At 32.7% G+C, this 144179-nt stretch overlaps 1 protein-coding gene and 2 long non-coding RNA genes across 10 annotated transcripts; all 3 read right to left on the bottom strand.

The window, feature by feature from the left end:
- Nucleotides 1–2777: 2777 nt before the first annotated feature.
- On the bottom strand, nucleotides 2778–76046 carry LOC127720612 (tripartite motif-containing protein 2-like). Of its 8 annotated transcripts, XM_052227289.1 has the most exons (8): nucleotides 75981–76045; nucleotides 75754–75808; nucleotides 55861–55920; nucleotides 53547–53644; nucleotides 46689–46797; nucleotides 30148–30308; nucleotides 12110–14146; nucleotides 2778–9854 (listed from the first exon to the last, which is right to left on the bottom strand). In XM_052227289.1, exon 7 carries the CDS (start codon nucleotides 14142–14144, stop codon nucleotides 12111–12113), a length of 2034 nt encoding a protein of 677 aa, XP_052083249.1. In that variant the 5' UTR covers nucleotides 14145–14146; nucleotides 30148–30308; nucleotides 46689–46797; nucleotides 53547–53644; nucleotides 55861–55920; nucleotides 75754–75808; nucleotides 75981–76045; the 3' UTR covers nucleotides 2778–9854; nucleotide 12110. The 8 variants fall into 8 exon arrangements, with proteins under 8 accessions (XP_052083249.1, XP_052083248.1, XP_052083247.1 ...); XM_052227288.1 differs by lacking the exons at nucleotides 53547–53644; nucleotides 55861–55920 and adding an exon at nucleotides 20603–20642 and having other exon boundaries at nucleotides 75981–76046; XM_052227287.1 differs by lacking the exons at nucleotides 53547–53644; nucleotides 55861–55920 and adding an exon at nucleotides 72540–72748 and having other exon boundaries at nucleotides 75981–76046.
- Nucleotides 76047–91323: 15277 nt separating this feature from the next.
- Nucleotides 91324–96474, bottom strand: LOC127720614 (uncharacterized). Its single transcript, XR_007990897.1, has 2 exons — nucleotides 96049–96474; nucleotides 91324–91596 (listed from the first exon to the last, which is right to left on the bottom strand). It is a non-coding gene; the product is annotated as an uncharacterized LOC127720614 (long non-coding RNA).
- A 28371-nt stretch (nucleotides 96475–124845) lies between these two features.
- On the bottom strand, nucleotides 124846–129854 carry LOC127720615 (uncharacterized). Its single transcript, XR_007990898.1, has 2 exons — nucleotides 129771–129854; nucleotides 124846–125119 (listed from the first exon to the last, which is right to left on the bottom strand). It is a non-coding gene; the product is annotated as an uncharacterized LOC127720615 (long non-coding RNA).
- Between the last annotated feature and the right edge of the window lie 14325 nt (nucleotides 129855–144179).

The following is a 144179-nucleotide window of genomic DNA, read 5'->3' on the forward strand; positions in this document are numbered from 1 at the left end:
AGGAATGTGTCAAAGAGACAACTCGACCAAAGAGCAGAAAACAGCTCAAGGCCTCTAATGGGTTTCAAGCACAGTGAGAAAAGCAGATTCTTAGAAAGTAAAAACTTATGGTATCTAAAAAATACAGAGAATAGAAAATTATTCCCATTACTAGCCAACGAAACAAAAAAATCTGCTTCCCATTCAAAGACCAGGCCAACCATGAAAGCTAATTTATTCAAAACCTTGTGATTTCATTGCAAAGTTATTAAAATGTTTGTGCTTCATGATGATCTGTCAGATAAGCCCTCTCCAACTGATTTTTACCGTTTGTTCTTATGTTGTTAAGTTACAACACAGTCCAAGGTTTGGATTGAAAGTTAGGAAGTACGTTTAACCCCACAACCCTGTATGTGCCTGTCTCAAATCAGGAGCCTGTAATTCAATGGTTGTAGTTGGTTGCTGTCCATATTTATTTTTTGTTGTAGAGTCATAAATCAAGCCTACTTTCTCTCAAATGTTTTTACATTTTGTCATGTTGGGTCCTTTTATACCTTACTTACTTTAGTTTTATAGCTGGTGTGACAAATTATAAGCCTGGTATCTTTGATGAGTTTATAACAACTGGATTGGTTTACTTTTATAAAATTTGACTTGGATGGAGAGTTGTCTCATTGGCACTCATACCACATCTTCTTATATCTATGAAGCCATTTGCTGGTGTATATTTCATCCTGAGGCCGGAGGGTATCACCAGCCAAGTGGCCAGCACTTTGTTTTGAAACGAAATATCATTTATATAAACAAAAGGAGATGTGGTATGATTGCCAATGAGAAAATTATCCACCCAAGTTCAAATCAAGTGGATGTAAGCAATTATAGACAACCGTACAGCCTTCAACAATGAGAAAAACCCATACTGTATAGTCAGCTATAAATGGTCATTTTCTGTTACAAAATTTTGAACTTCATTGTATTTGAGCCCATGCATAGATGGTCTTAGCCATACTTAGCACAACTTTTTTTCAGAATTCTGGGTTCGCTATGCTCAACACTATTTGATTTAGCCTTCCAACTTTTTTAATTTGAGTGGCGAACTGAAGAGTCTAATGTAGATGAAATGAGTGTCTGATGTGACATATCTCTGACGAGTTTTACCCTTCCGGAGCACCTGAGATCACCCCATTTTTGGTGGGGTTCCTGTTGCTCAGTTTTTAGTTTTCTATGTTGTGTTTTGTGTACTGTTGTTTATAAAAATAAGAAGATGTGGTATGATTGCCAATGAGACAACTCTCCACAAGAGACCAAATGACACAGAAATTAACAACTAGAGGTCACCGTACAGCCTTCAACAATGAGCAAAGCCCATACCTCATGGTCTGTTGGTCTTTTTCTTTTTAAGCCATGGCATTGTCAGTTTATTTTCGACTTATGAGTTTGAATGTACCTTTGGTATCTTTTGCCGCTCTTTTTTATCTATAGGGCATGGTTTTTGCTCATTGTTGATGGCTGTGCAGTGACCTCCAGCTTACATCTTTAATGGATACTGTTAACTTGGATATTTTCATGATTTTAATACTTGCCCTAGGGTTGAAATTGTACATCGATGACAAATTCCTATACTTAATAATGTTTGCCTTAAAAATTAATTCGCAAAAGGTGTTTCTTGCATTACGAGAATGCCAAAATAATTTCTGTGCAAAAATGTTTCTGGTTTACGGTAGTTGTCTTATTAGCATATAATATATAATCACATACCTGCCAAATGCAACAGGTCTTCTTGTGCTTCAATCCCCAATGGGGATTTTGAAGTTGGCAGGTCTGAGAGAACATGATTTATTAGTTTATTGTAATTGGCTTTGAACTAGCTTTCAGAAGCTGCCAGTACTCTTATATCAGTGCTTTGTGTCTATTGTTTTAAATGTTTGTTGTTTTTGTGCCTTGAACCGATCTTTTGAGTTTAGCCAATTGTAACTGATTTTTACAGTGTATTCTTATGTTCTGCTGTTACACCATTGTCCGAGGTAAGGGGAGGGTTGAGCACTCACAAACATGTTTAAACTTCAACCCCGCCACATTCTTTATGTGCCTGTCCCAAGTCAGGAGCCTGTAGTTCAGTGGTTTTTGTTTTGTTTATTTTTGTTATATTACTTTTTGTAAATTGTTTTGTAATAAATTAGGTCATTAGTTTTAACGTTTGAAAAGTTTCACTCTGGTGGATAGTTGTCTCATTGGCAATCATACCCATTGTGAGAGTGAATGGTCCAGTAGGTGCCATTTCCTTAACTGTTTAGTTTATTTTTGGTAATATCCTTTTGGCGTGGCTCGGCACATTGTGTTGTTGTGCTGTGGTCATTTGTATTCTTGTCTTTCATTTTTGCTTACCTGCTTTGTCTATATGCTATTTTGTTTTTCTTTGTTGACATATTTGTTTGTTTTTATATAATGATTAAGATTATAACACAATGTTGACTGCTGTATCCCTATTTTTGACATTTTTACCTATAATGTCTGTTTGTTTTGTTCACACACTGTTGTCAATATAAGGAATTTTATGCGACTGTCATACAAGTGAGAGTTTTAGCTAGCTATAAAACCAGGTTTAATCCACCGTTTTCTAAATAAGGAAATGCCTGTACCAAGTCAGGATTATGACAGTTGTTATCCATTTGTTTGAGCTATTGATTTTGCTATTTGATAAGGGACTTTCCGTTTTGAATTTTCCTTGGAGTTCGTTATTTTTGTTATTTTACTTTTTTCCAGCAATATGTGATGTATGAGATAGAGAAAACACATGACTTGATTGAATTTTAATGTTGATAATATATCAAAAATTCACAAAACAAAAAATGCTATCTTAGAATGTAAAATCTAGTGTACCAGTGTAGTATTGGAAATATAGACTTTTTTATAAACTGAATCTTTTAATAAGACCACATCAATTTAATTTTTCACTTCTTTGAATTACTATAAAATAGTTTTACAGATGAACACTTGGTAAAGATACTAAGTATATGAAAAAGAGACATTAAGTTTTAAACAAGAAGTGTTTGTACATACAATGCTTTGCTATATATTCCATATAAAACTACCATATTTTTTTCAAAAAAATATTGTGAAGTCATTTTTGGTTGGATTTAGTACCTTAAGAAGCAGGGTTTTCACAGGTTTATTTAGTTATATTTTTGTTGTTGAAAGGTTTTCACTTTCTGATGATATAAACACACGTATTATTTTTTGTTCTTAAATTTGCCCTATATCTTAATGGATTTCAAACAAATTGAATTGTAATTTTTTTTTTTATACATGTTCACATTAGGAAAGAACAAAAAGACTGAAAACAATATAAAGACCAAATTATCAAAATATACAATATAAGAATTAGTCTACATCTTTCAACATATGGTTTGTTAAAATCCAACTATAGATGCCTTCAAAATAATTTATCAAACTCATTTGTTTTTATATGAAATACGATAGAAAATCATTATAGGTTACAAATACTTATTGCATAACACTGTATTTTACAAAAGAAAGATGTATTTTTGATTTTTATATATTTTTTTTTAAATCTTTTTTTATTCTTGTCTCTAAACAAAGAAAAGGGGGCTTTAGAACATTGTTATCAGATTTAAAAAAAAAAAGTAGAATGCAAAAAATTTATGACAAAGGATCACACTTCTCATTTTAACGTTAAATATATTGAGAGCTTCTATATCCCCTCCTAAATTTTAGTTTTCCTATTACTATAATCAATTAAATTGAACTTAACAAGTTAAAAGTCTATTGCTTGAACTCCTCTTTTAAAGACATCATACAAGCTTACAATCAAATTGAAGTAGCCTTAATTAAAGTAAGCATATTTTTTTAAACTCATTTAACAAATGAATTCATATTCATTTAAAACAAGTAAATAAATTAGATTCAGGCAAAACAAGACTTATACTTGATTATCTTCCAACTTTAAAAAAATTTGGGAAATTTTATTTTTTTGTTTTCTTTGTATACAGAACAGAACAATCTCCTGATAAAAATTGAAAATTTTTTCTTTACATGAGATTTGAGATAATTGGGATGAGAAGCGTAGAAACTATAATTGTCTGGCTTTAATTTCTGTAAAATAATACTGTTAATCAAAGAACAATTTAGCATTTACATATTTTCTTGTTTTTAATGGCTCTAAATGCATTTGCATCATTTATCTACTAAGAAATTTTCTTCATAATAATTTCAAGACTTTCCTTTTGGAATTGTGATCCATAAATAGACCTTATCGCTTTTTGGGAATCTGTGACACTGAACTTGAGTATTTGCAACACTTAAAAATATTGACTTCATAAAATGTTCAATTTTCCTTGTGATGTCAACCATAAACATTTTCTATTGTGACTTCAAAATTTTACGGGAACATTTTTGATGTCAAGTAATGGCGGACAAATAGCAATAAGGTGAATCAAGTTTTATATTCACATTTTAAGAATATTGTTAAAATTGAACCATGATTGAGGAATAAGATTTTATCAAAATCGGAAAAAAATATGATTTCCATTAGCTGAAAGGTAAATATCAATTACTAATTCAAAACAAAAGTCAGACATGGAACAAAAAGTCCTCATATTTATAAATAAACAGTCTAAAATAAAGTCCTGATTAACGAAAGGTAACACAACAGTCTAAATTTTGGGTAGTTATATTTATGGTGGTACATAACACTACAGGGAGATAACTCTGTAAAAATCAGCTGAACATTTTAATCACGTTCTATTGTTAAGGAAATATTAAACTTTTCAATGATCAAAATTAGTGTTTGTCAAACTGCTATATATCCAATGAAATTTTTCCGATAAAGTTTGTGGTTTCAAGTCATTTGAAATTTTTATAATTTTGTCAAAGGGTCAAAGTAAATATTTTGTCAAAATTTTATGAAAATTAAACGAGCCAAATTAGTTTTAGTCAAAGTGTTTGGTACCACCTTATATGTATACCTATAACTTTATCATTTTAAAAGATATTAAGACAAATGAAGTACCATATAAAAGGAGAGATAGCCAAGAATTATTTCCTAAAGCGTTGGTATAACCACTATTACTTGCATGCTTATAAATGACCATATTTGGAAGAAAATTGGAAAAAAAATACAGAATTCTTATTCTAATTCACAGCGAAAGAGATACTAAATGTATGCTGTTTTATTATAAAATGCAAAACTAAACCTTGTCTCAGATTTTCAACATAAGGTCCAGTGACTCATTTCACAAAACATCTTACGAGAAAATGTACTTGTTAGGCATTGACATTTCTGTATTATTATCATCATAAGTTTTTCTGTGAAAAGAGTCCATTCTAAAAATAATACACTTTTGCATATTTGTGATTTATAAGTTCTTTCGAACGAAAATAGATCCAGTCACTATATATCCCATAATAGTAAAAATCTGAGACACAGTTCTGGAGTTATGTTTCCTGTGCTTTATTTATGCAAAATAAAACTACTTGGTTGCTACAAAAGTGAAAGTGCTTAATACGAAAATAGGAAGTTACGAAAAATATTCAAATTTTCTCTTTATATGGCATTTGTCTAGTATTTCATTATTGGTTATATAAGTAATAGTGTATTTCAGCAGTAGCTCATCGATCCTACTTTTTTCAGTACCTCATTTGTGAGGGTCTGGATGAGGGGGGTCCTTCAATTCTGTATTCTTTAATTGTTTAGACCTTTTTACTCTATTCTTTAGTTATTTTGTCCATTATTCTCTATTCTTTATATCTAAGCGTCCTTTTTTTCTTTATTATTTATTATTTTGGTCTATTTTTTATTTTTTTGGTCCATTTTCTGTACTCTTGTTCCATTATTCTCTATACTGTAAACCCCATCCAGACCCTCATCTGACTTTTATATCTCAGCAAATGACAAGGATACAGCATTTAAAACATAAACAATTGAATTTTCTAAAAAATAGACTGTTGCACTACATGTACTTTAAAGATCAATATTTTTTGTGAGTAGAAAACTCATCTTTTTGCTAATTAGTAATTCAGTATATCAATAAAGATAACCCATATCATTACAGATGCACATAAATGAAGACTTCAGATAACAATGATTTTTTTTGTGTTCATTTTACCATGGAATCATTATTATTCGAGGGATACCAATTTTTGTGGATTTAGTGAGTTTAGGTGAACCACGAATTTCAATACTCAACGAAGTAGAAATTTTCTATAAGCTTATATGCAGACATTCGCAAAACCACGAAATCAAATATCCATGAAAACACAATTTTTCAACAATCCACGAAAATTGGTACACACGAAAAATAAATGAATCCACAGTATGCAATTTTACTAATCATTTATTTTTAGAGAACTCAAATTAAAACTTTATCCTTCTTGGAAATTAAAAAAAAAGATAATATAAAACTGTCAATTTAACCCTACGTCTGATTTGTTGTGAGATGTTGATTCGGCTACTTAAAAAATAAATAACTACTCACTCATGATATGATGTTAACACCCACTCAGTGCTAGAGTATATATAAAATATACATGAACACAAAAACAATCTGCATAAACTTATAATTCTTTAAGTACATTGCATAAATTTTCTATTGTTAATGAAATATTGCGTCACAAAAAAGTATTGAGCTATCACTCCTATCAAATCCCTTTTTTCCATCAATATAACATATTTGTATGTTTGGAAAAAAAAAAGCCTTTTCATACATTCCAATACAATAGATAAAAAAAAGGTTTGCCTGCTTACAGGCAATTTTGTCATGATGACTATAAATAAAGATAAAAGAACAAAATTTCTTTTCACTAAAATTCATCATATATACAGTTATGCCACAAACTCATGTAGAATGAGATTTCTTCCTTTGAGAATACAAAGACAGAGAAGATTTTTTTAGGCAAAACATTTTCACAGTTAATCTTCCTTTAGCCTCATTCTTGAATCTTGCACAGCTGTTTTCAAATGGTTTTTTAAAAAATATTCAAGCTCAAAATAAAATCAAATTTAGAATTTTATAAAGCTTGTGCAATAAAAACTATTTTCAGTTTTCACCTTTAACAAAAATTGCTATGGTCTAGGCCAGTAAAAATGTAGTTGGGCCAGTAAAATTTTCCTGAAAAGAGGCTTCACAAGCAATATAAATATAAATAAAATATTTGAACAAAATACAGATTTTTTCTGGCTTGTTAGTTTTTCTTGAAGACTACATTTTAACTTACTTTTTTCAATGCCATTACATTAATCATTTGCACAAAAATGAAAAATAAACAACTGCAGAAAATTCATGCTATCAAACACCAGAACTCTATGGAAATCATGTACATGTACAAGGATTTATTTTTTGAAGAAACAAAATGCTTAAAAAAAATACTGAAATTGAATCTTTCATTCTTAACATGCACTTTCATATCCACTCTCTACGAAAAAACACCAGAACAGTGGTTAATACTATCACAATACTGAGAAAAGCACATTTGAAGGAAGAATATATGACAAAATTACCACTGCTGACAAAGTTAGTAATTTCAAATAAGAGTTATCTCTCTTTGTATGTTAAGCCACATGATTTTTAAGATATGATGTTAAATGCTGATTGTCACATGCAAACAGAATTATGCCAATAAGATAAAAAAATGCAATCAATAAAATGTAAGGAAAAGAGAAATTGTAAATAAAAAAAATTCTTTTTAACATAAAAAGTATTTCAATTAGTTACAGATACACTGTACACTGAATACAGGCTATTCCATTAAAATAGATGCAGGCGGGTAGGACTGGCTACCAACAGTCCAAATTATAATGACCTCTTGACAGGCTATCTTTATTTTTTACAGTGATGCCTTCCTGCAACGTAGGAATGAACAACCAACATACAGTACTGTCTTTGAGGTCAGTGGACATACTGCTATAAAGAATAACACCACTAATTCATAGCCCCTTGCTTTCTATGTTAAATTCTGCAACTTCAGGCATTCATAGCTATTTTATATTAAGTTTAAATAAAGTGATAGTCATTTCATGTCAAAACTATACCTTATCCTGACTTATGCTGAAAAAATCAATATACCTTTAATTGCATATATTAGAGTGCATAGGTTCCGGAAAGTTGGGTAGTACAAAAACAGGTACTTCTGATCTGAGCAACAGGGGATTATGCCCTCCTATCTTAATTCCATACATCTTTTGTTATTTAAAAAAAAATTTATAACAAGGATTCTACAGTGATACCAATTCCTTAAGCTTTCATTTGATGCCAAAATTACCTAAATATTTTACTTAATGACAAAGTTACAGCTATGCGTAGGAACTATTTTGTTTAAAATATGTACTACTTTCTTGTATGTTCTTTCTGACTGGGCCTGAATTAGTGGTTCCATACCATAAACCTTTCCTACACTCCCCCATTCATTTAAATGGAATAATCCTTATATTTTGTTTTCTGTTTTATCACATTAATTCCTGATAAAAATATAATCATAATATCCTGATAATGATTTATATAATATAATATTTTCTGTCTCCTTTATCATAAGGAGAAAAAACTTAATTTATCATATATTACAAAACATTTTTTCTATGTACCCTGAAAAATTTTTTAACTATTTTTTTTTCTTCTCTTTTCATGTTTCAATACAAGTCTGTTTTACTTTCCTTGAAAGTTAGGGGTCATCCATAATTGTCAACCATTATCCAAAGTGTACAAAATGTACACTTGGGGGGAGGGGGTTAAAAAATCAACATTTTTACGGTACGCTTTTTTTTTTTATTTCCGGAATTTTTTCCCATTCATTAAAACAAACAAAAACAAACAAAACGGTATCTTTATACTATTTATTCTGACAAAACACAAGCATCACAGATAGATGTCATCAAATAAAACAGTCAGATGTGTTTCAGTTTATTTTCATTGCAAATTTCTATCTTAAACTAAATTGTAATAGATCTTCTTTTTATTAAGAATGATTGATTCTTGTCTTGAAATCTGAAAATGGTCAATGTACACTTTTTGAGGGAGGGTGGGGGGTCTGAGAAAGTGTATGTTTTGTACACTTTGGAAAATGGTTGACAATTATGGATGACCCCTTTAAGTAACATGTAACTCAAAACTCTTCTTTATGGATATTTCCTCTAAATGTCTTTTTCATTAAAAACTGTCCAAACCTTATTCCTAATCTTTTTGAAAATACTTTTAAATTTAAAAAAAAAATTGAATATGAGCACAACAGAGTGTTTCTAAACTATTTTCAAACTGTAAAAGGAGAAATTCTTTAAAGGTCTGCACCATTTTAAATCATTAACAATACAGAAAAGAAAATTATTCATTTACAGCAAATATACTTTGAGTGTGTACAAGGACAAAAATGTGAAGTCTTCATGTCTGCTAGGTAAACCCTAAAATTCATATTACCCATAGTTCCCTCTTGAAAGGATTACATAAGTTATTTCTAGTCATGGGACTGAAAACAAAAGAATGACTGAGAAATCTATTTTTATCTATTTTTACAATTTCAAGGTTAACCTAACACACCAGAAAACTTAACTTTTATACACAAAGCACACACTCAAGTGGTTCAGCTGTAAAAATATTTCAAAGAACAATAAATAAATGGCTAAATCAAATATAATAAAAATTTTAACAAAACTAGGTGAAACTAATCATTTATGGTCTCAAATGGCTTACAACTGGCCAAAGAAGGTGAAAAAAATGCATGGCTTTACAATGAAAAATGGACATTGCACATTGGTCATCAGCGTACTGTTGTCATTTTGATTTTAATTGGTTCTGTTTGGCCACTGTCATTCTGTCTGTCATGTCTTTTACTCTTCTCTTTGTGTCCTGTGTCTATTAAATTGTAGAATTCTGAAAATACAATAATATACAAATAAGCCTGGAAGAGTTATAGAAATGGACAAGAGTTATCTCTCTTTACACATTACTTGACACTCATTTGTTTTACTATCCATAAGTTACTTATTAACTATTATTAATCTATATGTAAGTGGTAGGCAGAGACGAATCCAGGGACGATTAATAGAGGGTGTACATCCCCCTTTTGATTGCCAAATAACCCTTGTTTCATTGCAACTTTTGTGTATTTATATTATTTTTAGTAAACATTCTATGTAAAATCATTCAAAATTTTTGACTGGTATGGATGGTGGAATGGATGTGTCTATAGTTTTATAATATGTAAAAAGGATAACAGAAATTACCAAAAATATTGGACAGCACAAGATACCATCCACCAATACCTCTGAAAAATAGACAAGTACAAACAACACATGACAGTAAAGGTAGCCTGACATGGTACAGGTACAAAATGTAGCAGGGTTAGACAAGTCTTACTTGTCCAAAAACATTATCTCAATCAAAGACAAAAAAATCCTGATTACTAAAAAGTGAAAATCATCTATATATCTAACTAGACCTCCATTTTGTTATCAGTATGACTGTAACAATACATTAAAATTTGTAAATTAGTTGAACTGAAAAGTTCATAAACATTTGCACATAAACAGTTGGAGCTGCTGTCCACATTGCCACCTGCCTGTCTACATACCCACCCCTACCCCAAATCAATAACCAGATTTGTGTCAGAAAGCACAAGGTGACAAGCATATCTGTGAAATTTATATACCAAGAAAATCAATACATTTTATTCATATCATCCTTTATAGTTGGTATCAATTAATTTTCATAGTTAGAGAAAGAAGAATTGCTGTTTAAAGGAAACTTTGATTCAGAATAGCAGTGCTATTGTTATTCATGTACCTAGTGGTGGAATCAGGAGGGGGCAGCCTAGAGGACGTTTGCGCCCCTCTAATGAGAAAGTTTATCTTTTTTTGGCAAATAATAGTCCTTTGTTCTGCTTGGTGGAATATATTCCATTTTCTGTATCTACACCCCCTTTCAAAATTCATGAATCCGCCCCTGGTACCCAAAACTTTGAGGGAAGTTGATACCTAATGGCTTACTATGTTCCACAATCATGACAATACTATGTATAAGCAAAATGTGTAGTGTTCAAATTCTTTTTATTGTTGCTATAAGGGAGCTACCCTTTTATTTTTATGGGGGGGGGGGGGGGGGGGGGGGGGGGGGATTGCTAGGATGAAATTTGAAAAAAAAAGGCAGGACAGGAGTTTTGAGTAAAAAAAAGGCAGGATGATCAATTTGGCAAAAAAAAAAAAAAAAAGGCAGGATAACAATTTATGTAAAAAAAGTAAGGATAAACTAACAAAAAAAAAAGCAGGACCAAATAGAGTGAAAAATAAAAAGGCAGGACAGAGATTACAACTAATAAAAATTTTCATCCTAGCCCCATAAAAATCAAATGGTAGCTCCGTAATATCATGTATGTCCTTTAAATGCAAGGAACAAGGATGTCATGTCAATTTGCATTCAATTCATTTAATTTTTGACTGTATACGAAGTATTCAACAATGTATATAAGGAAGCAGATGAAATAAAGATAATCCTTTTATTAAACATGGTGCATAGTTTAAAAAAAAAAATTCCTTGCACATGACTCAATGTGACTCAAAACCAACTAATGTATGAATAGGCTACCAATACATTTTTTTTTGTATTCACAAAAATATTAAGATGCAAAGAAATTTTCTTCTAGCAGTTCATTTACAAAAGCTGGCAAATAATTACAGGATAAAATTAAAAAAAAAAAAATTGTGAAAGGATTTTAAATGACTTTGATCCTAAGACATGTAAGAACTCACATTTTATAATTTCCCCTGCAGGGACATGAAAAAGTAGGATTACAAATTTAAGTGCACCAATTTGCATTGGAGTAACTCACATGACTTTCATTTTTTTTTTCCCACCAAAAATTAAGTTTACATCACTTTCACTGAGCATGCATGGTATGTGTCTTTCCATGCTTGTGTAGGCATTTAAACAGAGTATGCCCAATGCCACGATTCTTTTGATTTTTCTTGTTTATGTATATTATCTTTTGACTGCCATTTTTATATTGTTTATTCTGCACCTTTTTCCTATCTTTTAGAAATTAAACTAAATTACTTAATTATCTGTAAAACCACAAAAATAGTTTGATTGTATATTCGTCATTTTTACATATGTATCAGAAATGTATATACCTTATTTGTAACGATACTTTTTGATACAGTGGTTGCCAAGGTCAGCCACATAAACATGGTGGTCGGTTGTGGTTGCCAGCCCACTTGGTCGCTTCAGTTTGTCATGGTGGCTATCAATATTAAACATAAGTCGACCACTGGAATTCAAAACTTGAACATAGCTCTGGGTTTTCTCTGTTTTGGTGGCAAGAATCAAACCACCAGAATCCACATTCAATCCACAAAACTGACCTCTTCCTTGGTCAGGTATCACACGGGAAAATTTCCCATCACGGCTAAAAATTTGAACTCGGTGATCAGCAACAAGGATTTCATCACATTTTCCTATGACTATGGCACAAATAAGTTTAAACTGTCCTTCTTTACTTCCTTTCCCGCCAAATGTTGTCAAAAGTTTGCCATTGGGATCAAACATGAATACACGGTTTGCTCCATTGTCCGCCACGATTATCTCCCCTCGACTATTAACGGCTATATCTATTGGTTCCATAAAGTCCTGATGTGTAAATTTGGAGAGAGGATCTCCATCAGGCGTCATCACAGTTACTAATTTAGTTCTCCAATTTATTACAGCCAAGTTTTTCTCTGGCGTCAGAGCGAGACCCGTACCTCCAGAACTTTCTAATCCTAACGGTCCTATATGGCTTTTAAATTGCCCAGTATTGTCAAGACATTTGATCCTACAATTGCCAGTATCTAAAGCATACACAGTGTTATTATCATTATTTGTAACCACCCTAACTGGCTGTCGTAAATGCTCCTCTCCCTTCCCCAAAGAGCCGAATTTCATTACTGGATTATTGTGTTCAGAGACATCAATCACAAAAGGACTTCCCTTGACAGGGCGATTAAAAATACTGATGAACATTTTCACTTTACCCGGCTTTGTGGGTACATATTGTATTTCGTATGTTCCATTTTCTTTGTCCCGAATTTTTGATTCAATGATTTCTCCCTTGTCTGTCCTGACCTCTGCACCAACTGGATCTGCCCCACTTGTACGAGGATTTCCATGGTAATCAACTGTCAATAGAGTAACAGTTGATTTTAAATGTGTAACAGCCTCTCCAATTTTCCCTGAGCAGAGAGCGGGGAATGTTGTACTGGTTTTGATCCTCCCAAAATCATTCAATAACCTTGTTATATCTTTTAGTGCCGAGTTATGTCTATACTCATATTTCAAGAATGAGTTTTCCCGTGGTTCTGAAAGATTCGAAGTTGCATCTAGCTTCTCATTCAAATCACCTATTTTTTTGGTTATGTTTCTAACTTCTACTTGATATTGCAGCCCGTCACATTCAGACTGAACTTTTTCTTTCTCTGCCTGAATAATCTCTAATTGTTCTCGTAAGTTCTTGCGTTTCTCTTCCCGTATTTTTCTCACCCACTGTAAGCATTCGTGTCTCCTTTTATCAACCAATGCGATGAGATCTTGGAATGATCTATTTATACCTTCGATAGTCTTCTCTACTGATGATTCTAAATTCTGCATTTCACTAGAAACAGTGTCGTAAGCATGATTCAGATTTTTTATGCACAAATGTGCTTTGTATAGTAAAATTTCCGACATTCTTTTAATGGCAATAGAAAAGGGAATTACCGTATGTTCACTTGCCCCACGGCCATTATGCTCCCCACCTGCACAAAGAGTACAAAATACGGAATCACAAGTCTCACAAAAGAGAAGTTCTTGGTTGTTATGAGTTGAACACTTTGGTATAACATCTCGTCTTTGTCTCGACATGAGATCCAATAACTGATTGACCAGAAAGCTTGGAGGAAATGTCGCTACTCCAGATCGTGGAATTCCTATGTGTTCTCGGCAGATTGGACAACGAAAGTACCCTGTGTCATGTATTTGAGATTCAACAATTCTGTCAAGACAACTGCGACAGACTGTATGAGAGCATGGTAGTAGTTTTGGAGAGTGTTCAATGTTATCGTATACACACAAACAGGTCCCACATGTCAGGAAACTATCATTAAAATCTTCATAGTTAATAGATACAGTCTCGACAAGGGTTGATGACATCATAGCTAAAAATAGAAAATAAAATAGTTTAAAATCGTGAAAATAAACTCAACAATATCTGATATGATTCTTATTATTTATATTCTGTGGATTCTTTAATTTTCGTGGATTCCAATTTTTGGTGGATTGTGAAAAATTGCATTTTCGTGGATATTCAATTGCGTTGTTTTGCCAAAGTCTGCATACAATATAAAAAAGAAGATGTGGTATGATTGCCAATGAGACAACTCTTCACAAGAGACCAAATGCCACAGAAATTAACAACTATAAGTCACCGTACGGCCTTCAACAATAAGCAAAGCATAGAGAAAATGTTTACTTCATTGAACATTAAAATTCTTTACTTGGTTTACCTTTACCCACGAAAATTAGTTTCCCACAAATAATAATGAATCCACAGTACAATTGTTATTATGTACATCATTGAGAATGAAGGAACATGGTGTTTTAAAAAAGATTTTTCTTTCACTCTCTAAACAAAACCCAAAGCAGATTTGGGTAAGGTGTTTTGCTTTTCAACATATCGATTCACAGTAAGTCCTGAAGTTAAGCAAAGAGAAAACTCACACCTCTCTCTCTGTAAGTTCTATGTAACCCTTCCACAATTCTTCATCTTCACTTGAAGTCGATAAAGCTACTACTGTGAATCAGAGAATGATATCAACAAATTACAGATAATAAAGGGCAGGAAAAACATACTCAGTCAACTAAAAAATGTATTCAATGTTTCCGTCCTGTTTCTCAATTGTTTAGTCTCAAGAACATTATGAGAAAATTGAAATTCTTCCCTTTCTTTGTCCAATGAATAAAGTTCAAACCACTAAGAGACAAATGTGCTATAATTATCTGAATCATGTTTAACCTGAAATACTTACATGTATATCCTTAGAGGCCAGATCATATCAATATGCTGTTTTTTTTCTTTAATTTTACAAATACTAACTTAGTAGGCTAAAATATGCTGAGGTATTATAGTTGTAACACTCAATATCATATTTCATATTTCAAAATTCTGTTTATGACCATTTTTAAAAGGTATTAAGGGATTATCTGAATTTGAAAATTAAAAATTATAAAAAGGAGGCAATGAATTTGAATACAAATTGAATTTTTTAAGATTTTTTTTTACAAAAAATAACATAATAATTTGGTCTGGCCTTAACGTTTTCAAATAACTGAATATTTCCCTGTTCCTTTAAATGTTTTTTTTTTTTTTGTGAAATACTTTTTTAATAACTTCTTGCTTGTCAGCAGTTTGGTAAATTCATGGCATTCTAGATCTATGACCCAAACAAATCAGACATTATATTCTGCTGATCTCTGGCAAGTGAGAGAGTCAACCACATGGAGTGGGTAATATAGGCAATCTAGACTGTCTAAGTTAGGCGAACCAATTTTCGCTACAGATTATTCCATTTAAAGATAATTGACACCAATTTTTTTCCAAACAACCAAAAGCTACCATAGGCAAAATGATACTGTCATCATAGTTACAACTTTTTATCAGATTACTTTTGTGAACTTTGTCTGAAATTATGAATCATGAATTACTATTTTTTACTTTTATTTGACAGAACAGAGAGATAAGGATGATTTGAAATATATCAGGACTTAATTTCACAAAATAATATTATAATAGGCTAACACCCCCACAAATGTACTTTTAATCACGGTACATTAGGTACTGTAATTAATCAAACTTTACCGAAAAACATAAAAGCGCTGGGAGCACCTCACTTAAAAGTCAGAGATTTTAGTGTTCAATCATCACAATTTCCAATTAAAATTCAAAAAAAATTTCCAAACATCATGATCCTTGAATATTTATGTACATGCCATTAATCAGCGGTTTTCAATAAAACATAATCAATTATTCATATGATCATCAATTCGAACAGATTTGAAGATCAGTTTGTATCAGATTTATCCAACCAACCTTTCCATTAGAGTACAGTCATGACAGTGTTTTAAGTTGAATGGTTTTATGTGACAATTCAGTTTAAAATCGATCTATTTATTATACATCCACTGTCAAATTGATCTGACTATTTCACAAGAAATCTGGTACCATAACTTAAGAGCACCACACATCGAAACAATTCCTTAAAATCTGAACTGAGGTGGTTGGGGACATCTTAGGTGTAATCATTGGGGACATCTTAGGTGTAATCATTGGCTCAGAGTTTTAAAGGTTAGATGCTTTGAGATGAAGAACAGCAAAAATTTGAAAAAAGCTCTGTTCCTAATCGCTTTGAAATTTCAATGTGCATAGGGTAATTGTGGACTGAATTAATATACATTTAGTATATCCCTTATATCTGTTACAAAATACAGGCAAACCTATCCTATGCACGGAGGAGACTGCAAGTGGCTTGTTGCAAAACAAAATCTTCCACCCCATCAAAAATATCCCCTTTTCCAGTGACAGTCTGAAATCTCCCATCCCTTCATCCTTGTTGCTCAACTTTACAGAATAATATTAAAATAAGAAGATGTGATATGATTGCCAATGAGACAACTCTCCATAAGAGAACAAATGAACAACTATAGGTCACTCTATGGCCTTCAACAATGGGTAAAACCTAATCTATTAATTAGGATTCATTGTCAATTTTTTCTAATCCTGAATATCAAATGTTTGACAAAAGATGATAACCAAAGGACAATCAATAAATCAATCAATCAACTAACATATGATAGATGGTAGTGAGTCATGCTGCCATAGTGCTTAAAATAAAATTCTAAAATTCATTATCTGAAATTTTTGTTAAATGTTGCATTCTTTGTTTCACAGTAAAATATTTAATTTTCTGGTTAATGAGAATTCATTATCATTTGCTGGATACCAATTCTCGTGGATTTAGTGGGTATAGGTGAACGATGATTTTAAATGTTCAACAAAGTACAAATTTTCTCTAGGCTTCTCATTGTTGAAGGCTGTATGGTTGCCTATAATTGCTTACATCCACTTCATTTGAGCTGTGGTGGATAGTTGTCTCATTGGCAATCATACCTCATCTCCTTATTTTGATATTGTATGCAGACTTTGGCTATAGATATAAGCATGAAATCAAATATCTACCAAATTACGACTTTTCCTCAATCCATGAATATTGGTACCCACGAAAAATAAATGAATCCACAACACTGTGGATTCATTTTTATTCGTTGGATACCAATTTTCGTGGGTACAGGTAGGTGAACCATGAATTCAAATGTACAACGAATTACAAATTTTCTATAGGCTATGTATGCCAAGTATGGCAAAACCACGAAATCAAATATCCACGAAAATGCAAGTTTCCTCAATCCATGAACATTGGTACCCACGAAAATAAACGAATCCACAGTAGTCGAAAAATTTGCAAATTTTTATAATTTGTAAATACAGTAAAATATTTAAATTTTCTAAAATTTTCTGTTAAATTTAGACTAAGAACTTACCCATTGTAGAACAGTAAATTAACTGCAACCTCGTAAAAACTTACACTTTCTTATTTTAACAAACATGTTATATACATCCTGTTATAAGTGCAGCTTCCTGATTTGAAGGAAACTTTATCAAGACACATCTACTAGTTTGTTTCCCTTTTTATAAACTTGTTTCCTTTGCTTTTAATGAATAATCATCATTATCCAAGTCAAAAAGCAACAATCAAACAAAAAAAGAGAGAAAGTTAAAGAAATTGTGACTATTTTTACATATCTATAAATAGTTGACTAATCTTTTGACTCAGATGTCGGTTAATCCAATGAAACAGCAAATCAACAACACAGGTTCACAAAAAATGAAAATCTAGAGATGACCTTATTTGTTTTTCATTTATTGTATTGTTATAAATTAGGCCATTAGTTTTCATGTTTGAATTCTTTCACATTTTTCATGTAGGGGCCTTTTATAGTTAACTATATGGTAGGATTTTCTCATTGTTGAAGGCGGTACAGTGACCTATAATTGATAATTTCTTCTTCATTTGAACTCTAGTGGATTGTTGTTTCATTGGCATTCAGTGGTATTTACATTGTTGGATCATTGCTCACCAAATCAAGGTACAGGGCCCAATGACAAAGGTGACCAAAACACCATTAGATCCGCAGGTGAAAAGTGGGTGTAGATTTCACTCTCTACAGATATGGCAAACCTGCATGATGCTGGGGAGGCAGAACACTAAGCTGTGGTGACAAGGTGGTATGGCAAACACTAAGCTGTGGTGACAAGGTGATATGGCAAACACTAAGCTGTGGTGACAAGGCGGTATGGCAAACACTAAGCTGTGGTGAAAAGGCGGTAGGGCAAACACTAAGCTGTGGTGACAAGGTGGTATGGCAAACACTAAGCTGTGGTGACAAGGTGGTATGGCAAATACTAAGCTGTGGTGACAAGGCAGTATGGCAAACACTAAGCTGTGGTGACAAGGTGGTATGGCAAACACTAAGCTGTGGTGACAAGGTGGTATGGCAAACCTGCATGATGATGGGGAGGCAGAACACTAAGCTGTGGTGACAAGGCGGTATGGCAAACACTAAGCTGTGGTGACAAGGTGGTATGGCAAACACTTAGCTGTGGTGACAAGGCGGTATGGCAAATGCTAAGCTGTGGTGACAAGGCGGTATGGCAAACACCTAACTATCCAGTTCATATAAACAAAATAAACTAATGGTAACAATTTTAGTGTGTATGACACAAATTTCTACAATATACCTCATCAGGGCCACTCAAAGTTCAAAGCCGAATACGATATAACATTTGCATCAAACTGTGTTTGAATTCAATTGAGAGAATCAAAGATCCAGCATCAATGCCAAGTTCTAGTAATTAAGCTACCGGTAGATGGACTTAAGAAAACCACTAATTGCATATCAAAGATCAAAGAGAACTACCATCAGAAATATGGAAACATGACTACTTCTTCTACTACAGGGCTTTTTAAAGACCTTGACTACCCATGAGGGTCTCGAATGATTGGTAAAAAAACCCAAAAAAACATGACTAGAAAATATGTTAGTGCTGAAACGTCAAAAGATGATAAAATTATGATTCTATTTTTTCCCTAAGTTTGAAATATCTGTTACCCATTGATGTTAGAGTTGTCCTTGTCTGATAATTTTGTTCATCCAATAAGTTTATTCATTTCTATAACATAACATTAAATGAACAGATTTACCGGACAAACTAAATTAAAATTGGGTCAGCATCAAACATTTACTAAAAATAAATCATGTACCAGTATCTTTAAAGCCTTTTTTATTATTTCATAAAAATGACTATTTTATAAAACGGCTAGAAGATTTTCAGATTTAAAAAAAAAATTTCAATCAGGGATGGAGCAAAAAACATGATGATGAAAGTACAAGTCATGTAAAGTTACTGGATCCCTGTTCTCATTTTCATCAACAGTAACTTCCCATTAAATGATTTTAACATAAGTTGTCTTCCCTTAGAGCAGTGTGACCAAGTAACATTAATCTTTGTCAACACAGCCCCTAATTTGAAATCATATGTATATGTATCTATTGTAATATTAAGGATTTTAACACTTAAATTAATTCAAAAGTTGCAAATTTCATTTACAAACTTTTTTTTAAAGGGAGATAACTCTAGGGAAAAAATGAAATTGAAAACTCTTTAATTAAGCTAATTTATATAGCCTTCCTTTATAATTAATAAATCATTTTAAATATCATCAAGTTTCCCAGCAACAAACAAGATAATAGTACTCCTACATATATGGAAATTTTATTGGGAAAAAAACCTAAGCAATATGAAACATTTGATAGGCTTCCCTAATAAATAAATCAGAACATAATTGTAGCTGAGAAAGCAAAACAAATACTCCACTCTAACCAATCAATGGTTGTCATAACATTACATTCCTAGAATTAAACTTGATATTGGGATGTAGAATTATTTGTGTACATTTTTAATTACTTTATTAAACCATAAAAATAAATTTTGGACAAAAAATGTGTATCCTTCATGACCCCTACAGGGGGTTAGTTAGTTCATACTGAAATATCAGTGAAGTAACAGGAACCTTAGCCATGAGCATCATCATCATCAGGCTAACTGTATTAAGTTGCGTCAGTTTTTATCATACATTTCTGATCAATTTTCCAGAATTCAAAGTCATTCCAGATTCAAATAATTCCTTTTTTTAAGTATATTTTGGTAGAAAGTCAATATATATGCTATTTACTGTCATATTTTTAAATAACGTTCAGCATTTTTAATATTCTCTGCAATACACAACAATTTATACCAATTTGAAAAATAATACAGTGCTCATTACCAATAAAGAAAACTATTGTTAGCTCAATGTTTCACTGAAATAAGTTAGTGGTGCTTTTCAATCATGCAGAACTGTTAATTGTTACAGCAAGTGAGAAGAATGGAGAGTTCCAAATGTGAAAACTACCAAAGTCCAAAAAAACAATGTCAACTCTATATGATCAGTACTTACATTTTACACTTGAGCAATTTCACTTTAACTCCTCAAGATCCTGTTAAAAAGAAGTCTGATCATGTAAAACAAAACTGGACAAGTCAATTTTAACTGGAGGGTAATAAAACTATGGTCAATAATCTCTAAACCAGCTGTTGTGATAGCCAAAGGGGGATAATCCTTCATTAAAAATGACAGCTGGTACTATTTGGTAGGTGAATGAACAGTTAGAAAATAAATGATGCATGAACACATGTCCTGTCTATGTGATATTCTATCAGTAATGTGCACCAAATGCATATATATATATTGACTCATTTTAAATAAAACATGCAATAACCTTGACTTTTTTTTCTTAGAAACTGATAAAATGTAACTTCTTCCTCTTTTCTGAAAAAAGGAATCAATATGCACTATTAGAACTTAAATAATAGGAAATCTTTTTTCTCCCCACAGATAATGATGAGAAATCAAATCTGTGTTTAGAGATTAAATTTTCATCAACCTTTTTGCAGAGAACACTCCTTTTAACATATTACTGTAAATTCAGAAATTATTGCGAGGTTTTTAATAATGCCAATGATGGGACTGAGTGAGTATCGCAATAATTATAACTCCATTCAGATATCTGATACATATATCTGTATGCAGATTTCCCTAAAATCGCAATAACTATTCTCGCATTTTTGTCCATTCTTCAAAAATAGCAATAATATCTGAATTTACAGTACCTACTTTTGACTCTAAGAAAGAGTATATACTTTTTGGACAGGTTACCTATTCTGTGGTAGGACATTCTGGTACTTGGTCAAGTAAGAGCTACTAAAAGAAGTAAAATCGAGCTTACAATTAGGGCAATTTGGGGGGAAAACTGTTTCCGATGATTTTATCTTGTAAAGAAAACTTAAGCTTGATTTTACTTCTATTAGTTGTTCATATTTGACTGAGTACCAGACTGAGTACCAGTATGTCATACCACTGAGTAGGTAACCTGTAGAAAAATTAGATACTCCGCAGTCAAAATTCAGCAATATGAAAATAGTCTATTACATAAATAACTAGCCTTAAATGGACCCCTCTGATTTTTTACAACTCTTTCAGAGACTTGGATGAGGAGTCTATTACAAAAAATGAAATACTGTGGATTCATTTTAATTTGTGGTATACCAATTTTCGTGGGTTTCGTGGGTCACAGCGAACCACGAATTTAAGAATTCAACGAAGAATAGTCCAGAGAAACGTTTATGGAGTCGGATGTTTATTTCCGGTTATGTTATGCAGTTCTAGTATAGTGTTGACTAGAGATAAACATTGTAACATAACACATGTTTTTAATGAAAGAAGATACATGTACAAGTATTTTGATTAAATCAATAATAAATATATCGAATATCAGTGATAATTTACTTTTTAAAATTGATTAAAACTGTTCATGGAAAATAACTGCAAGTTGTTAATTACCTTGTCATAGTTTGGTTTACTATTGATTAAAAATCAATAGGATTAAGTACGGGATATTGCCCATAGGTAATATTGTTTATGACAGGAACATTTATTTTCACACCTTTTACTTATATGTTTATCATATAAAATATTGTGATTAGGGAATGAGCTTTCAATCATAGAGTTTTGAATGCCTTATAAAATTCCGCCAGAATTTATTAATTGTAAAACAAACAAATAATTAGTTGTCTCTGTCCATTATTGTAATAGAAGTTTTCAATGAACACTTTAACCTAGAATGACCAAGCGAGGATTTTGACAATTCAAAACTTTTTCAATGAATTCCTTCTTTTTTGTTTGTTTTATTATTGATCAAACTAAGGAGGTTATATGATCTCCTAAATCAAAAAGAAATCCACGACTTATGTATGAGATTATTTTTTTTTCGTAATCAGCGATCCACGAATATAGTTATACGTATACCCACCAACAGTCTTTTTTTCTCTATCCACGAAAATTGATACCCACGAAAATAAATGAATCCACAGTACAGAAAAGTTCCTGATCAATAAATTCTACTCAGAGTCAATCTATCTAGAAGGACATTAGCCTGAAGACAATCTTTATAATAATCAAGATTTGTTTTTTTCTCAAACACCTTTGGCCATAAAAAAGAATGTTTGTTTGCCCTAACCCTACCTACCCAGAAAATAGCTGCTTACTCAAAATCTTTAATTGTCTGATTTGAAAAAGTTTTTTTTTTAATCAGATAGGCATGAAGACTAAAAAAACATCAGACACTTCAATTTCTCATCGCCAAAAAAAAGAAGAAAATGCCTACCTACCAACCTACCGTCTCTACCTTAAGGTAGGGTTTGGGCAAACCAAAATATTTTTAAGTGTGGCCTTATTTAAAACTGACATATCAATAAAACATGTAAAAGGATATGCATTCATATTGCTACTGTGTGTTATTGGTTCCGTGTTTTATTGATTTGTGAACTAAATATCTCCTTCAATTTGTAGTATTCATATGCAAGTGTTGTGGTAATAAATAACCTTCTGTTTTAGCTTACCAAAACAATTGTGAAGTACACAGCTTCCATCCCCCCTTTTTTCTCTTCAACAAGACAATATACTCTTTTAATTCCCCTTCCCCCCCCCTTTGCACAAAAATACTCCAGTGTGTACACCTGAATATCTTTGTATAATACTACATAAACATGTAAAATTGACTGACCTTCCTCTGGTGAAAATGTGGCCATCATTTTGAAAAGTCAATATCACTAAAAATATCAGAAAAAGATCCAAATTCTTCATTTACTCCAAATATTCAATAATACACCTAGAGAGGTCAGCTAGAGTTCAAATATATTATCAGTCTCAGCATTGTATTCAGTGTGATGACAATATGGCCGTAAATAATCACAATGAAAATGTAATTGTCTCCAACTGCACATAAATATATAAATATATATCTACATGCGTCAGAGAATTACAAGTCTCTCTTTCAAGTACAATGGTTCTCTGGAAAACTGACGAAGCTTGCATACTAATTCTGTACAGTCGATAATGCTAAACACTTCCCACTAGTATAGTTTTGTTATTGTTGCATAATTCTAAAGAATACTGTCATTCGGTAAAAAATGATTGATTTATGGTGGCTCTGTTTAGATTATTCCTAAAGAGACTGAAAAACAATTTATTGCTAAAATAGGCAAAAATATCAATTCAAAAATGTATTAACATGAATTTTCTTCCGTGACAGTTATTTTGAATTGGTGAAATTGAAAAGCTAGGAATTTATAGGAGTCAAAAACAGACTAAGAAAGAAATACCATAGCAGCAATTTAACTGAGTTGTAAAAAAATTTATCCTCGTAAATCAGGTTAAAATAAATGAGCATAAAATTGAGAATGGAAACGGGGAAAGTGTCAAAGAAACAACAACCTACTAATCAATTTCAAATCCTCTTCTGAGAATTTTAGAGTTTAACATATACAGATGTTACAAAACTTCTATCAAAGGAACATGGTAACAATTTGTCATGATGGGGCTTTTTATAGCAGGTTATAAAGTATGGGTTTTCTCATTGCTGTCAGGCCTTACGGTTGCCTATATTTGTCTACATTCACTTCATTTGAACTTTGGTGGATAGTTGTCTCATTGGCAATCATACCACATCTCCTTATTTTTATAAACAATCTAAAAAAAAACCAACTTCGAATTTTAAACCCTAGCATATACATAGAGGTTATACAATGCTCAACTATCAAACAAACTAGAAAACAAATCTGAAAAATATGTAACAACTTTAAGTTTTCAGCACTAGCATATATATATTTCCTCTTTATTTTTCTGTCATTATATCTATGGTAAAATATGTACACAGGCTTAACAAATTGGACGATGGGTTACTTTATGATGCTTATGTTTGTAATAAAATTTTAGATGCAGGAAACATTAATTGTTGGTATTCATCTATGAGATATGTCCTTCAATCACTTGATATACAAAATTTGAATACAAAGCTCAATAGATTAATTAAATTTGTAAAATGTAAACTCTGTAACAGTTTTAAAACATTTTGGGGGGTCAAAAGATCTGATACCTTATCACAAGGTAATAGTAAATTAGAAAATTATTTCAACCTCAAGACTGACTTCGTAAAGGAGGCTTATTTATCAATTAAAGATTTTAATATAAGAAGAGCTATATGTAAATTGAGAATAAGTGCACATGATCTTAAAATTGAGAAAGATAGGTATAGTAAAAAATACATAGAGAGAAGTCAGCGTCTATGTCATCACTGCCTATCACATGGATCAAATTCTATTGAAGATGAGACCCATTTCACAGTAAGTTGTCCTTTATATAACGAACAGAGAAAATTATTATGGGATAAAGTAAACAGTTTTTGTAATAATTTTAAAGAATTACCCAAGGATAAAAAATATTTCTGGCTGTTCACAAATGAGCATTTACCAACTCTTATGTGCTAAGGGAATTATATAATTAAGTGTTTAGAAATAAGATCCAGGTGGATACAAAATATATAAAATTATTATGCAGTTATTGTTAATGTTATGTAAGACACATGATGTGTTAGGCTCTGATCCTGTCCAATATATGATAGTATTATATTAGGATATAGTTTTTCTTTTTTCCAATCATATTGTACTTAATATTGTTGTAAATGATGCCCTTTATGGGTTCTTGATTAGATTAATAAAATTCTTATCTCTATATATACACAGTGGTTACAGGGGGGAGGACGTGATAAGAGGGTGTGTTATCTTGAATTCCCAGACAAATAAACACTGAATCCCCAATTTCCGGACAAATAAAAGCTGAATCCCAAATTCATGAAAAATAAAGCATTCTTTCCAGAATCCCCAAAAAATAATCATCAATTTCAGAGTTCCGATGAGTGTAAATCCTGAATTGCGTCAAAAATAAAGGCCCAATGCTGACATCCATTTAAACGAAGGTCCTCAGCCAATCTTCAGCGCACAACTATCAAACAAACTATGGAAATATCTTTAAAAATAACTTTTAATGTATATATTTTTGGATCAAACAGTTAACAGGTTCCTTAAAATCGATAAAAATACAGAGAGAACACTGCAGACGTCATACATCAATACAGAGAGAACACTGCAGACGTCATACATCAATACAGAGAGAACACTGCAGACGTCATACATCAATACAGAGAGAACACTGCAGACGTCATACATCAATACAGAGAGAACACTGCAGACGTCATACATCAATACAGAGAGAACACTGCAGACGTCATACATCAATACAGAGAGAACACTGCAGACGTCATACATCAATACAGAGAGAACACTGCAGACGTCATACATCAATACAGAGAGAACACTGCAGACGTCATACATCAATACAGAGAGAACACTGCAGACGTCATACATCAATACAGAGAGAACACTGCAGACGTCATACATCAATACAGAGAGAACACTGCAGACGTCATACATCAAAAAAACTAATAGAACTAATTCTCCTTCAAATGCCTGCGAGACAGTAATTACATAATACGGTAATGATTATTGTAAACAATTAAGAAAGATAAAGCCTGGAATAGTTAAATATCTATGGAACGCCATGAGAGAAATCAATAGTTTACATCTGTTATATAAGACAAATATAAACAAAAGGCTTATGGTTATTTTCATTTAGGGTTTTTTTTTTCTTAATTTAAAACAGATGCTTTAAATTTTTCCTTGAAGTTATATAACAAAATTTCACTAGATTCTTTAAATTTCTTGAATTTGACCACTTGAGTGAAACAAAAAATAATTATGAGCCTGACTTATTCATTGGTTGCCATTGCTTGTTGTCTGTCATATTCATTTTTGTTTATTGTTAAATCATATCAAAGCCGATTAGTTTTTCATTTGAATTATTTTACACGCTTTAATTTTGGGGTCTTTTATAGCTAATACTTCATGGTGTGGGTTTTACTCATTTTTGAAAACCGTAAGATGACCTATATCTGCTTTATAGTCATCATAACATTTGGTCTCCAGTGGATAGTTGTCACATTGTCAATTATACCACATTTCCTAATTTCTAGTGGGGCTCTGGTGGTGTGAGTCTGGCCATACCTTCTTTAAATGACAGTACAGTACAACAAGGTATAATTAAGTGAGGATTTTTCCTGGAGGAAAGAATGAGCTATCAGGTAATGGTCCCCAATTTACATTTCTTGTCAATCCAAAAGCTGAAAATATTAGGATCAATATGAGCTACTTATTTTGATATTAAAAATGATTTTAAAATTTCATATCTCACACAATAACCATTTAAACTTTTACACCATTCAATAAAACAAGGAAAAAATGTTTAAATTATTAATATAAAATGTGTGAAGTTTCTATCTCTTTTCCCATCAGTATGCTATTTAACATTGATTTTAAACCATCTGAACAAGTGAAGTTTATTATGAATATATTTTCCTCAATAGAATGTGAAGTTTTATAAATGGGCTTTAAATAGAAGAACGATTGTCTATACCATATTGATGTTACACTTGTAAGTATCACCATGAACGGTCGATCAAATTTATATCTACATCAATAAAAGGATTTTATTCATTTCTCTGAGTACATACTTAATACAAGCAGAAAATAGTATTTCAAAAGACCTTAATGTCTGATGCCCTAATGTCCAGTTGCAAATTGTTCAGAAAGTTTAAAAAATATCAATTTGTGTGATTTTAAAATTAGTATGGACTGATAAAGGGGCAGACAATTTGGATTATCCAACTTCTCTTTCCAAAATAAAGGAACAGCTTTCCATTGTCCTCCATTGCAGAGCATATTTTTCATCTGTTCAAGTGAAATAACTTCAATATTTTAAACTTTTTGCAATAAAATTCAGAAGAGAACTATTGATGTGAGGGTCCTTACAATGTAATTTCCCATATAATTTCTATTTCCAAGGGACACAACTACTGTGAAAAAATTATATCTTGTCTGAAAATTGCCAAGATAAAACTTTAAAAAATGCCTTAAAACATGTCATGTATATGTAAAAGCAAATTGAAGTTGTTTATTGAGTTCTTTCAAAGAGCATGGCAACTTCCTGACACATGCCTAGATCTGAATGAATATATTCAAATCCACAACAACAAAAATAAATGCTCCTCAACAAGGGAGTTTCATATTTCTGTAAACCAGCTTACATTTGGTTCCCTTAGATTGAAGAGTTTAACAATCTGACAATTAAGGTGGTACCAAACATCTTGACTAAAATTAATTTGGCTCGTTTAATTTTCATAAAATTTTGACGAAATATTTACTTTGACCCTTTGAAAAAAATATAAAAATTTCAAAAACTTGAACCACACAATTTATCGGAAAAATTTCTTTGGATATCTATAGCAGTTTGACAAACACTAATTTTGATCATTGAGAAGCTTAATATTTCCTTAACAATACAACATGATTAAAACGTGCGGCTGATTTTTACAGAGTTATCTCCCTGTAGTGTAATGTACCACCTTAAGAATACTAAAACAAGAAGTTGGACTTATCCTTAATGTGTGAGTCCTTTATATATGTGACCAGATCCCAGATTTGAAAATTGCTTTAAGGGACCATCATTATCATTATCATTATCATTATCAAATCATTCCTTATTACAAAAGCCGAGTTATATGTAGCCCAAGTTATTTGATGTTCTAGTTTTGGAGTGAATTATATATTCAGCAAGAGCAAGTGTCAGTCCTTATCAACTTCAATGTTCAGTGTAACTTTAAAAAGAATTGAAGTTAGAAATTGGCCAGGAGATGGAAAATTTGTTTGGGTATGTAAAAGTCAATAAGCCATTATTTACATGGAAAGTAATTCTTTCATAAAGAATAAAATGTTCTTAAAAAGTAGTTTCTACAAGAAGAAAAGAAGCAAATCTAATGAAACTATAGCTAGCACTTGGTATTAAAAACTTTTGGGTCCAAACATTTAAGTCTAGTACTAGAAATATAAATCTGTAAAAGAGGTCAAATCAATTATTAACTCCATGCTTTAAAAATATTCAAGTTAAAAATTTCCCTGCAAATTTCTGACTTCTAAAATTTTGACAGTAAACAGAATAAGAACTTTGAAACAAAAAAACTATGAATATTACTTTTTCTATTTGTCAACAATCCTAAAAAAAAAGAAAAAGAACCCTAGAAAATAATAATTTCATATAAATAATAAAAAATATTATAAATAACTTACAATTTGCAACTGGCTAAACATCTCATTAGTAACATACATAACTTGCACGGAAGAGAAAGTTATTGAATTGTTTTAAGTAACCTTCTGATAGTCACTGTTATAAGTAACCTTCAATAGTCACTGATAGTCACTGTTATAATTGGCCTTCGCCTGGATTACTCTTGATTAAGCCAATAGTAATATTGATTCTCCATCAAAACGTTCAACTGATATGAACTAACACATAAAACTATTGACCACAATGGCACGCTGTCCAAACAAGTCAAATGTTTGTATCAGACAAACAAAAATTAAGTAACATCCTTTGTGTGAAAGTCATAATAATTGTTTTTATTTATAATATCTATTAAGTCCCTTGTCCGAATTTTTCATAATTATTTTATCTCGTTTACGAGAGAGCTAAGCGAGTAAACATTTTAATCAATTTTCATATCCCTGTCCAAACAAACAAATCTAAATTCTTTTCACCTTTATCATGTAAATATTAAAATATAAAAACATGCGTAATCTTTATACTTCGAATGAATGGTATTTTAGGAAGCATTAAAATCTTGCTACACGACAAAACTTGACTATCAAATGTTCCGTTAGATTCATTAGAAACAACATTAACTTTCCCTTACAACTAAACTGTAGACAGGAATGTAAATTTAATCAGTTCAAACATATTGCTAATTTTAAGATAAAAATTTCCTTTTAGTAATAGTTTTTCTAGGAGCATCACAAATTTTTCTGTAATTTAAAGTTAAAGTGTGAATCAGGTTTAACCGTGCAAGTCAAAAGTTATTAGGAAAAGTCTATGCCAAGTTATTAAGATGAGTGACAAACTATTTAATACTGTGAAAGGTTGGATCTTTTTTTTTCCTCTGATGTGGAAGGATAAGGAAAAGATTATTTATTTCTTGAATGCACAAAATAGTACATGTACTTTACAGTCAGGTTCTCAATTTCCTGGTTTTTTTTTAATCTTTTTTGTCTTTTTTTTTATAAATCAAGATAAATCATTGCAGATCCCCTTATAGTAAAATGATTGACCCGCCCTCACTTGTTAAGGACAGAAGTTCATGAAATTGTCAATAACGTTAGGCATGGCTGTCATTACCTTCCTAGATTAATTTTTTGTACCATTATCTAAAATTCAAAATGATCAATTTTTTATTCTGTTGTAAATGTGCATGTTTTATGGTTATTGGTTTTGTGTATACCTGTTTAAAACATTAAGACCAATAGCATGTACTAAATACAAGGTTAAATCAATGGCGATCTTGAACACTTCATGGCCTGTTTTCCTATGAAGTCACAAAATAGAATTGTGAATCTATTTTCATTAGACAGAGTCTGAATTGATTGACAATTACACAGGCTTACCTGAAAATTAATTTGTTGGGCTAGGAAGCCTTGAGTGGAAGAGTTAGGATGATCCTGATCATCTGGGTAGCAAGAATGCTTTCATGGTAACCAAGCAAAATAATTGCAATCTGTTCTAGTGGTTCTTCTTATCACAGCAATCAATATCAATTTCTTAGCATCTGACAAAAGAAAAATTAAATCATCTATTATTTTCTACTGATATATTGTTTGAACAAACATGATAATTGTTCTATAACAATATACTGGATACCTGTTTATCTGGTTTCCAACAAAGTGAGAACTGATTTGAGAAAAATGGCTATAAATAAATATATGCAAACTGTTCATAGTACTGCAATGATAACTTTTAAAGCAGCTCTTGTCAACTTTGATGTTGGCTTTAAAAAAAACCTGGTGGACTGACTTCTAATATATAAATGTACAGTAAGTATAAATTAAGCACCATTATGCTAATAAGTGGGCACAAGTTCCATACCCTAGGAAAGCTGGCCCTCCCAAAACATCAAACACATTAAGCACCATGATCATTTCAATAGTACAAAAATATGATAAGCAATATTTAGTAGGTACTGTTATGTAGATGCATTGGATTCCAGAATTCTCAAATCTTTTTTTATCTGGTAGTCCTTGAAGAAAATCTGCTGGTCCTCCTGCACTATTATTTCTATTGCAAAATACCAAAATTGTGTTAGTCCTTTGCAAAATTTTGGTGATCAAAACCTTCGGACCACCACTTTTCGAGAACTCATGGATGCAATCCTGTCCACTTTTCTATAAAATGTGAATAAAACTTAATGGTTTTAATCCCCCACTTAAGAACACTTTTTTTTAACCTCTACTTACATTTACAACCATTAAACAGATTTCAGAAAGTCACTTAAATGTCTATGCATGAAGAAGACTTAGGCTAAATAATCAAATGATAACTGCTTATTCTGATCCTACTTTTCCAAGAAACAAATATAAGAAAATTGAGCCACAATATATAAAAGTAGGTTAAATGTATTTCCATTAAAGTACATGCCTGTAGCCAATAAAAATGTAACTTGATCTTTATAAATTCTTACACCTATAAATCTGTGAAATATGCATTACAGCATTTAGACTTATCAAGGCAGGTATAATTTTGCTTTCCGCCTAACCATTTATTTGATCTTTGTCTAAAATACAACTGACAGTTTTGTGATAAGACCTTATATTATAATGTTACGTAATTCTCTAAATATTGCAAGTCGGATCAGCATTCAGACCTGGGGGATGGAAGAAAAATACAAAGGCTTTATAGAAGATATAAGATATAATTTAACTCAATTCATATGACAATAGTATTTTCCTTCAAAATCAGATTTAAAGCTTTATCTACATTTAAATATCAATCAAATTGTAAATGCATACTAAAAGCTTCTCTTCCAAGCTCCTAATTGAATTTTAATGTTCTTCAAAACACTTTAGTTCGTAGCAAAAGTTGCAGGGAATTATTGGGAAGAGGGGAAGGGAGTCTGAATCCCCAGACAGCAGCCGAACCAGGGGGATGGGGAAGAAGAGGGGAAGGGAGTCTGAATCCCCAGTCACAGCAGAAGAACCAGGGGAATGGGGAAGAAGAGGGGAAGGGAGTCTGAATCCCCATTCAGCAGCAGAACCAGGGGAATGGGGAAGAAGAGGGGAAGGGAGTCTGAATCCCCAGTCACAGCAGCAGAACCAGGGGAATTGGGAAGAAGAGGGGAAGGGAGTCTGAATCCCCAGACACAGCAGCAGAACCAGGGGAATGGGGAAGAAGAGGGGAAGGGAGTCTGAATCCCCAGACACAGCAGCAGAACCAGGGGAATGGGGAAGAAGAGGGAAGGGAGTCTGAATCCCCAGACACAGCAGCAGAACCAGGGGAATGGGGAAGAAGAGGGGAAGGGAGTCTGAATCCCCAGACACAGCAGCAGATCCTGGGGAATGGGGAAGAAGAGGGGGAAGGGGTATGATTCCTTAGACACAGCAGCATTACCACAGGGGAATGGGGAAGAGGGGGAGGAGCCAAATCCCCAGACACAGCAGCAGAACCAGGGGAGTGGGGAAGAAGGGAGGAGGGAGTCTGAATCCCCAGATTCAGTCACAGCAGCAGAACCAGGGGAATTGGGAAGGAGAGGGGAAGGGGATCTGAATCCCCAGAGACAGCAGCAGAACCAGGGGAATGGAGAAGAGGGGAATGGGGTCTGAATCCCCAGACACAGCAGCAGAACCATTGGGAATGGGAAAGAAGAGGAGAAGTGGATCTGAATCCCCAGACGTAGCAGTAGAACCAATGGGAATGTGGAAGAAGAGGGGAAGGATTCTGAATCCCCAGACACAGCAGCAGAACCATTGGGAATGGGGAAGAAGAGGGGAAGGGAGTCTGAATCCCCCGACAGCAGCAGAACCAGGGGAATGGGGAAGAAAAGGGGAGGGGCCGAATCCCCGGACACAGCAGCAGAACCAGGGGAAAGGGAAGAAGAGGGGAAGGGGTCTGAAACCCCAGACACAGCAGCAGAACTAGGGAATGGGGAAGAAGAGGGGAAGGGAGTCTGAAACTCCTCACTCTTGATTTCTTTTTTGAATACCAGGTAAACAACTTAGACTGTGGATTCCTTTATTTTCGTGGGTACCAATTTTTGTTGATTTGGGAAAATTGTATATTCTTGGGTTTTTGAATTTGTGGTGCTGCCAATGTATGCATACAAGCCTATACAGTATAGAAAATTTACACTTCATTGAACATGTAAATTTGTGGTTCATGTTTACCCACAAAATCCATAAAAATTGGTATCCCACAAATAATAATGAATCCACTCTATTATTCTATAAAAAGTCAGAAAACTTGAGCTGTATGAGTATATATGATTTTTTTAAATGAAATTGTCTACGTAGTTGTCCAAGAGATCAGAAAATTCAATTTAATTTGCTTTTTTAACAAGTTAATCTATTTATCCCTCTTCTGACCCCTGACTCAACATCTATTTCTATACAATTAAAATGTGTTTTTTTGTTGATGTGTTGCTGCCTTATTAATAAATAGCTGAACTACTTTCTTTATTCATATCCATAAACTGGGTATATGCAGTCATTATCGTCATAAGCATGTAATATTTGCTGCTGGATGTTAAGCAACCAACAATCAACTTAATGTGATTATTTCTTGTAGCAGAAAGTCACCTGCATGTTACCCAATTCGAAGTTTCCTTTAATCAATGAAGATTTTCACACCTGAAGCAAGACTAAAGTTAAATTCCTCATACAACCATAGACACTTTATCTAATTTAAGACATAAACCAATGTTTTACTGTTTAAATTATTCATTCCGAGATGTCTTTATGTAGCACTTTCAGTCTATGATAATTGAATATTTATATATGTTTAACAAGATTTAGAAACCTACACATTAGTAACAATTTTTTTATAATCTTAAGTAAAACTGAAAAAAATTACAGCCTTTTACATTATAGTACATGTATATTATTATTGATGGATTGTAATACTGTAAATTCAGAAATTATTGCGAGGTTCTTATTAATGCAAAAAATGCGAGTGGGATAGTATCGCAATAATTAGAACTTGCATTCTGATATCTGGTATATACACATTTGTATGCAGATTTTCCTGAAATCTCAATAATTAATCACACATTTTTGTCTATTCTTCAAAAATCGCAATAATAAATGCACGCAATAATTTCTGAATTAACAGTATTTGTGGGGGCACTGATGAAAGCTCAGCCAACAATACCTTTTTGATACCTCATTTTATTACTGTGGGTCAATGTCACAGGCCTAGCTAGTGACTGTATTGTATGTGGCCTATCTTGTGTCTGTCTTGTATGTGGCCTAGCTAGTGTATGTCTTGTATGTGGCCTAGCTAGTGTCTGTCTTGTATGTGGCCTAGCTAGTGTATGTCTTGTATGTGGCCTAGCTAGTGTCTGTCTTGTATGTGGCCTAGCTAGTCACTGTATGTCTTGTATGTGGCCTAGCTTGTGTCTATCTTGTATGTGGCCTAGCTTGTGTCTGTCTTGTATGTGGCCTAGCTAGTCACTGTATGTCTTGTATGTGGCCTAGCTTGTGTCTGTCTTGTATGTGGCCTAGCTTGTGTCTGTCTTGTATGTGGCCTAGCTAGTCACTGTATGTCTTGTATGTGGCCTAGCTTGTGTCTGTCTTGTATGTGGCCTAGCTAGTCACTGTATGTCTTGTATATGGCCTAGCTTGTGTCTGTCTTGTATGTGGCCTCGCTTGTGTCTGTCTTGTATGTGACCTAGCTAGTCACTGTATGTCTTGTATGTTGCCTAGCTTGTGTCTGTCTTGTATGTGGCCTAGTTAGTGTTTGTCTTGTATGTGGCCTAGCTTGTGTCTGTCTTGTATGTGGCCTAGCTAGTCACTGTATGTCTTGTATGTGGCCTAGCTAGTGTCTGTCTTGTATGTGGCCTAGCTAGTCACTGTATGTCTTGTATATGGCCTAGCTTGTGTCTGTCTTGTATGTGGCCTAGCTAGTGTCTGTCTTGTATGTGACCTAGCTAGTCACTGTATGTCTTGTATATGGCCTAGCTTGTGTCTGTCTTGTATGTCGCCTAGCTAGTGTCTGTCTTGTATGTGGCCTAGCTAGTCACTGTATGTCTTGTATGTGGCCTAGCTTGTGTCTGTCTTGTATGTGACCTAGCTAGTGTATGTCTTGTATGTGACCTAGCTTGTGTCTGTCTTGTATGTGCCCTAGCTAGTCACTGTATGTCTTGTATGTGGCCTAGTTAGTGTCTGTCTTGTTTTTGGCCTTAAGCTAGTGTCTGTCTTGTATAGTATTCTTTTCAATTGCAAAGATTTTAGAATCCCAAAATCTCTAGTTCAGTTTTGCCTCATTTGATACCCTTTTCTAAATTTAAAGTTGATTTTCAAATCCCCACCCTTAAAATCCCAAAAATCCTGTTCATGTGTGCCTCATGTCATCTTAAATTCTCGCTGAGTAATTGTCACCTCATTTTTATTGATCACATCTCAATATTAAACCACTAAGTGACTTCTTGAAATATGACCTTGGAGAATGTATCAGACCTTGAGATGTAAAATGCTAGACAGATGCACTCAATTTTGATTAATCAAATTGTAACTTGACAAATGACACATTCCTACTTCAAGGTTATTCAGATAATCAAAACAAATGATTGTTTTTTCCTTGCCACAATTCAATCAATTTTCTTCAAATATAAGATTTTATATATTTTTTAGGTGATTTTAAGAAACAAATACTTCTATCAATTTATCTAAAATAAATGGAGAATAAGTCCAGGGGACACAGATGATGCCCCTGCTTACATATAACGTTATAAAGGGACATAACTAAGAACGGTATAAGTGACGCCACCCAAATTCTAACTTAATCTGAGTTTTGTGGTAATAAGCATTGTTTATAAGTTTCATAACATTTGGTTGAGGCAAACTTAAGTTAAGAGAACAGAAACAAAAATTCTGAAATTTTTCCATTTGTAAAGGGCATAACTCTAGAACGGTAAAAGTGACGCCACCCAAATTCAAACTTGATCTGTGTTTTTTGTTCATACGCATTGTGTATAAGTTTCATAACATTTGGTTGAGGTAAACTAAAGTTAGAGAACGGGGACCAATTTAGGGACATACGGATGGAGGTACAGACAGACAAGAGTAACACTTAATGCCCGCTCTGCTGCGGTGGGGGCATAAAAAAATATTCAGGATTAAAAGGAAGATAAATTTATTGAACAGAGGAAGCGTAAATTAGTGTCAAGGTCATTGAGGGGTCATATTGCTCTATGTTTTTTGTTGTGTGTTTTGATTTAACAAAATATGGGTCTAGATATCAAAGGGAAAGCACTTGTGCTAAAGTAAAACTGGTTTGACCCCACCACATTGGGTGTTTGTATCAGTAAGGTTATCACGGACCATGTGTTGTTTGTTCTTGTCTGAATACTTTCGTTTGGTTTTGGTGGTTAGTTAGGGCTGTAAAGTTCTACCAAATATATTTCGCTTCTCCCTCAGTTTTGGTTTGTGACCCAGATTTGTTTTCGCTTTCCCTCGGTTTTGGTTTGTGACCTGGATTTGTTTTCGCTTATTCGATTTATGGCTATTGAACAGCAGTATACTACTGTTGCCTTTATTTACTTATTTACGTAATCTTTTTTATATATCTACCTAGGAAGAGGGTAATGGTTTACCACATCTAACTGTAAAATGTCCACAAGTTTCCTAGATATTCAACGACCAAAACAATTTAGTTATATCATAAGAGGGTAGGAATGGGGTACCCCGCATGACGAATTACGGTAAAATATTTGTTAAAATAACATTTTCCTCCATTTGACGCTAACGATAGCTAAACATTGAGATATGAAGAATGACGATAAAAAATTTATGCTCAATTGACGCTAACAGTAGCTAAAATGGGACGTTTGACACTTGATGATGAAAGCATTCCTACTCTCTTATAAGGATTTAAATACTGCAATATAAAATTTTCACAATTCAACAGGCTGTTAATTCAAAAACTGCTGTGTTAGTAACGCCAGTTCACACTTGAACTTGAAAAAAAAAACATGTATATCTGCCCCAACAAACGACCTCACCATGAATTAGTCTCTATAAATCATGGTGTTATAACATTAATCCTAATCTACAGCTTTATCATGTAGACAAGTTATTAGAAAATGATGTAAATTTCAACCCTCATAAAGATTAAATATTGATAAATCTCAACATAAAAAACTTATTTATAACCCTACACCTGCAAGTGTAAAATAACATTATGCTGTTTTGAAATTTAAGATGGTATGCATGCTGTATGCATGCATGTCTTCTTGTGGAAAAAAGGCTGAGAAATGCAAAATCATACACATACAGCGTACTTTAAATACATCCTGGCTTCATGTTTTCTTTTCAATTCTTTTTCTCCTTGAAACTTGATAAAATTTCAAATATTTAATCAGTTTGAAATGTGGATGAGTATTATATATGACATTTACAGTTTGTTAATCGGTTATGTAATATGTGTAATGTTATTTAAACATTATATGTATTACAGTCCTATCATTGTTTTCATCACCAAATTTTTCAACTTTTTCAAATTAAATTTTCCTCAGAGTCACTGTCTTCTTGATGCCCGCTGTGATTAGCTGCTGCTTGTTTTAAAAGATATAATTATCAAATCTTTTTGGAGACAACAAATGATAGAATTTGTAGAAAAAACATATCCAGTTTTATATGCATTCTAATATTAAACTTCTGAAAACCTTTCTTAGAAGACATATTATTAGAGCAGTGCTTAAAGGCTATAGAGTGTTTGCAAAAAGAGTAATCACCGAGTTTAAAATAATGTTTCTTCTGATCCCTCTTGAACGGGCCAAAAAATACCTGTCTTAAGCTGCAAGGGAAAATCAAAATTTACACATTGAAATTTTTTTGAACTGCAATGCATTTATAATAGTTCACCTCATTTTTTTTCGAAGTATTTATGAATATAATTGGCTATTAAATATAAGCATCTTATAGTTTGGGCCGCCAAAAAAAAAATTAGGAGTATTGACCTTGTCCAGTAGGTGGAGACACTTATTGTACAGAGTGTTTTACAGTGTGATATTTAATAATTCTTTAAATGCAAGACCTGCTCCATGAACCAACAGCGCATCTATTAACTCTTTGTCAAGGTTACATAATAAAGTCTGATTGCAAAATATTTTTCTAAAAGGGAGGCTTAAATTTCAAGCTCAGAAAAAAATTTCAGCAAAATATTCATTTAATTTCACATTAAAGAATTTGTAAAAAAATAATCAAGAAAGGACAAAGAGTTTCTATTAGACATGTGAACATTTCAAAAAAATAACTTGTAACTTTGATCATGAACTACAAATAATTTGCTCATCAAAAGAAACAAAATGAGCCTGATTAGAAATTGCTATTTGTAGGTAAGTTTATCAATCTTAAAGTTTTCATACTCAATTAGACTTAACAAGCTGTCAGTCACAAATAATTGTACCAATTACAAACAGATACAATTAAAACCAATGATGCAAAAAAGCAAACAATGTTTTTGATGTTATTCCAGAATTAACATAGAACAGTAATTGTTTTCGTATTATGTTACTATTTTTTTTTCACTGTTCTATTGTTGTGGCTTGGCAAAGTCATGTTTGCCAAATTTAGAATTTGGCAGCAATGACCTATATGAACATGAACCCAGCTAATTTAAAGTTAAGATCTAGATTTTGATATCATTATAAGGGTTCCTTTTTATTTAGAACTATTTTGCTAATGTTTGAAATTAGAAATAGCATATAGGTTAAAACATTATTATATTTAATCACAACTCTTTTTTCTTTTAAACTAAGACTAATGCTTTCTTGGTGTTTAAATCATGCATGCATATAAGCCCTTTTTTTTTTAGATTTCATCATTGACTTTATTATAGAGAAGGGTCATAGATGGGGTTTACAGAATAGAGAATAATGGACCAATTCTGCAGAAAAATGGGCGAAAATAATAAAAAATAGAGAATAATGTGCCAATTCTGCAGAAAAATGGGCAAAAATAATAAAAACTACTATTTAATAGAGAAAAATGGGCCCAAAAAATATAAAGAATAGAAAACATATTGATGGACAAAAAATGTAAAGAATACAGAAAAAAAATCCAAAAAAATGATGAATAAAAGAATGAAGGACCCCATCCACACCCTCCTTTATCATAGAGTTATTCTTTACTATATGAATTATTAATATTAAATTTTCATTAATTCTTAGGAACTGATCAAGTGACCAACTCCTTATGAAAATGTAATTAATACCTTCACCTGGTGTATTTAAAAGTATAGTATCTTGTACATTTAGTTACCAAGGTCACAGATTTATATCAACAAGGTCAAAGTCAGAATTAGGTTAATGATTCCGATCCAATTACTTCTTAATAATTAACAATTACCTTGGCTCAAATTATGTATCCGTGGTTTCCCATGTGAAATCACAATGTAAAGGCATGTTTAGTACATACATTATAGATGATAATATCCTTTCTTATTATAAGTTAAGTATTATTTCATGTCTACTGTACATTGAGTTCAGAAAAGAATTCTGACCTCTTAATTTAAACTTAACTTTTCTTTTTTTACAAATATCTTTTCACAATAACCACACCAAATACTTATTTTTTATTTTCTGACCTTTTACTCTGCTTTTTTATGCATTATTGTATAAAGCTGACATTAAATGCCAGTCCTTGAGTTTCAGAAATCAAAATTAATTTGCTTTCATTATATTTGCATGCTTTTTTATTTTTATTTATTAGTATTTGCATGAAGCTGCATGATTTTTATATGATAGTCATTTAAAGAGCTCACCAGAGCTCATGTTTTTTTATCTGTTAATATTATGTATATATATGCCGACTTTAAATAAAATTAACTTACTTACTTACTTACTTTATTAAATGTGGTTAACTAAATAATCTATAAACTATTAAATGAAAAAGAAAATACTTATGTTTCATACAAAGATGATTTAATTTATTTTAAACACTAGTTTTCAATCCCAAACTCACAAAATCCTTAATTCATTCTTATTTGCATGTACCTTTCCACAGTTAAGTCCTTTCTAAACCATCACAACCTTCAGACACATAAAAAAACCATGACTTCACAGTAACTACTTGAATCTGCTGCTTCTACACACACACCCAAAATCCAGTACATGTTACTAGCAGATTGAACAGTAACAGTTCTCTAACCGATTATTAATGAACCAAGACATCTTAAGCCTTAAAGTCAAGTAGTTACGCACAAACAATTACCTGCCATGTTAAATAGAAGGGAGGACTATACAGCTAAACCCCCCTAGGGTAAGGAGATTTTAACAATAGGTGTAAAAACAACTATGTAATAATACGCCTGGTAGGTTTAATTCAAAGATGTTAGAATGAAAAGAAAAACTAACAGTATGTTAAATCACAGTATGAACAAAGAAATGTAACGGTATGCTCAACAATACCTTGGGGGCGGGGAACGGAAATAGGTATTTATAATCAGAAAACTTCTATCACTAAAGGTATGGTCTAAGTAATGGGCTTAAGACATTAAGGCATACTTGATTACCCCATAAAGGTGTACTTGATTATCCTCTATGTTTAAATCAGGAGTAAAATAATGGATTTAAACCATAAAATATTGTATAATGGTGTTGACAATGATTATGTGTTATGTTATAACGACCATATAATTACATGTTATTAAATCAGCTACCATGTAATTACAAGTTAAGTGTTAAATGCTTCAGTGATTGCCTAAACTCTGGAATTGAATAGTTATTTTATGGCAGAAGCAATACACATAAAGGGACCCTTCATTTTGTCAACAGCATCAGCATTAAGGTTCATAAGCTGGTTACAAATTTTTTAAACATCAATTAATTTGTCAAATCTTCATTGATTTTGATGAATCTCCAACATAATAGGCTTTTTTTTATGATCAAAAGAAATTTGATTTTTTTTCGTATTTACTTGATAAAGAGTCTTGCAGTTAGTTTTCTTGTTTGAATAGTTTTACATTTGTCATTTCGGGGCCTTTTGTAGCCGACTATGCGATTTGGGCTTTGTTCATTGTTGAAGGCCGTATGGTGACCTATAGTTGTAAATTTCTGCGTCATTTGGTCTCTTGTGGAGAGTTGTCTCATTGGCAATCATACCACATCTTCTTATTTTTATATTATTAAGTTTTTATTTTATATTAACATTTATATATTATGGGGTTAAAATTTTTTAGACATCAAACTTCATAGAATTTTGGGACACTGACAAAATTGAAATACAGATAAAGCCATACTATTACTGTATTTATATTGTGTCTTACATGTATTATCTTAGCAAAAACTACACTGATGCTCGGACTATTATACTACCAAGTATAACAATCATTGAAAGCACTTAAAGAAGACCTGTTTATCTTTTAAAACTCTCATTCTGTCTACAATTACAAGACTAATTTCCCATCTAAGTTTCATCATAAAACTATCTAATTTACTGGTCAAATACTTGTAACAAAGGGATGACCACTTCAATGTCAACTTTCAAATAACTGACCATATTCAAAAACAAGCCAAGATCTTGTTTCTATTTGACCATTAGTAACAAACTGACCACTTAAATGTACACTTAACTGGCAACTGATAATCTTGTTCTTGACCAAAAGGTTGTAAATGGATTATTATTGACCATTCTTGTTTCCACTTAGATAAAACTGATTAGATCTGAGCAATCTCTTTCCCAACCAAAATGTTAAAAAAATTCCAGTCAAAATTGATTGAAGAAACTATAACAATGTTGATAATTTATTTCGTGATTTTGCCAAAATCTGCATACAAGCCTTTATAAAATTAAAGATAAATATTTTAAATTTGTTGTTGACATGTACCAATGAAATCCACGAAAAATTGGTGTCCCATGAATTATAATGAATTCACAGTATATGACAACCACAGATGGCCTGACTTGTGACAGGTATATTATTGTGTCAGGGGTAAAATATATCTCAACACTCCTTTTCTTTCCTTTTTTAGGTAGAAATAAACCTACCTAATTGACATATTGACATTTTTCAGGGTCCTTACTTGTATCCTACCAGAAATATTTGCCACTGAAAATAAGCAAACAGCAATTACCTTACTGATATTTAAAGATATCCAGATGATGGTCTAGCTGTCATTCTACTACTACTTCCTACATATATCACCCTGACATTCTGTCAATCTTATATTCCATACTTGACATTTCACTCTATTTACCTTTACAAGCTGAAGTGGGGGAGGGATATTGCTTGACTGCTAGCTAATTTACTGGTCCATAAATTCTACACTGAGAAACCCTGATATGACTAATTTACTGCTCACTAAGCCTCAAGGTCAAATATCGGTCAGGATCAGACTGGCAATAACTTCCTCTACATTTTATATATTAAGCAATTTCTGCTTCTTATTTAGCAATTTAATTTCATGGTTCATATAATAATATTGAGAAAATATTCATTAATTCTGATAGCTGCTGATAAAAACTAATTTTCCCTGGCTTTGAAGTGCTTAGCTTGACCATTGGGCATAAAGCACACAGCTGGAATTATCATATCTTCTCTAAGTACTAAAAGTGGCAGTTTTATGTGGAAATTGCATGTTTATGAGAATAGTTCACTTTGATATACTTTTTATAGAGGGCACTGTCCATACCAAAAGTGTATGGCACATTACATGCTCAAGGTTAATTATTGCTGACTAAGCATGAAAATAAAAAAGGTCAAAAGGTAAATATTTTGGTTCAAATGTAAAGTAAATAAGCATATTTCAACCTACCCTGAAATCTCCACAATTAAAAAAAGTTATAGAAGTACAATTTCCAAATTTTATTTTCTAACTGTGCAAAGGTCAAAAGTTGAATGTTTTTTTCTTACTTGATTTTGTTTTTTTTAAACTAAACAACCATCTCAGTAATATTGGGGTTTTTTTTTATCAAATATTTCAAATTGACTTTATAGAGAAATGTTCACAGGTACTTGTCTCTGAAATTTTTGTTTCTATATACCTTAATATAACACAAGGTACTTAACTCGCATTTTTGAAAAATGACAGCCGGTCGCAAACTTCTGTTATATTTTGATTTTTTAGTTGTTTACCACACTAAAACTTGTTATGCCATAAATCTAAATTAATTTATCGACACAATGGTTTAAAATGGGCCTACCTTTGTTGTCAGAATCATTCGTAGCAGGCCTCCCCAAGTATGTCAACCTTAATTATTTCGAAGTGGTGACATTTTTCAAAAATGCGAGTTAAGTACCGAGGACTTTAATGTAATGTTAAGGTAGGCATGCAAATTTAGGGTAGCAGTGGCAGTTCCAAGGGGTGGGGGTTCTGGGGGTTGGAACCCCCCCCCCCTTTTTTTTTGACGATCAATGCATTTGAATGGGGACATATGGTTGGAACCCCCCCTTTTAAAAATGGCTGGATCCGCCCCTGGGTAGGTAGATAACAGGGAGGCTGAGAACAGATCTATATTTTTTAGCAATCTTGTATGTATGTATGTTCTGTTTCTCACTCCTTTTTTAGGAGCACCACCATGGGTTATGGTGTAAAGGAGGACATTTAACACACTGTATCAGTACAGATTTCATGTGAGCATAAATTTGCCTACCAAGTTTCCCAGCCTGACCTTGACGGGTCTTACTACCATATCGTTCTCTAACTAGCTGAAATGAGGGAGCCTGTATTGTTTTTAGTGATAACTCAAAACAGCAAAAACTCTAGCACCTCAATGATTTATAACTCAATCCATTAAAACTTTTATATCTATATCATTATACCAATGAAATTAAGCCTCCAACAAATGATATTGTCATCCCCCGAATACTTCATAACTCAGGTCCCACTGATCAAGTTATGAAAGGATAATTATAATGGTTTAGTTTCCAGCTATATGGCATATTACAAAGTCACTTATTTATTATTTATTACATATCCATTAAGCCATAAGACCAAATAAAGGGACCCAAGAGCAGTTATTGTCCTTCAAAACAAATTATCAGGCCAGATATTGGTCATTGGGGGGAGACAACTGTTGAGAAATTATAAACTGACCCTCATGATCGTCTAGCCTTCAATTATTCTCAGTCCACTGCGGCTAATACCATGCATTTATAAGCCTAACAATGGCGACAGAATACTGACTAGCCCTCAAAAATAGGAACTTTAAAAAATATATACAATATATTTAAAGTAACAATGTCATTATATATGACATATATCATACTGTCATCATACTGGCAAAAGGGTTGGCAAAAATATTTTATGTTCTATGAGTGAAAATTTTTGTTTTACGTCTGCTTGTTTAAGGTTTTTCATCTTTTGTTGCTTATCTTTATTTTCCCAGGGTATGCATGGTATGATCAATCCTATTGATGAAAGAAAAATAAGTGGAACAACCTCTCTGTAGTATGGGGCATAGGGGGACTATTTAGAATTAACCTATGATGACTTCTGGTTTTCAGAAGTCAGAAGTCAGACTTTCAGTTCCCATTTTTTAGCAGGAATTCTGCTTCAATTATCTATGCAATCATTTTCATCAGAAATTTCTTCAAAACAGAGCTTTTATTGCTGTTCTTTATCTTGATGACACAATAAGGCTTTTAACTTTCACAAGTGCATGAAATCCAGAAGAGATTTCACAAAAAGCTTGCACATCAAATTGTTATCTTATGATAATGTTCACATTCTAGATAATTAAACACATGGTACATGAATATATCATGTAATAATTGCACTATTCTTTCAGCGCTGTTTTCTAAAACCAATAAATTAAACTATCATAATTTCTATATTAATGCCAATAAAAACAGACCTGTTTCTAAGCCAGTACATAGAGTGTGTGGTCAGTACCTTTAATGGTCACAAACCTGGTCATTGACTTTATAAATCCAACTTTAACTTTTAACACAAATCTCTTAATCTGTCAACATATATTTTAATTGTGCAAAAACACAATGAACCAATTTGTCACCTTGATTCTAATTTTTAAATTAAAAATATATGTTTAAAATTTAAATGATTGGTTAGTCTATAATTTATCTGATTTAGCACTTGGAAATTATTTGAATGAAATGACAAATACAATGGCTTCATTATGTATCAATAGTTTTTATATGCCACTTGCAAAATTTGCTGCTTGGCAGTTTTTTTTCACAATTGGATTTAATTTATTGTTGATAATTCAGTGATAAAATACAAAAGGACTAATTTATCACTCAAGTTTAAATTTATTTGAATTATAAGAAATCTGAACTGTGAACTTAATCTGAGTGAACATTTTTATTTTGATCCTTGACATCTCTGATTTCATTAATTATATCTTTAATTATTGACCTTCTAACCTCAAGTTTATTATATGTGTCAAAAATAATCTTGTTGTCACTTGAGAACTCATAATTTTTGCAGAATTTTTAACAATCTGACTCATGAATTAATTACTTGTGACAATTCTTTTTTTCATATAATTATTATATAACAAGTTTAATTATATAAAACTGACTCACCGCCTCTTTTCAGTATTTTAATTTTTTTTCAGACAACAAACCACTTCTGGAGGAAGAACTTTTTTTGTATTGCTAATCTTAAGAAAAATCTAGTTTTTGGGAGAGTAAATTTTATCAGAATTGTAAATGACTAAATATATTCCAGAAAAAATATGATTTTCATGTTTTCAGGAAAATTTAAACGGATAGTAGCTACGATTTTCATTAAAATTATTTTTCTAATCTATATGCCGGATTTTGTACAAAAGGTTTATTTAGAATGAATAAAACCATCACTGTTTACTTTCCAATTAGCATTTAGAAGCTTTTTAACGTTTTACACCTAAATTTAATTCTTGTCTATAGACAAAAATTCGATGTTAAGCCAACCCTTATTCATATGACCTATGTTGACCTTAACTCCGCAGTTCCCAATGCGCAATCGCAAGTTGTCCCTCGAAGGGAAAATGTCGAACAGAGATATGTTATCGCGGAAATGGAACGTGTGTTTACAGTTTCTGCGAGAAAAAGAAACAGTTAAGAGGTGCAGACAAGTTATTGTAAATTGAAAATAAATAACGGCGATGAGATCGGTCATTAGAATCATTTACAAACACCTGTCACGCAGATAAAGTCATTATATAAGCAGTCGACATTACGACGGTTTGCGAAATGTAAAAAACATTTCTGAACTTTTCGAATCCAGATCACATGAAAATAAATCGCGACGTGTTCAAATCATTATTGTCCAGAATATTTTTATAAATTTAAGAGCAGTGATCTCACAACTTAGAAGACATTAAAATCAACTTCTTACAATTTAATATTATTCTTTCGGTGTACCCTGCATGAAGGCCCCAATTCAATTCACAAACACGTGTATACGTTATCGGCATTGTTTTGTCATACAAATATAAAACAAGTGTATAATATCGCCATTGTTGGAGAACCTTGGGTTCGAATAATATGCAGGCATTTGGTATATTTTTTTGTTTACATAATTTGATAAATGGTTTCAAATATGTACGTTTAATCTAAAGAAATTGTCAAATACGTAAGAAAACAAAAGCACATGTTCATATTTATTTATATCTTGGTCATCTCACTCGCTGTGTCGGCAAAGTTCGGGAAGTAAACCCGATGCATAATTAATGAGATGAAAATGCACGCTACACGATATTAATTATCAATTATTAACACTTCTGTACTTTATATGAACATTCCACCGATCTTATTGTTAATTTAAAGTACATATCTTTGATTTTAGCAGCTTTAAAACTTGGTCATAATTTTGTCAAAATCGTAGCTACTATCCTTTTAAGCTAAAAAAGTTTTTTAAATAAATCATAAAACACAAATCAGACCTTTTCTTTACCACACATTTGTTTCAGTATGTAACTCAAGAGATGATTTTTATCAGCCTGAAATTGAACAAAACATCATACTCTAAAATTTATTTTAAATTCAATCTTACCTTTAAAAAGTAAATCTGTCAGTTAATTTTGCGGTTACCAGTTTCTGAGACAAAGTCGTTGTGGGTTACTGGTATAACATCATGTACTAGTGCTGCTGGTTTATGTGACCTGTCAAATAAAAGTCTGATATGAAAATCAATTAAATACAAACAAGACAATTTCAAGTCTGGAATTGTTCCACATTAAATGTATTTCCTTAATGTAGACTTGTCTGCACTTTTTAATGAGGAACTGCAGAAAAGGAAATTACTTATTAAGCTAAAGGGAAACAACTCATGTATATAACACGGGAGAAGATTGCAAAATACAATTAATTTCCCCATAGATGAAAAAAAGTAGCTTTTTTCAAGTACAGAAAGTTGATTTTTAGCAGGAAACTTTGCTAGAATTAAAGAAAATTTATCAGAACGTTATTTTTGATTCCAAAACATATAGATTCCCATCCTAGCTTTTCTTAATGCAATTTATACTTATTTCCCTTGTCTATCATTTCTGAACTTAGATTTACTTAGAAAAATGTGTCTCATCACAGCATAGAAAAGACTAAAATCTCAGTTCCTTTGGGGCTCAGGAAAATATGTTATTAGACTTTGTTATAATGCATAGTGCATGAAGTGTCTACAGTAATCAAAAATATTGGCTGTACACAATGACCAATCAGGATTAAGCCTACCTCTTATTCCTTCATAAAATGGCTGCACCCCCATAATACTGAATAGTTTATTGAAACCTGAGTGAAAGCATGCTGTCGCATAAGTCATTCCTTAATACTGATTCAAGATATTCTTTCTTTTGTATTTGATCTTACACAGTTACAAGTTAATCCTACAATACATTATAGAGGTCAAATGAGGTGACACATTATAGCTGTTGTATGATTACAGAGACCAAATCTGATCAGGTATGCCTCATTTAGTCAATGTATATGCCTCATTTGGCTAACCATTCATTAATCTGTCTTCTATATCTCAGTTATGTCAGTCATACAAATAATACAAGGCTTGCTAAATATACCAGTTATAATGACAGGGAAGTCAACAAGACAATCAACATACCAAGTATCCAGACGATTTGATGAGTATTTTGTATAATAATAATGGAAAGGAACTACTCAAGGGTAACAAAATATAATTCTTTCAAAATTACCAATGTCTATACTTATAATAACTTTCAGTGAGTCTTTTTATAATGAACCCCACCCTTTCCCTTGATTCTGCAGTAAAGATCAGTACTTAGGGGTTATGGTCTACATTAGCCAAAATAAAATAGTTCTGTTTCCTGCTCAATACCCAACCTTACATTTCATGCCTACCCAACACATTTTAATTTATGGACATTTTTGGTTAAGCTGCAAGTTAGCACCGCACCATCAAATCCATAACAGATTTTTCTCTACCTGAGTATATTATTTTCTATGAACATTTTTTTTTTTAATTTAATTATTCTAAATTATTCAATATTGAACCGTTAATGGAAGTACTAGAGCATGAGCAAGACAGAACACATATATCTAAGTATATATTTTTTAGCCTGAGTGCATATAGCCAAAAAAATAGTATTGGAATTATAAATATACCTATTTAAAATGCCAAGTCAGCAATTCACCTACTTATATTTATAGTAAATTACTACTAATGTAGTAACATTAATTAGTTGAAACAAACACCATTTCTAAACAGATCAAGTAGACCAATAATAAACTGTCCTTTGATAAATATGTTACAAACCATTTGAGGGCGAAATTGACATCAAAGAGCAGGAAATGTACACCATGTTTATATATACCTACCACAGGTAGAACTAAGAAAGGATCTTTGTTTTAGAGACCAGTGAATGGAAAGTGCTCACATAGACATAAATACAATCATTATAACTGGTATTAACATATTTACATCAAAATGTTCTTATTTGTATCAGTGACTCAGACACTGTATTTGTTTATACAACTTATTCTCATTAACAGTTCTAGATTAATGGAAACATATTTTCTTCTATGCTTTTGGAATATTAAGGTTGAATATATTTTTAATTTTGATAAAACTTTGTTTTTTTTTGTATTGTGCTACCTTAAATGTAACTGGATATTCAGCATTTAACATTCTTTACTAATAACATGTATAATAAAAGGTAAAACCGAAAGACCCCCCCTACTAAATTATTGAAATCTATCTTTTTGAAACAACTGAAATATCTTAATGTAAATAAGATACACTCATTTCGGCTAACACTCTCATGGACGAATCTAATACTTGTACTTAACAATAAAAGTATAATTATGTCACTTTGGAAGATTTAGACCATGAAAATAACAATACATGTATATAAATTTTGTGCCTCAAAAGTGCTTTTCCGGAACCACCTCTACCAGGAACAGTCAAACATAACCGTTTGAAAGCCAAGGATGTATAAATGTGGCAAAATTTTAGAACCTGTTTATACAATTGTTGTTGGAATATTGCTGCATCAGTCCACATGGGCTATATATATGTCAGTGGTAGATCCAGGGGTGGGGGAGTTCTGGCGGTTGGAATCACCCTTTTCTTTTGACGATCAATGCATTTGAATAGTGTATCCATACATAAAATTGAGAATGGAAATGGGGAATGTGTCAAAGAGACAGCAACCCGACCATAGAGCAGACAAAAGCCGAAGGCCACCAATGGGTCTTCAATGCAGCAAGAAACTCCCCCACCGGGAGGCGTCCTTCAGCTTGCCCCTAAACAAATTTGTATACTAGTTCAGTGATAATGGACGTCATACTAAACTCCAAATTATACACAGGAAACTAAAATTAAAAATGATACAAGACTAACATAGGCCAGAGGCTCCTGACTTGGGACAGCCGCAAAAATTCGGCGGGGTTAAACATGTTTTTTGAGATCTCAACCCTCCCCCTATACCTCTAGCCAATGTAGAAAAAACAAACGCACAACAGTACGCACAGTAAAACTCAGTATAAGAGAAGTCAGAGTCCGATGTCAGAATAGGAAACAAAAGAAAATAAACAAAATGACAATAATACATAAATAACAACAGACTACTAGCAGTTACTGACATGCCAGCTCCAGACCTCAATTAAACTGATTGAAAGATTATGTCTTCATCATATGAAGATATATACATACTTATCTTACCTCCTATACCATGTATACATTTCTAGAAATATGATTGGTTAAAAGCGTCTGCGTGGAGACAGTGCATATTTCATATGGGATTAGTAGGCGTGGTTTATTTCAATACACAGTTTAAGTCGTGGTGTTATGTCCCTTTATAAAAACAACATGAAGTTGTGGAAAAATCTGATACATTTCGCCCAGACAACAGTGAACAAATGCAGAAACACTTTAAACGCTAATAAGTTGTTTTGTTGGCATTTGTTTTTGTATAGACCAATGGAAATAGGTTCTTTATATTGAAAACTTGATCACTTTGATAGGCCACTAGTCTAAATGCCACATGTTAAGTTGGTACGATAAATTGGTTATAGTGTGCTAGTGACCTAATACGATATATATGATATATATAGTGGGTCAGTAACGCTCTCACCCTAGACTATATGAAATTTACTGACCCCATATATATAGTATTAAGTCATTAGCACACTATGTAACAAATAATACACCTTTTATTAACTTATATGACATGTGACCAAGCAGAACCAGGAAGATAATAGAAACAATACATTTATACAGAACAAAATAAGATGGTTCAAAGTAAGGTCATGTTCAAATATCAAGGAAGTAATATATTTGTTTGGCATTTTGTCATGTTGGGGCATTTTATAAAGATATATTGTATGGGTTGGTGCTCTTTGAAGTAGGCCATGTGGTGACCTCTAGTTGCTTAAATCAAGGTCATTTGGACTTTGGTTGATAGATGGCTCATTAGCAATCATACCACATCTACTTACTTTATTCTAATTGTAAGAGACAACTTATATATACATTTGCAATTCTAAGAACTACTGCATGAACTTAAATAGAGCAATATTGATTTATCATGTTACCCTGACGATTGAAACGCATTTAAAATCAATTTGAGAAGTTGAAATCCACTTTAGTGCATTTTCAGATAAACATTCAAACATTGGGAAATAGTACAACATAGTTGACTCATTTGCAATCATACCCAATTTCCTTATTCTATGTTGTCAGAGACAACTTACTTTTGCAATTCACAGAACTACTAACGTCACTGAACTTAAATTAAGCAAATACCCTAACAATTTGAAAGCATTTAACTCCAATTTAAGTAGCTAAATTCCAATTTAGTGCATTTTAAGATAAACATTCAAACATAAGGAAATAGTAAAACATACCTTTACACAACTAGACAGAATGTAAACATTGATATACCTGTGGTGTACTCTCCCTGTAATTATGTCACCAGGTAAACAATCTGTTATATAACTCAGGAGTGTGAAATATGATAAACCACAATTTTAATAAGGTTATAAATTACCATATCTACACAACCACAACTTAGTGTTCATGTAATAGTAAATCTTTTATTGAACTACTGTACTCTGACCTTTTGGAGTAAATTCACAAGTGTAAAAAAATTCAATGACAAATTTTTCGGTAGGATTTTTTTCTGACAATATAAACATGAGAAACACATGTACTGAATTAAGGAGGAAGATATCTACACAAATACATTTCATTTATCCAAAATTCTACAACCAGAATGAATGTCACTAAATTTATTCAGAGATGACAAAATGCAAATTTATGAAAAAATATGCTATGTGTTTGAAAAAGAATCATTTGTTATGTTTTTTAACAAAATTCAAAACGTACTTTCATTAAAAAAAGGTCAGTGTAAACATACCATGTAGGTTTTATTGCATATTTCAATAAAACATGAGTTGAGTGAAGATTTCTTTTAATGCAGGAGTGAAAAAAATATCCCCCAAAAATCAAAAACAATGAGTTATATCATTTTTCCATATGTATATTATAAAATATATCTAATTATGACCATCATATAATTTTTTGTATGCCCATTGGACAATAAAATATTCTATTCTCCACTTATATATAAATAAGATGTGGTATAATGAGTGCCAATGAGACAACTCTCCATCCAAGTCACATTTATAAAAAGTTAACAATTATAGGTCAAAGTACGGCCTTCTAGAAGTTGAACACAGAGCCTTGGCTCACACCGAACAGCAAGCCAAATTTTAGGGCCCCAAAATGACTAGTGTAAAACAATTCAAACAGGAAAACCAACAGTGCATCTAATCTATATAAAAAACGAGAACCGAGAAACACCTATGAACCACACCAACATATGACAACCACTGAACAACAGGCTCCTGACTGTATATAAAAATAATATCCCTTTCACAAAGTAAGTCTGAGTAAACAGTTCTTTAAATAGTGTAGTTTATTCTGATTGTGAATGGTAAAGAATGTAATTTTCAAGTTTGACAATTGTACTTCTGTGCAAAGCTAGGTATCTATGTACCTTATATATCCTACTCAATAACAGTCTATATAACTGTATAAAGTTCAGGAAAAGTTCACATCAATCAATGATGATACATATATATATATATATATATATATATATATATATATATATATATATATATTAATCAGTCCCTATATATCTTTTCAATACATATATAAAACATACTTAAAATATCGTAAACTAAACAAACTTGTATAATCAATACATAAGTAATAGATGTTTTTGATTAAATATACATAAATGTCATCACATGGTTACGCATGATTAGACAAAGTACTGTTCCATTATTGTAATTAGTATGGTGACTAATTCTGGTGACATTAATTTCGTCTGATTGATGAGGTTTAATTGTTTCTGTGGTATAATGTCAGTTTGATGGAAAAAAGCTTGTCTTTCAATAGGCATATAGATTTCACCACTGCAACAAGAGTGTTACGATATTTCTCCACTTGAGACAGTTAAATTTTAATATTTAAAGCGCGAGGCTTGCCGAGCTTTTTAAATAATTTAAATTTAACTGTTGAGAGTGGCGAAATATCGTAATACACGAGTTATAGTGGTGGAATCTGTTTCTCTAATGATTTTTATCCTTCCTTTTCAAAGATTTGCAGAAAGTTGTGTTCTTTATATGTGACGTCATCAGGCATGGTCGCCTTTTTTCATGACGTCACAATTAGGAAACTAAAAAGAAACCAAGAAAAATAAACGTCATAATTAAATTTCGACCAATAAGTTGCCGAGAACAGATATTTGACTAGTGAGGAGAAATATTTTTTATCACACCAATCAAGAAATAAGAAAATAGCGTAAAAATTAGAGAAATATATATGTTTAAAATAACAGAAATTGGCCTGAAAAAACATCTTCGAAGAAACATCTTCTTAAGAAGACCTTAAAATTTTTTGTGCTCAAGGTTCAAAGAACCCATTACAGATTATGTACCCTTTTGTTGTTACTTTGCTTAACATTAATGTAAATTTTAAAGAAAATCCACAGCCTTTAATTCCCCTTGTACTCTAATATTTGACAATTCGGTGCTTAATAGATAGAGGATTATTGCATGCAGTGCTAGCTAACAAGTTTATAAATTAAGATATAGGTTAAAACAAGTATAAATATGAACCAATTCAAGTACACCTTCAAGGGTGCACTCTATTTTAGTGACTCAGATTGAGGGTTTTTGGAATGTAAAGGTTGTTTAGGACTTTTTGTAAAAAATAAACGCTAGCACATTATGAACAAACAAGTGAGTAATATATGTTTAAAATTTTATAACAAAAATCTCTGCTACATTTACAATAAAATCCCCATTTTCTATAAAATGCAATAAAACAATTAATAATATTGCTTTGATCGAAGTTTAAATTTGGTATACATACAAAATGGCACATATCTATTATTCATTATCTTTGCTGTTTTGATATTATCATACTTTGAAAATTTCTTCATACACATGGCTACAGAAGGTGTCATAAACCTGAAATGAAAATTATGAGGCCAAAATAATCATTATAATGTCCCCTCCTGATACTGTCTTTAAAAAGACCAAAAATTCAAAACTCCTTTGAATTCTAGACCAAACTTATTGTCAGTTTGGCCAAGCAAACAAAATTTTAGCATATTCAAAATCTATGAGGTTCTTCATGAACACTGCTTGGATATTTCCTTCGCCTAAACAAACTTCTCAATAAGATTTAAGTCCCATCCTGAATGCAGGACAAATGCATGGTTTAAATCAATGACATAATTAGAACTAGTCTTTAACCATTGAACTAACTAGACATGATTGAGATAGGAGCCATCTCTGTGGACCCCACTGTGAATAACATGTGGTAAAAAATTTGTATCTTTACCATAGGACATGGGGTTGTCATCTAAAACCAAAGTTTTTGACCTTGACCTTTGACCTAGGAAGTTGTACATACATTATGACACACCCTCTGGTGTTGGTTAATATACATGTCAAGTATAAACTTTGAAATCATAACGGTTCTCAAGATATAGAGCGGACACGATCTTTACCATAGGACATGGGGTTGTCAACTGAAACCAAAGTTTTTGACCTTGATCTTTGACCTAGGAAGTTGTATAAACATTATGGCACACCCTCTGGTGTTGGTTAATATACATGTCAAGTATAAAGTATGAAATCATAACGTTCTCTAGATATAGAGCGGACACAATTTGTTACAGACGGACGGACTGACGGATAGACAGACGGACTGATCACTATAGGGCGACTCACCATTAGGCGGGGCCCTAATTATGACTTGCTACAGCAATATCTAAATATCAAGGTCACCTGTCAGTATTAAAATTATGAAGGATTGCTTCCCTTGATTAGTAGATACTTAGCCACCTTAATCAGTTGAGCTAGCCTGGGAAGAACTTCTTAAGTTAGTCAGTTAGAGTGCTGACTTAGAACACAGAGGTCAATCAGGTTGGAATCCCGGAGGTGATAATGTAATTTTCTGAGGGGTGGATAGGGTCACTGGTTCCCACTCCCCTCTCCTTACTGCAGCTGGTACTCCCAAATTCCCAACCCACTAACATGACCAGAAGAAAATCTGTCAAAGAAAATTTTCCAAAATATCCCTATTATTTACTCCCCCCTCTTCACCTAGTTTCTTCCTATTCTTCCTCTGGTTCCCACTCCCTTAGCCCCTCATTCCAAGTTTCACTTATCCCTTTCAAACCCCTCTTTTCCAATGATAATCATGCTCTTAGATAAAATGAATTATGATTAAAAAAACAACAAAACAAACCTATGTAACCACAACTAAATAGAATATCATCAAACAAAATGCTGCATTTGCATGCTGACTAGGATATGCACTAGATAATATCTGGTATCAAGAGTTACAAAGTCAACTAATGTTCTAAATCAAAACAGACAGGTGTTGTAAGCTAATTACTTAACCAAATCCTACAAGTATTTTATTGATATTTGATGTATGATAGATCTACAAACCACATCATGCACTGTAAGTATATCTGTACTGCAACAATCATAGAGTGCATTGAATAACTAGGCCATATTGTATTAGTAAGAGTTAAGCATCTGGGATGACACGCTTTTGGGATTTTGGATATAAGGGGTAAAACAAGTGGGGATGTGGGATGGGATATAGGAGGTTAAAAAAGTGGATAGGGAGTAAAAAAGTGGGATATGGGAAAAAGCAGGAAAAAAGTGGGGAGTTGGAAAAAGTACCAATAAATCCAGATTTTGGAATGAGCACCCTGTGACACCCCCTCTACTGTGGATTCATTACATATATATTCATGATTCCTAGGTTACCAATTTTTTTCTGTGATTTTAAGTTGCCACAAATCAAAGTGTGTAATGAGGGTTAAATTTACTATTGGCTCAATTTATGCAGACTTTGACAAAATCACAAAAGGGGGGTTTCAACCCCCATGAACAATCCCCCTTGGCTCCCCCAATGAAGGATTGCTGAGACAACTATTTACCTGAGACCAAACATTAGCATCTATAAGGTCACCCACACATCCTTCCACAATGAGCAAAACACATACTGAAAGTATGAAAAGTCCAAAACATAAAATGTTATAACAAGAAAACCAGCAGCCTCAGATTTATGTACATAACAATAAAAGAAAAAAAAAAAATTAGTGAGATATACAGCAACCAAAGACAACCAAACAGAAGTTGGCAAGGTTAAACATACCTACTTTGTGTCTTAAACATCCAAATGGCTATAAAAGTTGTGCCTTTCGCTGCATCAGCAAGCCCTAAAACAAGATTACAGTTGAAGCCAAAGGTGAATGATCCAGGCCACATATAATACTGTCAATTGGCTTTTCAGTGTGAACAACTTAACACCTTAATGAGGTTTATGACATCAAAGTCTGAGGGAAACACCACCCTATCTTTTATGACACCTGAACTTGGTGCAATTAAGCCTGACAAAGAACACCTGACAGGGCTGGACAGATATAACTATATTTGTATCCATGATTCACATGTAATCTACATTTTTGGCATTGTGATTATGTGTACATCTGATTATATGACTGTGAATTCAGAATTGAAGGGACACTACTGTGGAAGTCTGTTAAGATATCTGAGATCTGAACATGAGCAACATTTTTCTCATTTTTCAAAATCTTGACAGATACTTTAAATTGTGATTTAATCTATTTTTCATTGACTTGGAACTTCATTATCACTGATCAAATGTCTAAAAATGTAACAAGACTTTCAAACAGACCTTGATTCCTTTAGTTAAGTGAATGGGTAAAAGTTTAACGCATAGCAATTGGATGCATATTCTACAGAAAAAGATTTTTTTATCAATTTTTAAACCTCCGAGATCAACTGTTTTGTTTTGTATACTGTTGTTTGTCTGTTTTCGTTTTTTTTTTGCTATGGCATTGTCATTTTATTTTTGACTTATGAGTTTGAATGTTCATTTTGTATCTTATACCTCCGTTTTACACAGAAACAAGCCATAATATCATCAAGATTTCAATAAACCTGTGTCATAATAAATCCCTAATTAGGAGATGAATTCTAAGTCCATCAAATTAATCCATTTGACAACCAACTTCTGGCAATCATTCTTTCTTTAGATTTAAAATCAATATCTTTTAATGGACTGCTGTAATATCTTTACATTTAATTCTGGGTGCACCATCTGCGGTCTAGGATGGTACAATTTACAGATTAGCTGTGGAGTGAACTTTACTGGTTGTATTTCATTCCAAGTTAGTATTCAATATACAAGACTTGAAACACTGATGCTATTTCATTTTTTCTGCTTTTTGTAATGTTGTTGGGTTGTTGTCTCATTATGTTTATATTCTACATCAGCTCTGATTTACAGTCTACCTTCATGTGTTGCACTATTGGCAGGGGCAGATCCAACAATTTTTAAAAGGGGGAATTCCAACCATATGTCCCCATTCAAAAGCATTGATCGTCAAAAAAAAAGGGGAGTTCTAACCCCCAGAACCCCACCTCCCCTGGATCTGCCACTGATTGGAAGGTCTGAATCTTTCTGTGTGTAGCTGCATAGACCATCAGAACTTCTAATATTTAAATAAAACAACACAGGAACCCATGGCCAAAACCATCAAAACTTCCAAGTCCAATGCACTGTATTATCTCATATATCATATTTTTTAGACATGTTTCCAGATGTCACTGTTGTTTTTGTTAACATTGGTTACATTTTAAATGAATTGGCTGTACTTCATCCACTTCAATACTTAATTTCTATTTGATTTGAAAATTCCAATTTTGGGAAAAGCATGAATATGACAAATTCTCTCTTGAAGTATTGCGTTCCTTAATATTTAAACTTGTTTTCTGTCTTTTATATTATATTCTAGAAACAATAAAGCAGATACAAAAAATAAATAAAAGAAAGAATACATAATGTTCCATACCTGACAGCTATCTGAATCTAATTTGCTAAATGTCAATTTTCCTAAATATTTTTGTTGATTCCCAGAGGGACAAGGAAAATTTTTCAATTTTCAACGCAATGGAATTTATGCACCAAAGTTACTCAAAGCCAGTTCATTAATGCCCAGTTAATTATTCAATTCACATCTGGCAAACATACAGGAAACAATTTACTTCCTGGTTAAATTAGATGAAATCAAATCTCTGAGAAACATCTTCCTCACAGCATGTTAATTAGTGTACATTGTACATTGAAGCAGATGTAGACAAGCTATTAAGTCACATTTGCTATATATGATAATTATATGCACTATTGATCAAGAGATTTAGCAATTGCTGGTTCAATTTCTTGCATCTATCCTATTTCTATAAAATTTATTCCCATAATTATCTTAATACAATACATATATCTTTATAAGGGTCTCAATAGGGTTTACATATCAGGTATTCCAAAGCAACATCGTTTGTAAATTTCATTTTGATTGGATAACGTCACCAATTTTCATGGCATCAATTCGCAATTGATGCTATGAAAACATACACGCAAGGGCAGATGACGTATGACAGATTTTAAAAGAATGATTTGACGCTGTTTTTTGTCAGTTTCATTAGAATGGAGATAACAACATTGTATTTTAAGCTCTGACGGATCAATTGGTGATTTGATGGTCGCAAATACCCATTTAATGGCTCCGCTAACGCGTCGCCAGTAAACTTAATTTGCGACCATCAAATCACCAACTGATTTCGTCAGAGCTTAAATACAATATTGTTATCTCCTAAATCAAGGAAAATGGGCTAAAAAACAAAGAGTACAAGGTTGGAACCCCCCTTTTTTTTGAAGATCAATGCTTTTGAATGGGGACATATGGTTGGAACCCCCCTTTTAAAAATGGCTGGAATCAGCCCTGAAGAATAGAGAAAGATGGCCTTAAAAATTAAAGAATGCAGAAATGAAGACATAATCCACTGCACCCTCCTCCGTGTATTGAGGCACCAAGAGTTCTCCTTTCCTTCTTATTGGGACAAAAGTTCACTTTGCCAAGAACCTATGCCAAAAGTTTGGGTACATCTATTTTGACCACTGTCAGTGGATTCATTTATTTTCGTGGCTATCAATTATCGTGGATTGAAGAAAACTTGCATTTTGAGGATATTTGATTTCGTGGTTTTGCCTATCTCTGCATACATTTAGCCTATAAAAAATTTGTAATTCATTAAACATTTGAATCGGTGGTTCACCTGTACCCACAAAACCCACGTGTTCGGTATCCAACGAATAATAATGAATCCACAGTAGATGAAATTCAACAATGAAATAAATTAACTCAATAAAAAGTTTTTATGCAATGCATGTCACTAATAAACTTAAAAATTCAGTACTTTCGTTTTTTCACTCCTTAATTATTCACTACCCTAACCTTAAAATCTGCAGAATCATGAGAACCATTGTAACAGAACAAAGGATATAAATTACTGTCAATAACAGTCATGATGTTTTAAATAGGTAATTTCTGTTATTCTATCTTAAAATAATCAACAATATATCTTTTAAAGAAATTTATTACAGGTGCTTCTATCATTTATGGTCACAGGTCACATCTTCCTTGAATGAGGACTAAGGAAAGTGTAAACAACTTAATTTATCTTGATTTATCTTCTACACCTGATACATCCCATTTCTGTCTCATTGTTGCATAATGCATTAAATGAAATCCAACAATTTAAACATTCTGATTTTTTATAATCAAATTAAATTCGATCATCATGATCCTAACTTCCTGGTGGTTCTAAAAATTATACAACGTCTATCCCCCATTTACTCTCAGTCAAATAACTATAAACATTAGTAGTAGTGTGCAATCAATGAGACCCCAGTAACCACTGTGTGGATTCATTTATTTTCATGGGTACCAATTTTTGTGGATTAAAGAAAACTTATATGTTCGTGAATATTCAATTTTGTGGTTTTGCCAAAGTCTGCATACAAGCCTATAGAAAATATGTTTTTCTTTGAACATTTGAATTCGTGGTTCACCTGTACCCACGAAATCCACGAAAATTGGTATCCAACGAATGACAATGAATCCACAGTATGCGAATTAGGCCATGTTGGGTTTTTATTTTGTTTTGTGCCCATTTGAAAGCAAGACAACTCTACTCACTGCCAACACATTCCAACTTTCAACTAAGGGGAAAGTTGATAAAATATAGGTCTTATATTATACAGCTGTATTAGTGGGTCAAGGTGGCATGTCTTCATTCAGTGGTATCAAACTCCTTTTTTGTTTTTCTGGGGCCAATTTGCAGAACTATATTCAGTGGGATCAAACTCCTTTTATTAGATTCACTGTGGGAAAAATCATGAGCGGCTAATATAAGATTTGGAACAGCGAATGTGTACCTGAATATAGATATTCCATGGTAACGTCAATGAAGTAGGTTTATAACGTCATGCAAATGCTCGTTTTTTTTCTTCTTGTTTTCGGCATGATTTTTTTTCTCTTCTTGTTTTCAGCATATTTTTTTGGTAAACTAATAATGAATATTTCAACTTATAAAAGTTGGCAACTGCAAAAGCAGATGAAATATTTAGTATAAAAACAAGAGTGCACACGCTGAAATGTCTCGCCTTCTTTACTAATCATTGATAATATGTTGATAGTCCTAAATGTAAAGCTTTATTACAACTGTCACATAAACTTAACATTACCCAAGTAAACTAAACATTGACCAATGAACCATGAAAATGAGGTCAAGGTCAGATGAACCATGCTAGGCAGGCATGTACAGCTAACAATTCTTCCATACAACAAATATAGTTGACCTATTGCTTATAGTTTAAGAAAAACAGACGAAAACACAAAAACTTAACACTGAGCAATGAACCTTGAAAATGAGGTCAAGGTCAAATAAAACCTGCGTGACTGACATATAGATCATAAAATATTTCCATACACCAAATATAGTTGAACTATTGCATATAGTATTAGAAAAAAAGACCAAAACTCAAAAACTTAACTTTGACCACTGAACCATGAAAATGAGGTCAAGGTAAGATGACACCTGCCAGCTAGACATGTACACCTTACAATCATTCCATACACCAAATATAGCTGACCTATTGCATGCAGTATTAGAAAGAAAGACCAAAACTCAAAAACTTAACTTTGACCACTGAACCATGAAAATGAGGTCAAGGTCAGATGACACCTGCCCGCTAGACATGTACACCTTACAATCATTCCATACACCAAATATAGTAGACCTATTGCATACAGTATAAGAAAAACAGACCAAAACACAAAAACTTAACTATAACCACTGAACCATGAAAATGAGGTCAAGGTCAGATGACACCTGCCAGTTGGACATGTACACCTTACAGTCCTTCCATACACCGAATATACTAGACCTATTGCTTATAGTATCTGAGATATGGACTTGACCACGAAAACTTAACCTTGTTCACTGATCCATGAAATGAGGTCGAGGTCAAGTGAAAACTGTCTGACGGGCATGAGGATCTTGCAAGGTACGCACATACCAAATATAGTTATCCTATTACTTATAATAAGAGAGAATTTAACATTACAAAAAATCTGAACTTTTTTTCCAAGTAGTCACTGAACCATGAAAATGAGGTCAAGGACATTGGACATGTGACTGACGGAAACTTCGTAACATGAGGCATCCATATACAAAGTATGAAGCATCCAGGTCTTCCATCTTCTAAAATATAAAGCTTTTAAGAAGTTAGCTAACGCCGCCGCCGCCACCGTAGCCGCCGCCGCCGCCGCCGCCGGATCGCTATCCCTATGTCGAGCTTTCTGCGACAAAAGTCGCAGGCTCGACAACAAGGAGCAGTTTTAAAAGTATCTTGAGCAAATACTAGAAAATTGGAGAAGGATAAAAAATCTTAATTGTTGACAATATTTGATATCAGTTGATACAATGATTTATCAACCCCAGAGATGTGACATTCACCCTCGGCCATTGGCCTCGCAAGATTTCTATAGGTCAACATACAGACCCACGTCTTCCAACAATGTTTTTATGGAATACTAGCAACAAGAGTGCACACGCTGAAATGTCTCGCCTTCTTTACTAATCATTGATATTATGTTGATAGTCCTAAATATAAAGCTTTATTACAACTGTCACATAAACTTAACATTAACCAAGTAAACTAAACATTGACCAATGAACCATGAAAATGAGGTCAAGGTCAGATGAACCATGCTAGGCAGGCATGTACAGCTAACAATTCTTCCATACAACAAATAGAGGTGACCTATTGCTTATAGTTTAAGAAAAACAGACCAAAACACAAAAACTTAACACTGAGCAATGAACCTTGAAAATGAGGTCAAGGTCAAATAAAACCTGCGTGACTGCCAAATAGATCATAAAATATTTCCATACACCAAATATAGTTGAACTATTCCATACAGTATAAGAAAAACAGACCAAAACACAAAAACTTAACTATAACCACTGAACCATGAAAATGAGGTCAAGGTCAGATGACACCTGCCAGTTGGACATGTACACCTTACAGTCCTTCCATACACCGAATATACTAGACCTATTGCTTATAGTATCTGAGATATGGACTTGACCACCAAAACTTAACCTTGTTCATTGATCCATGAAATGAGGTCGAGGTCAAGTGAAAACTGTCTGACAGGCATGAGGACCTTGCAAGGTACGCACATACCAAATATAGTTGAACTATTGCACATAGTATTAGAAAAAAAGACCAAAACTCAAAAACTTAACTTTGACCACTGAACCATGAAAATGAGGTCAAGGTCAGATGACACCTGCCAGCTAGACATGTACACCTTACAATCATTCCATACACCAAATATAGTAGACCTATGGCATACAGTATAAGAAAAACAGACCAAAACACAAAAACTTAACTATAACCACTGAACCATGAAAATGAGGTCAAGGTCAGATGACACCTGCCAGTTGGACATGTACACCTTACAGTCCTTCCATACACCGAATATACTAGACCTATTGCTTATAGTATCTGAGATATGGACTTGACCACCAAAACTTAACCTTGTTCACTGATCCATGAAATGAGGTCGAGGTCAAGTGAAAACTGTCTGACAGGCATGAGGACCTTGCAAGGTACGCACATACCAAATATAGTTGAACTATTGCACATAGTATTAGAAAAAAAGACCAAAACTCAAAAACTTAACTTTGACCACTGAACCATGAAAATGAGGTCAAGGTCAAATGACACCTGCCAGCTAGACATGTACACCTTACAATCATTCCATACACCAAATATAGTAGACCTATGGCATACAGTATAAGAAAAACAGACCAAAACACAATAACTTAACTATAACCACTGAACCATGAAAATGAGGTCAAGGTCAGATGACACCTGCCAGTTGGACATGTACACCTTACAGTCCTTCCATACACCGAATATACTAGACCTATTGCTTATAGTATCTGAGATATGGACTTGACCACCAAAACTTAACCTTGTTCACTGATCCATGAAATGAGGTCGAGGTCAAGTGAAAACTGTCTGACGGGCATGAGGACCTTGCAAGGTATGCACATACCAAATATAGTTATCCTATTACTTATAATAAGAGAGAATCTAACATTACAAAAAATCTTAACTTTTTTTTCAAGTAGTCACTGAACCATGAAAATGAGGTCAAGGACATTTGACATGTGACTGCCGGAAACTTCGTAACATGAGGCATCCATATACAAAGTATGAAGCATCCAGAACTTCCACCTTCTAAAATATAAAGCTTTTAAGAAGTTAGCTAACGCCGCCGCCGCTGCCGCCGCCGCCGGATCACTATCCCTATGTCGAGCTTTCTGCGACAAAAGTCGCAGGCTCGACAAAAATTGAGCAAATACAAAGTAATGTTGTGTTATCAGTCTGACAGTCGGCACTGTTGTTAGGTCAGTCATACCACTGAGTCTTAACAAGTTACAAATGAAGTTAACATAGATCATCAAATACCTCTGCCATCAACACCATATTCTCTTAAAAGGCAATAACTTCAAAGTTTCCTGACTTTCCTGACTCGTTTTTTATATAGATTAGACCGTTGGTTTTCCTGTTTTAATAGTTTTACTCTAGTCACTTTTGGGCCCTTTATAGCTTGCTGTTTGTTGTGAGTCAAGGCTCCGTGTTGAAGGCCGTACTTTGACCTACAATGGTTTTATTTTACAAATTGTGACTTGGATGGAGAGTTGTCTCATTGGCACTCATACCACATCTTCTTATTTCAATTCTATTTGGAGAGATACCTGAACAGCCAGCATCAGTATAAAATAAGGAGATGCGGTATGATTTTCAATGTCGGAATGCATGATTGCCAATAAGACGACTCTCCACTGCAAAACCAAATGCTATAATAAAAATAAGAAGATGTGGAATGCATGATTGCCAATGAGAAGTAGAACTCTCCACCACAGACCCAATGACTGTAGAAGGTTTAAATAACTATATAGGTCACCTTTGCCTGGGTTTAACATTGCAATTTCAATATTTCTGAATAATGTACAGATCATATACAAACAAAACAGCTACATAAATATTTTCTTTTGTGTACAAAAGGATTCTATAAATTCAGAAATTATTGTGTGCATTTATTATCACGAATTTTGAATAATGGACAAAAATGCGAGATTAATTATTGCATTTTCAGGAATGGCATGGTGTTCTTATTATTGCCATGCTCACCCAGTCGTATTATTCACACTGAATAAAAACCTCACAATAATTTCTGAATTAACAGTAATAATATTGAACCATTGTGCAGTGTAAGTGTACTGATAGCAACATTGGTTACTCATCCAAACAAACATAATATTATATCGGTTAATCTTTACAAAGAGCAGAAAATATAGGTTATTCATTCCTAACAATATAAATTAAAATAAAGTATTTATAGTCAATAACTTCCTGGCATGAGACTTCAAAGAACCACAAATAAAGCAAGTATAAACAGGAATGAATAAAATTTCAATGCATATTTACCTTATCATATAGTTTGACCTTCTCAGACAGTTCAAACGTCAAATTCAAGGAGCATATAAGAATGGACATCAAAATTCAACAAAAGAAGATTTTTCATTTCTTTTTCCTTGGAATACATTTATTTATCCATAAAGATAAACTCCTAAACCTTTCAATATAAATGGGCCGCAAACATTATCAATAGATATGATCTTGAAAGGGTCACTAATTTTATTCATAAAAATTGAGAGTGTAAAAATAAAATTCAGCAATATAGTTTATGACCAAGTAAATCTACTCAACTGTAAAATATGGATCATTGTACATAGAAATTATGAACCCAAATTATTTTTTTTTAAGATATCAGTTCTGTTATTACAATTAAAAATAAATTTAAAATTATTTTTTAAAACAAATTAGTATTTAACATGAAAAATTGAAAAGTCATGTATGAACTAAAATGAAAACGTGGTGAAAACATATTTCCTTCTCAATTTAAGTATTACTGGCATGTTAATCATTTGTTGACTTTTTTATGGGCTGCAGAAGCCCACCAGATATGCATTCCACTGGGTGGGAAAGGTGTCTGGATGTCTGAATCACAGAACAAAATTATCCAATTTGTTAATCTTTATGTGACTGTTCAAATCATGTTTTACCCTGTCAACTCACTCTTATCTGGATCCTTACCTTTCAGAGTGCATGCAATTCCTTAGGTTTTTGTTTTAATCTTGAATTGTTACCATAATTTTGATTGTCAGACCTGAGGCTTCACCAACATTAGACTGAAATCAGTGGCACTTGAATTAAAACAGTTGGAAGGCCCGATCAAATAGGAAGTTTCCTTTAAGTCAGTGAGTGCTTGCTGGGCTTTCTAGGTACTGGGCTGGAGATTTATATGTAACATACATGAAAATGCATCATGCTTTGTTATAAATAAACTGTTGACACAGAGATATGTCTTACCTGTCAGCATAAAATACAGAACAAGACAATCTGGTGGACAGTCACATTGCTAATTAATTCAAAGTCGATGGCGATGAACTAGTGGGCGTGGCCTCAATATGGTCAACAAACTGAGATAGACGGTTTCTGGACATTGGTACAGACAGTAATGTTACTTTATAGAAAATATTGTTATCTATTGCAAGTAGTCCTATCAAACTAAAACAGAAAACTTCACATAGAAAATTGGTATGTATTATGGAAAGTCACTGGACCATGACCTACGGGGGCAGGGAGTTGAACTGATATGTACTGATAATAATGCAACTTTGTAGAAAATATCATTGATCTATCACAAGTTGTTAATTATCAAACTGACTTCAGCAGAAAACTTAATTAACAATGAAAATTGCAAATATCAATTCAAAGTCACAGGACCATGACCTAGGGGCCAGGGCCTCAAAATAGTCGTCAAACTGATAAATTGTACTGATAGGATAGTAATGCAACCGCGTACAAAATACCATTGATCTAATAATCACAAGTAGCTGTTATCAAACTAACTTAAGCAGAAAACTTAACAATTGTTAACGCAAACAACAATGACATTGTCATCGCCAGAAAAGCAATCCCTATGTTTTGCTTTCCGCCAATTTCTTGGCAGGTGAGACAAAAAAATCATTAAATCTTATTGGAGATAATCAGATAAACTAGGAATTATTTGAATCTGAAATCATTTTGAAATCTGGAAAATTGATAAGAAATATATGATGAAAACTAACTCAATTTAGGAAGGTTCAACCATGCGTGAATGCATGGCTAAAGGGGTTAGTTAATTTATACTGAAATATCAGTGGAACTAAAATGAACTGTTGCCATGCCCGAATGGCTAACCCTTTTTAGTTTTGTAAATTTTTTATCAATTTTCCAGAATTAAAAATTACAGATTTAAATAATTCCTTGTTTTAATCAAATAAACACAAACCCTATGCAGAACCTCACATTAGTTCTGCCTTCAATAAGTATTATTGCATCATGGTAACAGTCAACTTGACCTGGAACTCAATAACATCAATATTTACAACTGTTACAAGTACCAGCTTGGATACATGTACCGATGTAAGGTCAATTGATTTTTATAAACAACAACATGACAATGATGCCAAATTGTATCAAAATGAGGGAAATAAAAATATGGATAAATGTGAATACATTAATTTAATAGGTATATCAATTTTCATGGATTTAGGAAAAATTGTATTAATCATTGAAATTTGATTTCGTGGTAACTTGTCAAATTTTGCATACAAGCCTATAGAAATTTGCACTTTTTAAAATTTTTAAATTTGTGGTCGGTCTATACCCATGCAATCCAAAAAATTTTCTGGTATCCCATGAATAAAAATTAATCCACAGTATGTCAATGAGACAGGAATCCAGTACGGACAGAACAAGATGTACTCACAGTGAGCTAATTCTGGCTAGTGTAAAATCAGAAATTATTGTGTGCATTTATTATTGCGATTTTTAAAGAATAGACAAAAAAGCAAGATAAATTATTACGATATTGGGAAAAACTGCATACAGAACAAGGTTTGAAATATCAGTATGCAAGTTCTAATTATTGCGAGACTCCCCCAGACGTATATAATTCGCAATAATTTCTGAATTTACAGTATTTCAACAATACCCTGCTATAAGTATTCGGTAAACAATGAGAAGTTGATGAATGATGGATTTGAAAATGCATTGGTGCAATGTATAATTCAGTTCTCCAACATTTTAGCTTGACACCAAATTGAAGGAAGTTCCTTACAAAAATGAGACAAAAATATTAATACCTGGCTATTATTTGTAGCAATAAATATGGTAAACAGGAAGAAGGTGAAAGGTGAATGTGAAAATATATCACACAGTACAACATGCTTACATGAATATTAGGAAGCTCTGATTTGCAGTACCTGAGAATTGCAACGAAAATTTCATGGGACAGAAGAGCAGGCAGAATAATGGATGAACAAATAGTACATATCCCACTCTAAGGGAGTTCAGATATTTTATCATAAACTGTTAACACAGAGATATGTCTCGCCTATTTGTTATTTTGGTAATGCAAATGTTGAAATTAAAATAGCAATACTTTAACATGTAAGTTATGCAAATATTCAAAGTCAATGAACTATGGCTTAAGGTACAGGGCTAAACAATCTCCATGGAAATGAGATGTGCCAATGCTAATACAACTGCAAACCAAATACCATTGACTTTTCATAAGTCGTTCCCTTTAAACAAACCTAAAGAAACATTAACTTGTAAACTATGTAAAAGTTTCAAAATCAATGAACCATAATTAGGGGGTGGGGTTATATAATCTCCACGGAAATGAAACTTAATATTTGCATACCAAATATCATTGACTTAACATTAGTGGTTCCATCTTAAACTGACCTATTCACAAACTTATACATGTAAACTTAGCAAAAGTTTCAAAGGCAATAGACCATGACTGACGGGTAAGGACCAAATATTCTCCATGGAAATAAGATGTGCTAATGCTTATACAACTGCATACCAAATATCATTGACCTTCCACTAGTAGTTCCCCATAAACTGACCTTATCACAAACTAATACATGTAAACTAAGCAAAGTTTCAAAGTCAATAGACCTTGACTGAGGGGGCAGGGCCAAATAATCTCCATGGTAATGAGATGTGCCAATACTAATACAACTGCATACCAAATATCATTGACCTACCACTAGTGGTACACCATGAGCTAGACCTAATCACAAACTAATACATTGTTGGCGCCGACGCCGGAAACAGCATACCTATGTCTCGCTTTTTGACTCGGTCAAGGCGAGACAATAAGATTACCAATATCATACAAGCATTCTTAGAGTATTGCATGGCAATAAATAGTCCCCTACCGGGTAAAAACTCATTATACTGGAACAAAAAGCTAACTTGTTCTATAACTTGTCATGGTGTAAACAAAAAGAAAATATCAAGTCAATATCTTCAAGCATGACTAAAAACAGTGTGGAAAACTGATTAAATGAGTGAATTCTTCAAGTCCAAGGACCACAACTCTGCACAAAATTATCAGACCGAAACAAAATTTCGAACTTGATCTGTATAACTTGTCATGATAAAACTATATACCAATTATCAATCAATATCTTCAAGCATGATGAAAAAAAGTGTGGAAAACACTTTAACATTAGATATGATTATTAGTTCTCTAAAATTAGATATGATGTAATACAGTGTATATCTATTTTCAAATTATAATCAAATATAATTAAAAGTTCCAAATATTTTTTCTTTTATTTTTCACAAACTAATAAGGATTTGTAACTTATCTATAAAATGCCAACAATTTTTATCTACACAATGTAATGTAATATATACATTAATAAAAATAGATTATTATCTAATTAAAGGATTTAATTCACTTCATAATTTTTTATATATATATATGACATTCAGAAAATTAGCTTATACATAATAACAAACAAACCTGCCAAAAAATTCTTCAAATAATTTACCAAAGAATGAATGTTTTTTAAAAAAATGAGTTATCTCCCTTTGTACAGAAATATGGTTTAACATACTACTCTAACATTAGATATGGTCCAGAGTTATGGTCCATAACTCTGGACTAAATCATCAGACCGGAACAAAATTCGAACTTGATCTATAATTTGTCATGGCAAAACTATATACCAAATATCAAATCAATATCTTTAAGAATGAAGAAAAAAAGTGTGGAAAACTGATTTGCCGGACTGACGGATGGACAGACGGATAGACAGACGGACAGAGTGCAAACCTAAAGTCCCCTTCGACTTTGTCAGTAGGGCACTAATAAGGATCAACAAAGTTGTGGGAGGACTTTTTGTCCTCTATTCCTTAAAGGTGATTCAGGTTAAAATCTGTCGATGATTTTTTCAATGCTGACTACAAGTGAGTCACTCTATAAATGTCTGGATTCCCATAACATGTTTATGCATACAAGGTCAATTATAGGACCAATACTGCAACCTCATACCTGCCAACTTTTCAAAATCTCCATGGGTGATTTTAAGCGCAAGAGCATCAGGACCTAATGCTCCTCTTATATTGTCATAAGTGCTTTTAATCCACTTCTATATTGTTTGGATGAGTATGTATGATGTGCTTAAATACCCTTTTAACTCATTTGAATGCCTGGTTGAACCTGACCCAACACAAAAGGGTGAGAAAGAAAAAAAAAATCCCTTTTTTAAAGGTTTTATGGTAATTTTTGTTCAATCCCCTTTATATGTGTGTACAATTTTATTTTATTTTTCAATATAACTTTTCAGAAGCTGCCAGACTGCATCTCACATTAAAACAAATTCCTCTCTTTCTTTTGGAATTCTATTGTCTATTCTGTCACTCAGAAATATTTAAAACTTTCATTTGATTTTTTATAAAGTCGATCAGTACAAATGAAAAAAAAAATGATTAACAATTATAATTTTAGATTACATTGGATTTCTGACTCAGTCAGATCTGTCCTTGAAATGACATTCATAAATGCATGTTTACAACAACAGGACAATTTTCTTCAATATTTCTCAGAATCTGTTTTATAATGCATTGCAGAAAAACATATCTAAATTTAATTCCTTTCATTTAACTGTGCATTCCTCAGACTCGGTTACATCATGTCTGAGAGATTCATTTAGAATTTCACTGATCAGGAATCAATACCATACTGATATTGTTCAGAGAGACAAAACTCTGCACTTCAATAAACTTCAAATAAATCAATTATTTTGCCTTGTTTGTGGAAGCTCCAGAAGTTGTCAATTGTCAAAGCCTCTATAACCTTTTTTCTAAAGCTTCTAAAACTAAAATAAATTATGATCGCTGTGATCATTTTACAAAAAACAACAGACTTCATTAAAGATTCCAAGTAAATTCATCTTGGAAGCTGGTTGAACAATAAAATTATTTTTGAATTTTAATAATTATCTGATATTAGTAAAGTATTTTGAATATAAGTATATAGATCCTTTAAAATCTGAATAAAAGATGCTGTAGGGAATAAACACTCATTATAGCAATTAGACAAGAAACCAACAACACATCTTAAATTCTACATACAGTCTTAACAAGAAACATGTGTGACCGTGTCTTTACAATAAATAAAGCTTTAAATCAACAGGATTCTGGAACAGTTTAGTTGTGGGTCCAGGATTTTGATTAAGTGGGGACCCAAGCACCAAGGCAATGTTATGGCTGAGACTTGTAAAAGGTCTATGCATTAAGCATTAACCATATATGTAGCTCCATAAACGGGTGGGGATGTTCCCTCCCCCTTTATTCCTCCTCTACAGTTGTAAATAACAGGAAAGAGACTTTCAAAGACCTGCCTTCAATGAGGGTCTAGAATTTCTATCATCATTGATGTCATAATGTTAAGAAATACAATTTTGAAACAAGGAAAATTTTGTGTAAAGTCTTTTCCTGATAATGAGACTTATATGTCCATATATGGACAATCATCCATTTACATTTAATGTCTGGCATGGTTATTAGATAACTAATGGACCATTCTATTGTCTATTATAACTATTTCTGCCACAAATGTCTAGTCAGGACAGTACAAACCCACTTCAAATCAACACCTGTCTTTACTATTCAAAGGGTAACAGGAAGCCAGTCACTGGTAACAGAAAACCAGTCATTACTCAAAATCTTATAGTATAATTGAAGTACAGGTCATTGTAGGTAGTGGCTTGTAAACTTTGCCAAGTTACCAGCTTAGAAAGCATTTAAAATAATAATATACAAAGTATTTTAACAATCATCATAATAAGAATGTCAGTTGTTTTTTAAATATTTATGGACATACTTGGGATTCAATACTTTTTAAGTATTTAAATCACCTACTGATCTAATATCAGTTACTTCGTTTTATTTTGAGAGAAAATGCAATGTTCATGTACATCATAAAAAAAAACCTGATGCAATGAACAGATAAAATATTTAAAAAATTTAAGTACATGAATGTATGACCACAGCAGTTAAATACCACATGAAATTTAATTACAAATTTTTTTACAGGATTCTTTTGAATATTGTACCACAGAGCAGAAAGAGGAGAAAATTTTTTGAACGATTCTATAATTTGAATTTACTGTAAATTCAGAAATTATTGCGAGGTTTTTATTAATGTGAATAATGCGACTTCTTGAGTATCGCAATAATAAGAACTCGTATTCTTATATCAAACACATATATATGTATGTAGCTTTTCCTAAAATCGCAATAATTAAACTCGCATTTCTGTTCATTTTTCAAAATTCGCAATAATAAATACACGCAATAATTTCTGAATTTACAGTATATGGTGGAAAACATAATTATGAGATTTGTACTTTTTTAAGCATTCAAAGGTGGAGCATAAACGCCCTCTACCACCATGGATCCAACACTGTTTTAAAGGTCAGAAAAGGTGTTGGTTTTTTTTTAGAGATACATGTACACAACAGCTCATGTGAATTTTGTCATTTACATAGACCTTCCAAAGGCAAAGTAGGAGTGGCCTGTCACAGAGTTGACAATTAACACTTTTAGAAAAGAAACCTTGAGCTTTTCCTATATAGATTTCATATGGCATTTTATTTCTTTCATTATTATAAATGACAAACCTTTTATATATTGGAAAAATAAGTTAAAATATATAGAATCTTTCATTAAATTTTGAGTTAATTTGCGGAGTGGACTGTCATGCATTTTTTTAGATCTAGATCTGTCATAAAATAGTGCACTTTTAATATTTATATTTTTTTTCTATAATCTTCAATTTTTATACCATCTTTCTCTATTTTTAATTTGTTTTGTCCTTTATTCTTTTTTCCTTATTTTTAGTCCTATTAATTATTCTAAGCATCGTTCTTAAATTTGTTTGCTCATTATTCTCTATTCTTTATAATTTAGCACCTTATTATCATGATTATTCTCTTTTCTTTTTTTTTTGTCCATTTTTCTCTCTGTATTGTTTTGCTGACTTATTTTCTATTCTGCTAACACCATACAGACCCTCATACAAGTGTGTCCCCTCAGTTGTAGTTTCATACTTCACCTCAATATAGTTTTTACTAGTAAATGTTCTGCACTCCAAGGTTCTACATGTACATCTATGTTACTCACTGTACCAAAACAAACAATATAGAAATAAAAAGATGTGGTTTGACTGCCTATAAGAAAACTCGCCACCAGAGACCAAATGAGGTAAAACTAAGCAACTATAGGTCAGTCTGTACGGCCTTCAACAATGATCAAAACCCATACTTAATAGCCAGCTACAACCCTATATCAAAAAGTCTTTTGACTTAATACCAGATAAAAAGCAAAGAGGAAACAATGTTGAATGAATTTTTTTATATAGTTTGTAAGAGTAATACACCTTATGGCTATTTATTCCATTCAGGATATTAGTTCAGAAATTATACAACTCTTTCAAACCAGCTGAAGCTATCTGGGGCCCTGTTTAAACAATGTACTGTGCATAAAACTTTTCAAAGAGTTTTGCTTAAACCATTGTAAACAATTCAAACAAAGCATTTTTCTTACTTTAATTTGTGTTAAAAAAATTGGATCATAAACTATACAAATTTCGAAATGTTCACATTTTACATATTTCCCCCTCCGCTAATTACTGATGACCTTTGTTTTTGAAACTCTTGACCCAAACAGGAAGTTGTCTAAGTGACTGTTTTTTTCAGGATTGGACTAAATAGCCGATAAGGTGTATTAGAACATGTACAAACAATTCATTCTAGTCTAGTGAATTCTTCAGAAAATGCACTTAATAACCTCATGCCTACCCCCAAAATACCCAATTTTCTGCTGGAAATTTTGTGTTTCTAATTATAGCTATTAATACAGCATATCTCAAGAATGTCATCTCTCATCATAACCCTGTCAATTATAAATAATAAATGGATGAACTTTAATACAAATATTCATAACTTGATCCACATGATATATAACCACAGTCATATTTAACACACCATAAAATGTAACCACATAATTGCGCATGGTATTTAAAAGCCTTTCATTATGCAACATGATGCAATATCACTATCCATGAATCACTGAATCAGCTGCGTCTTGAAATAGGGTCAGAATATTTTAACATAAAACACATTTTTACATTTTAAACTAAAAGTACATTAACCTTGACATAAAACACTACTAAATCAAACTAATGATTAATAGTTTATATAAAATTCAACTTACTTTTGCATACAATGTACATTGTACAATATTGTTGAAAAAAAATGTACAAATTGTAAGTTAATGGTACATTGTTTTTTTAAAAAAAAAACATGTACAAATTATAATGGTAAATTGTATCGAAAGACAAAAATAGTGCATCCATTCTCTGATCAGATCATCTCAAGTAAAGCATTGCAATTTCATTCACATTTTAAAACTTTATATAATCTTTAGGTGGGAAAATAATGTATTTAAGAATACTGATTTTTTAAACATTTATCAATTATTTCTTTTTTTTTGTTTGGAGGGATACCGGGTTTTTTTTATCACTAGCTTGGATCCAAAATACATTTTTTTCCCCAAACAGTCTGAATATTTTTTTTTCTTTCTTGCATTTGAAATTAAACTCAATTTCTGAATTGGTACCTTTAAGGTATGAAAAATAACAAAAACAATGAAAAGTACTGAGAGGAGTTGGGTGTTTCTTTGTAATGATCAATAATTTTGTTGTATCTGATTCAAATATATAAGTTCTAGCAACATGAGGGTCTGGATGGGGTTTACAGAATAGAGAATAATGGACAAAAAGTGTAGAATAAAGGGACCAAAAAAAATAAAGAATAGAGAAAAAATAGGCCAAATATAATAATAGAGAGTAACAGGGTTCTAAAATACAAAGAATACAGAATAATGAGCAAAAAATATACTTATAAAGAATTAAAAAAAATACTTATAAAGAATTAAAAAAAATACTTATAAAATTAAAGAAAACAGAAATGAAGGACCCCATCCAGACCCTTCTAAATGGAAGGGATCTTTACAAGAATCATAAATATCAAGACTAAGCATATTGCCTACATTGACCAGATGACATCATGTAGATAGTCCTTTGTCCAAAGTTGTCTATATAAAGAAACCAGGTGACACAAACATCTGTCTCGGTCTTAAAATATATCTAACCTATTTTCCATTTGACTTAGGGCTATTAAACAATGTGTATACTTGATCCAAAGAATTCATATCAATAAATTGATGGTACAAGTCCTGCTTGGACATATATATATATATATATATATATATGTGTGTGTGTGTGTAAACAATGTACATGTATGGGTACAGACATGCTTTTTATGCACAGAATATAAAAGATCTGTATATTTATTTTAAATTGAGTGTTGAAATAAAAGGAGATGTGGGGTATACATTTTGTACATCAATGAGGAACCCTGAACCCCAAAAATAACCAAAATAGCTACATGAGGGTAGGAATGCCCTTTACCGTCAGGCGTCAAACGGTCATTTTCAGCTACCGTTAGCGTCAAATTGTTTAAATTTTACCGTGATTCGTCAAAATATCCTTATCGTGATTCGTTAGAGGTCTCAAAGAATTATCGTTACCGTTATTTTTGGGAAAAATTTAGAGTGATTCGTCAAAATCAGTCGATTTTTTCAACGTCTAAAAGAAAGTGTACATTTTATCGTCATGCAACAAAAATTACCGTTAACGTCATTTGGCAAGAATTTTTACCGTTATTTGTCATGAAATTACCCCCATTACGACCCTCCTGCATGGTACCAGGTTAATAAAAGCAGAGACATATATACATGTTTCTGTATATAATATATATCTCTGATAAAAGTAACTGTCGGAAATGGATAAAAAAAACATTAATTTGGACATGTGTTCTTGGGTAAAAGTGTCAGACATTGAATCTTAGACACAAGGTCTAGATCCTTTGTTTCACAATCTGAGACTAATTGAAGATCAAAATTAAATAAATTTAACAACATGGTCCTGGTGTGCACAATCTTATCAAGGTACTGCGATATTGCTTCTGTCTATAACTGAACACCAATTGTCCTTCAATATTTATGTTGACATTGTGTTGATGACACAAGTTAAAGTACATAGTAATTAGCCATATGTACTTACCCTTTGAGCAGTTTTTATTATTTCCTTGTCATTGAAACATATCTTCAGGCAGTTGCTATAAAATACAAAAAATATTCAGTTTATTTTATGTTGTGCATTTCACAAATCAATAGATACAAAGAACTGAGTCATAATCCTCACGATTTTTCACAAACATAAGTAAAAATCTGAACAAACTTGAAAAAAAATTAATGAATTTAAACACAATATTTCTAAAGATTACACACCAAAAACCATAACATTTTCATTGAATTACTCCAACCAGTAAATAGGATTTTCTATTTTTAGGATAAGCTGTTGTAACATTGGATATGATTGGATAAAAATATGACCCTAGTATTAGGTTCAAACATCAGCTGATTGTTGAAAATGATTGATCTTTTTTACCTGTTTATTTGTTTATATTTACATAGATCTAGTTACAAAGTGGTAACCTATCTGTGTCAAGCTACTTGAAAATACGTTGAAAAAAAATTAAATTAACACAAACACTAAATGCGTTTTCAATTTTGCATTTTTATGTTTTGCAAAACTGAGACTAATTACCTTTTAAAAATAGAAATCAAGTTACTTTTATACCAAGTACGTTATGACTGGATGTGTTATCGAATGTTTTTGTTTTGATTATAATTTGACCTTTTACCAATCATTACAACAGGATCTTGGTCCGTGCCCTTAAAAAATCAGTCCACAGACACTAGACGCTCTATCAATAATTAATAGAATATGGGCAATGAAAAAGTGTCAATGTATACAAAAAAGTCATTATTGTACAAATTGATCAGCTAATCACATGTATGGGTGTTGAAAAAATATTGGATACAAAAAAAAAAATTTAAATCTTACATTTGAACTTGAATTTAATTCAATTTATTTTTGCAGTCAGTTTGTGTAAAAGAGGGTATGAATGCCCTTTACCGTCAGGCGTTAAAAGGTTATTTTCGGATACCGTTAGCGTCAAATTGGTTAAAATTTTACCGTGATTCGTCAACATATCCTTATCGTGATTCGTCAGAAGCCTCAAATAATTATCGTTACCGTTATTTTTTGGGAAAAAAATAACGTGATTCGTCAAAATCTGTCGATTTTTTTATCGTCTTGAAGAAAGTCTTCATTTTATCGTCATGCACCAAAAATTACCGTTAACGTCATTTGGCAAGATTTTTTACCGTTATTCGTCATGAAGGTACCCCCATTACCACCCTCGTAAAAGGGATGCGTGATTCCGAATCTGGCACAGAAAAATTGGTACCGTTAATGTTATTTTTAATTTGAGTTTATTGAAATAATGCACTGTTAATATATCCAAATGGGGTTAATGGCATCGTGACATGTAAATTAACAAAATAACACTTTACATTTATGCCATCACAAAAATAATAAAATACAAGACATGAATTTATATATGTACATATATCATGCAGTTGTTGAATCCACTCTCCCCAGTGACCATGACTTTTTAATTAATGGAGCAGCATACCGCATAACTGACCGGCATGAACGATATAAACCAATTTATCCAAGTTATCCATTGCTCAAAAGTCCTTTTTGATATCTGACATCTATATTTGAATAGATATATTTTTTAAGAATTCAAGAAAGTCTCAAGTTTTCCATTTTGTGTACATCTCAATAAGAAATGATCTTCATTATCTATTTGACTAAAAGAACAACGTTGGCATAAACGTTCTTCTCTTTTTATGTTTCTGTGCCTCCCCCTTTCAATTTCCAAAATATAGTCCCAGAGGGTATCACCAGCCCAGTAGCAAGTACTTCGGTATTGGCATGAAAATAAGGATATTGTGTTATTATACCCCACGGAACTCCCCACGGAACGAAGTTCCGTAGGATATAATGTGTTTGACCCGTCCGTCTGTCCGTCCGTCCTTCTGTCCGTCCGTCCTTCTGTCCGTCCGTCAGTCTGTCCGTCAGTCCGACGGTCAGTCATGTTCTTGTCATCACAACTCCTCTGAAACCACACAACAGAATTTCACGAAACTTTGTAGATAACAAGGACTTGCTATGTAGATGTGCTTATATATCGACAGGAAATTATGATTCAATTTTTTCTAGGAGATATGCCCCTTTGAACTTAGAATTTTGACCTTTATGTACTATCGCAACGGTTTGTCATCGTAACTCCTCTGAATCCACACAACATAATTTCATGAAACTTTTTTAGATAATAAGACCATACTATGTAGATGTGCATATCGACAGGAAATTATGATTCAGTTTTTTTTTCTTGAAGTTTTGCCCATTTGAACATTGAATTTTGACCTTTATATACTGCTGCAACAGTTTGTCATCGCAACTTGTCTGAATCCACACAAAAGAATTGCATGATGTAGATGTGCATATCGACAGGAAATTATGATTCATTTTTTTCTAGAAGTTATGCCCATTTGCACATATAATTTTGACCTTTATGTACATGTACTACTGCAACAGTTTGTCATCGCAACTCCTCTGAATCCACACAACAGATTTGCACGAAACTTTGTAGATAATAAGAACATACTATGTGGATGTGCATGTCGACAGGAAATTATGATTCAATTTTTTTCTAGAAGTTATGCCCATTTGAGCATAGAATTTTGACCTTAATATAGTTACTACTGCAACAGTTTCTCATCGCAACTTCTCTGAAAACGCACAACATAATTTCATGAAACTTTGTAGATAATGAGGACATACTCTGTAGATATGCATATCCACAAGAAATTTTTATCAGTTGACATTTGTAGCAGTTATGAGTCTTTGAAACTATGAATCTGGTGATATTTTGTTTGCCCAGTGACAATGTTTGGGCGTGGGATATGTGAGGCTCACAAAGGTTCTTTAATTGAAATTTGCTGCAAATTTTGGAAATCATAATGAATAACGGAATATATCTGACTCTTGTAAAGCTCTGATTCCTTGTCCGGCTTTGGCTCCCCTACTTATTGTACTTCTTGATTTATAAGCTCTTCCTTTTTTAATACGCTTTGAATTTTGAAATATTTTCGGCTCGAGCATCACTGAAGAGAAATTTATTGTCAAAATGTGCAACTGATGCAGTAAATTGGTACCGCCATACCGTTGATTTTATTACCATACATTGAGACCGGCAGCATCCCACCGACACAAAAGACACATGCATGCAAGACTGAAGTCAACATGCGGTCTCTAATATCATTATTGTTTGGCGTAAATTCTACATTGAGGTTCTGCAAAAGGAAATCACGAATTCACCACATTCCAACTGACTTTATTTTCGGAAAAGGACGTCTGCAACCATGAACTTTTAGCTACCTCTTTACAAGCAGAATCGAATAACATAAAAGTTCCAACATACTGGCTTCCGAAGCTGCACAAAACACCTTATAGATATAGATTTATTTCGTCTTCAAGCCATTGTTCCACTACTAAACTGTCTATTCTACTTACTAGTACACTTGGTACAATTAAAAACCTGGAAATTATTTGTTCATATAAGGCCTTTGAAAATAATACAATTAATTACCTTTGGGGTGTCAAAAAATTCGTAGAAGTACTTGGTAAATGGCATCGCTCATATAGGTGATTTCGAATCTGTTCAAAGTTCTGATTTTTCTACCCTATAATATACCACTTTGCCTCATAATCTCATTTAGAAAAAATCGCACACCTGATTAAACGGTCATTTTTTAGTAACAACAAACAAAAGAACTATATCAATTGGACCTGCTTTGATACCATTACTGCCCTTGAATTTTTACTAGATAACATTTTTGTTCGCTATGGAGATTCCGTATATCGTCAATTTATCGGAATTCATATTCGGACTAACTGTGCACCACTTATTGCGGACCTGTTTCTGTATTGTAACGAGTTACAATGTATGATTAAAACCAGCAAAGACCCATTGAAACAACATCTGACACAAAAATTTAATAACACTTTTAGATATTTGGATGATATATTGGCTCTCGATAATGACGACTTCAGTATGTACACTAAAGACAATGAACACCGTCCTTTCCTGGATCTTGATATCTATATCTTTAACGGGAAGCTTAATACCAACATTTACGATAAAAGAGATGATTTTTCATTTCCTATTGTTAATCATGTATCCATTTTTAGATGGTGACGTTCCCTTGTCACCATCTTCTGGTGTTTATTTATCTCAACTTGTTCGATTCGCTCGTGTATGTAACAACGTATTTGATTTTAACGAAAGAAATCTCTGTATTTCTGACAAATTATTACACCAGGGTTTTCGATATCACAAACTAGTCAAAACATTTACTAAATTTTATCATCGATACCAGGACATCATTCGTTAATATAAATCAACATGCACATCCAATCTTTTATGGTAATATTCTACACAAAACACAAAAATGTCGCCATTCACCTCAAAAGCTAACCAAACCTTTAAACAGACTTATTCAGAAGGGATAAAGTCAGGTCATTAAAGATGGCATTTTTTAGAATTGATATTGATTCACTCATAGGGTCTTTGCATCGGAAATAAACACATTTATTCTAAAACCAGTTGTTGGCATGATAAGGGTTATCTGACATCGGACTCGGACTTCTTTTAAACTGAGTTTTACTGTGTGTATTGCTGTGTTTTGTTTATTCAACATTGACTAGAGGTATAGGGGGAAGGAAACCCCGCCGTATTTTTGCGCTTATCCCAAGTCAGGAGCCTCTGGCCTTTGTTAGTCTTTTATGTTTTTTTAATTTTAATTCATTTATATGTCTCGGAGTTTAGTGTGCATGACGTCCATTTTCGCTGAACTAGTACATATTTTTGTTAAGGGGCCAGCTGAAGCCCGCCTCCGGGTGCGGGCTTTTCTCGCTTTGTTGAAGACCAATTGGGCTGTTTTCTGCTTTTGGTCGGGTTGTTGTCTCTTTGACACATTCCCCGTTTCCATTCTCAATTTTATTCAACAGCGACATAATATGGTCAAGCGCCAAATAAACACAAGACTGATGTCACTCAACATGCGGCCTTCTACGGCTACATAGTATGGCCAAGCGCTAATAATACAAAAGACTAAGGTCAAACGGTCTTCAATAGATTCACAATATGGTCAAGAGCTAAATGGACCCCAATTAAGACTGAGGTCAACATGCGGTCTCCAACATCTACATAATATGGAAGCGCTAAATAGACACAAGACTGAGGTCAGCATGCGGTCTTCAACAGCTACATGATATGGTCAAGCGCTAAAAAAAATAAGACTAAGGTCAATATGCGGTCTTCAACAGCAACACAATATGGTCAAGCGCTATAAAGACCGCAAGACTGAGGTCAACATGCGGTCTTCAACAGCTACATAATATGGTCAAGCCCTACTTGAATAGCTCTGAGTAAAAGTGGCGAATAAATTCAACTTGAAGCGGTTCTTGACTTGGACAAGGAACATACACTGAGAATGTGGTGGGGTCAAACCTTTTGTTTGTACATTAATCCTTTTCCTTTCAATCCATTCGACCAGTGGCCGAACAGAACGAACGAAAATGCATAGTAGTTCCAGAGACATATGCCATGAACGATTCCCGGATTTTTGAAACGGGGTCGTAATTCAAAAAAACGGAATGTAAACTTCCGAGCGCAGCGGGGAGAACATTTTTTGGGACGATTTTATGCTATAAAAACGATATTTTTTAAATATCAAAAATAGGGGGCGTACGCTCTCTATACGCCCTCTGAATCCGCCACTGTATACAACCATATATGTCTCTTGTAGTACCGTATCAAACTGAGAAAGCCGAACGTATGCTTTGGTGAAAAATTCTGTTATAAACCCTTTTGAACACAAATAAAATATTGTTACCTATATATTACTCATCATTTCAAACAGGATCTTCCGAAGTTCGGCCCTTCCCTAAACACAGTCTGTCCCTAATTTTGGTGTTACCAGATTTTGATCCAGAGACAATTACCCATGTCTCGTTGTTGTTAGCGGTGATGTAAAATGTAGAATTTCGGTTCCATATATTTAGGTATGGTTCACATGTCAATTAATGTTATTCAAATCCATTTGTTTTTTATTGTGTAAATTTTAGGACGAAGAGCCCATCTCTCTTCAGACATTCTTTCCTTTTATCAATTTCTCCCATTTCGGTATATGTGTATGTTGCTAGAATATATTTTAAAGCATAGATACTGAATTTTATTCGTATAAACCCCATTTGTAGAAGGACTGGTTCTAAGAATGACAAAATATAATACATATACATTTAGTGCATTATTGTGTTCCACCCACTCCCCTCAATTATAGAATACTCGCCGACATGAGATGTAACTTTGACCCTCCTTTGACCCCAACCAAAAAGTGTCCTCATAATTATCGTGTTATCATAGTTATGTTTAGAAAGTTTATTAACTTATTGTTAACAAATATCTTATCTGATTATAATTCCATGTACACGTTGATTAAACCATGGAAGTAATATTTAAAACCCAAGTTCCCATGCATGTGTTTCACTCACGGGTCAACATCTAAAAGCTATCAAATCCTACTGGATTTTTTTTTTTACATCAAACACGTTTTATCAATTTTACGAAGGACGTCTCTTACCAAAATGCATTAATTTGGATTCGGAGACAATATGATGCTTATAATTTTACAGCAGTATTTTGTTTCTTATTCATTTTGTGAGAAAATATTAAACCATTTGCTAAAATTTGCAAAAATAATTGTTTTAGTTATTTTCAGGCATTTATAATTTGGTGATCTGATTTAGTAGAAATAAGACAAGCTATTATTGTAGAACCTCAAGCGGCACACACATGGAGCTGTGATACTGTGAATCTATAGTAAAGATTGAACATTTTTTTTAAATGGCCTTGGTGCGAAATGTTTAGGCTAAATTGTCCCTACCACTTTTTTCAAAGATACCCCAAACATGTCATCAATAGTTTGTGAGGTACACGAAAATCGACGGAAAGACAATCAAAAGTCTACAAAACACTGCATAGAAAACTTAAGACCGAGCAAAGCAAAACGAACCCCTTTAAAACCCGGAGAAGCTCTCAAGTGCTTTGGAAAGGTCAGCTGATCACACTCCACATGTCGAATTCGGTAATTATACCAATCGAGGACAAGAGGACGCGAAAGTTTACGAATATATTCATGGCGATCTGCGACATATATTCCACTACCATTGATCAAATCGTAATGGTTTAGTAAAATATGTGCAAAATAAAATAATCTTAAATCCTGAAATATCGATACTGATTTTTTTTAATTTAATATAAGTAAATGAAAATGTATTAAATTCCTTTAAATTGAAGATATTTACATTAAGAATAGTTGCTTAATGATTCACCATTTTATTCGCATTATTTTTTTGAAAATCCACTATAAACTTTGCCCGCATACCAGGGGGTGGGGTGGTGGTGGTGGTGTTCCAACCATATGTCCCCATTCAAAAGCATTGATCGTAAAAAAAGGGGGGTACCAACATCCGGAACCCCCCTGGATCCGCCACTGCATACTTTTTGGAGAATTTCGTGAAATGCCGTGAAAATAACCACCTAGTCAATACTACATAGAACCTGGTTTCTAGCCAAAAATGTAAATGATTATCTCAATATAAAAACTGTAATCTCTAAAGTTAAAAAATAAATATGTTTCTTATGTATATATTTTACTAATGTGATAAAACATCTGCTCAACTTATGAAAAACTCGTTAATTTATTGGGTCAATTTGAACTTTAGGTATTATTCAATAAGAAATCATCTTAAAGTAGAACGCACATTTTTCAAAACTTCAGTATACAAGAATTATAATGCTTTTTAGCTTTTTACATGTATGCCAAGAATATAATAGAATAGCATGCTTTACGTTCATAGGACTGAACAACATATCGAGTTTAACGAGTCATTTTTTCGTAAATATGGCCTTTTTATATGCAGTTTCTTCTTATGTTTTGGTGTTACACCACTATCCCAGGTTAAAGGGATTTTCCGTTTCTTCGGAAAATCTATAATTAGACTGCGTTTTAGCAACAACAAAACAATCTGCAATTCCACATCTATCATTATATATATAAATACAGTCGACCCTTTCACTTTAGTTATAGTGAGTATACAGATTACTTACAACAAGCAAAACTTCAAAGATCACACTATATCTGTATGACCTTGAACCCAATTGCATTCTTGGTTTGATTTCGCTGGTGGTTTGATTTTATCAGGAAGTATATATAAATAAACAGTTCACTGACTGATAAAATGTAGGTTTATCGGATATATCATACAAGAGCATGTGATCAAATTTATATATACATTATATCTTACAACAAGATGTCGTTAAATGAAATTGGATACCCTGAAATTATCAAGCTTTTCAATAACATATGGTAAAGTCGCTCAAAGACCCCCTCCTAAATTATTGAAAACTATCATTCTGTATTGACAATATCTATCTTGGTGTAAATTTGATACACCCATTCGGGCTCAAGGTGCATCTAATACATAATAAGCCCGGGACATTGATGAAGAACATCCTTATTTATAATTAGGAGCGAATGTAATACAAGCAGTGAACAATTTACCAAAATGCTGATACTTGTATAAAATCTTCATATGTAACTATAAATATATGGTACTACAGTCTTGTCCTGAAAAGGGAGATTCAAATATGAAAATGTGATGAACATTCACGGTTTAAATTTCATAAGGAAACTGACAATTCTTGTCAATTAAGATTGGAGTCGAGCGCACCTGCCACATGCGGGGTTCGAACTCACAACCTCAGTGTTGACAAGGATGAAAAATTTTGTTCTGCATTTTTTTTTAGTTGTAATCTCTGTCTTTTTATTTTTCACTCTATTCGTTCCTGCCTTTTTTTATTAGTTTATCCTGACTATTTTTACATAAATTGTCATCCTGCCATTTTTTTTGCCAAGTTGCTCATCCTGCCTTTTTTTTTTTTAATTCAAAACTCCTGTCCTGCCTTTTTTTTCAAATTTCATCCTTGCACAATTTGAATGTATGAGCAAAAATATAAAATAACAAAATTGTCAGTCATCTTTTCCACGACATATATAGATTTTTAGTATAAAATCGCTCCTATATATTATAATATCGGGAATTATGTCCCCTTTCAATAATCCTGGATATATTGACTCTTCCTGTGTCAGCACCGTTGTAATATTTACAGACATATTTATCAACAATAAGATTTACAACATGTTCCTGCCAAAAGTTAATTGATACTTAATTTCTCATCAGACAATAGCTTACGTTATAGGATGTAACTTCAGTAGTTATTTCTGTATCGCTAATACCTCATCTTAGTTTTATTGACATGAAATATATTTATCTTTGTTGGAACATAATTGAATTATTACACTTGTATGAAGTGAAAAGTTCAAATGTTATTTATGTACTGCTTGCCGTTTGCAAACTTCTAAAGAAACGCTATAGTGTTATACATATTCGTGAGCCTATCCAAAGCCAGGAACCTCGTCCGAGATGTCTTGTGTCACATCTCAATGTTTTATGATTTAAGTTATTCCCCTATTAAAAATGCATTTTCATTTTCACCAGCCCAGTAGTCCGCACTTTTGTGTTGATATGAATTATCATTGATATGGTCAAAATTATATAAATTAACTGCTTACAAAACTTTGATTTTTTTTATAATACTAAAGATTGTCTACCCCAGGAGTAGATTACCATAGCTGTTTTTGACAAAACCTTTCGGAATGTTGGGTCCTCGATCAATGTTTTAACCTTTTTTGATCCGCGCTTCACTGATAAGTCTTTTGTAGACGAAACGCGCGTCTGGCGTACAAAATGTTAATCCTGGTAACTATGATGAGTATATTTCCTATGGTAAGCAACCTATTATAAAACTCATTTATTCACTGAAACGTTTTGATAAAAAGGTTGATCATTTAATACGCACTGCTTAAAATGTCTAAAATATTTGGCAATCAATCAGTTGTGAGGAAAGCACATTTGGAATTCACAACTAGTTCAAAATTGTGTATATGGAGACGCCTTTTTATTTTGATGCAAATAAACGAAATACATAGCAAGCGGTTGTCTTATGTCATATCTTAATGTTTTGATAGTGTTTGGCGCTTTAAATCTTGACAAATTTCTGGTGCAATGCCCGCTTTTTCTAGTCCGCCATATATTAATCCTCTTTAAAGAATGGGGACATCTGTGGCCGAGTGGTCTACGTAGTCGAACTACTGTATCACTAGTAGCCTGTCAACACTGAGGTTGTGAGGTCGAATCCCGCACGTGGTAGGTAAGCTCGACTCCAATCTCAATTCAATGGGATTATCAGTTTTCCTACCGAGGGTCAATGGTTCTCTGTTGGCACTCCAGCTTCCTCCAGCAATAATAACTGACCGCCACGAAATAGCACAATAGTGCTGAAATTGGCGTTAAACATAAATTAACCAATTAATCAATCTTTAAAGAATAAATTTACGCGAGAAAAATTCCTCGCAAAAGTTCCCACTTTACAGTTTGCTGCCTTTTCCCTCTAGGCATAACTTCAAATTGCGTATTTTTCTCTGAATTTTATTATACAAAATAGCTATATAAAGAAATTTGATGTTTACAAAAAGAGAAATCCTACAAAAAGTAGGTTCATTCCAAAGACGAAGAACCGGGCCCGTATGCACAAAGCTACTAAAGGTAAGATCCAATCGTAATACTAATTTATCGTTGGACAAGTAGAAAAATCCGTCCGTTCGGAACAAATCTTAACTTAAGTTTCTTCTCCTACCAGATAACTGAATTACCTGTGTTCTTACAAGATGGTCTGGATTGGTGGGGGGTTACTGAGTATAGAATAATGAATGAAAAAAATAAAGAATAGAGAAAAATGAAAAATGAAAAAAAATAAAGAATAGAGAAAAATGAAAAAAAAAAAAAATAAAGAATAGAGAATAATGGAATGCTTAGATATTGAGAATAGAGATAGTTGACAATAGAGACGAATTTCCTAAAAAATTAAGGAATACAGAAAAAGGACCCTTATCCAGACCCACTTACAAACATCGTTATATAGATTACTCTACCCAAACCTATATTACAATTGCCAACAGTCATTCTAACAGCTAGTCATTCTAACAGCAAGCACAATTATTACAGTTACTGTAAAACTATTACGTACTCTAGAGGCGTTGTTAATTAGATGTGGATATAGAACTTTTAAAGATGTGTTAGAATACATAAGTGAATTATAAAACAGAAGTACAATCGTATAAATGTTTTGTGCTAAAGAATAATCACAACAAAATTTTAAATAATCAAACAAAGTATCTAACACTAACAACTGCATGTTGCTTGATATTTATATCGATCAGCATTTCTTATGGGAACCAAGTGTGGTTGTCTCCAAGCCGACTGGTTCGTTAATTCGTACGAGACTTTATTTAAGGTCATCTCAATGATAATGAAAACAAAATACATTTCAGTTTATCTTCCACTTTCCGCTAAATAAAAAATGCCAATACACCAAATAATTGAATGTTTGTTGCCGAGTACAACTGTTTGTTGCCGTGTACAAATGTTTGTTGCCGAGAACAAATGTTTGTTGCCGAGTACAAATGTTTGTTGCCGAGTACAACTGTTTGTTGCCGAGTACAAATGTTTGTTGCCGAGTACAACTGTTTGTTGCCGAGTACAACTGTTTGTTGCAGAGTACAAATGTTTGTTGCCGAGTACAACTGTTTGTTGCCGAGAACAAATGTTTGTTGCCGAGTACAAATGTTTGTTGAATGTTTCTTGGTTGTAAAACTGAGAACAAAAGAGAGCACATATACAGCTATGTCCGCTTCATACTAACTATAGAAATAAGGACTGTCTTTAAAAAAAGACGTCAAGTTACTAATTGTGATTTTTCCTCTTTATGACGCAACATTCCAGCAGCATATATTTATATGAAGAATAAATATTACCTCAGCACAAGATTTATACTAAGTATCTGCATTTTCTTGACAGAGAATTACTGCTTTCAAGGAATTTACTGAACTGTGAAATTGAGGTCATCTCTTTGAACGTTTGACAGACACCATTATGTTCTAGTTGACCGTTACGAAAAACATCTGTGAATATATATACAATATTCGTACAGTGTAGGACAATATATAATTGATTTGACGAGAGCTTTAGAAACAGAGAGAAAAGCGAGGCTCGGCGAGCTTTTGTCCTGTTTCGTAGCGCGTATAAATGAATTTTATATCAGAAGCAGGATAGCAGGAGACTATAAGCATCCAGTATACGTTTATCGGTTTATGTTACCTGCATGTCACCCTCCATTTGCATAGTAGAAAGGTCGATTTCAGGATAACTATAGAAAACATATCTGTTCTCCCCTGCCGTAGCACTGCCCATTCACGCTCATCTCGCTATCCCAGGAATTGTACATTTAGGTTTACGACAGTTGACAATAGTGGAGCAAGAACTGCTAATTCTCACAGGGTTATCCTAGTTCAAACTGATGTTTGGTGATGTTCTTTTGTGGGTTGCAATGAATAATGTTTTTACTTTTCTTTTATTTACTTTTGCATAACGTCGGATATTATTAGCTTACAATCTGTGCTATTTCTGGAAATAAGTAACTGTTTTCCGACGATTTTGTCGTCTAGATAGAAAACATAAAACAGTTAATTTCCCCCAAAATTGCACAGATTGTGAGCTTGAATTTTCTTCTTTTAGTTGCTCTTACTTAATTATTATTACTTTCTTTTCTAAATTTTTACTTGACTGGAGAACGGTGTAGTAGTTAAAACACTGACCAATGAAGGACAACTCTTGTGTTATTATAGGTACTCTCAGTCTTATAAAAAAATGTTATCTTCAGCTTTAGACTTTTCGTTGGATAATTCTTTAAATGAAAAAAAAATATCAGTGTAAAATATTGATTTCAGGATGTTCACTGACCTATGCTATGGCTTAAACACAAGCCATTTTATTAAAAGGAGGAGTGCACTGCAATTTAATAAATACAAGTAATTACTTTTATCCCAACCTTAACGTCTTTAAAATTTAATTAGGACACCCCTACTTAAAAAATTGAAAACGCTTGCAAGTCTGTGCTATCTGAAATCTTTTCCGGATTATATCACGTCATTAAAAGGTCGGGAAAACATGCATTTTGCATGTTTTTTTTTTTATTATATTTAAGGATTTTATGCCAAAGCATGTTTCAAGAAAAAGAACTTGGGTGCTCATAAAACTGGTTTAACCATACCTCATGTTATATGCCTGTCCCATGTAAAAATGAACTGCTAGTGTTTTTTTCTCGTATATGTCTGAAAGTAACATTTTAATCAGATACGTTTTGGTCTGCAATAAATAAAGATACGTTTGGTAAAAATTTAAGAACAAGCCATTAGGTTTTTTCACCACCTCTTGTTGTAGACTACACTGTCCCCCTAATTTGCAAACAAATTTCGATTTTGAAGGTCATTGTCTCGTGTACATAAATTATTTTCTTTATATCATGACATATTTTGAATCATTCACCCATATTTTTATTCAAAGTGAACGATTAAATCAAATTGAGTAAAATTGTCAAAAAATGTTCCTCCTGTTTTCCTTAAAAACAAACTTTCTGTGAATAGCTAACAAATTGAGAAGATTTGTTTTCTTCTTGAGTACATTTAGAATCATTCCATTGTTCACCCTAGACTTGGTCATCGTAGAATACAGATATATCCTTTCTGTGCAATGAACTTCTAGACCGTTCGCTTGTCGCAGTTGGTGCTTGCACCACAAGGACGAGATGCAAAACATTTACTACTTTCGTCATCCATATACATTTCGCTTTGACAGTGATATCATATGAAACTTTTGCTGAAAGAAAATTTTTTGTTAACGAAAAAGGGTCGAAAAAAATATTCCCCTGAATTTGACAGTTGTAGGAAATTAATGATACATTTCATTGCAGTTAAAAAATTCTGAGTCATCAACATATATCTTGGGTATTTCAAAGCACCATTCTTTTATTATTTGGTGTTTCTATAAAATATTTTGGAAACGTGATGTTGCATGGTTACTAAAACTTGTAAACAGGAAAAAAGGGATGGAAATTTGATTGGTTAACTTCCAGTGATGGTTATTATCTTATATGCAATGAAATGTTCTGTGAAATTTTGTCTGTAGTACTGGACAGGATAAAACTTAACTCATGCCAAGTATTTCTTTATTTGAAACAAATTTTTTGAAAAGTGCCAATTTACCAAAGACTAATAGGGGGGAGGAACAATGGTGGTATGACACCAACAAAACAAAGTAAAAAACAAAATCTGGGGGAATTGAGAGAATTCCAAAAGGATCGAGCGAAAAATGAATGGATTTATGATATTTGAACATCGGTCAATAGTCCAGCAGCTAGGCCCACTATATTGGCATAATTGATCACTTTATGGTAAAAGCATGAAACTTTTGCACAGTGTTAGTTACGATACTATAGATCTTTTTTGGATATGAAGCAACAAAAAAAAAAAAAAAAAAAAAATTCCAATATGGTCACTAAATTAAAAATGACCGGTATAAGTTACTGGAAATACACCATCATACACTTGATGATGTCTACCAATATGCAAGAGTTCAGTACATATTCAAATATGGTATCAAATTTTGTTTAACAAAATATTGTTTAAATCATTAATCTAATGATTACCATACTATAACACAGTTCTTAAAGCAGTCCAATGGACACCATAACTGGGTAATAGCTACTACCAGAAGTATTTTAGTTGTTCATTTTTGTGAATATTCACAGTTTCTAGTTTAAAATTAAAAAAAAAATTGAAAGGTAGGGGTGATTTTTCAATATTTGTAGTATTTATCTATAGTATTAAAACTACCAATATCTGTAGTTTGTACGAAAATTTAATATTTTTTTCTAATTGAAATCAATTGAAGTGTTTAAGTTAAATCAGATTGGTCTTCTGAGGTAAAAGAAGGTTAAATCTTGACAAATCTGGAAATCTGAAAATTTATTTCGTATTTTCCTCATGTTCCGACAACAAATCGTGCTTCCGCCAAATATTTCCACTACCTGCATCAAATAATCAATCGTGTATTATATATTTTGCGTTTGTTAACAATTAAAAGAACTTTTTTTTTAACATTTTTGTCAATTTTTCAAGGGGTAAGTGTATATATTTCAATTGTGAGAAGACTTGATAATATTTAGAAAGCTTATACACTGGGCTTGCTTTTGGTTTCATACTTGAATATATACCGAACTTTTGCATATCAGTAGACTTCATCAAGTAAATTGCAATGTATTTCCAATACCTTAAGTCGGCCATTTTTCATTTGGCAGACATATCAGATATTGTTCCGTGGCTCCATATCTGAAGTTTGTCTATGCCATTTAATCTTTTACGATACCGAGTTTCATGCTTTTACCATAAACTGATCAATTGTTCTGATATTCGTTGAACTAAGGTGTCTCTATGGTAGGATGTTAATAAAAAATAACACCACTATCATTAAAGGTACGCGTGGGACCGAAATGTATGACGCTTCATAGAAGACATAAAGCGTCTTATATAAAATTCGTCTTACATTATAGTACAATTACAAACTCGATTAAGAAATTTGAAACAGATAAAATATATTTAATAATAATTACATAGTAAGATGTACAATCTCTAATATAGAATATAAAATCATCTACAATAAGTAGTGTTAGGATTGTTTACAGTGTCGATAGAGCAAAATCATGTGTCCTTTCAGAATTCCATCATTCTCTCAATCACGCGCAGCTACATTCCTTGCGCGTCGGTTTGTTACAAATCTTATTTACGCAGACACTGCAAGCACATTTGCAGAAACATTTCTGTTGGCAGTATGGACACACCAAACGAGCTGAAAAATAGATTTGTCAACATTCAACCAAGTAAAGTCAAAACTGTATGATATATAGAAATATAAATGAAATTACACTTTATATATTCATCTTAGGTAAACCGAGCCTGAGTTAGATGGAGATTTAGTTTTTTATTAATTGAATATTTTATAAACGGAGAATTTAAAAAAAAGTGTTATAAATCATGTCAATGCAGATGCACTGATTACTGAGGTCTTACAGTTAATTAGCAGTAAAATCGCCCATGTGCTTGTAAACGGGATATTGTTTATATCATACTACATAAAAGAGAAATAAGATACCATGGGGGCCTTGTAATCAACATTTATTTTTAGTTGAATTAAGGCAACAGTGTTTTTATAGATGTTCACATTTCATACATCGATTAAGAAGACACATCGAGGTAAAAAAAACTGAGGGATCAACATCAACTCCCAAAAGGACGTGATTTAGTGCGTCGACATGATAAATGTCTCATGTTATGCATGCATTACTCGCAATTCGAATCCAGACAAAGTTAGTAATGATCTAAAAGGAAAAAAAATGCTATGTACACAGAGGAACAAGTGATCAGTATGCTGGAGTTTCTTATTGACAACATATTTGTTGAATTTGGAAGTAGACTTTTCGACAAGATATCGGCATTCCTATGGGAACAAACTGTGCGCCTCTCCTTGCCGGTCTCTTCTTATTTTCATATGAATCGGAGTTCCTTCAGACACTTGTCAAAAACAAGAAGATCAAAGAAGCCAGATCATTTGATTTCACATTGAGATATATTGATGATGTTCTTTCCATTAACAATCCAAAATTTTCGGATTGGGTTCCATTGATATATCCTCCAGAACTAGAAATTAAAGAAACAACGGACAAAATTGGACATAAACGGTCATCTCAGTACCAGAATCTATGACAAACGAGACAATTTTAATTTTGAATTTATCAATTTTCCCCACCTTAGTAGCAGTATACCAACTTCACCTGCATATGGGATGTTCATTTTCCAACTGCTACTCATACTTTATAAAACGTCACCAGTGTCTGATCAGAAGGTTGATGAATAAAGGCAACAGTAGTATACCGCTGTTCGAAACTCGTAAATCGATAGAGATAAAAACTAACCCGGGTTACAAACTAAAACTGAGGGAAACGCATCAAATATAAGAGGAGAACAACGACACAACAAAAACACAACATTAAAATGTAACACACACAGAAACGAACTATAATATAACAATGGCCATTTTCCTGACTTGGTATAGGACATTTTAAGAAACAAATGGTGGGTTGAACCTGGTTTTGTGGCATGCCAAACCTCCCGCTTTTATGGCAGCGTCAAACACAACACCAAAACGACAACATCACATGACAGGACCACAATACAAATAAATGGGAGAACATATAGGACAAAGAAACACACGAATAATAGCTAGCAGAAGGTACTAGGCTTAAAATTCAATACGCCAGACGTGCGTCTCGTCCACAAAAGACCAACCAGTGACGCTCAGATGAAAAAAGTTTGAAAGCCAAAACAAGTACAAAGCTGAAAAGCAACGAGGACCAAAACTTCCAAAAAGTTGCGCCTAACACGGCCAGGGTTTTCTGCCTGGGACAAGAACATCCTTATTATTTAGAATAATTTATAATTTTGCAAACAGTAAATTTTATAAAATGACTATATAATAGATATACATGATAAAACCTAAGTGGGAACTAACTACATAATAAAAACGGATACATTACATAAAACAACTTAATCCAACATATAAAAATACACAGCCGAGTTAGCCAAAGCCTCAACGCACAAAGTGTTTCACATTTGAAATTCTAAAAAAAAATGATGAACCAGGGTTATGTCACAGAATGTCTGGTCCTTTTTCTAAGAAAGATCATCGGAAGATACCAAGACCTTGTTGATAAATATTCTGTATCAACTGCACACATAATACATGATGGTCTTAAAGTATAGATTCTAGGTACTGACGTTGTTTATCATCTTAATTGCGTGTTATAGTGTTCTTTTTATTTGTCTATGTAAATTATAAACATTTACTGTTAAGTCCATTTTTGGTAATATCTTTTGGCGTGGCTCGGTATTTATACATCCCGACATTGTTATATTGTACTATGGCCATTTTTTGTAATCTTGACTTTCATTTTTGCTAATGTGCTTTGTCTTTATGTCATTTTGTTTTTCTTTGTTCACATATTTGTTTGTTTTATAATGATTCAGATTATAACACAATATTGACTACTGTACCCCTAATTTTGTTATTTTTACCTATTATGTCTGTTTGTTTTGTTCACACATCGTTGTCATTATAATGGAATATTATGCAACTGTCATACAAGTGAGAGGTTTAGCAAGCTATGAAACCAGGTTTAATCCACCATTTTCTACATAAGGAAATGCCTGTACCAAGTCAGGAATATGAGAGTTGTTTTCCATTCGTTTGATGTGTTTGAGCTTTTGATTTTGCCATTTGATAAGGGACTTTCCGCTTTGAATTTTCCTTGGAGTTCGGTATTTTTATTTTTTTTTACTTTTTCCGTATGTGTTAAAATGCACGAGCGTAACGCATTAACTGAGATATGTAAACGCTCTACGATTTTGGGCAGATGGTTTACCGCAGAGAAATGTGAAGTTGATGATTGAAAAGTTGAAATCATAACGTTTGTTAACGAATCTTGTTTGAAGTTTCCATCTCTGTCAACATCGAGGAAAAGATCACAATGTGAATCAGACCTTCTAGTTTCAGTAATATCCTTGTTCTCAAGTTCATTAGGATATATGAGATGCAAGGACTCATTGAAATGTGGGTTTGTCGGTGACAGGACATCATCAATATATCTGAAAGTGAAATTCAAGAAATTAACTACATGTTTTTCTTTTTGTCTTTGTGAAGGATTTGTATGAGTTTTGCTTCATATGAGCACAAAAACAAATCGGCCAGTAAGGGTGCACAATAAGTACCTATCGAAAAGCCACTGTCTGTTGAAATCTAAATCCACCAACCTCAACAAATATGTTGGGAATCAAAAATTCCTGCGTTTTGAAGATATGGTCCTTGGTGTATTTGGTTAACCAAATCATGATAGCGTCTTTGGCTATAGTTTCCTTGTGAGCAGTAAATTTCTATCAATAAAATCATGATACGAAACGCAGACCACAGAATATACTATTAACTGGGAGATAGATAATTCAAATGCAGGCACTGTTGGTTTGTTGTGGCATAGTTGGAAAAATTTTAAATGGGAAAATTGAAATCATCTCTTTTGTGGTAGAGTTAATTTATCCATTAATCTTCATCATCTATATCTTTAATGGTTATGTTTTACTACTTTTTGACTACTCTTGCTCTACAGTGGAAGAAACAACGACATTTAACTTGGTAAACTATATTAATTTCAGAAGCAGGCAGCGAGAATTTTTATGAAGGCTAATCAATGTGTTCAATCATCACATTCATCACGAACGTTCAGTTGGTTAACTGTTCATTGTAGAATAGAATATCACAAGGGTGTTATGATATAATAGTGCATTAATAATAATGCAACTCAGTATTTATGTAATATCTAGTACATGTGCTAATTTACAAAATTTATTTTGACATCGTTTAGTTCTGGAAACGTATTTGCTCCGAGACTAGTGTGGATTTATAATATTTAATTTATTGTTATTGTTGAGGGACCAAGGGAATATTATGTAAATGTGATAACCTCTTAAAGAATTAATTAATTACTTGCTTACCCACCAACCACTGATCACTGACTCATAGACACACAAGGACAAAAAACAACGAACAACATATGGTCTAGCCATAATAATTAAATAATGATATTAATATCTGAAATACGAATGAAAAATGAGAAAAATAGGTAAAAATGTCAAAAATTGGGGTACAGTAGTCAATATTGTGTTTTAATTTTAATCACAATAAAAACAAACAACTATGTCAACAAAGAAAAATAAAATGTCATATAGACACTCTTTAGACGAAGCACATAAGCAAAAATGAAAGACAAGAATATAAAAAAATGACCATAGCACAAAAACACAATGGCGGGATGTATAAATACTGAGCTTCGCCAAAAGGATGTTATCAAAAATAGACTAAACAGTAAAGGTTAAAATTATACAAAGACAAATAAAAAGAACACTATAACATGTTATTAAGATGATAAACAATGTCAGTTCCTAGAATCTATACTTCAAGACCATCATGTATTATTTGTGAAGTTGAAACGGAATATTTATCAACAAGGTCTTCGTATCTTCCGATGAATTGTTTTTAGAAAAAGGACGAAGACGTTCTTTGACACAACCCTGGTTCGTCAACTTTCTGCTTAGACACTGGTATCCAGAATCATAAACATATTATTTTTTGAATCATGAATAGCTCCTCTAACTCAACAACTCTCTTTAAACTGATTGAAATCATACTACTTACGGTTATGTCCTCCTAGTCCTCCTTTTTGGTTACCTCTTCCTAGTCCTCTTGATAGGCCTCTTCCTCGTCCTCCTGATGAGCCTCTTCTTAGTCCTCCTGATAGGCCTCTTCCTCGTCCTCCTGATGGGCCTCTCCTTAGTCCTCCTGATAGACCTCCTTCTATACCCCCTCTTAGTCCTCCTACTAACGAAGACGTTCTTTTTGACGTATCTGCAGGCAGCAATTCTCTTTGCTGTTGTCCCTTAGTTTTTGTCAGTAAGAAGCAAAATAGTATAAAAGTCAATTCGGTAAAACTCCAAACCATCATTGTAAAGTTTATCAGTTATGAAAATTTTTTACCTGTCCGAACGCGTCTTCTTTTTCTTAACTTGACTTTCCGCTATTAATCAAATTAAATACTAGTAAATGTAATTTATGCGGAAATAGACTAGCTATACGGATGTTAGAAACATTTCAAATTACCTGTTACAGATTTTTCGCTTTTACTTCTCTCTGCTTCCTTTAGGATATTTCAAATATATTGAGTGACACAAAAAATGCATCACCTCTTTGTAAACAATGTCACATTTATTTTCTGAATATAAAACAAGTAAGCATGTACGAAAATACTCGTTATTTTTATAGAAGCAAATGAAAATATGAAAATCAAAACTCAAGGGTTTAGCATTTGTCAAAATATGTGTTAGGTAGAAATGTGGCTAGCCAGCAGAAAAAAAAACCCAGAAAGCACCGCCTGCAGCATAATCTGCAAAAGGATAACTGATTATATGCCCCTATTAGACCACTTGATTTTCAAATTGAAAAAGTATCATACATCTACTTTATAACATCCTTTAAATGATCATAAGACATTGATCAGTATCTACATTTTTGAATATCGTCTAACATATAGGCAGTTTGGCTTTAAACGTTTTAGATCTAGTGCAAGACATAAAAAACTACCAAAATATCCTCCGCTTGAGACTTTAGATATGAGAAAGATTTTTGCTAAAAAAAATATTCAACAAAGATGTAATGTGTGTAAAATATCTTTTTTGGTAAAGCTGTTGCTCATATAAATTTCACCAAAATTTAGAGTGAAATGGTCATTTAAGGTCAAATACATAAATTTCAACATGCCAATGACGTCATAGTGACATCTCTATTGACCCCTCTGTTTTAAAGATTCCCGATTTAATCCATTAGTTCGTTTATCAATAGAATTACAAACATTTTCATTGACTTGAAAAAATTTACTTTTATTTTGCAATTCAAGGGGCCAAATAAAGGCAAGTCAACTGGAAAAAAGGCAACGTCATCATTATGCTTAATGTACCACAAAACAACTTCAAATGTGCAGGAAATACAAATAAAATCCGAATTAGGTCTTCATTGGATGTTTTACGTTCAAAAACCGTAATTCCACCATAAATCATCAAACCCGAATATAAAAAGCAAGATAAGATCTATAAATCAGTCGATTATCTCTTAACATGAGTTATCGCCCTTAAAAGAGAGAGGGAATATCCCAAAAAGATATAAGTCAAACGTCGATGACAAACTGACAGCGCACTGGAAAAAAACCGAAAAAAGAACATAAGACAAATAACAGTATACAAAACACAACATAGAAAACTAAAGACTAGGCAACACGAGCCCCACCAAGAATCGGGGGTTATATCAGGTGCTCTGTATCTTGTTACTCATATAAAATACAGGTAAAAATTATATCAAGTGGTTAGGCATTACGCAATAGCGGATTGGTAACTGACACTTATCTAACCTTAAGACATCACGAATTCATAAACCATCGATCATGTAAATTTTCTATCCCTGAAGCTTTCCCGAAAGTGAATTTTTAAAAACTGTAACACGTTTTTAAGACAAAGGATAGACAAGGCTGATAATGGTATAAACATAAGGGAAGTTTAAAAATAGAACAACACTAAAAAAAAGACAAGAAAAACACTAACCCTTTTTAAACAAAACTATGAGTGATGTCAGATGACCCGGGAGGGTTAGCAGATCCTGATCCACATGTGGCACTCGTCGTGTTTCTAATACTCGGTGATAAGTCTAATTCGGTGATGTCAAATTTCAGGAAAGATAACTGAATTGTGGTTAACAACTGAACATATCTGTCGTCATCTTTGAAACAGATATTTCATAGCGGTCACGGTCAACCAACTCATGATGGCGTCCGTAAAATATTAGAAAGAATGTCTTCAAGTTCACCACTTGGAATCATTGGTTTAATACCTTTCTTGAAGGTAGCAACCCTCTACCAAGTTAATCATGGTAGGAAATGCAAGCTATGGAAATCGTATCAACTGAGAGATTTATACTCAATATGAATGAAAGTTCATATTTGGGAGGCATAAATCATCTCTTTTTTCATAAAGATTTGTTCTCAACGGATCCTCATTGTCAAATTATAGATGTTAATCAAGATATGAGGCAGACATAACTTTTTGAAGATTAACGGGATAGATGCGTTCAACATAGTCACGAAAGTTATTTTCATTCTTCCTAAGAAGCTCTTTTATGACGTCTGCCTCATATGAATGAAGGAACAAGTCAGTAAGAAGAGGAACACAGTTAGTGCCCATGAGAATGCCGATGGATTTGTTGAAAAAAATGTCTTCACAACGTAAAAAGTACGTTATGGAAATTCAAGCATCTTGCAATACTTTAAAACTATAATGAATCGAAATATGAACTGCACAAATTATCAGCAAAACAAGATCAAGAAGAAAACCTACACCAAGCATATGGACTCGATAAATGATTTATTGCACTTATACGATGATTTTTTTTTAACTAAATTTAGAGTTTTGCTCTTCATCTCATAAACTGTAATAGATATTCAGAAACCGAACAAAAGAAGTTAGAAAATCAAGGAAAGAATGTATGCCCTTTAAAGAAGATTTTTCTAACTTTGATTTTTTTATTAGTTTTTTCAATTGATGTCAAAGCAAATTTAGATAATTTAAGGGGTATTGAATAATGCGACTGTTAGAACAGGGCCATTTTAATTTGAGAGGTCTTTTAAATGGCTTGACAACTTATTGACATACATACATCGATTCTGGTCTTTACTGAAATAAAAAATAAGATTCCGAATCTGACGAAACTTGATTAAATGACCTTAAATTCACTTGACTGAAAACTGTATATTTGAAAATGAATAATTCTTCCTCTGCAAGGTTGTCGGCTCTCCGAATTTTCCCGAAGAATTCAATTGCATAGATGCTAGGTTTGATAGCCAGTGGACTATTATACAAAATTCCCGTTTCATGATAGCAAAGTGTACCAGATATTTAAAAAGGGGGAGGGGCATTTCAAACACGAGTCTTTATTCTATCATACTTTATTATAGCTGCGGTACCATAAATAACTTTATTCGTTGACAAAGAATAGAGTTTGCTGGATATTCAAAATTGTACCCCCTCAACCCCCCCCCCCCCCCCCCCCCCCCCAAAAAAAAAATTAAAATAAAACAACACTGCATTAGGAAACAATTGAGAAGCATTATATTATAAAATTATAAAACAGCTACGTATACTGGTCGGTTTTTAAATATAATCAGAGAAGAAATCAAAGGTTGCCTATGAAATTATGGTGTCAATATTCATTTGTATGTCACAGTTTAAATTTTCTACTTCACAAGTTTTGAAACCTAATGTTAAAAGTGTATTTTTCTCTATGTCTAAACAAAAAACACAATGTACAAAATGTAGTAGACTTCAATTGTGCAATAAGTGATGTACACAATATGATATCATTTCAATTTAAGAGCAATGTGCCAGCAATTAAACCTCAATATAAATCTTATAGAAGTTTCAAAAACTTTGATCATGAGCACTTTTTGAGAGATCTTGAACATAGTAAATTTAGTGAGAAAATTGATGAGAACAATGATGTCAATAATGCATATGAAGACTTTGAATCTGATCTTCTAAATATATATTGTAAATAAACACATACCATTGAAAGAGCGAAAAAAATGTACAAAATCCTGCTCCATTCATGAATCCAGAACTTAGACAAGCTATATTTAAGAAAAAGATGTTGTACAATAAATATAATAAGGTAAAATCTAAGAAAAACTGGGAAAAATACAGAGCCCAGAAAAATTTTGTAAACAACAAAGTGTCAATCAGTTAGAAATTATTTTACAGAGCGTTGTGTAGGTGGACCAAAAAACAAAGACTTTTGGCCCACCATCAAACCTTTCTTAACAAACAAAGGTAGTTATTTTGAGAACAACATTATTTTATGTGACAACGATAACATTATAATTGATCAGTCAAAGTTTGCTAATATGTTAAATGATTTTTTTGCAATTGTAGCAAAAGATATTGGATCAGACTGTGCTGTAGATCAGAACCACCCTAGTGTAAAAGCTATTAACAATAATTGTAGAATTGAAGGTAATTTAATTTTTAACTGTATAGAAGAGAAATTTGTAGATAAACAAATAAACAAACTTGGTGTAAATAAAGCTACAGGTAAAGATAGGTTATCCGTTAAAATGCTGAAATTGGCAAAACCAGCAGTTTTGACACCAATTACAAAATTAATCAACAAATCTATTGAGTACTCTGTATTTTTAGACAAACTAAAAGAGGCTCAAGTGGTGCCACTTCATAAGAAGAATGGTCAACTTGAAGTTGGTAACTATAGGCCAGTCAGTATTTTACCTGTTGTGTCAAAGTTTTTCGAGAGAGCCATCTTCCAACAGCAAGTTGATGTTTTTCAAAATATTTTTCACCCATATTTATCTGCTTTTAGAGCAGGATACGGCTGCCAGACAGCTCTTTTGAAAATCATTGAGGATTGGAAGAAGGCTATTGATGATAATCAATATGTTGCTGCTGTGTTGATGGACCTCTCGAAAGCCTTTGACTGCCTTCCTCATAATTTATTGATGTTAAAACTGAAGGCATATGGATTATCTGAATCAGCTTTAAGCTTGTTAGACAGCTATTTAAGTAAAAGAAAACAATGTGTAAAAGTCTGAGGAAATGGTCAACATTTTTTTCTTGATTTCTTCCATTAAAAGTACAGTTTACCTTCATGTATTATCATTTTAACTGTATATAAAGTGATTGAATTTGATACCGAACAAACAAAATGATGCAAAAAGGCAATTTTGGACCATAAAATATAGTCATCAATAAAACTGATTATTTCTGTACTGAGCTATATATATAGGTAGGGTCAAACAGTCCTAGATTTATACTTGAATGTCAGTTTGATTGTAATGTGCAATTTTATATGAGACTGTCAATCAGAAATCAGCTAATTTTGATATTTTTTGTCAATATAGTCAATATTTAGAGATGTGTTCCATTTTATAAATATGAAAATAAGCTTTTTTTTGCAAGACTTGCTGATCTGACTCTTTCATTCATAGTATATTCATTTTTGGCAAAAAATTGGCAAACTATAGCATATTTATTGTTTCTATAGCAACACACCAAAATTTTATCATATTGTAACATAGTCCAATACACGGTTTCATAAGGTTTTCATGTAAATATTGAATTCTGTCACTGATCATGCATGTATGCATTTTACTAGAACATTTGTATTCTTCACATATCTATTTGTGATTTTCCTTTTCCTGAGTTGAAGTTGAAGAGAAATGGAGATTTTAGCCACTGTAAACATACATCAAAAATATCTCTGCATCTAAAATTAAGTTTTTGGTACTTATAATACATAGAAAATGCTTTTATATAACATATCCTTTCTCTAAAACGTATTTTAGAGCTGAAAAATTTAATGGGATGAAGAAAAATTTAATGGGATGAAGAAAAATTATTATGACACTTCATTTTTCAAAATTAAATATTGGCTGAAAATATGCTCTTTTTAGTGTGAGGGGTAACCTCCTGTTTATGGCTATAAAATGCACATAAAGAAATACACATATTTGATTTTATTGAACATATATAAAATCTCAGAATATAGATTTTTGAATTTGTATGCATATGTCTATTGTAATAATTTGTCATGCCAAATGTGATAGGTATCATTTCTTGAATAGCTAAGAAAATGTACAAACTTAAGTTTTTGAATTGTTTCTTATAGAATGGTCTTTTTCTATGCATGCTACAAATTTTCTTTGAATGAATCTCTAAAATATTTGGTGAAATATACTTTAAGCTTTTAAAATATATTCTCTAGAAGTTGTAAAGGGAGATAAGATCAATATGTAAAAAGATCATTAGCTTCAAAGATATGCAAATATATGTGCAAATATATGTTATTTTTTACTAGATTGTTGCACATGATCTCCTGTTCTGAATCTGATCATAGATATTTTAATTGTTCATGTATTATAAGTGTTTTTTTCTCTTATTTTTGGATGAACTATTATCATTCATAAAAATAGTAAATACCAAACTTTTAATTTAAATGACATGTAATGCAGTATAATAAATTTATTAATTAATTTATTTTTTCTTCTAGAATGGACATATTATATGGAACTGTAAAACAGAGAAGCTGCTTTAAAAGAAATATACTTTGTATGTTGTGTGCTGATAGAGACTGCCAGAGTCACTGACTTTTAAACATGTTGTAATTCAAACAATTATCATAATTAGACACAGGAAATAAAAATACATATCTTTTATTGCTTTTTTAAGTCAATCTTAAAAGTCAATCTATGGACAAGGGTCCTAGTCAAAATCTAGTAAATTTCAGAATTATACACTTAAAAGTGGGCCTGGTCCCTTTTAAAGTATCTACATTTATGGTTAATTCAGACTTTTCACCTGTTCCACTCAAAGTTTTGTCTTATTTTGGAGCCCTCTATCCACCAATTTTTTCAAAATCCTGGATCTGCATCTGGTCAAGGTCTGCCTGATTAAAAATATGAAAATAAGGAGATGTGGTATGATTGCCAATGAGACAACTATTCACCAAAATTCAAATGAAGTGGATGTAAGCAATTATATGAACTTTTATAATATATAATCTAATTTAATGGCTTTCAACAATGAGAAAAAAACCCACACCATATAGTCGGCTATAAAAGGCCTAAAATGAAAAATATGAAACAATCCAATTGAGAGTTCAGTTCAAAGCCTAGCATATATGTTATTGATCCAGAATACATTTTAAAAATACATGGAAATCTATACCGAGTTTTAGGCGTTTAGGTCAAACATACACAGAATGTGAAATGGCATGGACAATCTTCTTTAAATTAATGCCATTAATTTATTATTACCCTAATAATGAGTAGACTCAGTTTGTCAGATGCTATAAGCAAATGGCTAACTATATTTGGAGTATGGTATGATTGTTAGGTGTACATGTCTGTCTGGCAAGGTTCATCTGATCTTGACTTTATGTATATTAATATTTGATATTGTTAAGTTTATCTGATACTTGTAGTACAACCTTCATATTACAAACTTATAACAAAATTCCAATCATGATAAGTAAAGCAGACATAAATTTCAGCATGTGCGCTCTTCTTTTTTTTATATTTAACATTTAATGATATAATGGTTGGGCTTCACTTGAAATAAAAAAAAAAACACATGGTGTGTATACCGTGAAGGCCTTGTCATAGGATATTAGAATGGTTGGGATATGAACAGTTTCCAATATGATTATCAATTATTTACAGTATAGAGGATGGACAAACACATATGGTGCTCTAGAAAGGTCTGATCATTGCAATTGAGAACATAATAATATGGTTTAGATGTCGGAATTCGAACCATTTTAAAGATATCTAACAATTCATAATGTGAGGGGATGGTGCATGAACCTTCTACCCGGGATCAAATTCTTATGGCTGCATTGGCATACAGAAAAAAACATGGCTTTGGGATGAACAGGAAAAGTTCATTAAAATCAATCATAAGACAAAATGGGCAAAACAAATCAGTGAATAATAATGAAGTTGGCCAATTGTTTCACACATTTTTGTAACACAATTCTTATTGACTAGCTTGTTGAAACCCAAACACATCAACGTTGACCACCATCAATACCTAATACATTAAAAAAAAGTCTGAAAATTGGGATGTTAAAAAGCTAAATTTCATCTTCCTTGTGACAGGTCTGCAATAATTGGTAAATATAATCAGATATGGTATGATTGCCAACTAGACAAAATTTATAGTTGAACCGGTAAAAACCATAAATAAAGCTCCATAAGGAGACGGGCACCCCGGTCCAACCCCCCTCCCCCCCTAAATCCGCCCATGCATCTGCATGTAAGGTCATTAAATAGTGTATGATGGTAACTGTATGAAATTTTAGTTATACGAGATTCATAATTTGATTCCCCTCGATTTATAGTAGAAACAAATAAAATATGCACACCGGAAAATGATACCTTTTCATATATCATTATAAGATAAACCCCATCCTACATCAAAATAAAAAGTAAAATTACAAAAATACCGAACTCCGAGGAAAATTCAAAACGGAAAGTCCGTAGTCAAATGGCAAAATCAAAAGTACAAACGAATGGATAACAACTGTCATATTCCTGACTTGGTACAGCTAGGCATTTTCGTATGTAGAAAATGGTGGATTAAACCTGGTTTTATAGCTAGCTAAACCTCTCACTTGTATGACAGTCGCATAAAATTCCAACTGTGTGTGTAATTTAATCACGCATCCAGTGGTCATATTGCCGGCTAACACGTTTAACCCCGCCCCATTCTGTGTGTGTCAGTCCCGAGTCAGGAGCCTGTAATTCAGTGGTTGTCGTTTGTTGCTGAAAACCATTTTTGTTTTTCGTTCATTATTTTGTGCATAAGTCAGGCCGTTTTCGGCTGGTTTGAATAGTTTTACATTTGTCATTCCGGGGACTTTCATAGCTGATTATGCGTTATGGGTTTTGCTCATTGTTGAAGGCCGTACGATGACCAATAGTTGTTTATTTCTGTGTCATTTGGTTTCTTATGGAGAGTTGTCTAATTGGCAATCATATCACACCTTCTTATATATACTAGTATATATAAGCAGTATTGCCGTTAGATATGGACAAGCATCTTTGCCATATATACATGTATCATTTGAAACTATAAATTTTCCCATATAAAGATTTAGTAATTCATGCATGCAGATTGTCTATACATTCACCATATATGAAGACACTAATTAAATGATAATGGAAAACCACATCGGTGGTCTCGTGGTAGCGTGTTCACCTCGAGGTCGTGTGTTCAAATCCCCGCCGGGTCAAACCACAAACTTTAACATTGGTATTTGCTGCTTCTCCGCAATCATATATCACATCTTTTTATATATTAAGGAAGATCACATGTTAATTCCATATGAAAATATCCTGCTATTGTACTTGACTCATAAGATGTATATATGAAAAACAGCACTGTCTAAATACAGTAAACGTTTTGGACTAACCAGCCCATTCTTTATTTTTAAATCATAAATATTTAGACTGCTGAGATATTGTCAAACAGTTAACCGTACATAGGACAGTATAGTTAGACAGCACTGACGTTTCCCTCCAACGGAAAATCATATCCCAAGTTAGGGTATTTTAGCAGTGGTTAGTTAGTAAATAAGTAAATCTACTAACGTTTTCAGCCTGCATATGCATTATCCATACGGTGAGTTTTACAGAAACACTATAGGTTGCAATTCTGTAAATATAGACAATGCAATTTCCCATAGGAACTCCCTTTGCGGCTAAAACTGTGCCACTTTTACTGTGAAGTTTCGTGAAAAATTATATCCCAGAACGGAAAGTTGATATGTACTACTATTTTATTCAAAGGTCAAAATATAGGGCTGTTCGGCATATTTTCAACATTTAAATGCCCTGAACTTCTAAGAGTTTAAACTTATACTAAAATTCTATACTACCCTACCTCAATATTTAGCTCACCTGGCCCAATGGGCCAAGTGAGCTTTTCTCATCACTTGGCGTCCGTCGTCCGTTAACTTTTACAAAAATCTTCTCCTCTGAAACTACTGGGCCAAATCTAACCAAACTTGTCCGATGACCCCGCTTGCCAACCAACATGGCCGACATGGCTAAAAATATAACACAGGGGTAAAATGCAGTTTTTGGCTTATATCTCTGAAACTAAAGCATTTAGAGCAAATCTGACATGGGGGGAAAAATGTTTATCAGGTTGAGATCTATCCGCCCTGATATTTTCAGACGAATCAGACAACCCGTTGTTGGGTTGCTGCCCCTGAATTGGTAATTTTAAGGACATTTTGCAGTTTTTGGTTATTATCTTAAATATTATTATAGATAGAGATAAACTGTAAACAGCAATAATGTTCAGCAAAGTAAGATCTACAAATAAGTCAAACATGACCAAAATTGTCAATTGGCCCCTTAAGGAGTTATTGCCCTTTATAGTAAATTTTTCGTTAATTTTTGTAATCTTTTACAAAAATCTTCTCCACTTGAACTACTGGGCCACATAGAATTAAACCTAGCCACAATTTCAATAGGGTATCTTGATTGAAAAATGTATCCGATGACCCTGTCATCCAACCAAGATGGCCGCCATGGCTAAAAATAGAACATAGGGGTTTACTATAGAAGTCTAAGGGAAAATTGTAAAAAAAATAATTTCAAATGGTCACAACTAACTTTAAATAATGATAAGGGGTCTTCAGTAACTATTGTAAGAGTACAATGGGATGACCTGCTTTTAATTTAACTACTGGGCCAAATTAAACCAAACTTGGCCTCAATCATTATTAGGGTATCTAATACTATTAATTATGATTTTAACCTTATTTAACATGATTTCCAAAACAACAGTAGATACAGGTGAGCGACACAGGCTCTTGAGAGCCTTTAGTTGGACCTCCTAAGAATTAAATTTTAGGCGCTACCATGTTTTTCTATACTGGTAACATTCCCAAGTTATGTCTCGATGAGATGAAACACAGAGATCATATCAGGGAACCAGAACGTTAACAAATTAACATATCTATGAATATTACATATCTCCCCAAAAGAGGCGTGTGAAACAGCTGTATTTACAAATAGCAACCTATAAGCTCTGGAAAGATGTTAACGGTGTGTTGACATGAAAAAGTGACATCTTATCGTAGGAAAAGTTTTCTCAAATTCGGTATGATAAGTTCAGAATAAATAGCAACAATTTTGAGCACTTGAAGACTGTTTATATATATATAACCCATTAAAGGGGCATTAGATTTCAAAGACATGTTCACGTATAAGACTCATAGTTATTTCTCAAATTTAATTAAGACAGTGGCTATTTTGCCGGCTCTGATTAAAATATCTTAATTAAAGTCGACGAAAGAGCATATTTCTTTCGGAATAGCTATTTGGACGGCGCCGTCAATATAGCGAATTTATTATTTTGCTGGTTCTTTGAAATTCAATGAACTTTATTATATATTTTTGTTAAGTATTACGAAAATGTGCATTGTCAACATAAAAGAAAATTGTTACTCATATATAGTCAAATAAGATAACAGTAACAATATTTGAGGAACATATAGAGTGGGGCGCACATATTCGCCGGGGACACAATTTCGCCGTTTTATGATTTTGGGGTGTAGAAACTTCAAAGGATTGCTGAAATGGAAGAAATATGCCGGTAAATTATATTTTTATAACAAATATGATTATTTTTTAAACTTAGAAAAAATTTCGGCACTTACCGCAAAGGACCGAAAACGAACAACGATTTTCGGCCAATTTCCTGAATGAAAAAAAAAGATTTCAAAGAAGTATTTCTTAGTAATTCTTTGACCGATTGCCCTAAATTTCAGTTCTTTACACCTTTGAAATGTCTGCTATTCATCTATAATGAAATTGATTTGATAAATATTGTTTAAAGCTGCAGTTATTTGGTTTTAAATAGATGTGTAAAAACGGCGAATATGTGTCCCCCTATGAGAAAACATCAGAAAATTTCAAATAGCCTTTAATCTAATTTTTAAGATGAATTTTTGTCAGAGAAACACGTTTTCAAGCTAAGAATATTTTGCTTTTGATGTTATCTTCATATAAAAATATCAGTATACTTCAAAAACTTAAAGGTCTGAACCTAAACTGCAGAAAACATGGAAAGTTATGGCGAAAATCAGCACCCCACTCTAATCGTTTAAAAAAAAATATCAGTCAAAGTGAGCATCCAATTCTAGCAATAAATTATATCAAAACATGTAGTTGAAACTACTTCTAAAATCAATCACAGTCTAATGCATGCATAAGAGTAAAATCTCAGATTTTTTAACTGTATGGTGTAAAAAAAATCATTGCATATAAATTTGATAAAACATTATACTGTCTAACAAAATAAATCATATAGCTTTAAAATAAAAAAAAATGTTTAAATTGAATTTGCTTTTGAAATAATAGGCAGTTCTATAAATTGCATATCTGTAAAAAAATTATAATGTTCATTTTCCAAAATCTTAACTTGGGGGAAATCCATTAAAAAAAAGAAATTAAAGTTTGGATAAGTCTTATAGTAGAATTTGTTCAGGTCTTTTCTTTTCCACTTGCATGTTGGACTTTTGACATAAAGAAAATGTTTTTTCTTTTCATTTTGATAATACATTTAACTCTAATAAAAGGCAAACTTGAGGAAAATATATTGAAAAGTTGAAAAAGGCAATTGAAATTTGAATAAATCGAATCGTATATTTTTACTGTCCATTCATTTCTTTTTCCTTTTTGGGTCTTCGGTGTAAACCTCAAAAAGTAGTTCCGACCACAAAGAGTTGTGTCCCATTGAAAGCTTGTCGATTACAATAGAAACTGACAGTTTCTATAACGTGACGTCACAGTACAAAATAGCAAGTCTGCATAAACGATTAGTGACGCAGAAAATACAAAATACCGGTGAAGGCAAGGATTGATTGCCGAGTTTATGAGCTTCGGTCCTTACTTGGAAGTTGATGACGACGTTGTCAATTTCATGTTAATTTAATTGACAACGGCACGTGCCCCTTAGTTTCTAGCGATAATTTTCATATCACTCGACTCCGCTGAGAAAGGAAATAATCAGTCAGTAAGATCAAAGGAAATTTTCGTAAAATAGCGATAATTATAGATTATCGTTGGTTATCTCAACGAGATTGATTTTCTCGCTTGAGCCGGTAAGGCGAGAGCGAGAAAAGCAATCGAGTTGAGATGACCAATGATAATCTGTTTATCGCTATTTTACCTATGAAGACGTTATTAATTTCTTTGACAACGGCACGTGATCCCTTAGTTTCTATCGATAATTTTCATATCACTCGACTCCGCTGAGAACGGAAATTATCAGTCAGCAAGATCAAAGGAAAAATTCGTAAAATAGCGATAATTATAGATTATCGTTGGTTATCTCAACGAGATTGATTTTCTCGCTTGAGCCGGTACGGCGAAAGCGAGAAAAGCAATCGAGTTGAGATGACCAATGATAATCTGTTTATCGCTATTTTACCTATGAAGACGTTGTTAATTTCCTTGACAACGGCACGTATTCCCTTAGTTTCTATCGATAATTTTCTTATCACTCGACTCCGTTTTCATTTCCTTTGATCTTGCTGAATGATAATTTCCGTTCTCAGCGGAGTCGAGTGATATGAAAACGGAGTCGATTGATATGAAAATTATCGATAGAAACTTAGGGAATACGTGCCGTTGTCAAGGAAATTAACAACGTCTTCATAGGAAAAATAGCGATAAACAGGTTATCATTGGTCATCTCAACTCGATTGCTTTTCTCGCTTTCGCCGTACTGGCTCAAGAGAGAAAATCAATCTCGTTGAGATAACCAACGATAATCTTTAATTATCATCGATACCAGGACATTATTCGTAAATATAAATCAACGTGCAGATCCAACTTTTATGGTAATATTCTTAATCGCTATTTTACGAATTTTCCCTTTGATCTTGCTGACTGATAATTTCCGTTCTCAGCGGAGTCGAGTGATATGAAAACGGAGTCGAGTGATATGAAAAGTATCGCTAGAAACTAAGGGAACACGTGCCGTTGTCGAGGAAATTAACAACGTCTTCATAGGTAAAATAGCGATAAACAGATTATCATTGGTCATATCAACTCGATTATTTTTCTCGTTTTCGCCGTACCGGCTCAAGCGAGAAAATCAATCTCGTTGAGATAACCAACGATGATCTATAAATACAAAGCACAAAAATGTCGCCATTCACCTCAAAAGCTAACCAAAACTTTAAACAGACTTATTCAGAAGGGATATAGTTACGATACTGTTGTCAGGTCATTAAAGATGGCATTTTTAAGAATTGATATTGATACCCTCATAGGGTCTTTGCATCGAAAATAAACACATTTATTCTAAAACCAGTTGTTGGCATGATAAGGGTTATCGGACAACGGACTCGGATTTCTTTTAAACTGAGTTTTACTGTGTGTATTGCTGTGTTTTGTTTATTCAACATTGACTAGAGGTATAGGGGGAAGGAAACCCCGCCGTATTTTTGCGCTTATCCCAAGTCAGGAGCCTCTGGCCTTTGTTAGTCTTGTATGTTTTTTTAAATTTAAATTCATTTATATGTCTTGGAGTTTAGTGTGACGTCCATTTTCGCTGAACTAGTACATATTTTTGTTAAGGGGCCAGCTGAAGCCCGCCTCCGGGTGCGGTATTTTATCGTTTTGTTGAAGACCCATTGGGCTGTTTTCTGCTATTTGGTCGGGTTGTTGTCTCTTTGACACATTCCACGTTCCCATTCTCAATTTTATTCAACGGCGACATGACATGGTCAAGCGCCAAATACACACAAGACTGATGTCACTCAACATGCGGCCTTCAACAGCTACATAGTATAGCCAAGCGCTAAAAAGACAAAAGACTAAGGTCAAGCGGTCTTCAATAGCTACACAATATGGTCAAGAGCTAAATGGACCACAAGACTGAGGTCAACATGCGGTCTCCAACAGCTATATAATATGGAAGCGCTAAAAAGACACAAGACTGAGGTCAGCATGCGGTCTTCAACAGCTACATGATATGGTCGAGCGCTAAAAAACATAAGACTAAGGTCAACATGCAGTCTTCAACAGCTACATACTATGGTCAAGCCCTACTTGAATAGCTCTGAGTCTGTAAAAGTGGCGAAAAAATTCAACTTGAAACGGTTCTTGACTTGGACAAGGAACATACACTGAGAATGTGGTGGGGTCAAACCCTTTTTTTTTGTACATTAATCCTCTTCCATTCGATCAGTGGCAGAACAGAACAAACGAAATTAAATTCATAGTAGTTCCAGAGATTTTTGAAAGGGGTTCGTAATTAAAGAAAACGGAATGTAAACTGCCGAGCGCAGCGGGGAGAACAATTTTTAGGACGATTTTTATGCCCTAAAAACGATTATTTTCCACTTAAAAAAAGGGGGCGTACGCTCTCTATACGCCCTCTGAATTCGCCACTGTATACAACCATATATGTCTCTTGTAGTACCGTATCAAACTGAGAAAGCTGAACGTATGCTTTGGTGAAAAATTCTGTTATAAACCCTTTTGAACATAAATAAAATATTTTTACCTATATTACTCATCATTTCAAACAGGATCTTCCGAAGTAGGGCTCTTCCCTAAACACAGTATGTTCTTAATTTTGCTTTTTAGCTTTTTACATGTATGCCAAGAATAGAATAGAATAGCATTCTTTACGTTCATCGGACTGAACAACATATCGAGTTTTTTCGTAAATATGCCCTTTTTTACATGCAGCTTCTTCTTATGTTTTGCTGTTACACCACTATCCCAAGTTATAAAGGGATTTTCCATTTCTTCGGAAAACTATAATTAAACTGCATTTTGGCAACAACAAAACAATCTGCAATTCCACATCTATCATAATATATATAAATACAGTCGACCCTTTCAGGCTGTAGTTTTAGTGAGTATACAAATTACTTACAACAAGCAAAACTTCAAAGATCACCCTATATCTGTATGACCTTGAACCCAATTGCATTCTTGGTTTGACACTAGAATAATAAAGGTTATCGCTCCTATATACATTGTATTCCAATATCCGGAATAATGTATACTTTCAATAATCCTGGATATATTGACTCTCTCTCTGTGTCAGCAGTTTCTTTAGATTCATACCGTTGTAATATTTACAGACATATTTATCAACAAAAAGATTTACAGCATGTTCCTGCCAAAAGTTAATTGAATTCATTTATGCTTAATTTCTAATCAGACAATAGCTTACGTTATATGATGTAACTTCAGTGGTTATTTCTGTATCGCTAATACCTCATCTTAGTTTTATTGACATGAAATATATTTCTCTTTGTTGGAACATAATTGAATTATTACACTTGTGTGAAGTGAAAAGTGCAAATGTTATTCATAGACTGCTTGCCGTTTGCAAACTTCTAAAGAAACGCCATAGTGTTATTTGAGCCTGTCCAAAGTCATGAACATCGTCAGAGATTGTCTTGTGTCATATATCAATTTTTTATGATTTATTCAATATGCATTTTCATTTTCACCAGCCCAGTAGTCAGACATGAAATATCATTGATATGGTCAAAATTATATTTAACTGCTTACAAAACTTTGATTTTCTACTCTAGGAATAGATTACCTAAAGATGTTTTTGATAAAACCTTTCGGAATTTTGGGTCCTCGATCAATGTTTTGACTTTTTTGATCCGCGCGTCACTGGTAAGTCTTTTGTAGACGAAACGCGCGTCTGGCGTACAAAATTTTAAGCCTGGTATCTATGATGAGTTTATTTCCTGTGGTAAGTAACCTTTTCAAAACTTTTCCTGCATTTATTCACTGAAACGTTTTGATAAAAAGGTTAATCATTTAATACACACTGTTTAAAATGTCTAAAATATTTGGCGATCAATCAGTTGTGAGAAAAGCACATTTGGAATTCACAAACAGTTCAAAATTGTGTAGTGAGTTACTTTTTTTTATTTTGATGCAAATAAACGAAATACATAACCCGCGGTTGTCTTGTCATATCTTAATGTTTTTGATATATAGAGAATTAATTTGGAATGATCATGGCAGATCTTTAATAGTCTTTGGCGCTTTAAATCTTAAGAAATTTCTGGTGTAATGCCCGCTTTTTCTAGTCCGCGATATTAATCCTCTTTAAAGAATGGGGGTATCTGTGGCCGAGTTGTCTAAGTAGTTGAACTACTGTATCACTAGTAGCCTGTCAACACTGATGATGTGACTTCGAATCCTGCACGTGGTAGGTGCGCTCGACTCCAATCTTAATTGACCGGGATTATCAATTTTCCTACCGAGGGTCAGTGGTTCTCTGTGGGCACTCCAGCTTCCATCAGCAATAATAACTGACCGCCGCGAAATAGCACAATTGTGCTGAAATTGGCGTTAAACATAAATTAACCAATTAATCAATCTTTAAAGAATAAATTTACGCGAGAAAAATTCCTAGCAAAAGTTCCCACTTTACAGTTCGCTGCCTCTTCTCTCTAGCATAACTTCAAATAGCGTATTTTCTCTGAATTTTATTATACAAAATGGCTATATAAAGAAATTTTATGTTTACAAAAAGAGAAATCCTACAAAAAGTAGGTTCATTCCAAAGATAAAGAACAGGGCCCGTATGCATAAAGCTACTAAGGGAGCTACCATTTGATTTTTAGGGGGGGGCTAGGATAAAATTTGAAAAAAATAGGCAGGACAGGAGTTTCGAGTAAAAAAAAAAAAAGGCAGGATGACAATTTATGTAAAAAAAAGTCAGGGTAAACTAAAAAAATAAAAGGCAGGACCGAATAGAGTGAAAAATAAAAAGGCAGGACAGAGATTACAACTAAAAAAAAATGCAGGACAAAATTTTTCATCCTAGCCCCCTCCATAAAAATCAAATGGCAGCTCCCTAAAGGTAAGATATTCAATCGTAATACTAATTTATCGTAGGACATGTAGAAAAATCCGTCCGTTCGAAACAAAAGAGACGAATTGCAAAAATTAAGGAATACAGAAAAAGGAGCCTTATCCAGACCCACTTACAAACATCGTTATATAGATTGCTCTATATCAAAAGATCCTCAAACCTATATTACAATTGCCAACAGTCATTCTAACAGCTAGTCATTCTAACAGCAAGCACAATTATACTTAATTAAGAGTTACTGTAAAACTATTACGTACTCTAGAGGCGTTGTTAATTAGATGTGGATATAGAACTTTTAAAGATGACTGTGTTAGAATACATAAGTGAATCATAAAACAGAAGTACAGTCGTAACCTGCAGTAAATATAAATATTTTGTGTTAAAAAATAATCACAACAAAATTTGAAATAATCAAACAAAGTATCTAACAATTACAACTTCAACAAACATTTGTACTCGGCAACAATTATTTGGTGTATTTATATTGGCATTTTTTATTTAGCGGAAAGTGGAAGATATACTGAAATGTATTCTGTTTTCATTATCATTGAGATGACCTTAAATAAAGTATCGTACGAATTAAGGAACCAGTCGGCTTGGAGACAACCACACTTGGTTCCCATAGGAAATGTTGATCGATATAAATATCAAGCATCTTGAATGTTGAATGTTTCTTGGCTGTAAAACTGAGAACAAAGGGAGCACATATACAGCTATGTCCGCTTCATACTAACTATAAAAATAAGGACTGTCTTTAAAAAATGACTGCAAGTTTCTAACTAATTTTTCCTCTTTATGACGTAACATTCCAGCAGCATATATATATATGAACAATAAATATTACCCCAGCACGAGATTTATATCTGCATTTTCTTGACAGAGAACTACTGCTTTCAAGGAATTTACTAAACTGTCAAATTGAGGTCATCTCTTTGAACGTTTGACAGACACCATTATGTTCTAGTTGACAGTTACGAAAAACAGCTGTGTATATATATACAATATTCGTACAGTGTAGGACTATAAATAATTTATTTTTGAAAAGAGCTTCAGAAACAGAGAGAAAAGCGAGGCTCGCCCAGCTTTTGTCCTGTTTCGTAGCGGATATAAATGAATTTTATATCAGAAGCAGGATAGCAGGAGACTATAAGCGTCTAGTATACATTTATCGGTTTACGTTACCTGTATGTCACCCTCCATTTGTATAGTCAGAAAGGTCGATTTCAGGATAAATATAGAAAACGTATTTGTCCCCCTTGCCGTAGCATTGCCCATTCACCCTTATCTCGCTATCCCAGGAATTGTACATTTAGGTTTACGACAGTTGACAAAAGTGAAGCAGGAACTGTTAATTCTCACAGGGTTATCCTAGTTCAAACTGATGTTTGGTGAGGTTTTTTTGTGGGTTGCAATGAATAATGTTTTTACTTTTCGTTTATTTACTTATGACATAACGTTGAATTCATTCGACTTATGATCTTTATTGTCACGTATAATTATTTACTTCCATAACATATGGTTGACCAACTGACTGTAAGCATTGTTATGAACTTTTTAGTGAATCCTGATTATAACCTATACAATAAATATTTCTTTTGTTTAAATTGTTTGAATTGCGTTTTTCGTGTACAAACACCTGTATTTTCATAGCACGCTTATATCAAAATCTGAACTGAAATAATTATTGTTTAGGGACCATCTGAATCACGCCTCCGGGTGCGGGATTTTCTCGCTGCGTTGAAGACCCATTGGTGGCCTTGGGCTGTTTTCTGATCTTTGGTACATTTATGAGGCATTATCAAGTGATAGATCTGATTTAGTCAGGGAAAAGCTCTTAACACAAACAAAGGAAAATTCCTTTAGAATTGGCAACGAAATTCAATTCGTGCATTCACAAATTAAAACAATGCATCACTAAACATTGGGATCTACTCAAACATGATGAGGTTTGCAAAGAAATATTTTGGGTCAAACCAATAATAGCTTATAAAAAGCATAAAAATATAGCCGATTTATTAACGTCGACAAAATTGAATCCCTGATGATGGCGGGCTTACAATGCTTAAACCCATTCATAAATGTAATACATTTATCTTGAGTATATAATACAAAAACCGCCGAAACACTAAATTAGTGAAGGATTGATGTAAGCTATTACAAGTCTAGTAAATTAAATACTAGTATCTTTTTAATGATTATATTGTAATATAATAGCAATTAAACACTATAATTTTATGTATATAGAATCTTCCGAATAAGATGTGTTTGCATTCGGGATTTAGATAGATGATGTTAGGTGTCACTTATATACAAAGCAAATACAATAGATTTATCCATACGAAAAAAAGAATCACTATCGATTTTAAAATCTGAACTGAAAAAATTGTCGGATTTAAAGAATGTATATAACTTTCTCTCTATAGCATGCACTATAATGTGTTTATTGCCTATCGTCTAATGCCAAATTTGTTTGCGACATTGTAATAGTGATGTTGGTTTATTGGTTTCAATAATGAAAACTTGTTTTGTGCTTTTTTAAGAAAATTTAAATAGAAAGTATAGTCGGAGTGAAACCATGTATATAAAACTGTATATTAACTTTACAGTGACTTTAAAAAGGTCAGTTGTACAATCATATAGCCTTTGAAGAACTTTTTAGCATTTTTATGTCAGCATTATCTCGAGAGGTCAATACTTGATACGTTCGTCTGAAAAAATGATAGGTACATACATGTATATACAAGTGGTCTTCTTTCCATGTGATGACTTTAAATATGTTAAGAAAATCAAAACGTTAATGAACAATACTGACGAGTGAAAATTCATATGAAAAAAATAAATTGTCTGTCCTCGGAGATACCCCCCCACCCCCACCCCCAAAGTGAAACACTGTAGTCGTCTACACGATGGTTGTATCGACGGTAGTGTCACCTCATGAAATATTTCTCGTGTTTATTATTGTGTTATTCATGTTTTTCTATGTTATAATGTATTCATACCATATTTCATATATTATCTTCTTTATCATATCACATCAACGATTGGCGGATGACAAATCCAAATCAAGCACACCTTTTTACCTGCATGCTTTAAAGTTACTGCAATAAAATCCCTTCTCAACTGTAATATCTTTTTATACCTGTATTCCTGAATTCAGGTGTTGGAACCTGTTAATAGGTTGCGCCATTAGCTATATATTTATAGGTATGTATTTTCTATTTCTTAGTTTTAAGGTGTGGTTCTAATAGTTTCGATAATAACTGTTTTATTTCTTTGAATACTTTTGTTCAATGGTATATTTATATCAGGTTGGGAACAACCCCCCAAATAAGGGATATCCCTTAAATGAGGGACTGTCCCTGAGACAAGGAGTTGTTTTACTATTAAAAAAAAGAAAAAAGAAAAACTTCGATTTTTTAACTTGAAAAGGGAAAAAATTATTATATTTGGAACAACTTGAACTTTTTTCCACTTATTTTTAATAATAAGGAAGATAGATGTATAGTTCTTTGGGAAAAGTTTCTTCAAATAATATAAATATTTGCTCATTTGTACTAAAAAGTGGTTTTTACAAAAAAATATTTTTTATCACTTGAAATGTACCCCTCATAAAAGGGATAGTCATTACATTAAGGGGTTACCCCTCGTTTGAGGGGTTGTTCCTAACCTGTATATTATTTGTAACTATCATTGTATATGTATATACAGAATAAATATTAGAGCGCTCTTACGAATTTATATAGCTATATGGCAAAAATACCAAATAACAGTAGGCAATAAACTCAGTATATATAGCTATAGATTCTAAGAAAGAAGGTTTATAACGCACGAAAACTAATTCCAAAATAACACCATATGTGTTCATTTATATTTGTACATCAATGCAATATTGACATATCTTTAGAAAATGTCTTTACATCTTTCGATTTTGTTAGTTTTTTCCAAACTTTGCGTTTTACACTAATATATATATATAACACGTTTAGTTCGAAGCAATGTATTCATTAGCAGCATGATATGAGGAAAAAACATTATACTAGTCTCAAATTGAAACATCGTTAGATGTTATTTTAATTGGATAAATGTGAAGGAAGATTTGCAGTGTAAAAAATGTGATACGCTTATAATGGTATAAACACAACTCCAATGTGGTGTACCATCGAGTCATGACAAGCCATACGTTATCAAAGTTACATAGATAATAAGAATAAATGTTCTAAAAAGGTTTAATAATTGTCAGGATAAAATAAACTATAACATCAAATAGATTAAATTAGTTTTCTGCGGCAAATATTTCAAAGCTAACATCTTCAAAATTGTATTACACTTGTCAGAAATGTGAGATACAGTGGGGAACACTAGCCTAAAAAATAGACCTGAAAAAAAGATAGCACACTCTGTTGTGTCTGTCCCAAGGCAGGAGCCTGTGATTCAGTGGTTTTCGTTGGTTCATGTCTATCATATTTGTTTCTCATTAATTGTATTGTTATAAATTATTCTGTTAGTTTTCATGTTAGAATTGTTTCACATTTTTCATGACGGGGCATTCTTTAGCTGGCTATATGGTATGGGCTTTCCGCATTGTTTTGTGTTTTTTTCTGTGACTAACGGTTTTTGAATAACCGCATAGTATCTAAACAAAACATAAAAAGTATTCAGATTACAGAATGCATTTTTATGCCAATTAAATACTACACGTAAGCAATTAAATACTACACGTAAGCAATTAAATACTACACGTAAGCAATTAAATACTACACGTAAGCAATATATCAATAGAGAAATACATGAGAGTACAGAAAAGACAGACATTCAAAGCCTGATTCATAACCTTGAGGAGGCACAATTTATTTTTTTCAGCGGTTTCGTGTAATCATTATTTATTTGGAAACTCATCAGAAAATTCATAAGGAGCAAGGCCCGAATTCAATCTTAATTGACTAGGATTGTCAGTTTTCCTACCGAAGGTCGGTGGTTTTCTCCCGGCACTCCGGCTTCCTCCGCCAATAAAACTGACCGCCACGAAATAGCACAATAGTGTTGAAAGTGGCGTTAAACACAAATTAATCAAACTATCATAAGGAGCAAGACAAAATAAACTGCTAAAAAATCATGGATCATACAAGATGATCATAATTACATTAAACTCTTGGTCATTTTGAAAGAGCCTTTAATGAATTGTCAGTAAAATATTTTATTCATTTAACCACGACATATTACATGGCAATATGTATATGACCAATTCTAACTCGTTTAGTCAATGGATAAGAGTTGGCATTTGATATGCATTGCGTCGGCTAGAATCTTCGTCGATTGGGGCAGGGTACAACATGAACTGAATATATATAAATATAATCATTCAACGGTATTTTTAAACTTTATTCATGTAAAGAAAAAAAAATACTCGGATACTGTTTGGATTTCATTACCTTTAGAAACTAATATCGATAAAAATGTTGTTTTTTCATTTCAATTTGATTTTTCAAATTTTAAATTGTTAAAGGTTGAGCATTTTCTCCCGTTACTTTAAAACTTTCATTCATAATATTTCATATTTTTGTTATAAGCATAAATAAAAGGAGGTATGAGCAGAGTGTAGGAATGAACTGGAAAGTGTAGGAGGGGGCAAACATCTGCAATATTTTTTTTCTCAACAGTGGATGGAAAAGGGGGGACAGTAACAAGAAATGCATTACAGACTTCTAGAATTGCTCAGAGGACTGGTACCGGTCCTGTTATCACTTAATTTTCCTTCTTTTCCACGTTATATTAATATTTTAAAATTTAATAAAGAAAAGAAAGAATTAAAATAAAAATAAAGAGCCTTTAATGAATTGTCAGTAAAATATTTTATTCATTTAACCACGACATATTACATGGCAATATGTATGACCAATTCTAACTCGTTTAGTCAATGGATAAGAGTTGGCATTTGATATGCATTGCGTCGGCTAGAATCTTCGTCGATTGGGGCAGGGTACAACATGAACTGAATATATATAAATATAATCATTCAACGGTATTTTTAAACTTTATTCATGTAAAGAAAAAAAATTCTCGGATACTGTTTGGATTTCATTACCTTTAGAAACTAATATCGATAAAAATGTTGTTTTTTCATTTCAATTTGATTTTTCTAATTTTAAATTGTTAAAGGTTGAGCATTTTCTCCCGTTACTTTAAAACTTTCATTCATAATATTTCATATTTTTGTTATAAGCATAAATAAAAGGAGGTATGAGCAGAGTGTAGGAATGAACTGGAAAGTGTAGGAGGGGGCAAACATCTGCAATATTTTTTTTCTCAACAGTGGATGGAAAAGGGGAGACAGTAACAAGAAATGCATTACAGACTTCTAGAATTGCTCAGAGGACTGGTACCGGTCCTGTTATCACTTAATTTTCCTTCTTTTCCACGTTATATTAATATTTTAAAATTTAATAAAGAAAAGAAAGAATTAAAATAAAAATAAAGAGCCTTTAATGAATTGTCAGTAAAATATTTTATTCATTTAACCACGACATATTACATGGCAATATGTATGACCAATTCTAACTCGTTTAGTCAATGGATAAGAGTTGGTATTTGATATGCATTGCGTCGGCTAGAATCTTCGTCGATTGGGGCAGGGTACAACATGAACTGAATATATATAAATATAATCATTCAACGGTATTTTTAAACTTTATTCATGTAAAGAAAAAAAATACTCGGATACTGTTTGGATTTCATTACCTTTAGAAACTAATATCGATAAAAATGTTGTTTTTTCATTTCAATTTGATTTTTCAAATTTTAAATTGTTAAAGGTTGAGCATTTTCTCCCGTTACTTTAAAACTTTCATTCATAATATTTCATATTTTTGTTATAAGCATAAATAAAAGGAGGTATGAGCAGAGTGTAGGAATGAACTGGAAAGTGTAGGAGGGGGCAAACATCTGCAATATTTTTTTTCTCAACAGTGGATGGAAAAGGGGGGACAGTAACAAGAAATGCATTACAGACTTCTAGAATTGCTCAGAGGACTGGTACCGGTCCTGTTATCACTTAATTTTCCTTCTTTTCCACGTTATATTAATATTTTAAAATTTAATAAAGAAAAGAAAGAATTAAAATATATACATTTAGACTTTATTAAATATATATTCTCAATTAAAAAACCGCTTCGGTGGTCTCGTGGTAGCGTGTTCACCTCGAATGCGGGAGGTCCCGGGTTCGAACCCCGACCGGGTTACACCAAAGACTTTAAAATTGGTATTTTCTGCTTCTCGGCATTAAGGAGTAAGAGCAAAGACTCGGCTCGGAGTCAGAATAATGTATCCGGGTAAGGTGACATGTCTTCTTGCGGACTGTTACCTTGTGTACTAGCACGTTAAAATCCGACTAAGCGGTGTCGGTCTAGTACCAAGAAGGGTAAATATCCATATCACTGGACATTAAGCAGCCATCCATCATCATCATCATCATCATCATCATCAATTAAAAACAAAACAAGAAACACATATGTTGCCTGTCTATAGGAGCTCAATTTCACAACGTGGCGATCTTTTAGATTAGCTGTTTGTTTCAAAAAATTTTGCCGTAAACATAATGAACTATTTTTTGGCAGATACTCCTTTGCAAACAATATATTTCATATCTTTTTCACAACTACATTTATAATCAGCTTTATCATTCACCGATATTAACGGAATACCTATTATCTGTGATCATTAATGCCCAATATCATACAACCTATGGGCATGTAGAACAAAAACAGGATAACAAACTGTACCAAAACCAAAAGTATTTTTCGCTCACCACTTAGACAATCAATAACTTAAAAGAAATACAATGAGCTTTATTACTTCATTGCTTATAAATTATTTTTCTGAAGTTTGACAATGGAATTGACTTTTTTTGTGTACACAAATCCCAACATTTGACGTTAATAAAGCATGACATTGCACGTAGCGTTTGTTCTAGAACGGGAACCTGTCGTGTGGTTAAAAGTGACGTCAATCGAAATAAAACCGTTTTTTTTTAAAACTAAATATTGTTTTTGTCACCACAACTAATTTGGGTATATTTAATACAACACAAACGATGAATTTGTACTTCAAAGTAATCTTCAGGTTTTACTTATAATGGGCCAAAATATTGGGCCCATGGCATTTTTGAGAAGTTACAAAGGCCAAAATATTGGCCCTATGGCACAGAACTTGTTAAGTTGCTTTCAATATTTATTAGTTTCTTATTTCAAATTTTAATTGACGCGGATAACTGTGTAGTAGTTTAACACTGACCAATGAAAGACAACTCTTGTATTGTTATAGGTACTGTCAGTCTTCTTTAGATACTTAAACAGCTTTACACTTTTCGTTGAATAATTCTTTAAATTAGAAAAAAAAAAAAAAAAAATAAAAAAAAATAACAGTGTGAAATATTGATTTCAGGATGTTCACTGACCTATGCTATAACTTAGCCATTTTATTAAAAGGGGGAGTGCACCGCAATTGAATACTAGTAAATACAAGTAATTACTTTGATGTAATGTCTTCAAAATTTAATTAGGACACCCCTACTTGACAAATTGAAAACCCTTGCAAGTATGTGCTAGCTGAAATCTTTTCCGGCTTATACCAGGTCATTAAACGGGTCAAATCTGATTAAAATTTTGATCCATATAACTAGCGTGCTGATATATGTTAATAAGATTGTAAACGGGTCGGGAAAACATACTCTTGGTAAACGAACCATTTTTAGCAAGCCATTTGCTGTTATCACAAACTCACCGTTGTCGAATGCACAGTGCCTTTTGTTTTCAAACGAATTTCGTTTAAACATTAAAGGGTCAGTATCTCGTGTGCATAAATTATTTTTCTTTATATCATGACACATTTTGAATCATTCATCCCATATATCTTTATTCAAAGTGAAAATCGGAAGCCTGTTTACTTAATTTGGATATTCTTTGAATGATTTTTTTTTGGGGGGGGGGGGGGGGGTTGAAAATTCAAATTATAATATTTTATTGGAAGAAATATAAGAAAGAGTGTTTAATTGGCAAAAGTTGGTGCATTATATACTCTAGCTAATACTGAAACTTAAATTTTTCCAAAAAGATGGTTGAATAAAAAAATAATTGCTGGTGAAAGATGGAACCAGGATATTAGACTTTTCAGATATTGTCTCATGTACAGGATTATTGCCGTCTTACCTTTCGATGAACCCGGTTTCGCTCTATCCTGTTGGAATTCACGCAATTCCCCCCCAGGTTTTTGTTCTTTACCTTGTTTTGTATGTACTGAATGGATTTAAGATATTTGGACATTGGTCAATAGTCTAGCAGTTAGGTCCACTATATAGTCATAATTGATCACTGTATGGTAAAAGCATGAAACTTTGCACAGTATTAGGTACGATACTATAAATCATTTTAGGAAATGGAGCCACCAAAAAAAATAATGTCTACCGATATGCAAGAGTTCAGTACATATTCAAATGTGGTATCAAGTTTTTTTAACGAAATATCTTTTTAATCATTAATTTAAAGGTTCCCATACTATAGAACAGTGTTTAAAGCTGACTAATGAACACCATACCTGGGTACAAGTTACTACCAGCAGTATTTTAGTTGTTCATTTTTGTGAATATTCACAGTTTCTAGTTTAAAATTAAACATATTGAAAGGTAGGAGTGTTTTTTTTTCAATATTTGTAGTATTTATCTAAAGTATTAAAACTACCAATGTCTGTAGTTTATACGAAAGGTTCATTTTTTTAATTGAAGCGTTTTAGTAAAATGAGATTGGTCGTCTGAGGCAAAAAAAGGTTAAATCTGGAAATCTTAAAATTTATTTCGTATTTTCCTCATTTTCCGACAACAAATCGTGCTTCAACCTAAAAAAATCCGCCAAATATTTCCAATAACCTAAATATTTATAAGAATACATCAAATAATCAATTGTTTATTATTTATTTTGCATTTGTTAACGATAAAAAAAACCTTTTTTTTTAGCGTTTTTGCCTATTTTTTCAAGGGGCAAAGATATATATTTCAATTGTGAGAAGATTTGATAATATTTAGAAAGCTTAAACACTGGGCTTGCATTTGATTTCATACTTGAATATGAACTGAACTTTTGCATATCAGTAACTGCTAGTAGTCCTTTGTTAATTTAAGTATATTGTCATTCTTAGTTTCTTTTGTTACTTATTCTGACATCGGACTCGGACTTCTTTTAAACTGAGTTTTGCTGTGCGTATTGCTGTGTGTTTGTTTATTCTATATTGGCTAGAGTATATAGGGGAGGGTTGAGATCTCACAAAACATGTTTAACCCCGCCGCATTTTTGCGCCTGTCACAAGTCAGGAGCCTCTAGCCTTTGTTAGTCTTGTATGTTTTTTAATTTTAGTTTATTTATATGTTTTTGAGTTTAGTGTGACGTCCATTTTTATTGAACTAGTGCACATTTTTGTTTAGGGGCCAGCTGAAGCCCGCCTCCGGTTGCGGGATTTTCTCGCTGTGTTGAAGACCCATTGGTGGCCTTCGGCTGTTTTCTGCTCTTTGGTCGGGTTGTTGTCTCTCTGACACATTCTCCATTCCCATTCTCAATTTTAGTAGACTTCATCAAGTTTATGGTGATGTATTCCAATACCTTATATCGGCCATTTTTCATTTGGCAGACATGTCAAATTTTTTTTCGTGGCTCCATATCTGAAGTTTGTCTATGCCATTTAATCTTTTACGATGCCGAGTTTCATGCTTTTATCATAAACTGATCAATTGTTCTGATATTCACTGGAATAAGGTGTCTTCATGGTAGGATGTTAATAAAAAATAACACCACTATCATTAAAGGTACGCGTGGGACCGAAATGTATGACGCTTCATAGAAGACATAAAGCGTCTTATATAAAATTCGTCTTACATTATGGTACAATTACAAACTCGATTAAGTAATTTGAAACAGATAAAAAATATTGAATAATAATTACATAGTAAGATGTAGAATCTCTAATATTGAACATAAAATCATCTACAATAAGTAGTGTTAGGATTGTTTACAGTGTCGATAGAGCAAACTCATGTGTCCTTTCAGAATTTCATCATTCTCTCAATCACGCGCAGCCACATTCCTTGCGAAACGGTTTGTCACAAATTTTATTTACGCAGACACTGCAAGCACATTTGCAGAAACATTTCTGTTGGCAGTATGGACACACCAAACGAGCTGAAAAATAGATCTGTCAATAATCAGCCAAGTAGAGTAAAAACTGTATGATATATAAAAATATAAATGAAATTACACTTTATATATTCATCTAAGGTAAACCGAGCTTGAGTTAGATGGAACCTTCGTTTTTGTCGAGCCTTCGACTTTTGTCGAAAAAGCGAGACATAGCGATCCTACATTCCGTCGTCGGCGTCGTCGTCGTCGGCGGCGTCCACAAATATTCACTCTGTGGTTAAAGTTTTTGAAATCTTAATTACTTTCTTAAACTAACCTGGATTTCTAACAAACTTGGACAGAAGCTTGTTTATGATCATAAGATAGTATCCAGTAGTAAATTTTAAAAAAAAATTCTTGTTTTCCGTATTTTACTTATAAATGGACTTAGTTTTTCTGCCAGGAAACATTACATTCACTCTATGGTTAAAGTTTTTGAAATTTTAATAACTTTCTTAAACTATCCTGGATTTCTACCAAACTTGGACAGAAGCTTGTTTATGATCATAAGATATAGTATCCAGAAGTTAATTTTGTAAAAAAAAAATTCTGGTTTTCCGAATTTTACTTATAAATGGACTTAGTTTACTGCCAGGAAACATTACATTCACTCTGTGGTTAAAGTTTTTGAAATTTTAATTACTTTCTTAAACTAACCTGGATTTCTAACAAACTTGGACAGAAGCTTGTTTATGATCATAAGATAGTATCCAGTAGTAAATTAAAAAAAAATTTTGGTTTTTTTCCGTATTTTACTTATAAATGGACTTAGTTTTTCTGCCAGGAAACATTACATTCACTCTATGGTTAAAGTTTTTGAAATTTTAATAACTTTCTTAAACTATCCTGGATTTCTACCAAACTTGGACAGAAGCTTGTTTATGATCATAAGATATAGTATCCAGAAGTAAATTTTGTAAAAAAAAAATTCTGGTTTTCCGAATTTTACTTATGAATGGACTTAGTTTACTGCCAGGAAACATTACATTCACTCTGTGGTTAAAGTTTTTGAAATTTTAATGACTTTCTTAAACTATCCTGGATTTCTACCAAACTTGGACAGAAGCTTGTTTATGATCATAAGATAGTATCCAGATGTAAATTTAGCAAAAAGAATTTTTGTTCCCGTATTTTACTTATATATGGACTTAGTTTTTCTGCCAGGAAACATTATATTCACTCTGTGGTTAACGTTTTTAAAATTTTAATAACTTAAACTATCCTGGATTTGTACCAAACTTGGACAAAAGCTTGTTTATGATCAACAGCTAGTATCTAGAAGAAAATTTTGTTAAAATTTTTTACCTGTTTTTTCGTATTTTACTTATAAATGGACTCAGTTTTTCATAAACTATCCTGGATTTTTACCAAACTTGGACAGAAGCTTCTTACAATCAAAAGATAGTATCGAGAGGAATATTTTTATTAATTTTTTTCCTCATTTTAGTTGAGCCTGCGATTAACAGCAAAAGTAGGCGAGACACCGGGTTCCGCGGAACCCTTACGAATTTTTTATTAATTGAATATTTTATCAACGGAGAATTTAAGAAAACAGTGTTATAAATCATGTCAGTGCAGATGCACTGATTAATGAGCTGATGAACGACAGGTCTTAGTCCATTAGCAGTAATATCCTGCATGTGCTTGTTAACGGGAATAACACTTATATTTCCGTGCGTCATAGCGCTTTCCTGGATTTACCTTCATCGGGAACGCTCAAAACCTATAACGGGTATTGTCAACAATATTACACTTCGACAAGCCATGATACAAACGGTGAATTGCAATCTATATGAAATATATGATGATGTATTTTGAGAGGATGTTAATTAGCAAAAAATCCGTGAAATACTAATAACTTTTTGTAGTAGTGAAAACAAAAAAAAAACAATATGATTTCATTAACATCACTTGTCGTATAAAAACACATCTCCAACGATAGTGTTTAATATCGTAATACAAAAATGAGAAATAAGATACAATGGGGACCTGGCAATCAACTTTTCTTTTAAATTCAATGAATTAAGGCAACAGTAGTTTATAGATTTTCACATCTCATAAATCCGCTAAGGAGAAACATCAAGGTAACAAAGTGAGGGATCAACATCAACTCCAAAAACAACATGATTTAGTGTGTCGACATGATAAGTGTCTCCTGTTATGCATGCATTACCCGCAATTTGAATCCACACTCGGTCAAGATGTCTCAATTGGAGATTAGACGACTGGTCTGGTTGCTATATATAACATGTCGTTAGTGAGTTGAAACACAGACATATGGTATTGCTCAACCTGATCGAAATGGTAATCGTAAAACTGATGTAATGTCGATTTTTGTGGTTCTTCATTATAACTCTCTTGGAGCATGTTCGTTGTAAGTAGCACACATCAGCAGGCGAAGACCGTATGTATGAACATGAAGGAGCGTAAAGCATTTAATGAGATATGTAAACGCTATACGATTGGGCAGATGGGTTACTGCAGAGAAATGTGAATTTGTTGATTTAAAAGTTGAAATCTGAACGTTTGTCAACGAATCTTGTTTGAAGTTGTCCATCTCTGTCAATATCGAGGAAAGATCAATTATCTCCCTGAAAAAGCTTCATATCTGAGTTACATGAGTTCAGATATATTGATGATGTCCTATCACTGAATAAACCATATTTCAGTCAGTTCTTATATCTCATATATCCCATATACATGAACTTGAAATTAGGGATACTACTGATGCTAGAAGGACTGCTTCATACCTTGATTTTTTTCTTCAATATTGACACAGATGGACGACTTCACACTAAAATCTATGACAAACGGGACGATTTCAACTTCCCAATTATCAATTTCCCATTTCTCAGCAGTAACATACCCTCTGTCCCATCGTATGGTGTTTACATATCTCAGTTGATACGGTATGCTCGTGCATGTTCACACTATACGGACTTCATATACAGAAACTGCTTCATCAGAGTTATGAGGAGGAAAAATTAAAAATGACACTCCGTAAATTTTATGGACACCATCACGAATTGGTTGATCTAAACGATGTGTCTGTGTCTAAACTAACAAACGAAATTAAATTTTTGTATCAGATGTTGTTTCGATGGGTCTTTGCTGATTTTAATCATAAATTGTAACTCGTAACAATACAGAAACAGGTCTGCAATAAGTGGTGCACAGTTAGTCCTCATTGGAATTCCGATAAATTGACGATATACGGAATCTCCATAGCGAACAAAAATGTTATCTAGTAAAAATTCAAGGGCAGTAATGGTATCAAAGCAGGTCCAATTGACATAGTTCTTTTGTTTGTTGTTACTAAAAAATGACCTAAAAGAGTTTGAACGTATATACTCGCATTCTGACTTTTTAAATGCCCATATAATTAGGTGTGTGAACCTGTTCAGATTCAATATAATCTAACAGGTCCATATATAAAATATTGACTGAGTGAAAGTCCTTAATTTATATATTAGATATGTAAAAAGTGTAAGTTTGAAAATGATATTGACTCGATGTTACTATTTTTTGGAAATGATATTGACTCGATGTTACTATTTTTGGAAATGATATTGACTCGATCCTACTATTTTAATTAACATGTACAAATGATGTAGTCAATATCATTTTTAAAAATAGTAACGTCGAGTCAATATGTCAAAATAGTGAAAAAATACAAAATATATATTGGGAAACACGTGACCAAATAAATCAATGAGACACAAGAAACATCAAACCCATATGTAATATTTTGATATATATTACTTACTCTTACTAAATAAATGATAAATATTGTAAATATTGTTAAGTGTATGTTTCAGTTTTGATGATATGACTTAAAATGCTTAATTTGAATACAGACCAAAGCCATAAACGGTTTTTGAAAAAGCCCATCAGTCGGACTAGTCTTTTTCAAGATGTTGAGACATTCCAGGTGCTTTTGAACACAAACGTCTCAACCATAAGTCTATCACAGCTCTATTATGTAAATTAATCATAGAGCTTGATACATTGTATCGACACTCTTGTCTATTTTTTGTCGTCACATACCTGGATGGATCTTCAGAAGTCGTTGTATCCATTCACTTCATATCTAGACTTGGAACTACTTAGTGTCTGACATATTTTAGGGACCGCCTCGGTGGTCTCGTGGTAGCGTGTTCGCCTCGAGTGTCAGTCATCATCATCATCATCATCATCATCATCCATTCCATCCATTCCATCCATCCATTCCATCCATCCATCCATCCATCCATTCATCCGATTAGAAAATTATAAAACTGACCACAAGGGATTTTTATTCAAAATCCAACAACAGTATTAAAAACATCTGAGTGTTTTGGATTAAGGCCAATGAGTATCTTTTAAATACGTGAACTGTTGAAATTTAACACAAAAACTTGCATTAAAATATTTGGTAAAAGTTGTACATTGAAAAAAAACCCATTTTTTTCTTAAATTAATTCAAGGGCTTAAGTCGGTCATTATTTGCATCAAAGTATTGACGGTCAATACAATTTGACCGTGCTTTGCAAATAATATGATTGCAGTATAAAAAAACAGTATCCAGTAACATAAACATATTATTTGTTTAAAACTTGAATCAATCCTCTAACTGAATAACTCTCCAAAAATTTATTAAAAGTATACTACGTACGTGGTAAGCCCCCTCGTCCTCCTCCTGGATCCAATGCTGCTGCTGATCCTCCTCCTAGTCCTATTCCTCCTCCTTCTCCTCCTCTCCATCCTCCTCCTCCACCTCCTCGTCCTATTCCTCCTCCTCCTCCGCCTCCTCCTCCTCCTCCTCCTCCTCCTCCTCCTCCTCCTCCTCTAAACCTTTGTCCATAAGTATATATCAGTAAGGAAAAAAATAGTATAAAAGTCAATCTTGTAAAGCTCCCAACCATTATTGTAAAATGTATCAGTTGTGCCAACTGTTCATTTGTCCGAACGCATCTTCTTTTTCTTAACTTGAAATCCTCATTTATCAAATTGAAAACTAGTATATGTTATTGTACATGGAAATAGACTAGCTATACGGATGTAAATACATTTCGAATGACTATTTACAGATTTTTCGCTTGAACTCTTCCGTTTCCTTCAGGATATTTCAAAATATATTTAATGACACAAAAATCGCATCACCGCATCACTAATGTAAACATATTTTGTTAATTAAATTCAAGTTAAATAACAGACACAATTTGACATAAACATATTAATACAAATGAATAATTAATGGGATCCAGAAACAAGCTTATATCAATCCGTTTTCTTATGTAAATGAAAACATTTCATATGTGCATTGCTCAAGAAGTAGAATATATAAAATTGAAATTAAATGTCACACTACATTATAAACAAACAAAAAATGTAATAATATTGTAACACAAGAAGAAGAAAAAAGATCAGGTATACCAAAAATGCAATAGTGAAGTGTATGTTTCAGAATGGACACACGTATTTTAGATATAAATGTACACAGTAGACCTGTTGAGCAAGATATTTGTAATCATATTACAAATCTGTTACTACTGCGTATGGATGTTTGAACAGCCAAGAATATTTTGATGTTTTGTTCATAGCTGAGTTCCATTGAACCGTATAGCAAAATTTCGTCCGACAAGAAATGTTTCATTCTGATGTTATAAAAATGCGAAAAAAGATGTGAAATTGAGGGCAGTGCAACAAGTAATACAGCATCACACAAACAAAGTGGTAAGGCCACTATAATTTTTGATAAATAAGATGCTGATTTAGAGAACTGCATCGCATACGAAGTCTTGAGTGCTAAATTTGACAAAGCGCTTATCAATGGAATAATGATATCGGATATCCGGAAAGCTCCCACTGAAGAACTAGCTTTAGCACTCTAAGGGAGGAGATTCCACGAACGTACAGTCGCAGGTAAATAATAATTCGAATAAAGGGCTGTTATTGGTGAACCGGGTGGATTAAAGACAAAGGAGTAGGTCCGGTAAGGGCCGATTTTGGCCCCAAATTTCAGGTTCATCTGATGAAAGACTTTGGACACTTTTTAAACACTTAAGTGTCTACTTTAGTAGAATCAATTTATTTATGTGAAAGATTTGAACTGATTTAGTCATTAAAAACGCTCATATTCAAGCTTAAATGTTATAAATCTATCAAATTTGCCATAATATGTCACTTTTCAGATGGTTTTTGTCAAAAATGAAAGTGGCCGCATACGTGTTCATCCTCAACCTTTATATATGTTATGTATTATCATCAAATACAACTTACATTTAAATATTAAGAATGAACACAAATGCGGCCACGTCCATTTAAGACGGAAACTATCTAAAAATTAACTCAAATGCTAAAATTATGAAGATTTCAGTAATTTAGCATGACTTAATGATACTAGTACCCGATAAATATGCATTGTATTATCAAAAACAGCCCATATGTATATAACAGAAGTATTCTACTTTCCAATGAATAGCTAAAAGTTTACATTTTAACAATTTTGTAAAAGTGCTATATTTTGGGGCCAAAAAGGGGTCTTACTGAACCTACTCCTTTCTCGTAGCATGATTATGTATAGTTGCAAGGGATTCTTATACTAAATTCGATAAATATTCCGGAGTACTTTACAAATCCCTTCGATCTTTACGCTATTCCCAACCTCTTTGTAAACAATGTAACAATGTCACATTTATAGTTGAACATATTTTTTAGATAGAAAACAAGTAAGCATTTACGAAAAAAATCGTTATTTCTAAATATTCATCAGAGGTTTCTATCTGAAAATTCAAAAATTAAAAGTCAAGGTTTTATCGGTTGTCAAAATATGTAATCGGTAGAAATGTGGCTAGCCAGCAAAAAAAACCCCAGATCTATCGGTTTGACACACATGTCCCGTCTGCAGCCTAATCATCAAAAGGATAAGATATTATAAAGCCACTTTTAAACCCTATGAATTTGAAAATCAAAAAGTATTATAAATCTACGATATAACATCCTTTAGATTTTCATTAGACATTAATTATTAATTACATTTTTCAATTTTGTCTAAGATATTGGCAATTGGGCTTCAAACTGATTACATTTAGTGCACAACATCATAAACTGCCAAAATATCCTCCGTTTGATATTTTGTCATTGATATGTAGATATGTGAAAGCTTTATGCTACAAAAAAATATTTTACTGAGACGTTAATGTGTGTAAAACATCTTTTGGGATTTAGCTGTTGCTCATATAAATTTAAATAAAAAGTAATGATGAAATGACCATTTTAGGTCAATTACTTCAATTTCTACTTGTTTATGACGTGACATCACTATTGACCTTCCTGCCCTAAAGTTTCCCGTTTTAATCAACAGGTTCGTTTATCAATAAATTAAAAAAAAAAATCTATGCAAGAATTTTTAATTTTTTTTTGCAATTCCAGGCGCCAAATAATGGCATACCACCTCCTTTTGTTAACTGGAACAAAATGCAGAATAACCTGAAAGTCATCATTTTACTCAATGTACCACAAAACAGTATCAAATGTGCTGGCATTACAAACAAAATCCAAATGATTGATTGATTGATTGATTGTTGGTTGCGTTACGTCCAGTGGCAAATTTTTCATGCATGTTCAGGACGAGAAAAAATGAACAATAAATACAAAGGGTAAGTCCTGTAATAGAGGCAATCCGGGATGAAAGGAGGGGAGACATTTAGACTGCCACTGGAAAATGTGGGTAAATCGGATAGGGACAGGAATTTTGTCTAGCCCTTACGGACCCCTAAAAGAGTTGTTGCAAAAAGTGAAATAACAAAAATACCGAACTCCAAGGGTTCTTAACGTGCAGAGAGCGTGTCACTCTCTTCACGAGACATCGGATTTAACGTTCCCATTCTGACCGGACGTTGTTTCGTACTTGCCCAACTTTGGCATTGGTTTTGAAAGAGTACTGAGTACAATATTCATGATTTGATTAACATCCAAGAACTGTAATTCCATCATTAATCATCAAACGCGAACGAAATGTATACTCAAACAAACATTTATGTACTGAAACCAGCTTTTTAAGGGGTCTGTAGATGGCCTACTGCAAGGTTAGATTTCCGTTCCTCTAAATTTCCGTCCCTATACAATTTACCCTCATTTTGAAGAGGCATCACAAATATCCCGCCCATCATCCCGGTCGAACCTAATTGTAGGAACTGTTGTATTTTCTTGTCATGAACCTGCATGTAATATTTGCTTTTGGAAACATTTTTTAAAAATTGATAAGCATGCAAATTTTGAACATTTCAGGGATATTAAATAATGTGACTGCTGGTGATCAGATATACTTTGCGAAAATCGTATGCTCTCTAATCATCTAAAGTGGGGTTGATATGGTAAAGTACGAGATGACATGCCGACAATTTTTGTACAATTGCATACTTTGAAATCAAATTTGAAAATTATGGTCAATTCATATGCCGTTAGTTTCTCCTTTCAAAGTTTCACATTTGTTATGTCGGGGCATTTTATAGCCGATTATACGGTATGGGTTTTACTCATTGTTGAAGCCGTATGTTTGCCTGTAATTGCGTTCATTCACTTCATTTGAACTCTTGTGGATAGTTGTCTTATTAATAATCATACCACATCTTCTTATTTTTATATTTATAATGATAACAAGTGAGCATTACAATGCGTTATGTAATATAGAACTTCTTTTTGAATAAAAAATATCAGGATTATTCCAAATAATAACCAAACTATCATTTGCATGCTTTTAAAAGCTTACAAACCTCCGTCTCATACAGTCACAGTGCTTGTAGGTTGGTTTGCCAAAAAAGCTAAAAAGAAACCAAAAAAATATCCCACTTCTATTACAAGGAAAATGACGTCAACGCTATATAATAAGATACAAGGATAACAGGAATAACTAAAAATAGATGACAGTACAACATGCAACACCTTCCAAAAAGCATTGACTTCTGATGTAAAAAGAGACAAACAACAACGAATAACACATGGTTCAGATTACCTGACTTGGTACCGGCACAATATTTGGAGGAGTCAAAGCAGTTTAACCTGCACACAAACATCCTCTTTTTGCTTTCTTGTGTTTCTTAGTTTTTCAATCGCTTGATGGTAGACTTTTAAAAACAAACACTCGAAATATTCAAAAGGTATCTTTTGGAATTCAAAAAATGAGGGTTGATAGGGGAACATTTTAACTTATTTGATACGAATGTTCCGAATGATTATAAAAAAAAGTAATTCAAATATTTTTATGTGTCGTTTACATAACAGAACTTCACAACAAGAGTGATTTTGATATGAAAACTGTATGAGAAGTTTAGATACAAGTATGTATTTCAAATTGAGTTGAAAGAATGACCAATGGACCGGGACCAATATTGTATTTGTTATAAATTAAACCCGGCGTCAGGATTTGTAAAAGTAAACAATTCATTCAGGATCACAGTAGAGTTTCTGTATATCATGAAATATTATACAGATTACTAGTACGTTATATCGTTTAACACAACATAGGTACAGGAGGATTAAACCAGCTTTATGTTGAAGTCCTCGTTCTCCTCTTTGTTCTTTTGTTGCACCTCCTGCCATACCTGCAAGAACAGCTGATTATCACGGAATACTATATTCCACAATACATGTTCTGCGTTGCAATCCTAGGTGAAACCGACGCCTAACGAAAGTTATACGTTCATATAGCCTAGTTGCCCGTTCGGTGTAGGACGCTGGACCTAGTGAAGGCGGCGAAACATTGAAACATTGGTTTAAATACCGCTTTCGTATGTATTTAATGTTCATATTGAATTAAATGTTATGGTGCGTTTCTCTTATGGATCAGTACAACGATAAACAATTTACATTGTTCTCGGTTATCAGTTTGTCAGTTTGAAACTTATTTTTGCTCTTCTATAAACGCATTTTATGTCTGTCCGTCGGTATTAACAGGAATGCAATGACGGATATGAGGTTTGGAAATTAAGTGGTTTGGAGATGGTATTGATAAGATAATTATTAGCATTCAAATGCTATCAAATATTTCAAAAACCCCGATCCCTCATATGTAAGTATTATACTAAACAAACTATAGGTAATTTTGAAGATTGATTTTAAGAATATTGTATAGCGCATACTTGCTATTATTAATGCTTCATATTTTCCTTAGGTTTCCTTAAGAATTTAAAAGTGTTTCGATTTCGAAGATTAGTGTTTTAGAATATTGCTAAGCGTTCGCTAGCTATCGCTAAAGCTATATATTTACCAAGCTGTCGTTTGGTCATGTTGCAAGCCTCACCGTGATTCCAGGTTAGACATGCCTATTTCGATTATCATCCAGGTACATAACTCGTAGGGGTCATAACTCGTAAAGGACATATCATTATGTAAGTCACTAGAATGTTTCGATAATACAAGTATTGCACTCATATTCTTGGGTGGATCTAAATTTTGGTACTAAAGGATAAAGGGGAGATCATCATTTTATTCACATATTCATTTAAAGGAGACAAAAAAATTTATTCACATATTTTGAAAGACATAAATAGAATGTAGAGAGAGGTAGAGGAAAATTATCAACAACTCGTTGAATCAGCAAAGAGGGACGAAAGATACCAGAGGGACAGTCAAACTCATAGATCGAAAACAAACTGACAACGCCATGGCCAAAAATAAAAAGACAAACAGACAAATAATAGTACAGATGACACAACATAGAAAACTAAAGACTAAGCAACACGAACCAAGATCAACAAATAAGCAATCATTACTGAAACTTTCGATCTCCTCCTTATAAGAAGTTTGGCCCTTAGAATTTTGCCATGTTGTTGCTTTTAATGCTTTTATCGTGCAAACTGTAACATATTGGAAGAATTGCAAACAGAAAAAAAGAAAATCAAGTGAAAAACTACAAATGAGTCACCATAACGGAACTCGTCGATGGCTCCTTGTAGGAGGTATTGCTCTTTATAATGATAATAATGACAATAATAATAATAATAATAATAATATCATAATTCTTTAATTCTAAAGAGGGTTACACAATTAGATATAGCTTACCCTGAGGCTTTTATGAAATACATTGAAATATAACAAAAAAATAATTACATAATAATCAATCAAACTCACATATAAGAAAATCAATTGAGAAATTGTTATGAAATATACAATTGATTTGTACCTAAATTCTGAGCAAAAAAAAAAGCTAGAAATAATATAACAAAACTGAAATTGTCAATTGACTCTTCAAAGAACTTATTGCCCTTTAATTATGATTTTCAATTTTATTAGTTCGTAAGATTATTTTTTTGTGAAATATATGTTCGGAGACGAATGTCTGTGGAAAAAGAAGTGAATTATAGACTAAAAATGTTAAACAAAGACTATGTGATCAATTCAAGCAGAAATGGGGTACAGTTGTTTTAAACTCACAAAAATGTCTCAACTATATAGTATATAAAAGTAATCATGGTTTTGAAAATTAGTAACTAATCTTAACAGATGATTTAAATGTAATTTTAGATGTTGTCATCGTAGACATCTAAAAGGGGTCGTTTTAGGGGGTATAGAAAGTGATGACAGAATCTGTGACACTTGTAATAAAAACAAATTGAGTGCTTGATATCATTTCTTGTTTGATTGACGTTTTTTTTCTAAATAAAGAAAATAAATCATTGCTACCTTTTGATCTCATTACCAAAAATAAAACTGAAAAATTTAATGAGTTGTTCAATTCTGACTACTACAATGTTATTTTCAAGATTACTATGTTGTAAAATTGTTAACAAATGCTGCTGCAAACAAGTACTATGTCTACTTCAAATTTGCTGTCTTCCTTAAAATTTATGACTTCTTGTTCATGTATTTATGTTATTAATGAATGAGTATTATGTTCACTGCATTACTTTGTTTTATGATGAGTATTACTTAACTTGATCCTTACTATATATTATCTTTGAGAAATAAAAACTTGAAACTTGAATTTGAAACTTTAAACTTGACTGGTACATGTACGGATTGGATATATTTTTTTTAAATACAAATGCACGGAAAAAGCTCATAAGATTAAACGATATTCAGCTAAATTTGAAAAAAATGAGAACAACATTTTTTTTTATTAAAGTAAACAAAGTTTCTGTTGTCTCTAAGCCATAGCGAATTATAGTCAATTCGTACCCTAACCATTTCGTTTCCCCTATTTCGTACCTCATGGAATATGTATATGTATGACATTATGTACCTTATTGGAGATTTATATGTAGACAATTTCGTACCTCACGGGGGATTTATATGTGTGCCATTTCGTACCTCACGGAAGATTTATATGTATGCTATTTCGTACCTTATGGACGATTTATATGTATACCATTTCGTACCTCACGGAAGATTTATATGTATGCTTTTTCTTACCTTATGGAAGATTTATATGTATACCATTTCGTACCTCACGGAAGATTTATATGTATGCTATTTCGTACCTTATGGACGATTTATATGTATACCATTTCGTACCTCACGGAAGATTTATATGTATGCTTTTTCTTACCTTATGGAAGATTTATATGTGTGCCATTTCGTACCTCACGGAAGATTTATATGTGTGCTATTTCTTACCTTATGGAAGATTTATATGTATACCAATTCGTACCTCACGGGAGATTTATATGTATGCTATTTCTTACCTCACTGAAGATTTATATGTATGCCATTGTGTACCTTAAAGAAGATATATATGTATACCATTTCATACCTCACGGGAGATTTATATGTCTACCATTTTGTACCTCACGGAAGATTTATATGTATGCCATTTCGTACCATATTTCTCAAAGTAAAAAAGCCATAGAAAATTCTTTGAATGGTCACATAAGGTTCAAACATTTATACAAACATTTTTAATTCATAGCTTTCTTCTTGAATATATTTTAGCTTGTGTCCCTTTTCACTGCATTTCCTGACTAAAACAACTGTTAATAACTAAATAAAATGCCCCACTGGGCGCAGTTTGATACGGCCACAGAAGTCGAACCCTGACCCTATTATGGTCCAATATCCAAAATGTAAATACATGGTTAGATTCAGCATATAAAAGAACACAAGAAATTATATTTCTGACCCTTTTGACCTCAATGTGGACCAATTTGATAACGGGGCGCAAATTCTAAAATCTAAATAAACGGTTAGATTCAGTATATCAAGGAACCACATATAATCAATTTTTGTTGAAATCTAACAAATTTATATTGTGGTCCCCGATTTAGACAAACTTGAAAACAATGCCCAAAATAATAATAAAAATAGATACATGGTTTTCTTTAGCACATCAAAAATCCCAGAGAATTCAATTTTAATTAGAATCAAACAAAGTTTAATCTTTGACTCTATGGAACTTTATGTTGACCAACTTGAAAACCGGGCCCAAAATCATAATCTAAATACACGGTTAGATTCAGCAGATCAAAGAACCACAAGAATTCAATTTTTATTGAATCGAACAAAGATTAATTTTGGACTATACAGACCTTAATGCGGATCAATTTAAAAACGGGGCATAACATTAAAAATCTAAATACACGGTTAGATTCGGCATATAAAAAAATCCAATAAATCAATTTTTGTTGAGTTCAAACAAAACGACGACAACGCCATACCATTATACGGCCGCAAAAATTTGCGGTCGTATAAAAACAGTTGCAGATAATTATTCCTTTGTTAGTTAATCATTGTTTATCCACCTCATATTTTTAGAGTTGAACAATTAGTAAAGAATAAACCCTGCAAACAAACAAAACGTGTAGCTAAAACTATTAAATACTGGTTCTACTGCTAGAAGCATTTTATTCATGTAATAATAATTTTAAAAACTTTTTAATTAAAGGGACACTAGCTGTCAAATTCATGTTCACCGATTTGACTCAAATTCTCATATTTGATTTATAACAATGTAAAACATTTATCCAAACTATTAAAAGTCTAAAATAAACAGTTAACAGGACATGGGCATGATAACACGTAGCTTCGTTTCGTGTGTATTTTAGTCTAGAACGCCATCTAATTAACTATCGAGTTGACCTCCGAAGTCACCCGATGACCATATAAGCGATGTAAACATAAATAAAGATATAAATAGATTAAGCGAACTCGTGCTATTGGATTTTTCTAGGTCTAGGTTTCATATTATAGATTAAAAATATATGTTTATCATCGTTTTTACCTGTATAAGAATGATTTATGTGGATAGGATCAGTCAATCAAATGATTTACCTTTGTTTCACATTCAATGTTGACATTTTTTTCCTTTAAATAACTTTACACATACAATTCACGTGTTATCCATCTCTAGCTAAGGGGTTAAATTGAAGTTCACATGAATACGGATTCAATGAGGTCGAATTATTCACTTGCAAGTGAATAATTCATCATCAATGTTTCTTAGCTTATTTTGACAAAATTGAACCATACTGGCTGCTAAAAGCGAATAATTATTTCACTATTTTACTTTCATTAATGTTTGAACAAAAAAAAAAAATCATATATTAGATTTTTTATATATCTCGTAGCTAGTGCCCCTTTAAATTCATATCATAATTTTTATTGCACATTTTACCTACTAGTATTTATCTAAAACATCTAATCATTTTTAATGAATTTTGTTGAATGGAGCAGTATGCATTAAATATATAACATTTTAAATACGTATAATGGGGCAGTATGAAGAATCTTTCGTTTTTTGAATTATACTTGTTTTTTATAAAACCTTAATATATTTTAAATAGCAGTTTTCCTTCAATTCTATCACACTAGCTTTTTTGTTTTGCAATTTCTTGCATCAGCATATTGGTGAGTAATTTCTTATTCGTGTTATCTTGAAAAAATAACATAATAATTTTATTTTTAACACGTGTTATCTTTAGTCTAGAACGCCATCTAATTAATTATCGAGTTGACCTCCGAAGTCACCCGATGACCATATAAGCGATGTAAACATAAATAAAGATATAAATAGATTAAGCGAACTCGTGCTATTGGATTTTTCTAGGTCTAGGTTTCATATTATAGATTAAAAATATATGTTTATCATCGTTTTTACCTGTATAAGAATGATTTATGTGGATAGGATCAGTCAATCAAATGATTTACCTTTGTTTCACATTCAATGTTGACATTTTTTTCCTTTAAATAACTTTACACATACAATTCACGTGTTATCCATCTCTAGCTAAGGGGTTAAATTGAAGTTCACATGAATACGGATTCAATGAGGTCGAATTATTCACTTGCAAGTGAATAATTCATCATCAATGTTTCTTAGCTTATTTTGACAAAATTGAACCATACTGGCTGCTAAAAGCGAATAATTATTTCACTATTTTACTTTCATTAATGTTTGAACAAAAAAAAAAAAAATCATATATTAGATTTTTTATATATCTCGTAGCTAGTGCCCCTTTAAATTCATATCATAATTTTTATTGCACATTTTACCTACTAGTATTTATCTAAAACATCTAATCATTTTTAATGTATTTTGTTGAATGGAGCAGTATGCATTAAATATATAACATTTTAAATACGTATAATGGGGCAGTATGAAGAATCTTTCGTTTTTTGAATTATACTTGTTTTTTATAAAACCTTAATATATTTTAAATAGCAGTTTTCCTTCAATTCTATCACACTAGCTTTTTTGTTTTGCAATTTCTTGCATCAGCATATTGGTGAGTAATTTCTTATTCGTGTTATCTTGAAAAAATAACATAATAATTTTATTTTTAACACGTGTTATCTTGAGAAAATAACAATGATTTTAACACGTGTTATCTTGAGAAAATAACAATAATTTTAACACTTGTTACCTGTAGGAAATTCTATAATTTTAATCAGTGTTATATAAAGAAAATACTCCAAATTTCTCATTTATTCATGTTGTCACTGTCCATTTCTATGAAAAATATGTTTGTTCAAATTGTTCTGAAACTAATTTTATATTACCGAGGCCCCGACCTGAGAAACAGTTCCTAGGAAAAAGAGCTCCCTTGCACCTCGAACAATCAGAATGAAGTGAAACAAAGAAAGATACAAAGGCAATACAGACGAGGATTCTTCACGGCAGGTGATTAATAAAATCACCACTATCATTAAAGTTACACTTAGGACAGAAATGAATGACGCCTGATAGCAGGCCAAGAGTGTCTCATGTAAAATTCGTTGTACATGATGGTACGATTACACACTCAATAAAAAAAATTGAAATTAACAGACAAAATATATTTAATATTAATCACATTGTAAATAGAAGAATGTCTAATATGAAACATAAACCATCCAGTCTACAATCAATAGTGTTAGGCTCTCGTTCCCATGCAGTTACATTCCTTACATTGTCACAAACTTTATTTACGCAATATGCGCAAGCACAGGCGCAATTACATTTCTGTTGGCAGTATCGACATACCAATCGAGCTGAAAAGAATAGATCCGTCCATAATCAGCCAAGTAAAGTCAAAGCTGCATGATATTTAAAAAGAATCAATAAATGTTTTTTAAACATCATGTGATCAGGTCATCTGTGCCTGAGGGAGTTGGAACCTTACTTTTTAAATAATTCATTATTTTATCAACAGAGGATTAAAGAAACAAATGTTATAATCTTATCAGGGCAGAATATACTTTAATATATTCTACTTAATCTTAACTAATAAATATTTTGAATATTCTAGAGTTTATTTTTCAGTTTTGTTGATGATGACAGCTCTATTTTGTAAACAAAACATAGAGCTTGATTCCTTTTATAGACACTCTATTTTTTGTCTTCACATACATGGATAGATTTTCAAAAGTCGTTGCTTTCATTCACATCATATCATGACTCGGCACTACTAAGTGTATGACATATTGTAAAGACACTCAATATCACTGAAAACCATATAGTATATTGACCCCTACCGGTGGGAAAAAAATCCTCAAACTTACAACATAAAGCATTTTTTATTTAAAATTGAACAAAAAAGATTCAGATCTTAATCAGACTTCCAGCATTACAAAAAATCCGATTTTGTTCTTTGATTAAGCCCAATAAGTCTCTTTTACCTTCGTGACTGTTGAAATTTGTTAGTACAAATGTATTAAAATATAACAAAAAACTTGCATTAAAATATGACATACTCTGTCAAAGTTGTACATTGAAATCAGAAAAACTGTTTATTTTCTTGTATCGAAAAAAAAATGCATGCAGTGGTTTTATACGGTCATTGTTTGCATCAAAGTGTTGACGGTCAATACAATTTGACAATTTGACTTTTCTTAAAAAAAAAAGTATCCATATCATAAACATAATTTAAAAAAATCTTGAATCACTCCTTTAATTGAATTACTCTCTTTAAACTTATTAAAAGTATACTACTTACGTGGTGCTTGTCCTGAGTTAGATCTTGACTGTCCATTAGGACATATCAGTAAGAAGAAAAATAATATAAAAGTCAATCTTGTAAAGCTCCCAACCATCATTGTAAACTTTATCAGTTATGCCAATTATTTATCTATCTGCACCCGTCTTCTTCTCCTAACTTGAAATTACCCAATTTATCAAATTAAATACTAGTAAAGGTAATTTTACATGGAAGTATACTAGCTTGATAAATGTTAGGGCATTTAGAATGACCCGTTACGAATTTTTTGCCTGTACTGCTCTGTTTCCTTTAGGATATTTCAAAATATGTTTAGCGACATAAAGAAGAACGCATCATCTATTTTGTAAACAATATCACGTTTATTTGTAAACACATTTTTGAGTCAAAAATAAGTAAGCATTCACGGAAAATAAGTAAGCATTCACTGAAAATGTTTTGAAGACGCAACAGCGTTTTCAAATGAAAAAAAAGGGTTAAGCATTTTCAAAATATGTGTTCGGTAAAAATTGCGGCTAGCCAGCAGAAACAACCTAAAAACGTCGGTTTAACACGTTTGTCCGCCTGCTACCTAATCGTCAAAAGGTATTATAAGGCCACTTGAATTCGAAAAACCAAAGTATTATAAATCTACTTAATATCACCGTTCAGATGTTCTTTGACATTAATCAGTATTTACATTTTTGAATTTTGTCCAACATATTGGCCATTAGGATTCTTACATTTAGTACAAAACATAAAAAGACCCAAACAATGTCCTCATTTTGAGATTTTGTCATTGATATTTTTGCTAAAAAAAGACATATTTTACAAAGATGTTTTAATGTGTGCAAAATACCCTTTTGAGTAAAGCTGTTGCTAATCTAATTTTGATCAAACAGTATGCGTGAAATGGCCAGTTTAGGTCAAATACGTAATTGTCTACATGTTTATGACGTTATAGTGCCATCACTATTGACCTTCCTTTCATAAAGTATCCCTATTTAATCAACTGGCTCGTTTATCAATAAAATTCACAAAATTTTGAAAGACTTGAATAAGTAAAATTTTTCGGTTAATTCCAGGGGCCAAGTAATGGCATTATACCTTGTCAACTGGAAAATTCCAGGGGCCAAGTAATGGCATTATACCTTGTCAACTGGAAAATTCTAGGGGCCAAGTAATGGCGTGATACCTTGCCAACTGGAACAAAAATGTAACTTGACCTGTAAGTCATCATTATACCTAATGTACCGCAAAACAGCTTCAAATGTGCAGGAACTACCAACAAAATCAGAATTAGTACTGAGAACAATTTAAATGATTTTTGTTAACGTTCAACTTTATTTCTACCATAAATCACGATACCCGAACGACGTGCATACTCGACCAAACAGTAATGTACCAAAATTAGTTTGTTAGGGATCTGTAGGTAGCCTGTTGTAAGACTAAATATCATTTCCTATCCAATTCACCTTTATTTTTCAGAGGCATTCCGAATTTCCCTAAAGGCGACTTTGAAATTTTTTCAACTCTGTATCGAATTCGTTACGCGTCTCTGACTTTGACCATTTTTTTGTGACATTGAACCCGAAGAAAAACGGTAAATGAGTTGCGAAAACAAATTAATCACATCGCAGGGCAATTGCATCGCATCGCAATCTTGTCGTGTCGCAACTCGTTGCTAGACATAT

This window comes from Mytilus californianus, unplaced genomic scaffold, assembly GCF_021869535.1.
Source record: "Mytilus californianus isolate M0D057914Y unplaced genomic scaffold, xbMytCali1.0.p SCAF_11, whole genome shotgun sequence".
NCBI lineage: Eukaryota > Metazoa > Mollusca > Bivalvia > Mytilida > Mytilidae > Mytilus > Mytilus californianus.

Excerpts from the sequence above, each read along its gene's own strand:
- LOC127720612 (XM_052227285.1), bottom strand. The coding sequence starts at position 23,295 with ATGATGGCCACATTTTCACCAGAGGAAG. Across the intron at positions 14,147-23,267 it reads CACATTTTCACCAGAGGAAG|CTATGATGTCATCAACCCTT; the intron begins GTCAGTCAATTT and ends TTCTATTTTTAG.